This window comes from Furipterus horrens, unplaced genomic scaffold (genome assembly GCF_987537825.1).
Source record: "Furipterus horrens unplaced genomic scaffold, mFurHor1.1.pri manual_scaffold_2, whole genome shotgun sequence".
NCBI lineage: Eukaryota > Metazoa > Chordata > Mammalia > Chiroptera > Furipteridae > Furipterus > Furipterus horrens.
The window spans coordinates 189,392,634-189,536,812 of NW_028327172.1; the positions used below are offsets into that span (position 1 = coordinate 189,392,634).

The 144,179-nt window shown below is 32.6% G+C and overlaps 2 protein-coding genes across 2 annotated transcripts; one reads left to right on the forward strand and one right to left on the reverse strand.

Moving 5' to 3' along the window:
• Positions 1–22,092: 22,092 nt before the first annotated feature.
• GABRG1 (gamma-aminobutyric acid type A receptor subunit gamma1) lies at positions 22,093–71,597 on the forward strand. The gene is made up of 9 exons (XM_090266918.1): positions 22,093–22,270; positions 33,588–33,736; positions 48,849–48,916; positions 53,501–53,721; positions 54,409–54,491; positions 58,053–58,190; positions 58,303–58,455; positions 62,167–62,378; positions 71,328–71,597. The coding sequence occupies exons 1-9, from the start codon at positions 22,167–22,169 to the stop codon at positions 71,595–71,597; spliced, it is 1,398 nt and encodes a 465-aa protein (XP_090123044.1). The 5' UTR covers positions 22,093–22,166.
• LOC150020178 (histone H3.3A-like) lies at positions 59,742–60,482 on the reverse strand. The gene has a single exon (XM_090266919.1). The coding sequence runs from the start codon at positions 60,388–60,390 to the stop codon at positions 59,980–59,982; it is 411 nt and encodes a 136-aa protein (XP_090123045.1). The 5' UTR covers positions 60,391–60,482; the 3' UTR covers positions 59,742–59,979.
• Positions 71,598–144,179: the final 72,582 nt, after the last annotated feature.

The following is a 144,179-nucleotide window of genomic DNA, read 5'->3' on the forward strand; positions in this document are numbered from 1 at the left end:
CAAGTAAATTCATGTGGTTTTACTTGATCTGAGGAGGTCCCCTCCCTACAGCACCTTGGATCACAGCCAACGTGGACACCCCCAGATGTTACACAGCCCCATTGACAAGCAAATTGTCCCTATCACTGTTCAGAAATAAAGGAGACTTTACCTTCAGCATGATCCGTTCTCCGAGGCTGTACAGAATCTGGCGGTTGTTTACTGCTACAACCTCACCTTACATCCCCAGCGATCATACTCACTACACTGCTCATGGTGTTTTCTTCCACTGGCAATACTCTTCCCCCTGGTCTTCTCACACATTTTTCCATTTTGTCATTCAGATCTCACTTTCAAAGTCATCACATTAGAGAAGTCTTTCCTGATTATCCTGTGTAATATTCTGCCTTCCATTCCTCTCCAGCAAATTACTGTTTTGTTTTATTCATGGTACTTAAACTATCTGTGATGACCTTATTTACATACTTGTTTCTGATTTCCGCCTTGTATTCTGAGCTTGACAAGAAAAGTGTCAGTCTGGCTCATTATTAATTTGTTTTCAAACCCAAGAACAACGTTTGGCATCTGCTGAGGACATGGTCAATATTTGTCGAATGAAAAAGACAGTGGATAATAAGTGGGTTAGAGAAGTTGGTATTATCCTTAGAACATAGGGTAGTACTGAGATTGATCAATAAACTGCAAATTTTTCCTGAAATATCTTTGGATGAAAGAATATGAATCTTATCAAAGCTAAATGAATATGTAAAGCAGTTACAGTCATTGTATGGTGGCTTACCAAAGAAATTGCCCTTTCTCTAATATTTTTACTACTCTGATCCTGGTAGAATTATGTTTTTATCTCTGACATTTCTGAATTATTCTGTTAATGTTGGTTCACACTATCACCTAGTCAATGTACAAAATATATAATAATGTAAAAATAATAAATAATTCATGAAAACCATTATGCCACAGAGTAATTAGGTTATGTAATTATCAAAATAACAATAATAATTAATAATCTATAGCTACAATAATGTAATTAACAATATATAAAAATAATTATTGATTCAATGAACTTTGTAAACAATGTTCTATATCCTAATTTATATATGAAAATACTGAATGTTATAAAGGTTGAGTAGTGTCCTTCCTGGCCAGTGTAGCTCAGTTGGTTGGAGCATTTCTGGGAATTGAAAAGTTGTGGGTTCTATTCCCAGTCCGGGCACATAGCTAGGTTGCACATAGCTGGGCGCATGTGGGAGGCAACTGATCAATGTTTCTCTCTCACAGTGATGTTTCTCTTTCTCTTCCTCTCTCTCTAAATAAGAAATGACAAAATGTCCTCAAGCGAAGATAAAGAAAAAAAGTTAAAAGTTTGGGTACTGTGTAGACCATAAATCCAATAATAATGAGGCCAGTTTTTCACCACAAGTTTTACTGATAAAAATTATATTTTGAGAATTGTAAATCTCATACATGCTTATTATAAAAAAATGTAAAAGAACTAAGAGGAAAATGAAGAATCATCTGTAATCTCTTCTTTCCCAAGGTAGCTACTGTCAAGACATTTTTGGGTCAGCAGACAAAACTGTACTTAATGGTAAGAAAGAAAAGTTTAGAGAGTATAAAACTCTTCAAGCTCTAGAAAACAATCAAAAACTGTTTTGATTATCAAAAAACTTATTGTAGCTTTTAGTTTTCACATGGTATTGTAGGTAGATACCACCAAAAGATGTGAAAAAATCTCAGTGTAGTGAGGTCTTTTAACCTTTAGGCAACCTTAGGTATTCCTTTGAAATATAAAAATAATAAGCCCCAGCTTACCTGCCTCAAGGATCTGTTTAAGGATAAAATTGTATTACAAATGTGACATCTCTTTCAAATATCTTTTCTCTTACTGCGCACTTCCCCATAACTGTATTCTGTGCTTTGGTCTCTGACCTATCTTTTCACTTGAGAATCACTGTGTTTAAGTTGGGTCTCTCTTTGCCTCCTTCAAAACAAAACAAAAAATCAAGGGACTACATACTGTCTGGACTACTTTCTGAATCAGTGCTATGATTTCTGGGTGGAAATGACAAAGCTGCTAGGGGAAAAAAAGGCATACAGGAAAATTTTGAAAAAGTTTAAGATGCTGTCTTTCAGTGATTCAATGTGCCAGAGGTCCAATTTATGCAGGTTTCATGAGTAGTAATACTGACTGCTAAATGAAGCATCTTTTCATATCCACTACTTTCTTCATTAGGGCTCTCATACTACCATTTCCTACTTTGTTTTATTTTCAAACTCTTTTTATTCTATATATTTCTATTGATACTTAAATACCTCATTATAAAAAGAGTCAGTATCTCATTTCTATCTAGTGATTACCTTATCGAATATCTTATTTTTAATAACAGTAGCTTCCCTCCCTTATTCATATACTCTACTTACTTTCTTCTCCATGCATGTTTTCTTAAAATCCGTTATGAAAGTAATAAATGTATTGATAATCATTTCAAAAATGTTAAAAGAATTTGAAATTACATCCCAAAGTCTCAATCCTGCTACCCAAATAGAATGTCCAATGTCAATCTCAAATTCAGGTCTTGGAGGCTGCCCACAGTCCCAAGCCAAGTGACCCTTCCATACATCCTCGCTAAAACATGAGAGTTTAATTAAGGCACGTGGAGAAGCTCTGTTACTTTCTGTCTCTTCTTTCAGGTAAGGTCTGGATCTATTTTAAGAGCTCATCTTTTAGATCAGGACAGACTAATCACTCTTTAGAGTCACTGAGATGTAACCCGCAAGGGACCTTAATTACATCTGTAAAATCAGTCACCTTTACCACGTTCTGTTGGCTAGAAGCAAGTCACAGACTCATCTACAGTTAAAGAGAAGGGATGATAAAAACATGTGGATATCAAGGGATAGGAAACTTGGGGGTAATCTTAGAATTCTGCTTACCATAAATTCTTCAGTATAATGTTTGCATTTGTGTCTGCTTATGATAGTTTTTCTATAGATATTTTAAACATGTAGGTAAACTCAATTTTAGCAACATTTTATTTTTATTTTGGGGGGTTTATGCCTTGTGTAGCAAAGCTTTCCCCATTCTAATATATTATTATATGGTAGTGGTTGTTTTTCTTAAGTGATCTTACAGCTGTACATCCTTCTTTCTGTTTTTCTTGTTTGCATTAATTCTTTGACATATTTGTATTTCTGTTGTTACTGATATTACTTAGAGATCAGGCTAGATGTCCCAGTGTTATAATATGAAATAATTCATTCTTTACACACTGATTTTAAATGTCATCTTTATCATATAATAACTACGAGCAGTTCATTCTCTTGGTAAAAATCTCAATTTTCTTTCATGTGTCTGTGTACTATTTTCTGCACTAAAATAAAATTCATTTTATTTCTGTGTCTTTCTACAGGTATCTACTCTCTTTGAGGAATAGTACACTTTTGATTCTTTTATTTTATTTAGAATATTTTTGGATATATCCAAATGTTTACTACTCATACATATTTCAAAAGTTTTCTTAAATGAAAACTATAGTAGAATCAAAATATGACATATTAATTGAAGAATAATTTATACTATACAAATATTGCACAATTTATTAAGAATAACTGATTTCCTTTAGCTAACTCTTTTTTAATATCCTTTATATGTTTGTTTTTAGACATTTTTATATATTTGTTTCAGCAGATGTCTTGAACCTTACTTTCACTGTTTTTAAAATTGGGATATTATATATCTTATTTTACAAATGGTGTACTTTATTTTCTCATTTTAGTTGTTTATTATTCATATTAATTTAAAAAATAAACCTATCTAAAATCATTATATAAATATATCATTTGTTTTAATTAGCTTTTTAATTAATTATTTTGAACTTTTCAAGTACATAATCAAATAAATTGGAGGTAATGATATTTTTATCTCTTTCTTTTAATAATATATTCTTCCTTTATTTCACGTTTGACAAATGATACAAAAAAGAGCAACCAGAAAAATATTAAGTAGTGACAATTACAGTGAGCGTTCTTAATTCGTTATTTTTACCATGGGTATTAGTATTATACTAGGAATGAAATTGAAGTTCATATAAGATGAAATAAATAATCATGTGATCTACTTTAATAAGTGCTTCTTTAAAGCAGAATTTGATACTGTGTTTTATCAATGACATTTAAAAAATTCTATAAAGTTGATTATATATTTTTCAGCATATTATTATAGTGAATATTTTATAGTATTATTAATCTTCACTTGTTCATGGTGTATTATTTTAAAAGTGTTGCTTCATTCTAAGAATAGGATATTGTACTTTTACATCAGGATGTATAGGAGAAATTAGGCTATTTTTTTGTCTGCTTTTTAGATGTTTTCATATAAAAGTTATACTGCCTTTCTTATAACTTTCTTTATAATTCCATAATCTAAGAACTCTTTTTATCTCCTTGTGCTCTAAAATACTTTAATAGCCCTAACATCATTTGTCCCTAGAATATTTAATAAAATTTACCTGCGAAGTTTTTTCAACTTTAGAACAATGTGTATTGAACTTCATGTTAAATATGAGTCACTAGAATTTTGTGCAAACACAGACTGATTCAGTAACTGTAGATTCAGTAAGTGCACTTCCTGTTAACTCCTCGGTGATGCTTGATGCAGCTGGTCCTCAGAACACACTTTGACTGGAGAGATCGTAAGTTTCTCAAGGTTAAATTTTCTGTTACATTCATGACAACTTGTCTGTGCAAATTTTTAAATTTGATTTTTAGGGTGAAAGTTACAAATTGTATTTTTCTAAAAAATGTTTCCTTTCATACCACGTTCTCAAATATATAAAAATAAATTTGAGCAAACCATCTTTGTATAATTCAAATAAAATATTCTTTGCTTCTGTGAAGTTACTCCTTTAGTAATTTTGTGATTTTAAGTTCTTTCTCTTTTATACTACCCTACTTTATTTTTTTAAATAAACATCTCTTAAGATTACTTGTGTCTACTGTCTTTATCTAATAGCTTAATTTATGCCCTAATATATTTTTACTTTAGTTTTTCATTTTGCTATTTTATAATTCTTAGAGTTACATGTTTATTTATATAATATTAATTCTTAATAATTATGTTATATGTCATCATAATATTACTATTTTATAATTTTAATAAGGTATATTTTATATTTAAAGGCCACACATTTCAAGTGTAAAAATTCAACAATTATTACTTTGTGCCATGTTGTGCATTCATCACCTAAATCAGTTTTAGAATAAACATTCCCAATATAATACTACCTTTTGATAAAAAGTAGAAGTGTTTGTGTTCATATATTCCACTGTTCTCTTAGCCTAATCATATAATTTTTGTTTCATAATGTTTTGTTAGTACCTTCTATTTACCCTTCTTTTCTTTTTTACTGACTAAAGTTTTCTTATTAAGAAAGAGGATGCAGTTAACACCTTCCTATGTTTGGGATTTTATTTAATACTAATTAAAAGAACGCATATATTCATTATATCATGTTATGTTTCCCAGGACTCTAGAACATCCCAGCATTATGGTTTATCATCTGCCCCTCCTTGCACTACTGTTAGACTCCTTTAGTATCCCTTGTCCTCTCATCTTCCTTTAGATAATTTGTTTTACTGAGAAGTTTATTTTGTCTTTATTCTCTGATTTTAACTTTTTTCTAAACGCATTTTGTCCAGTCATCATTCCTCTGCAGACTTAATTGCTGTTCCTTTGTTAATTGCTTCATATCTACATATCTACCATATACCTCTTCCCAAGCTACACACTTATCCAAATGCGTAAGTCCACATTCCTTTGAAAAACGCATGGGCACCTAAATCTAAAATGTTCAGAACAGAGTTGTGAGTTCTGAACATTATCTCCTAGTATGCCTTTGCCCTTTCATTTACTTGAGGCCAAATAGATCATACTATACTAATTCTGTCTCTTGCCTTAGAAGGTCTGTTATGCTCTACCTCAGGTATATACGGTTTTGGAACATGCTTTGCCCCACCTTCTCTCTCCTTTCACTTCTCACTTCCCACTCCCCACAGTCAGCTCCATTTATGTAATATACGGACAGATTTTTCTGTGTATGTGTAACCACAAGGACTCTGGCACCCAACTGCCTTCTTTCAAATCTTATTTAATCACTGGATGGTGTGACTTTGAATCTCTCTATAAACTTAATATCTGTTCTTTTTAAAGCAATACACTCATTTCAGGGTGGTGATAATGATTTGATCATAAGCATATAAAGCAACAGTGCCTAGCAAAAAGTAAGTCTCCAATAAATGTTTGCTTTTATTTTAGCTCTAAATCAACCTATTTCTTATTACAAAATCCAAGAAGCTCTAAAAACAAAAGACATTTTGGAATATATTTGGCAAGAAAATCAGACTTAACCTGACCTGTGCTTATTTAGAAACAAGCTCCAACTTGAACTACAATTATACTATTATGTAATTTACTTATTAAAGTTAACATTTACATTTCTCTACCAAAATAAAAATGTTTTAAATGCTGGAGTGTTGCCCCAAATCCCATTAGGGATGTTATACATACAATATACTACATATGTACTATTTTACATTACAACAAGGTGAACAATTCTGAAGTTGAAAACACATTTGGCTCCAGGATTTCAGAAAAGAGATGATGGATGGATTTACACTTTAGACCTTAGCATCAATATCATCTTCTTTTCAAACCCTTCCCTGAATTCCAAAACTGATTTAAGAATACTTTGTTTTCTTTTTTTCACTTTTTTACTTGTTTTTATTCTTATTTATATATACATATCTATTTTTTCAATTACAGTTTACATTCAATATTACTTTGTTTTTGTTTCAGGTACAAAGCATAAGGATTAGACATTTGTATATTTTACAAATGTTCCCCCAATACTTCCACTACCCACCTGGCACCATATCCACTACCCACCTGGCCCCACACATGGTTATTAAAACATTAATGACTATATTTTCTCTGTTGTACTTACATCTCTGTGACTGCTTTGTAACTATCAATTTGTATTTCTTAATCCATTCACTTTTTTTTACTCAGTCCCCCATCATCTTCCCCTCTGGAAAATATAAGTCTGATTTCTGCATCTATCAGTCTGTTTCAATTTTGTTTGCTCCATTTATTTTGTTCTTTAGCTTCCACATTAAGTGAAATCATCTGGTATTTGTCTTTCTCTGACTGACTTATTTTACTGAGTGTAATATCCAAGTGCCCATTAATAAATGAGTGGATGAAAAGTTGTAGTACATATGGACAATGGAATATTACTCAGCCATGAAAAATAATAAAATCTTACCTTTTGAGACAGTATAGATGGCTTAGAGGGTATTATACTCAGGAATATTTTTTATGTGCTATTATTGTGCCTTGAGTTTACCCCATCACAACACTTTTGAACTATTTTATTTGCTTTTAAAGTGTGTGCTCTTTTACCCAACATAGTACCTGACACCTGGTAGGTATTCAGTTATTATCTATGGCAGGCAAGCTGAATAAATCTATTGGGTAGAACATGCCTATACAAAAAAAAAATAGTTCTTAACATTTTTAAATGCCTTACTGGGCATAAAATTTGATACTAGGGTTGCAACAATAAATGAGTTGCAGAATCTTCCCTTGAGTCACTTATAATATATATAGTGGTTGAAATTAGAATATTGATGTGTAATTCACTTTAAAGAGATTTATGCTCTGATAGTGAAATTGATAGGGTGCTTTGGGTGGGTCAGGAAGTGCCTTAGGATTCTGGCAATATTTCCTAGAAAAGATGTTATTTGAGCTGAGGGTTGAAAGAAGGAAAATTTTACCTCTACCAAGAGAAAGATCTCTGAACAAAGAAAGCTAATGAGTGAAACAGGAAAGTCTGAAACTCCTAGACGAGTTTGAATCAGAAACAAGATGATTTCCTGGAGACAAGGAATGATAGAAGAGGAAATTAATAAGAGTCAGAGTCAACTAATAGATCTTCTAGAAATTAATTAATAATTGCTTTTCATTTGTAACTGAGAAATCTGAAGAGCCAGTGAACTGTGCTAGAGAAGAATGAATTCTTAATCCACACTTATTGATAAAGGCCCAATAACCTATGCTTTTCTTCAAATTTAACTTTTAACTATCCACAGTTATTTTATGATGTAGTTTTATAAACCTTGATTTATTTATCTGAAAATTATCCTGCTCAATCTGCCTCTAACAAGGATAACGAGAGAGGAAATAAAAATTAATTTCTGTCTAAATAGGTGACTATAAAAAATCCAGATCAGGTCACAATAAATAACTTCATTAACAAGATGACTGAAGATTAAAACATCATCCATGACCATTAACAATATTTTGAGGTGTTATTTTAAAAGTTCAAGTTATTGGCCTGAAAAGGGGTAAAACTGGGATTTACTAGACAATATTTAATATGGAGAGTTGGACTAGTATACTTTGTTGCAAATAAAAAAGAGGAAAATATGAGTAGATATAGGTCATTGACTGATCATTTACATTGTTGGTTTCTACAGCTCCTGCATATAAGTTTCAACTTTCTCCTATTCAAAGCACAGCTATTTGCACAATATTGACATGAGACATTTGAGTTAGAGACAAAAATAACAAATACAGGGGCTGAACATTGGACCCTATTATAGCTTTTGGCATCAGACTTCTATTTTGGAATTATAGGTCTTTGGTTCATTACTTCAAAATTGTGCATTGAAAATATGGGTATTTTTTGTGGTGTGTTTGGAAACTATTTTTGCAAAGACAACAAAGAATTGTGTTTTGCTATATGACTCCTAGACATAATGTTGGCTTTTACGGTGTAAAAAGAATCACAGTATGTCAAGAGTTCATGTTCATATGACACCACTAACAACCAAAACAAAAAACAAAACAAAACAAAAAAAAAAACTGTTGGTATTGAGCTACAATAGGAGAAAACTCTAGACAAATACAAAAACTTTTTTGCTTATATTTTTCATTGCATGTTTGGCTATTACTCAATATTATTTATATTTATATTTATATTTATAAAGTTCTGAAAGGCAGAAAGTAAATGGTATACTTAATTGAAACAACAGAGGAATTATGATTTATTTGGATGTTATCTTCAAAGAATTAATTATTAGAAGTGTTGGGTAAGGACCATAAAATCAAAGTTTCACTAGCAATTGTTTTTCTTTTTAAGTGTAACTGAGTCAGTAGAATATATGTACCACAAGGGTAGTTACTTTGCATGTTTTATTACACACAGAATCCCCAGTGCCTGTCCAACCTGGAAAATGGCCTGTCCTAAAAAAGAAAATAAAATGTTAAATAAGTGAGTTAAGAGTGACCCTAAAATTAGGCATTTAATAAAGAGGAAGGAAGAGAGTACTTACATGTTTTTAATAATTACCTTATTTAATCTTCATAATAAGTCAATGAGGTGGATATTAGTTTCTTCATTTTATAAATGGGAAAATTAAAACAGAGCTAAAAAGCACCTCACATAAAATATATACATATGTATTTATGTATACATATTATGCATAAATATGTGTGAACATATGCATGTGTCTGTCTGTATATCTATCATGTACTTATCACCTGCTTGTCCATATGCCTACCATCTTGTCCAAATGATAGTAGATGCTCAATAAATGCAAATATCTTTTCTTCTTATGAGGGGTCCTGTATTTAACATGGAGGTTAAATAAAATTTTCAAGTGTGTAATACTGTAAGGTTAAAAGGTAATTTAAACAGCAAAGCTCACTCTCTCTCTCCCCTTCTCCTCTTCCTTCTATCTCTGTCTTTTCCTTTTTTTTTCTTCCTCCTTCCATTCCTCCCCTGCCCTCTCATGTATATAATGACAATTGATTTCTCTAGATATTTTTCCCAATGACTCAGAAAAATATTTCTGTATCTCAAAAATTATAGTCACTATACTTGCTCAGAACTTTTATTCATTTCAATCAAAACCTGGCATTTCTTATATTTCACACAAATTACAGTGTAATATATTTTTCACATTTATTTGAGTTTGTGTTGAGGGATGTCTAAAGGACAGGGATGGAAAAGATAGATGCAGTGAATCAGAGCACTCAGGAAATATAAAACTTAAAGCATTATATTCATTTTGATTGTGATAACCTTTCCCCACAGACACTGAATAAAATTACGTCTGGAATGGAATGAGTGTTCAGAGGCTTTACGTTGTTGAGAAAACGAAGCCAGTATATAAATGGTGGTTAAATGCATCCATAAAAATGATGACAAAAACTCAGGTGTGCCCAGAGGAAGTATTCATCAAGTCATATAGGTTTTGTTCTGAAACATGTGTACATTAACATTTCATTTTGAGATTAATTAATAAGATATATTGAAACATCTCATGTCATCTTCAAAACTTATTTTTTATAAGTAATTCAACTACTCCACTACCATTTGTGTTCATTGGGAAAGAGATTTATGGTCTTTTTTGCTAAATACCAGGCCAGAAAGTGGAATCTAGTTCATATTTATTTTTCAATATTGAAAATATTACAGATTTTCAGAAGAGAGACAAATCCATTAGCTAAAGTATCTTGTTCAGAATCATTACAAATTGTTCACTATAACATCAGTAGACAGAAAATAAAGAAATTTCAGTTTTTTCATAAAATACAATGCTTTGAAATATGCTTATAGAATTAATTTTTCATGGCTAAATATTTTTAGTTACTCTCATACACAAACAATTTCATATCAAGTTGAGAAATTATTTCACATATCTTTGCTCACTTACGTTATTTATATATATTTAGTCCTTCTTCCAAGTATGATGTGGCTATGGGACTTTGGTTAAATGAATGTATTTTTTCCCAATGGAAGCTTCAAAATCAGTGCATGGTTAATTATATTTTACGCCTCCTGCTATAGCAACCTTGAGAACATATCAAGGTGGAGTCTGTCGTTCTGAGACTAAATGACTGTCATGAGCAGAACTCCTTTGCTGACCTTAAGGCTCATGGAACATACATGAGAAGTGTACTCATTGCCCAATTCTGTTGTTTGTCTCTGAAGTGTAATTTAGCTTCTTATGAGTGACACAGTTATTTGGGAAAAAAGTTGTTTTATATATAAATGACATTTATGTCAATTTAAAAACATAGCAACAATTACACATTAAAATGATTATTAGTAGTTTTCTGTAAAAATAAAATAAAACCAGACATTTGCGTTGTGTTGTATTTTACTACATAGGAATAAGTGATTAATCATTGTGAATTATGACTATACTGATTAAAATATAATTTTCTAAGTGGTTGAGACAATTCAACCTGACAATTATTGTACATCTAGTACAGGATAGGACTCTAATGACAAAGTTCTTTTTTTAGCTTTTGTCAGGTAAGATTCTCAAGTAGTTTATTTTAAACAAGAATTTAGAACTGGACAATAAATGTATTAGCCATAGAAAACTTGAACTATTGAGTTTCCATGTTATTGCACTAATAAAACTTAGCCCTTGTTTTCAAAGGGTTATCATTTTTAATCAAAACATAAAGCCATAGTTATCAATAATATAATTCTTCTAGTTAAAATAGCTATACCAGATGAATTTGCATATGTTGATTTCTCAAAACTTGGCATACATCCTAAATCACATGTGTATATATGCAATAAAATGCTTGGCATGTCAGTATTAATATATGACATATGCCATTTCTCTCATATTTACGCATCACATATTCACTGAGTGTTTAATGAAATGGCACATGCTAAGATCAAATATAGTTCTTGCTCTTCAAAAGATGTTCGTTTTTTTCCCTATGACATTTTGATCTCTTGGATTCATGAAAGAGGTTTTATTAACAATTCTATGTATTTTAATTTTTAAAATAATACCTGACATATAAATGACAGAGAACAGCAATTAAACCTGATTGGGTTTAACTTATTTTCATATTATAAATTTTCCCAACATAAAAATGGCCCTTATCTGGAAATACACAAAGTCTGACAAACTTCTGCCACATTTATTTCTGCCACTACTAAAATAACCATGCTAGATGGATTTGTGTGTGATGATTTCTCAAAACTTAATACAAATTCTAAATCATATGTGTGCATGTGCCTCATTGTGTTATTATCTTCCAATTTGAGAGTATTTTTGTATAATTATAGGCTACTTACTTGGTGAATTGTCCCTATACATTGACACATTTTAAAAATTTATTTAACTTTACATATTGCTACTAATGCATTTCACATATATCAAGATTTTCTTACAGTCTTGGTTTTTTATTTTATTTAAAGTTTGTAAATTTTAGAAATATCTACATCTTTATATTACAAAGATTTTCTATTCCATAATATGAAATAGTATAAATTTATTCCAATTGTCTTACATGTCACTAGTGCCAACATTGACTTTATATGGATCCTATCTATACATTTATGAGTTTTATTCCTAGATTTTCCACAAGTTTGTTGCTTTATAAAATTAAATTTCTCTAGGTTAAACAGGAACACTATCAATATATATCATAGTTATTTGTCTGGTTGCTTATTAAGTACCAACTATGCACAATGCAATTTCAAGTCTCTGAAGACAAAATAGTCCTTGCTCATAAGGAGTTTACACATTAGCTAATATGAGGGATTTTGTGACAGTTATAATTCCTCCTTTTCAATAGGTGTAGTATGTGTTTATTATCAAAATATTTTCACGTTTCCTATAATTTTGCTGTGAATTTTTACTGTTCTTAAAAAGCCATTAAAAATACTTCTATTATAGTTTTGAATTATAGCATCATTCTTGTCTAGTCTTTGACCATAAAGGAAAATGTCTGTAACTTTTCACCATTAAGATTGAAATTTTTAAAAGATTTCTGACAGATCTTTTTAGTAACTAAACAACTTATTTTAAAGGTAAATTTGTTACTACAATATTTCTTTGTAGTCTTTCTTGAATGATTTTTTCAAGATCTATCAAGATCATCATGGGATTTTTCTCCTTTATTCAATAAGGATAATTAAATTGAACCATTGTTTTCATTCCTGCAATTAATCATATTATTGTAATATATTATTACTTTAATCAGTCTACATTTTATGTTAAAATCATTAACCATTTTAAAATATAGACTGTGATTGATAGCTTAATGTCTTTCACTATGCACAAAAATAGATTTCAAATATCACTTTAACCATTTTGTTTTGTAACTAATGCTTATTGTATTCTCAATCTATCTGTTTATTTAAATCACATTGTAAGAAGATTCTGCCTTACATTCTTTTGTATGCACTCAAAACTTTATAAATAGCAGACTGACAAATTTACAATATATGGAGTGTAATTTTGAGTGGAAATATCTGTTTATCTTCCAAATTTAAAGTTTTACTGGGCATATAGTTTTTAGTTGAAAATTTTAATTCAGAAATTTAAGTACATTATGTTATTTCTATATCCTGGTTGATAAGAGAAATTTGATGTGAGTTTTATTCTTATTCCTTTAAAGTTACTAATTTCTTTTCCTTTGAAGCTTTTAAATTTTATTTTATTTTGAGATGTCTATATTTTAACAGTTTGTTAATACATCAGAGTTAAAAGAAATAATGAAATAATTGTTTCATTATAAATAATTATATATATTCTAAAAATATTTTTTCAAAATATCTGGACTATTTATGTGCACTTCTGTTTTCCAGGGATATTACATATCTTTCTTTAACAAAAAATAACACCTATGCTGATTCATACTACAGACAAGGGGTAGGTATATAGGTTTTCTCAGTCTCCTGTCTTCATCCAATTGTTTAAATTACCAATCTCAATTTGTAAAATAATGCAGTCTTAGCACACAAAAGTAGTATTTGGGGGTTTTGAATATAATACATTGGCCCGCTTGAAACCCAATTTCAACCTCCTTCTATGTGCTGGAACTATTTTTCCCAGATTTCCTAGGAGCTAAGATCTTGGATCTGATTTCAGTTTTGCCAACCAGATAAATTAGTATGAGATATGCATTTGGAAATGAGCTAGACAGGGTGAGAAGTGTTCAAAGACTGTTTTTTTTTTTTGTTTTTTTTTTTTTTGTTCTTGTTTTTTGGCTTAGTGACATGGATCTGAACCCAACACTCTGGAAAAGACTTCCTAATTCCTGGTTATAACTGCTGGTTAATGTGCTCCTCGAGCTAATACTTGCAGTGGCGGCTTTCTGATCCTTCAGTTTTCTGATTGTGGCAGAGGTTTACGAAGTCAGTCCCAAAGGGCCTGGGAGTGAGTCTGTTCCAAAATTCTCCCCTATTTAACATCTTAAAAAATATTAGAACAGTACCTTATACAAGTTAAGCACTCAAGAATCTTAGGGTATTATTAATTGAAGGGCTACCTGCTGCTTACTATATAAATAGCCTCCATCAAAGCAGAAACTCTATTTGGCTTAATCTTCTACACATGTTCTCTTGACAACTATATAAACACAAAAGAAATATATAAAATGTATAGTGTTTTTAATTCACAGTGTAAACTATGAAACTTATGTTCATTTTAAATTGCACATTTGAAACACAACAGAGACTTTATTCTACTTCCTCAGCAGTGAATAACTTCAGAAGAATGTTTATCTTCTATTTCCATAAAAGTTAAACTATGGAGCTTATCTGGAAAAAGTTTAGCCATTGTTAATATAACAAGAACAGTTTGCATGACATTGATGTAACCTGGCAGCCAAGAAGAGTGGACTGAAATGTGCATGCATGAACAATGATGGTAGATGTCATTGAATGAGCACATGTACTGTGTGGCCATCGCATTCAAAATGAGTGAGCAAGTAGAGCAACAAATCTTCATGTTAAGCTTAAACATTCCTCTATGGAAACTATTCAGATGACTCAGAAGGTTACAGTTATGGGCAACTGGTGATTGGTAGCTTCATCATGACAATGGATTTGGTCATGCATCAAACTTGTGCAGAGATTTTTTCTTTGCCAAACATCGCATCACCCAGGTTATTCAGCCCCCTGACAGCCCAGATTTGGCACCCTGCAACATCTGGGTTTTCCCCAAACTAAAATCACCTTTGAAAGGGAAGAGATTTCAGACTCTCGATGAGATTCAGGAAAATAGAATGGATCAGCTGATAGCAAGTAGGAGAACTGTGTGAGGTTCCAAGGTGCCTACTTTAAAGGGGATTGACTTGTCATTGTCCTATGTACAATGTTTGTTGTATCTTCCTCAACAAGAATCTCTATTTTTTTAATATTACATAGCTGGATACTTTCTGGACAGATCTTGTATATTTTTAGAGAGAAACTAAATACATAGGATCATATAGAAGCCAAGATTAAAAAGGACTTATCAAGTAAAACAGAACCTAGAGTGTTTTAAAATAACAATGAAGTTGTTACAGCAATTTAAAAAATCATTTTCATTAATACTTTAAAGGTTTTTAACAAAAAACGTTTACTATGTAACTTCAAACTTGTTAATTCATGAGTATGACAATAATTTAATTAGGTTAAGAAAATTTTCTTTAAAAATAAACCATACTTAAGAAAGAATTCTAAATACTGAATTAACTTTCTTTTTTCTTGTCTAGTATTGCAACTAGGTTAAACATTAAAAAGAGGTATCACCTCTGCTTTTACCCTGTAACCACACCCACCTTATTTCTGGTGATTAAATGATGCTACTTCGTCTCTGCCATCTTGGGATGTTAGCATGTCCACAGAATACACACAATCCCTGAAATCCCATTATCCCCCTTGAATCTGGGGAATCCATTTTGATGGTAGCATTTCCCACTATTGTCTAGACTTACAGGTCATAGCTACCCTGGAGCTCTTCAAGGCTGCTGGGGCTTCCCTGATGAATATATTTTGGTTAAGAGAGTGAACTTGGGTAAATTCAGAGGCATATATTGGAGTTGGTGAATAGAACAAATCCATGCTAGCATCCATTTCTTCTTAAAATGTTGGATACTTAACTTTCAGTATTACAGATGTTTTAACTTTATTCTTTGTTACCATGGGTAAAAATTTCATCAGCCATTAAAGCAAACACTCTAAGCTCCTTGATTGAACATATTGAATCCAGAATCTTTCCTTAGTACATGTACTCAATTTAACACATATTGATGATAAAGCATTTTAATCTTTACACTCTGATCCAACATAGAATTCATTCCAATAAGAAAAAGCTCCCAAATTTCAATCAATAAAAACAATTCTCACTGCACCTCAGGTCTAAGAGGAGACCTAAGGATTATAAATAATTTCCCAGTATTTACATATAGTTGTTGTATTTTTCGTTGGACCAAAATCTACAGTGAGACAAATAAGGATGGAAAAATGCAAGTAGAAGGAGGCTCTCTCTGTCTGGACTTTAATGGCCATAGGAAACTACATTATCTTTTAGCTGTTAGTCAAATCCACATAAATAGACACATTTGGACTATAAACTGGATGAGTAGGGAGTTAGGTCCTGGATAGGAGCCATTCAAATATGCCCCAGGGGAGCTACTATTTCAAAAACACTCCTGTTAGCAAGATATTTTAAAATAAAATATATTAGGCTATATATGTGGTAAATGAGTAATTGATATAATAAAGCTTCATCAAGACCTTTAGTGTTTTTATTAAAGGTCAGGTTCTGATAAATCTTCAGGTGCTGGATCTCTTTCCTGTAAATGTCTCATATCCTAAACAGGACTATATTCTTTTAAAATATGGCTGCTTAAGGGTCATTCTTCAAAAATTCTTTCCCACCTTTGACATTTTTATGAGATGGTCCTCTAAAATAAAATACGAAAGGTCTTCAGGACAATAATGCTCTACTATGTAGTCACTGATATAACAGTGTTGGTTAACCTGAAAGAGGAAAGTTTTCTTTGGCAGAAATATGAACAATTTCTTTAAAACAGAAATCATGACTCATCTGTCATCCAAAAAACATCACATAGCAATTCATAACATGGGCCCTGAAACCTCATTCCCTAGAATGAAATCTCAGCTCCGCTGTGACCAAAGAACATTACTCAATCTTTGTTCTTTAGTTTCCTCATCTGTAAAGGATTATAGCTGTAACTGCGTCATAGGATTGTTGTAGGCTTTTAATAAGTTAAGATATCTAAATCAATTAAGATACACAGTGTTTAGAAAACTGAGTACTATATAATTGTCAGCTATTGATATTTTCTATTTCTTTGCCATGCCTTCTTTAATTATTGTAATTTTGATCATCAAAAAGTAACAACACTAAAATCAGTAACACTTCTACATCATTTAATAGTTTACAAAGAGTTATGCTAAGGTTATTTCATTTGCTATTCATACCCATTACAGTAGAAATAATTGTCATCTCCATTTTGTAATTGAGAAATTTGAGGTTCAGACAGATGTTGTGGTTTGCCAAAAATCACAAAAATAATTATTGTAGAAAGGATTTAAATTTATGTTTCCTGACTCTACATTCCTTCCTTTTTAAGTATAACTTAATTACATGATTTATTACCTTATAAGCATTTATCTACCTAACTTCAAATTCTTGCCAATTATTGAAGGCTATTATGTGGTAAGCATTTTTGTATTATCTAATATTATTACAGCTCAGCAACATTTATATTAATATTCTATGCTTTTATGGGTAATAAATGTAAGCTTACAAAAATTAAAGCTAATGCTCAGTTTTAGAGACAACAAATGCAAGAATATTTCAGTTCATTCTTTTCTTCATTTATTCACTCAAAAAATGGTTATGATATGATAGTATCCCAGACATTGGGTACAGTATAGAAAAAACAAAGATAAAATCTATTATTAAGGACTCACAGTCTAGATAAAAGACAAAAATTAAACAAATGTTTTTTAAAAATGTGTTCAAGAATGAAAATACATATAATTTATATTATAGAAAGATCAATAGAATGCAAACTATTCTATATTATGGTCTATCTTTAGTGTATAAAAGAGTCCCTAAAACTCCAGTGGTCAGTGACTATCTCATGAATTAAGCAAATTAGTGAATTATAAAATATAGTACTTGTCAGAAAGGAAAAATGCTGAGTGCTATTAAATGACATAATTAAGCACTTAATTGGATCAGGGGAATTGGGACTTCTTTGAAGACATGCCAGTTAAACTGAGACTAAAAGGGGACAAGGAAGTAGCCAGATCAAAGGTGAAGGATGACATGGAGTGATCCAGGTGCAGGGAAATCATCTGCAAAACTCCTATCAATGAGTCATGGTAATGAAAAAACCTGCATGAAGGTTGTACTGGTTGAAACATATCTAGGGAAAGAGCGAACTGCAAGGTGGAGTAGGGTTGAGGGAAGGGTAGGGTCCAGAAGTTAGAGCATCTCAAAACTATGATGATGTTACATTTTTGTCTTAAATAAATAGACAATCATTGAATGGCTTAAGCAGAACACAATCAGTTCTCCACATTTAAAAAGACCATTGTGATATTTATATAAAGAATAAATTAGAGTTAGGCAACATTGTAATTGGAAGGTGTTATAGTAATCCAAGTAAGAAATGATGACTATTTCAATTAAATGGCAGTAGAGATAGAAAGTTGTATAATGGCAATACGAATAGTATTATTTAATAGTATTAACTAATTAAGGTTAACTGAGCACTTACCATGTGCCAGGGCTATACTAAGAGATTTATATAAATTGACTAATTTAATTCACAGCAACCATATGGGAATTACAAAGTAAGCTTCTTATCCTTACACAGTTATTAGTAAAGCATCTTGTCATTGAACCCAAGCTATGTTATTTATGAGTCCATGGTCACTATAATCTATTTACACTCAATAAATTGAAATCATATTTGAAAATATTGAATAGAGTTTATGATAGATAAGATATATATTAAGGAAAACTCTGAGTTTCTGGTTTGACTAGCTGGCTGGTATTAGTTGGTTATATGTGTCTGAAGCCCAAGAAAAATTCCTGAACTCATACATCGTGGTTCACTTATCACAGCCTCACTGTATGGCAGGATTTTAAAAAATATTACATTTAATTACTTATCGTGAATTTTTCACTATATCGCGGGATTTTGCGGTACTGTGTATGTATATTGTTAAAGTTCTGTAGGTTTAAGAGTGTAGAATAAATGTAAGGTTCCTACTTCACGGCAGGCAGTGGGGCGGTGGGGGTGGTCTGAAATGTAATACCCGCGATAAGTGAGGGAATACTGTACTATAATTTGAGGGACTATATTTCAGTTTTTAAAATAATATGTATAGCTTGGGAAATAGATGAGGTTGTACAATGTAAGAGTGTGATTTAAAAAGAACAGAACTAGAACTGGTATTTGAGGAACTGCAAAATGTTGGAGTCAGGTAGAACAAGCCTAAAAAGATTTTGTTAAAGATGCGTGAGAAGAGCCAGGGAAGCATGGTGTCATAACCTCCAGGAGCATTTTGAGAAAGAGGGGATGGTCAACTGGATTAAGTGCAGATGACAGATCATACACAGTGCATATGAGAAATTTCTACTGGATTTAGCAACAGGACACATTGGGGTCATAGTTTGATCAGTGATTGGGTGGTGAACAAGTAGGGAAGGATGGCTATTAACTTATTCATGACAGAGAGTGTAGGCATGAAAGACAGAAGGGGTTTGAGATTAATATAGTATATATATATATATATTTTAATATTATACATTAACACATTTGCATGTTGGTAGGAAAATCAGAGAAAAATAAAAATACGGAAGATACAAGAAAGAGTGGAGATAAAAGTGAAAGAAAGGAATAACATAAATTTGAAAATAGTTCACAAAATGGGCAAAAATTAGATTTTGAAAAATACAGGAAATTTTCCAGTCTGAAAATTACTCCAGTTCTTTATCATTTACAACAGCAATTTTTAACTGGTGTGCTGCAAGGATTTTTAAAATATCCAATACTTGACTATTTTATCTGGGGCACTGACTTCTTCTCTCTTAGATTGTCAAAATTAAAAAAAAAAAATGAAAGTAGCCAACACAACAATAGCTGCCTAGGACAAATGAATAAAAAATTATACTTATTTTTGTCAGATTGGCAAAAAAAATAGTATATATTTTTTTGATGTGCCACAGAATTTTAGTAATTAGTTTATGGTGTCATGAGATGAAAAGGTTCAAGATTGCTGATTTACAAGAATAAACGGGCAACACGTAGCTACACAAAAGGGTACATCTTTCACCTTTCCTTTTCACTAATTTCTCTTAACTGTTCTCCATATCTTTCAGTTAAATATGAAAACAATAAGAGTAAATCTCAGTATTTTTGATGGGAGAACCATTAACTAATACTGTGTAACACTGTACACCGTCATATCCCCAATAATATATGAAAAATCTTACCTAACTTTACCAAAACACAAAGAGTTATTAGATAAGTACAGTATTTATTATTCACTTCATACTTCTAGTGAATTAATTCTTAATTCACTGCCTAATCATATCAGTGAATTAGTGTGTCCAAACAATGAAACAGTTAAATAGCCATCCAAAGCACATTCTTAATTGAAGTAGAAAAAATAGAAAAGAAACTATGCAGATTTATATTGGCAGCAGCTTTTAACTGAATGTATTCACCTCAAAATCAATTATAATGGACCTTTATTGTTATATAAATTATTTGGTATTAGCTACCTTGACTAATGTGTTTTGTAGAAGAGAATAATGCTGCCTAATTGACATTTAGTAGAAGAATAACAAGGAGTTCAATACCTATTTTCAGATGAGACTAAAAAGATGGAGAATCAATCAAAGAGAGGGAAGAAAAGACCAACATTTCACCATCTGTTATTCTGGGCAAGAAAATATCTGTAACCTTGTTACCACCATCCAGTCCCTGTAAGTGATTTCAGAAGGTAGGATAGCAACAGTTACCTTACCGTCTTGCACAAACACTATTACTTCTGTCTTGAACAGTTTGGAGGGAGACAAATGCTCTCAGTTAACTACGTGGTAAATTGCAGTTCACCCTTGAATCTGGCCAGTTACATGTGCTTGCGGGTGATTAATGAGACCACCCAAGACCCCAACCCTAGGCGTCATCGGTGGGGTGGGAAGAAGGGATTTAGGAAAGCATAAAGGCAGAAGATGGCTTGGGAGAGCTAGACCACTTCCACCACCATCACTGTCGTCCTCTGCACAGTTGTTCAAGCTGCCAGAGGCTTTCTAGTTGCCTTGGCAACTGTTGAGCTCTGCTGCAAACTCAAAGCAGAGCCTCTGAAGTTAGGTACCAAATACTGGAGCTGAACAAATCCAGGGGCAACTGGGGAGGGAGAAGAGAACAGAAATTACCCGTATGCTAGGTCAACAACTCCTATGGCTCATAGAACATTTTTAAAATCGGATTTTTATTGTTTTGTAAAATGAGATAGTTCTAGTCTGCCATTATATTTTAGTATCATCTTCCGGTGCCCGGAGAGAGGAGACTGCAAATCGTCTCATTCATAATGACAGGGAAAGGGGAGTTAGGAAACGCGATTACCAGGAATGCACCGAGCACGCCCAATTCATTCATTCGGTTATATACATATTCACCATCTCCTAAGACTCATTTTTCCCGGCATCGTGCCTGGCTCCGGGGCTGCAAAGAGAAATGAGACAGCACCTCACACTCAAAACGAATGATAATTAACAAAAATTAGCAGAACCTTCGCGAGCCTGGGGAAAACTAGGTACTGCAATCTTCCCACGGGTCTCTGAAGACGAATTCAGAATCTAAACGCGGGAGAAGAAGGAGGCAGTGGCTCCGAAATAGAGTGAGGCAGGAGAGAAGGCCAGGAGGAAGAGCGAGACCTTTTTTTCCCTAGGGCGGGAATCTATCAAGGCCATTCAAACGTTTCCCAGAGACTGCGAGGGGGAAGACGTTTGTTTTTCTTTTAGACAGACGGAGCCCTTTTCCCTACTGGGCTCGATTTCTAGTAGGGGGAGACCCGCCTCTTGGGGCCGTTGATTGGCCCATATGTGGTTTTCCGATAATTTATGCCAGCATCCTCTCGGTCCGATTGGCTCCCCGGCTCAATTCCTCTGGGAGTCGCATCCTACCTGGTCGGGAGGTGTATCGCCTTCCCACACTCCTTTCTGGTACTCACACACCCGGCTGCGGCTGCGGCTGAGGTGGGAGAAAAAGTCCTGGCTTGGAGAGTTGAGAGGAAAAAGCGATCCCGATGGGTCCTCGGAAAGCTTTTCTCTTCTCCCCCTTTCTCCTGTTCAGTCAAAGTAGAGGGGTGAGGCTGATGTTCTTGTTACTAACACTGCATTTGGGAAACTGGTAAGTACTTAAGGACTTAAAACGATTCTTTGGTATCTACCCCCTTCTCCTTCATTTCTCTTTCTTTCAAAAATCAATCTAAGTAATTTACATTTCCCCAGGTTCATGTGTGACATTTTACCATCATTTTCTTTTCTGATTAAGTCTATTCATTTTCAGATAGAATGAAATGAACCTATGTGTGAAGCAAGGAGGTTTGTACTGCTGTTTTTGACTTAAAGCACAGTCAAAACTAGTAAAGGCTCAGTTCCTGGGAAGAAGAGTAGAGATGATTTTGCTACTAAATGTAGTGAATAAATGTCATTGATGAACTTTATGATGATCCTTTCTTTTAAAGAAAAAGTTATTTTAGAAACTGACAAGTTTCATAGCATATAGTATGTGTGATGCTTTTCTACATATTAATGTTATTGTTTTCCTTGCCTTTCCCCCTTCCTTTTTTTCTATTCCGGGGAAAAAAAGTTTCTCATCACGTAATACTATAAATGTGGCTAAAATCTACTAGGATCATGTGCTGTGTTTATGTTAGAAATAACTATGTGTATTTTATTAAGCCAAATTTCAATGATTTTTATTTTAACTGGATGTCTACAAGTAAATAAAAATTGTATGGTGATATAAGTGTCCTGGCTCTGTGTGTGTGTGTGTGTGTGTGTGTGTGTGTGAGAGAGAGAGAGAGAGAGAGAGAGAGAGAGAGAAAGAGAGAGAGGGAGAGAGGGGGAGGGAGAGAGAGAGAGGGAGGGAGAGAGAGAGAAGGAGAGAGAGAGAGAGAGAAAGAGAGAGAGAGAGAGAGAGAGAGAGAGAGAGAGAGAGAGAGAGAGCAAGAATTTACCAACCCCCAAGCCTCCAATTCAATAGGAATAAGATTTGGCCTGCTTGGGTTGTAGTACCTTTCAATAAAACTTTTAAATCATGTTGAAAAAATAAATTGCTCAGGTATTGCATCTGGCTATAGGAGTAGATGATGAACAAAGTTAAAATATATTGATTAAGACATAGACACTATAAAGGTCTTGAACATACTACTCATATTGTATAACTGTGTTTTATATATACATTTAAATTATATTATTGTATAATGTGATTCTTCTTAGAATTCAAAAGTAAAATGCAATTTTTATGCAGATGGAAACATACCTTTATAACTACTTACATCATTGCTAAAACGAATTATTATATGATTAATTTTAGTATAGACCAAGAATTAATATTTTTGTCAATACCAGCAAATAAAATAATTGATTAAAGTATGCTAAGTAATATTAGACATGACAGAAAATGTTTGACACATAATGCTTTTTTAAGTATTACAATTTTAGTTTATTAACCTTTTTTAAATAAATTTAAATGTCTGAGCACATATTATTTGATTAATTCCTTATATATAAGTTGTGTCATAATGGCTTATGTCTTTGAATACATTATGAAAAAATTAAAAAGGATTTTGACAAAATATGCATCAGTGCTCTTATGCACCTTCATAATATTAGAAATGAATCACTGTTCTCATAAATAAAAGCAGATTTACCCAGTGGTTTTCTGAAATAGCAACATGTATTCTCCTTTATTATTACAAGTTCAAGTTTCCCTTGCAAGCTAATAGCAAGTTGCTTACTAGAGGTCAGAAAGAGTTGTTTTGTTTTAAACCATATATTTTGTTTTTGATAATGCTTATATCATGATTGTCATAACTGGCTCCAGAAAGCTATTCAAGCTGCTCAGAATTTAAAAAGTTGTGTGTTGCAGTGGACAGAGATGAGTTCTGGCAGTCTGGAGACATGATTCTATGTGTCAAGGGTCCTAATTTCTGAAGTGTTTCTTCAGCAAGGAAATTAGGACAGTAGTATATCATTAATGATTACTTCAACTTTTCAGATGCAATGTGTCCAAGATTTGAACTGAAATGTCAAATAACTCAACAGTTGTTTCAGTGTCTTTTCTTAGTAGTTTTCAAGGGGGAACTTCTAATTGGAAATTCCATGTCCTTTCTGTACCATATGTATGAAGAAGTGAGACAGAGGAGATAAGCAGTTCAAATAGACAAGTAATTCATTTTATCATAGTACTATAGGTAATTTGGATTATTCTAGCCAGTGGATAAAAATAAAGCTGTATGTTGCCATTATAATTAACTCTTAGGTCTTCAATTATGAGAATTTATATCCTCACTTTCTGAAAATAGTTACAGTGTGGTGAACTTCTCATGTTTTAAATATTTATTGGAAATAATTGATATAAACATGTAAATCATTTACATGTATATTTCTTTCTCCTTTTTTTTCTTCTTTTGAGGAACGTTTTCAAAGCTAATCATAGATGGTTTGTTTATAATAATTTGTTGTCTTATGCTGGTTTCTAAAATAAATCATAAGAGTCATCTACTTTGAGATTTTCCAAATTGGAAAATATTATTTCTTATATCTCAGCAGAGATGAGGGCTTGTTTCCTCATTAATTTCCATCAAGAGCACAAAGGAGAGACAGTCTATTGATTTTTATATTGCTGAACTATGAAAACCTACCTCATTGTTGTAACTAAAGCAGTGGTCAGTGGTTTCTCTGTTTAATCCTCCATGAGGCTCTATGGCATCTTGACAAGTTACTTAAAATCTCTTAAGCTTGATTTGACTTATTTGTAATGTTGGAAAAAATATCATATTTTAATCAGATTTACAAGAGTTGAAAAGTGTTTTGATATTTTAGCTGTTCTAAAAAGTAATTTATGGTAAGCTTTGTCTAAGAAAATATATTTTAAAAGAGAGCAAGAAAAAAAAACTTGTTTTAATTTTTAAAACAACTTCATGATTCAGAAATATACAATTTAACATTCAGTTGCCCAAATAAAAATAACCAAATACACTTACTTTATAAAAGACATAATTTCAAGTTATTTAAGTACTATATTTTGTTGAGGGAGTTGTGAATGAAAGATTTTTTTCAGTCATCTAGAGTTTTGCTTGATTTTCTAATATATACTAATGATTATCATGCAAACTTGAAGGCAAAAATACCTAAGTATGATGTTCCATGATAACTAAATATTCAAAAAACTGAGAGGAAATGATTTTGAAGGTAAAATTCAAATGCTATAATTTATAAATCCCTTGTGTATAGTCTTTTAGGTATACCTTTACTAACATTTTATTTTATAATTTACTTGAGACATACTTGACTAAGCGATGAAAGAAAATGTTTGACATTTCTTTCAAACATTAAATAGACTAAATTAATATTGTATATTTATATTAAGGTGGTTGAAATGTATCTAAGAGAATAATAATGAAGGTGAAGTCCCAAAGGAGAAGAGACATAACAGGGTAGAAAACTGAACAAATGACTCAATATTATTGAAATATGATAAATCACTGCCGTGGGGTAATGGGGAGAATATACTGACCTCAGGAGAATAATTCACATATATAAATGGTACCAGTAGTGAATCCTAGATTTTACAATCAGATGTAAATATTTCAATTCCAAAATTTCCCCCAGGGTGATTTCAGGAAAATTTTTGAGGTAGAGAGTCCTCATTTGTTAAAACAAAATGATATTTACCTTTGCAGATATATTTCAAGATCAAGATAAATCATTTATGGAAATACGTAGCACTTAAAATTTTAACTAAAAAGACATAACAACAGGTACTCTGTGGAATTACATTGATTCGAGTATTATTTATCTTATTTACAGTGGTTTTAAGTGCAATAAAGTGAAGTTGTTGGATTCTATGCATTAATATCTTTTAGATTTGAGGTAGATTATTTGTTTACAACAAATATTTATTGAATGCCTTCAACATGCTGAGTTTAGCATGCTGAATAGTCTAGACATGAGTACCATATATATGGAGCTTAACTCACTGCAAAGACCTAAATTTATGGTATTTATCAAAAGAATCTTATAGTCAAAATAAGGAAACATACCTTTAGAACTTCAAAGATAAATAGAAGATTCTAAAATTTTAAGGATAAGGAGCTGACAGGATAAATCATAATCAAGGAAAGAGGAATAGAGAGCCATGAGATTTCTCACCCAATACTGGAAGACTAGGGACGAAATGTCTCCAAAAGTCAGCATGTCTCCAAATGTTCAGCATAGAATGTAATACCTAGCAAAGTTACCAGTCAAATATAAAGGGAGAATAAAGCTGAAATACCGTTATTCTCCCCTATTTACAGATGAGAAAACTGGGGCACAGTGACTTTTAGGAATTTGCTAAAGATAATCTTGCTGAAAAGTGCTGAATCCAACACTCAAATCCATGTGTTCTGGGCCCAGAGTGTGCATTCTAAACCACCACACCTCTCAGAGTACAAATGCTGTATAAGGCAAACCAAATAACATGACCACAGATAAAGGAAACAAAGAGGAAAGCAGTTGTGGAAGAAGGGAAAGGGAGGGGAGGATAGTGCAACTGATAGAACCATAGTAAGTGTAAAAATCTACTGTACTTTTCACACAATCTGAAATATTATATACAGTAAAAGACTAATAGGGTAAAAATGGATAAACTAGCATACTTGATCTATAAATATCATCATAAGATAAAGTATTAAAAGCAAGAGTTTTAGAATTCAAGTATGTTTTGTTGAGGAATCAGATAGCTACTTATTTTTAAGGATGCTATATAAAATCACAGCTGAATTTATTACATCTGTGTGAAAGAGACAAACCAGAACCAATTAGCAAAAGCTATGTGAAGGGATTTTTCTTTTAATACAAACACTAACAAAATGAAGGATGCCTTATCACTAGGCTTATTCAAGCAGAGGCTTGTTACAGTTCTTTTACTCTGTGGGAAGCAAATTACAATGCATGGTATTTATCTACTTTTAAATACCTCAGAACCTAATTCTGTCAGTACTCAAATAGTTTATCCAACTGAAGCCCCATGTTTCAGGAAATAGAGCTATTAATTCATTCAATAAACATTTATTAAGCATGAGCATTTATTTAGTGGCTACTAAATAGAGTTCTGAGACCTGAACTCAGTAATAGTGTTAAACAAGATGTAATCCTTGCCCTAATAGTGCTTGTGTAGTGTATGTAAAACATATATATGACAGTGTATCTTTTAGATGCACAGAACAAAAAGGGCAGGATGCCTGCTCCCAATGAACATAAACTCTAGAAGTTATGTTTATTAATATAAACAAGTAAAGATGATAAAATTATATAATTTCTATCGAAAATTCTAGATGAGCTATAGCAGGGATACTAAAAAGGAAACTCTGGGAAAAGTTTGACTATTATCAGCTTTCATGGGGTAATTTTGGGTCAATGTTAGTAAAGAACAGAGAGATACAGAGATAACATTGTTATTATGTGGCCAAAGGCACAGTCTCAAAATTTGGTAACGCCTTTTGAAAACAGTATACCTATATCTTCCAGGAGATCCTTTACTCTGGTTATCTAATAAGTGACATTAAAATGGTAACATACTAGTAAAGGCTAAAGAATTCCATTTAATTATGAACTTCTGAACTTTAGGAATCCTTTCCTCCTAGGTACAATGTATTTAAAGAGTTGACATTTCTCCTTAGCTTTAGACATATACATTAAGTAACAAATATATGAGTAACATAGTAGTAGAGACTGTGCTAAGTAGTAGATATTTAGAAGTTAACATGGACCAGGCTTTCCAATCTGTAGCTGGATGAGCAGATCAGCAAGTTTCTGATTGGAACATAATGAGGGTTAAAAAACTCAACAGAGTAATTTTGAAGGTCTAATTGGCTTTATTAATTACTTTATCTATTGGGCAGCATCCCATCTAGTAACTGGAAAGTTACTCTGAAGGTTGTACAACTGGATGATTTTTATAGAAAGAAGGGTGGGGCTAGGAAGCTATTAACACAAGAAAAGAGAGTATTATTTTTAGACCAAGACTTATTTTTGTGGAGATGAGGGAGGACACAAAGGGTTTTATCAGGGAGATTGCCTCTATTTTGGAGGGAGGGGAGAGGCGGGGAGGGATGATAAGGGCCCACTTGACAGATTGCCTCATTGGTGTTGACCAGAAAATCCAGACTGGTTGATTAAGATTATATTTCAGGGAAAGATTGAATTAGCAATAGTCCAGGGGTTATATCTAGGTTTGGTAAAATGGGCTTGAGCACAATGATCCCATTCTGTGTCTGTGGTTTTCTCTTTAACATGGCTTTAATATAAATACTTTAATATTGGTGTGATAAGGATGTGATTTGGTTCTCCAAATAGCTTCAAGTCTTCTAGAATCAAGGACTCTGGTCAAAGACTGAAATCTTTGGGCACATTTCTGGAACCATTACGTATGTCTGTACAATTTGTAAATTGCTTACATACAAGGATATCATTCACATTTCAGTCATCCTAAATGTATATAATTATCAGAATAATTTTCCAGCACATGTAGTAGTGTGTTGGGTAAGAGTTACCTGTTCCACAAAATAGCCATATTGATGAGCACAAAGTACCTCTTTTGCTGGATTACATTTGTGTTACTCAGACATGTGTTCTACAAACTAATTTGTTGCTCTGTGCAGGTGGTTTATGAATGTGTATTTGTTTCTGCCATATTCTTAAAAATTCTTTTTTAAATTATTTTTATGCTGTTACAATTATTCTTGTTTTGCTTCTTTTCCCAGCCTCTACCCAGCTCCAACCTTTCCCCTCCCCAAGCCAATTCCCATATTATTGTCTGTTTCCATGGGCTGTGCATAAATGTTCTTTGGTTAATCCCTTCAAAATCTTATCACCTTCAGATTGTCATAACTAGATTAACTAGAGTCTTTTGTTATATTCATTTTCTCTCTGTGTTGAAAGGAATGATCTGAGAGAACCCTTATGTCAATGAAAATATTTTATCTCTCATTTTATGATCCCAAGAATTAGGGAAAAAGGTATACCTTTTTTTGTAATTAGAGGACCTAATTTACATTTCTTTCTATTGTTCAATTTTAAGATCATTTAATATGTTTTATAATATAACAAGTCTCAATGTTATGCTTCCACTTTGTGAAACTTTTAGCAGCCTTGTAGAATTTATCTGATGCAGAAAAGCATTGAAAGCTTAGAGAATGTAAATGTCATGAAGAGTTGTATTGTTTCTAAGTCTAACTTATATCCTGTCAATCTCTATGGATATAAATTGGAACAGTCAGGAATTTGATGTTCATTTTAATATATTTACAAACCAGTGGCCATTTTTTTTAGACTGTAATGAAAATTATGTTTCTTTTTCTTCTTCCAAAAATAGAAGAAAATGGTCCCCACAGAACATTTATGAGCTTTGGATATTCATCATCCCCCTGAAGATTATTCACTGAACTCATGGTTTCTAGTTTCTAAATTTTTTTTAAAGAACAGATTTGTGCCCTGACTGGTGTAGCTCAGTTGGTTGTGTTGTCCTTCAAGGCAAAAGGTCACCAGTTTGATTCCCTTCTTTGGGCATATGCCTCACATCAATGTTTCTCTCCTCTTTCTCTCTCCCTTCTCTCTAAAAATAAATAAATAAAATATTTTTTTAAAAGGGGGGGCGGGGACAGAGTTGGCCTGCTTAACAAAGTAAATAAATAAAGCAAAAACAATACATGTAAAACTGGCAAAACACATTGTTTTATTACTACCATTTGCTGTGATATTTAAGATCAACAATTAACTACAGAAATTTTGTATCTATGACCAAATAGGTTAAGAAAAAAACTCTGCTTTATTTTATAATTTTTGTTTTTATTATTTTTCTACAAATATGCCACTATAATATTTGATCTTTAAAACTGTATTCTGATATTGATCTGTCTCTTTTCTCATTAACTAATAGAATTGTATATTCTTATATCTAATATAACTAGACCAAACTATGTTCTAATGGATTTAGGATTTGCTCAGAACCACCCCTTTTTGAAACTAACCCACCCCTTTCTGAAAGCACTCTATGCCAAAAGCAATGTGCGTTGTCATTTAGTTCCTAATGTTAATATAATTTGAAGGCTACTGTGTATTCTACCTACAAAGGAAACTACATAAAATTCACAATAGATAAAGATTTCTAATTTTATTTTTTTCTCCTAGGTTAATGTCCTATATCACAAATTGTGAAATCATTAATATATAATTTAATTCTGTTTTATGGACATAAATTATTTAATTTTTTTTACCACAAACAGTTTAGAACTTATTTTTGTTTTATTTAACAAATAAATACATTCCAAGTGATAAATATTAATTTTCAAAGATATGTGTGTATATATATGTTTCTGTTAAGACATATGAAAAATAAAACAAAACTATTTCTCTCTAATTTCATAGTGTTTAGTCCTATATATGTAAATAATAAGGTCCTTTATTCCATTTCGCTCCTCATAAGTACTAAGTAACACGGAGCTTATACTTTCTAATGTTTTCCTAAGTTTAGACAGGCATGCGTAAACACATTTCTGTGTATAATTTTTATGTAAATTAAATATAATACTTTTTTGGCCATATAACTAATATTAGAAATACTTTTCTAGATTAGTATACTTAGTTTTACTTCCTTTTTAATGTGGTACTTAATATTGTAGAGGAATCATAATTAATTAATTTTTTCATAATAGATTCTCTTTATTTTATCACACATTGTCTCTAAGTATGTATATACATATGTACATCCCATTCATTTCAAAATTTCATGAACATTGCCAAAGTATTTATCATAAAGCAACTCGGTTTTTTCCTAATGGTTACAAAAATACTACAAGATATTTATTCATATTATCACCAGTACTGTATGTAATGAATCTTTTAATGTTCTGCCAAAGTAATGAAATTTGTTACATTTTTAACTTGTTTTTCTTAATGACAGTGTTAGCATAATTTTATCAACTTATTCAAGAGCTTAATGTATTTACACTAATGATAAAATTATCTGTATTCAAATTATTTAAAAGTTTTCTAGCATGAGTCTAGAAATTCTCAGAGTGTTACTGAAAATCATAATTGTTTTCCCCAAGAGAATACTCACTCACTCAACATATGGAAATGTTACAGAAATCTTTCAGCCAATGAAAGACATTGAGATGTGAGATATGTTATATGAACTATTTTTTCAAATTATGAGTACTTTTTAAAATCCAAAATAATACCAGTATGATATTCAAGGTAATTAATGAATAGTTTGATAATAATATTAAAAGCTTGGAAAGAAGATATGGAAAAATTAACCTTAATACATATTTTCTATTATTGCCAAAAACGAGGAAAGATAGCTTTGCACTATCATTGAGATCAATTTTTATTTTCCTCTGAGCTATGTGGGAAAGGGGAATGAAAATCACTATGAACATGTGCTTTTTGGTAAGCAGGATGTTGCTACTCTAACAAATACAAGTATGTAAAAAGAAATTATTCAGCTGTACCAATAATATATACTTTTTGAAGTTAAATATGGTACAACAATTAATATAAATAAGTTTTTCATTACAATTCTGTTTACTAAATGCACCCTATTATTTTACATAGAAATAAAAGTTGTACCCTGTGGTAATAAACTACCCTTAAATCTCAGTGGCTTACAACACTGTTTATTTCTCACTTAGGCTACATGTCCATTGTGGGTTAACCATGTGTCTATCCATGTTATGTTCACTCTGGGAGTGAAGTAATGGAGTGGGCTTTGTCTGAGTATGGCTTGCCTTCTGACAGAAAGACAAGAGATATGGTGAACCATGCACTGACATTAAAACATTTGCTTGTTAGTGACACATATCACATATTATCCATCAGTCAAAGCAAATTACAGGGCCACACAGAGTTCAATGGGACAAGGATGTATAACCCTCTTTCAGGAAGGAGCATTTCAGGTCATACATTTAAGTTTGAAGTGAGTGGAATAAAATGTATAATTTTCTGACAGGAAGGAGAAGAGAAACACTGGGAATAATAATGCAGTCCATTATCTGTTGATAATAACTATTGATAGAATTGAGGTAGCAAATACTGCAAAGGTTAAGTTTTAATTTATAATGTTAATTTATGCTCATTGAGGATAAAGAGGGTGGATTTTAACAAACTTATTATGGTAATCATTTTTTTCAATATATATATATATCAAATCATTGTTATATACCTTACATTTATGCAGTGCTATATGTCAAATGCTAAATGGGGTGGGGGCTGCATTAACTAATATGTTTCGGTTCAAAGAAAATAGATCTGAATGGATAGTATAGAAAGATTAACTAAAGAAAACATAAACTTGTATATTCAGTACTGGAGAGAAGTCAGTATTTAAAATACTGTATATGTAAACATTAGGTTGGCCAGAAAGTCCATATGTTTTTTTCCATAAAATAAAAGACACATTTTTCATTTTCACCAATAACTTTATTGATTTGGATATTTTGAGTATGGTGGCTATCTCCCGTGTGGTATAATGTTGATTGTTCTCAATTAAGAGTAGCCGGTTACTTTTGATGAATTGTAGATGAATATCTATATTACTGTATTTTTCATCATAATTTAAAAGTAAGCTGAATTCTCATGTCTGTTAAATACACAGGTATAGCAGGAAGCATTAACTGGAGAATTAGACTAGATTCTCACTTTTGCTGATACATGTAAATAGGGTGATGCTTGGTTAGTTCCCTACTGCCTTCAGTTTTCTCTGCACTGTAAAGGTAGTGGGCTTATTTGATCCCTAAATTCTAACTTCTAGTCCTAAAGTTTGAGTCATGCCCTGAAACATATGTGGAGGGTGAGTCACACAGCCTTAATTTGATGATAAAACAATCTTTGGTGACGTTTTTGGAATAAGATGTCTGGGTTCTTTTTAGTTAAAAGGAGAAAAGCATAGATGTGTTCTGTATGTCCAATATGTATTTCCTTTTACTTCACTCATCTTTCCTTACATCTTCTTTTGTTACATGCATTTTTATAATTTTACTATACTAATTATTACAACTTTTTCTGTATTTATTTATATCTCAATTTTAATTTGTGGGTATGGTGGTTTGGAGTGACCACATATGGTTGTCCAGATTATGTACTGCACAAATATAAGACCACCATTCACATTTTCAGTGCATAATCTCTACGGCCTTGAATAACAGTTGTGGAGGTGACCAATACTTATTTTATTATTTTAATACTATAGGTTATAGTTTTGTAACAAATTCTTCATTTTTGAGTGTTTTGCAATTCATATGATGAAGTCATTAGTCTTACTGAATATAAAATATTTCAAAAGGATTTTGCTCTCTCTTACGATTACCTAACAAAATTAGAATAATGTTAAACTATGTTTTTGAAATACATAATTTGGTTGAACTATCACCTTTTTTATTTTTGGAATTCTTTAGTGTTGATAAAGCAGATGATGAAGATGATGAGGATTTAACAGTTAACAAAACTTGGGTCTTGGCACCAAAGATTCATGAAGGAGATGTAACACAAATTCTCAATTCATTGCTTCAAGGCTATGACAATAAACTTCGCCCAGATATAGGAGGTAAGTTTTAGCTATTATTCTGAGGTGTAGGGGACTACATTTTAATTATAGATCATATATTCCTTCAGTGTCTGTTGTATGCAAGACTTCTGGGTTTAACAACCATTAATTGGAATGGCACTAGTTTGAGGGGTTCACAGTCTGATGAGAGAATAAAGACATATAAATATTTCAGATGGAAGTGTTTTACAACTGCTATAACAGGTGCAGCATCAAAGTTTTGATGAAACTATCTGAAAAGCTGAGAGTTCATAAAAATAAATCTTTGAAAAGTAAGTAGGAATTCTAATTTTGTGCCAATAATACACTATTTTAGTTAATGTAGAATTATAAACCTTGATAGTATATTTAGTGTAACTAATCCTACTTTGTTCTTCTTTGTTAAGATTGTTATCCTTGTTCCCTTGCATTTACATGCACAGTTTATAACATAATTAATTTCTAAGACTTCCCCATGAATCTTAAAACAAACAAAAATATAAATTAGCAAAAATTTTATTGAGATTGATTTAAATTTATGACCAGTTATAGGAAAATTGAAATCTTTATCAAATTTTTATGATACCAAATTCATGAGCATCGTATATTGCTCAATGTATATATTTATTTTTTATTAATGTTTCCTTTGAAGGCATGTTAAATGTATTTTACTATATATTTGGAGTTTTGATTCAAGTGTAATTATATATATTAAATTATTTTCTAATTTTGTATTAGCAGTATATAGAAATAAAATAGATACTTTATTTTACATTCTTTCACATGCCCTCATGATATTCTTAGCATATCCTTTCTTTATAGCACTTAAGACATTCCACTCTCATCTTGGTCCAGAAATGGAATTAGCCATTTCTCCAAAGAGGCCTGGTTCCTTTTTTGTACAATGCCATTTAGAAACTGCGATCTGGGCACTAGGTGTATTTATTAATATTGGGTGTCATTGCTCCTTGACTCTCTTAGTGGGCAGAAGTAGAAAATATATGTTGTACATACACATTCACAGACATATATATTTCTTATTGTTCAATACATAGTTTTAGAATTTTAATGGGTCTATGATAACAGATGAACTAGAATAAAATAATTATGCACAATTAATTTTTATTTTAACTTTATAATATGCAATCAAAATATTGATCCTCAAAGTTACTTAGGTTGTTAGTTGTTTTTCCCTGTTTATTTCCATGTGGTTACATTATTTATTTTCAATACAGTTTGGTCCGAGTGTTACTGATTATATTCTATTTGGAGTTGAATTGACCCATGTTTACTTTTAGTACTTGTACTGTTTGATTTTATTTAACTTGATTACATTTAACTTCCTGATCGATATGGAGTTTATTGTGTTGTATGAAGTATACATCTAATGTTTATATTTTCCAAATGGTGTTTTGGTTAAGTCAGTATGCTTTATTTTAAAAAGATTTTTTGCTTCTATTATTTGAGATATCAACTTTATTATATTTTCATGTGTAATTTGGTTATATCTGACCTTTCTGTTTCATTCTCTGATCTGTTTTTCTATTTATTTGCCACTACATTATATTAATAGAGATTCAATATTATATTGAAACTAAAACATTTGGTGTTAATGTTTTGTAAGGCTCAGCCCTTCTCATATTTTCATTGTTTGTTTTTATCCTTTTCAGTTTTTTCTGACTATTCTTGTATTTTTAAAAAATATATGAGATTTTTTATCAACAAATTTTGCTCCAATAAAGAAAAACTTGATATTTTTATTGGTAATTGTGTTAAATTTGTAAATTAACTTTAAGAGAACTAACATTCTTATAACATTGTGTCATCTAATACAGGACCATGGGCTGACTTTCTAATCCTTTATATTTATTTTGTAACTTTCATGAATATTTTAAAAATTTACTCATAAGGTTTTTCAGATTTCTTAAATTAAACTCTACCTATTTATCTTTTTTTCCTATAAATGGTGTTTTTCAACCATAATGTCTTCTGTTTATTGTTTTTTTGTATATCAATGTTATTGATTTATAATGCTCATCTTATATCCTACTACCTTCCTGCTACCCTAGTGATTTTTTAATTGTTAATTTAAACGTTGAATATAGAAGTTTTCAATATATGCTATTATGTCATATGCAAAGAAATAATTTTATTTTTTTCTTTGCCAATTCATGTGCAATTCATTGATGTTTATCATCTGATAACATTCACTAATATATATTAATAATAGTGGTGATGGTGGATAACTTTGCCTTGGTCTAGATCTTAGAAATGACTAGTGTTTCTTCATATGTAAATTGACATTAAGAAATTATCCCTCAATTTTTGACTTTGACTTTATTTTCAAATCAAGAAGTGGTATTGAAATTACCAAAGTCTTTTTTGCATTTTTAAAAATAATTATGAGTTATTTCCTCCTTAGAACTATTAATATGGTGCATAATATGAACTAAAACAATTTGCATACCTGAATAAGCCCTCTTGGTAATTATATATCATATATTTAATGAGTGTGTTGGATTCTGTTTGCTAACATATTATTTAGTATTTTGCATTGGTATTCCTGAATAGCATTCATTTTCCATTCTTGAATACTGTCTTCATCATTTTTATGTATTACTGTTATGTTTGTTTCATAAAAGGGAGTTTTACTTTATTCTCAAAGGTCCAGCAATTTATTCGATATTAGGAATACATGGCTTTTGGAGGTTCTGAAGAATTCCATTGTAAAATCACTCAGGTCTTATCCTTTTTGGGAATAATCACTTTATATTTTATGGAAACTGGTTTGTTAATGTTTTCTATTCTAACAGTGAATTTGGTAACCCATATTCCCCTAAGAAAATAAAACATTTTAATCAAGATTTTAAAGTTTATTTGCAAAGAAGTCTTCAAAGTAACTTCTTAGGGATTTTTTTTTTGAGTTATTGTTTCAGCATTTACTTCCCTTTTATTTTTTTCTATTTTATATATTGTTTTATTATCCCCGTTTTTAATCAAGAAAATTAAAAATAGTGGTTTTTCTATGTTGTTAATTCCCCTCAAAACCTAGGACTTCCCATTATTAGTTTTCCTATTAACTACCTCAAAATGTCTATTTTGTTTTTATTATAACACTCCTTGTATTTTATTCTGTTATAATTTTTTGTTCTTTTTCTAGTTTTGGAGCCTGGAATTTAATGATTTTCTTTTACTTCTTAATTTTTGGCATGTCATTATTTATGTTTCCTTTCTTCTCCTGTAGATTTTGCCTTATAAAGATAGCTGCATTGTTACTTGGTTAATAACTTTTGTGTTATATCTGCATAATGGCTTGTGACATTAGCATTAAAAAGAGACCTTATAGTTGTCACACTTAAAGCTTTTTGACTTACATTATACTTCATCTGATATCAGGATAGTTACCCACATTTTTTTTTGTTGTTTACATTTACCTGAGATTTTTTGTACTTCCCATTAATTTTTGCCTACTTAAATTACTTTGTTTTAAGTGTTTCCCTTGTATACAACATGCTATTAGGTCTTGATTTGTGAGCCAAAATGAAATATCTCTTCTTTTAATAAATAAGTTAACTTTATTTTCTTTATTGAAATGACTGGTAAAAGTGTTTTTTTTTTTCTAAATTCTATCATATTTTAATTATAATTGCTATGTTTCTATATGAGATGTGGGTTCCTTGAACACTAATTGATAATATTTTTATTTTAGTATTTTAGAAGTTTTATGATTTTTGACTAGTTTATCTATGTATTTTTAACTTTCTTAATAATCTTGGTCCTTTCTTTAAAAATATATATTTTGCTCTTTTGATTGTTAGTTTTTAACTCACACATATTGTCCATACTAATAGCGACCTTTTTTATTTTCTTTTTTCCTCTCCTTTACTCCATTTTCAGTTAGCACATTTTTTGCTTTGAAAGAACAAATAACAATATGTACATTAGTTTTATACCCTTATCTCAATCTTTGTTTTAGTTTCTAATATGCCCTGAATATAGGTTAAAAAGCTTAACATTAGTCTTTTTTTCCTGAAATTTTCCTAGTCATCACATACTGGTTGATTTTTAAAAATGTTTTCATCTGCTGAGAGCATTTTTTAATTGACTTGCTGCATAAAGGACAGATTGACTGGTTGTAAAATCCTTGGTTCTGGCTTCTTTCACTGTTTTCTTCTTAGGCTATTTCAAAGTTGATTCACTTTTTGTGTCATTTTTGAGAAATTTGACACCAGTCCAGTTCTTTTGCACTTGTAATTTACCCCTTCCCCAGCCCCCTCCCACCAAAGTCCTTTGGAGTTTTCTTCATGTTTTAATTGAATACTTTAACTAGGATATATCTTAGAGCTGTTTATTTTGGGGAACTTTTCTTCCAGGTAACTACTATGTGCTTTTAAAATAGAATTTCAAGTTTTCTTTCATCCTGGAAATATTTATTTTTATATTTATTTATTTACTTACTTACTTGTAGTATAGTGTTGGATATTGTTTCTCTTCCATTGTTTTGCTTTTCTTTTTCATGGGTTCCATTATAAGAATGCTAATCATAATTTGCCTGACTTGTACTTGCCAAACTTTCTCTGTGAATTCTCTCTTCATCTCATTTATATTCTCTTGATATTTTCCCCTGCTTATTATTCATTTTTTTAGGAATTTATTCTTGGTAATCTTGTAATTGCTTTTTCCTCCATTTCTTTCCTAACTTCATTCATTTACTCCTTTTTGTTTTTCATGTATATCTTTGGGAAGGACTTTTTTTTTTTTTGCTTAGTTTCTAAATTTCTAATGCAAGGGTATTTTTTTTTATAATTCCCAAATGGTTGGTTGAATACATTTAAATATTTGGAGTATTGACATACAGTTTTGTTTTCTGCTTAATGTTTCATTTCTTTTTTTCTCTGAGAGGGTTCTCTGCAGTTGGTTTATGTTGTATCTTGATTTCTTATTTCTCCAACATCTTTGTATAGATTTTGTCTTTTCTTTTTTCTTACATCTTTTGTGGTTTATGGGTATTTTGCAAGATTCCTATTTTATTGTCATCTCTGTGTGTCATTATAGCAAAGGCCAGATAATTTAAATAAATTTGTTGTTGTGGCTGGTTTGCATATGTGTTGTGCTGAGTGAGGAATTTTATGGTTTTTATTTATTGATACTCATTCCTTGCAGGAGCATAAAATTGCCTGCCTTTTTTTTTTTCTTTACTCCTTTACCACCTAACTTCTAAAGCCCCATTTCTCTTTCTCTCTCTCCTCTCTCTCTCTCTCTTTTTTCATTTTTCTCTGCCTCAAACTGCTTATGTTAAAGACTGTTTTTTTCATATCATGTCTGACTTGTAGATTGAAGGTCACATTTTAGAATGTTTCCAAACTTATGGTACACTTACTGTCTTTGTCCTTTTTGATCTACCTTAGGTAGCTAACTCCAATCCTCTCTCTTTTGGGTAGTTTACCTTAGTCAGCTTTGCTCAGCACAAAGTCTTGCAGGACAGAGATGAAGAAGAGCATGAGATTTATTGTTAGGGTTTGCTGTTTTTTTGTGGTTGTTGTTTTTACAGTCATTTTGAAATCTGGGCACTTCTGTATTCAAATTATGCTAAGGTCATAGTTTTTTTGCACTTTTGTTTGTCTCATTTTGTTTTCCTTTAGATTCTTGAGAAGATATTGAGAGAAGAATAAAATAAATGTCCTTTAAGCATTATTTAGTGTTTCACAATTTATTTCTTTATAATATCTTGGACACATGGACTACATAAATCAATAATGCTTATTAATTTTAAAAGATTAGGCTACAGGAACATCTAAAGATGGAGGCATATGCAGACCTGGCTCGATCTTCACACAACCACATCAAAATTATAACAAAAATATAAAACAACCATTACTCAGAACCATCAGAAATCAAGTGGCATGGAAGTCTGACAACTACAGAATTAGGGAAATCACCTCCATCCAGACTGGTAGGAGGGGTGGAGGTAGAGAACGTGCTGGGTCCCACACCCAGGTGTGATGGATAAAAATTTGGGGAGGATATCTTGGGAGCGAGGAGTCCCAGCCCCACACCAGGCCCCCAGACTAGGGTTCCAGTGCCAGGAAGATAAGTCCCCACAACTACTGGCTGCAGAAATCATCAGGGATTGAGTTGATGGAAGAAACTGCTGGAGCTCCAAGCAGTTCCTCTTAAAGAACCCACACACAGACTCACCTACTCAGACTCACTCCATTTGAGCTCCAGCACCAGGGTAGTATCTTGAAAGACACCAGTAACATACTGGGAGAAACTGAAGTGTCTGACATCAAGGTGAGCAAAGGCCATTGTCCCTGGGCTACACCTAACCCTCCACAGAACTGGCAACCTTGTGCCATATCTGAGACTCCATCAACCTGGCTAACACTATTTAACCTGCTTTGGAGATCCCCAGAGACTCTTCCCCACCCAACTTATGTGCCTACTCAAGCTACTTTTCCATATGAAAGGCTGGTTTTGGTTCATGCTTCACAACTTTCTAAATTATCTTAAACAAGCAACAACTGGCTTCAGTGAGCCCTAGGTCTGACACTAGCAGCAGCCAGCTTAGATTCAACAGCTTGGCTTCACCTGGGAATCTCCAAGCCCAGCAAAAGTGGTAGCTTTATAGCTCACACAGGGTGCATCATGAAAAACACAGGAGGGGACTGACCTTGTCCTGCACCACGCAGGAAACCCCAAGGCCAGCACACCCAGTGGACAGCTACAGATGACATCGGATCACCACCACCTTGCCCCTGCACAGTTGATTCTCCACGAAGGGCAGAGGTTGGTGGTCAGTGGTCACAGCCAGTCCTTGCAGCTGACTGGCTTGGGTAAAGCCCTCACATTGACCTGCCAAGAGCAACAAAGACTCAACTACAAAATGAGGGTATACTCAACCCACATGAAGGGTGAACTTTGAGTACCCAGCTTGGGTGATAGGAGAGGCTGTGCCACTGAACCCTACAGGACACCTACTACATTAGGCCACACTACTAAGATATGGAGTCAAAACAGCTCTACCCAATATATAGAAACAAACATGAGGAGGCTGCCAAAATGAAGAAAAAAAGAAACATGACCCAAATGAAAAACAGATCAAAACCTCAGAACAAGAACTAAATGAAATAGTGATAGCTTACCTATTAGATGCAGAGTTCAAAACACTGGTGATCAGTTTGCTCAGAGAACTTGTTGAGTATGGCAAAAGGATAAGGGAAGAAATGAAGGCTACACTAAGTGAAATAAAGAAAAATCCACAGGAACCAACAGTGATGGAAAGAAAGCTGATTCAAATCAACAATTTAGAACATAGGAAGAAATAAACTTTCAATCAGAACAGAATGAACAAACAAGAATTCAAAAAAAAAAAAGAAAAGAAAAGAAAGAAAGAAAGGAGAGAATAAGAAGACACCGGGAAATCCAAATATGCAAAGATCTGAATTATTGCGATGCCAGAAGGAGAAGAGGAAGAGCAAGAAATTGAAAACTTATTTGAAAAATTAATGAAAGAAAACTTCCCTAATTTGGCAAAGGAAATACACATGCAAGACCGGGAAGCACAGAGTGCCAAACAAGATGAACTCAAAGAGGACCAGACCAAGACACATCATGATTAAAATGCCAAATGTTAATGATAAAGAGAGAATCTTAAAAGCAACAAGATAAAAGCAGAGAGTTTACCTACAAAGGAGCTCCATAAGACTATCAGGGGATTTCTTAAACTTTGCAGGCAAGAAGGAACTGGCAAGAAGTATTTAAAGTGATAAAAGGCAAGGTCCTACAACCAATACTCTATCCAGGAAAGCTATAATTTAGAGTTGAAGGGAAAATAAAGTGCTTCCTAGACAAGGTAAAGCTAAAGGAGTATATCATCACCAAGGCATTATTATATTAAAAGTTAAAGGGACTTAAGAAAAAGAAAATCAAAACTATGTACATTAAAATGACAACAAACTCACAACTATCAGCAATAAATCTTAAAAACAAAAACAAACTAAGCAAACAACTAGAAATGGAACAAAATCATAGATACGGAGATCATTTGGAGAATTATCAGTGGGGAAAGGGAAAGGGAAGGGTGAGAGGAGAATGGGGGAAATGGTACAAAGAATAAGAAACATAATTGATAGATACAAAATAGACACGGGAATGTTAAGAATAGTATAGGAAACGGAGAAGTCAAAAAACTTATATGCAAGACCCATGGGCATGAACTAAGGTGGGTGTTACTATAGGGAAGTGAGTACCAGGTTTTTGAGGGCAAATGAAAAAATTGGGACAACTTTAATAACATAATCAATAAAATATACTAAAAAACATATCCAACCAAGGGGAAAAAAAAAGATTAGGCTTTGTTCTAGTTATATTTTTGTTGTTCATACTTAACTTAATTCCATTTTGCTCAAAGAATATTCTCAAGTTTCTTATTCTTAGTGCTCAAAAACTATATATCTACTTAAAGAGATGTATTAACATTTTTTAACTGTAACCACTGATTATCTATTTTTTACAAGTTCAGTCAGTTTTTGCTTTATACATATTGAAACTGTTTTAGGTATGTAGAAATTTAGAATTGTTATAAACTTTCTGTTGGAGAGTAGCTTTGTATTTTTCCCTTTATTATTGTCTACAATATTTTTCTTTTAAATGAAGTGATTGCTTCAAATACACTTAAGATAATGATTTAATATATTATTTTAAATCTACTGGTTTTACTTTTGTTTCTTTTTTTCTAACTTGTGTAATCTATTTTGTACACATTGTTTTTTTAATTTTGGATTTGTAAAATAGTTCTAGTTTTAGCTTTGTATGTTATCATTAAGTATATAACTATTTATTATTTTCAGTGGTTAGAGCATGCATTTTTACTTGGTTAGGTTTAATGATATACCAGTAACTTTATCATAGTTCATAGAACTCACAAGCCATGTGCTACATAAACTCGTCTTTTTTCTTCTTTTTTTTTTTTTTTTGCTATTATATCATGTATTTTCATTCTGTATTTTTAAATGTCAAAAGACAATATTATTATTTTTTAAAGTGTTTAGAAACAATTAGCTTTTACTAAGAAATTACTTCATCTGGTATTCTTCCCTTTAATACTGATTTTCTTTAAAATTAGAAACATATCCCTTATAGTATTTTTTTTTTTTGGTGCAGGTTGCATAGCAACAAATTATTTCAGTTTTTGCATGAAAATACTTTTGAACTGAAGTCATTTTTGAATAATATGGTATATAAAAACCCAGGATAGCTGTTATTTTCTTTCCAAAACTTATAAGCATCACTTTACTTTTCTTCTGGTTTATTTATCTTCGTTGAAAATAGACTTTTCACAAATAATTGTGCTGTTTTAAAAGTAAAATGTATTTTATCTATGTTTTTATATTTTCTTTATCTTTAATTTTCTATGATTTTATATAATCTCCCAAGATTTTTTGTTGTTGTTGTTTTTTGTATGTATTCAGGATGTTCATAAGGTTTTGAATCTATGTATCAGAATCTTTAATTGCTTTTGAAAAATTCTTGGCTAGTACTTATTCAGTCATTTTATTTATATTAATATCTCTGCAACTCCAATTGCAGATACAATTGACATTTCCCTTGTGTTCAGTATGTCTCATCCACTTTTATTTAATTTTCATGATGTCTGTCCTCATGTTTCAATCTGTTCTTTATTATTGACCTATTTTCTAGTTTAATAATTCTCTCTTATAATATTTGCACCAGATATCTAAATTGACTTCAATTATTTTATCATTTACTATCTTTTTTATCTACTTTCTTATATATATTAACCATAGCTGTTTTAGAGTCTTTGCCTGAGAATCATAATATATTGATCTTTGTGTGACTTTTAATAACTTCTTTATTTTGGCTCAGTGGATTGAGCGTCGGCCTGCGAGTTAAGTGTCGCTGGTTCGATCTTCCAGTCAGGGCACATCAGAGAAGGAAAACTCTGACTCCAAAAAACCTCCGCTGCCTTGCGGCATACCTCTTCAGGGGAAAGGCTAAGGGAGTAAACCCCGACAGAAAATCCGGAGCCGGAGTCCCTAAGGTGGTTTGACGTTGTAGTCAACACCGGCAACTCCTGCGGCGCACCTGAAGCCAAGCTGTATTGACTCCGTCTTTCCCTTGGATCCTTCAGCTGCGAAGAGAGGGGGGGTCTGCTGCATGGGCAACAGCAGACCCTCCGTATAACCCTGCCCAGGCTCTGTAGCTTCAGCTTCACTGGAGAGGACACTCCAGCGTCATCACAAGATGTCGATTCAACACGGGAGGAGACAGATACCGTGTCACTCCCAAGTCGGACTGCACAACCATTCTCGGTGGTGCAGATAGACTCTTAAGAAGCTACACCATCGTCTCTCGAGACGGACGGCTGCTGACGATGACGATTTAAGGTGATTTGCCTATGTTTATTTTATGTGTGCTAATGTTTTTATTGAATTTCAGTAAATAATATTAAAAATAATGAAGATTTAGATGATTTACTTGTCATCAGAGATTATTTAATTTTCTTCTGGTAGTCAGGATGAGTAAAGAAAAATCAACATCATTTGGCCTAACCTGGTATAGTATTATTATTTTTGTAAAACTTCCCTTTCTCCTAGGGCATAGCCATTTGAAGTCTCTCATCTCATAGCCTGAGGTTTGTAACTATTTATGTAAACCTTTTCATCTATATATTTCCAAGTGTCTGTTTGTCCATACATAACCTGGCGAGGAAAATGGTGAGTGTTAGTTGACATTTCCTTTTTAGTAAGACCTAAAAACGAGTATACAGCCACACATATGACTTCAGTGGGTTGAGAACCTCTGCAATTGATATTGAACAATAAGAACATCTTAGTCATAGTTCTCTCAAAGTCTGTATTGTAACTGCAATATCTGGATCAGTGGGGTTATTCATTTTTTCTCTTTTTATGTTTCTTCTGGGGTAATAAGAAAAGTCTGTTAACATATTCTCTGGGATTAGAGACTTTAATGGACCTGAAATAATATTAATATTCAAAAGTGGCCACAAAACTGTATATTCTGCTAAAGATATCTTTGAGTTATTGGAATAGGGCACTCAAGAAAGCATGGTTAAAAGCAATTGTGGAGAAAATACTTTGAAAATTTATTTTAGTTTATATTCTTTTTAATAATGGATTGCCCATCTCTAGAGTTCTCTCCTCTTCACTTTGCCTTAGCTGTTTGGAAACCAAACAAGGAAACTTCTTTAATCTCACTGTTCTTCTTTCTAATTTTTCTTCTTCCTATTCTCTGCATTTTCTTTAACTTTCCTGGTATAAATGTGTATTCTTCCTACATATTCACTCTCACTGGGAGTTTATCTTCTTATATTCTGGGGAAAATGTACCTAGAATCACAGTTCAAAAAAATAAAAGACTTGTAAAAATAATCCAGTGTCACTTCTACCTAATTTCCGTCTATTAAAAATGTTGTTTGCTGAGGTAGTACACTGCTTCCTCAATCATTGTCATACTCTCACAAAGAGATTTTTTATTTTTGTCTGTGCCCACATTCTAAAAATCACCTAATGAGCTGGGAGTAATGATTCCATGAATTAAAATATGATGTTTTCTTTCTAAATATTACTAAATCAGTAAGTGAAGAAAATTTGGACTGAGAAAGCCATAGTGCTAAGAAAGAGTACTGACTCAATTACCAAGAAACTTGTATTTTATGTGATTTCACCTACAAGGATTGTATATACCATGAATCAACAAAAGTGGTAATATCATTGTTCAGTAACAATTTCAGTTTTCTCCTTTTTTCCTGTTAATTTTGAAACTTGTAGTTTCAAATAAATCTGAAATATTTTAGCTCACTTTCAGGTTTATTTTTCCTCGTGTTTTGGGGATGGAGTTTAAAAAATCTGATGAAATACCAGCAACCCAAAATTTAAAATGGGGTACAAAATTAATTTAAAGATACTTATAGTTTTCTCACAGATAGAGAGCAGGGTGACAGCTAAGGCCAGAGTGGTGATGGAAGAATTGAGCAAAACAGATAAAGGACTCATGGACGTGGACAACAGTGTGGTGATTGTGGGTTGAGGGGAGATAAGGGGACTAAATGGTAATGGGGAAAAATACAATAAAAAAAACCAATGAGAGTCTGTAAGTTACTATTTGAAAAGAGGATGTTGTCACTTAAAATTCTGTTTGCTGTGATTTCCACTGTTCTTAGGGGCATTAAAGACCCTACTCTGTGGGTACCATAGGAGAAACAATAGTAATATAAAATATTTTCCTCAATGTATTAGTTCCCAGACCTTTGCACATGTGTTAGGAAATAATGGTAATAACATCAATTAATATTTTAAAAATAAAATGATGTTTTATTGAAAATACTTAGTTTGCAAATATATATATATATATATATATATATATATATATATATATATATATAATTATTTTAATAACCCTGGCTGGTTTGGCTCAGTGGATTGAGCGTCGGCCTGCGAGCTAAGTGTCGTTGGTTCGATCTTCCAGTCAGGGTACATCAGAGAAGGAAAACTCTGACTCCAAAAAACCTCCGCTGCCTTGCGGCATACCTCTTCAGGGGAAAGGCTAAGGAGAAGGGAAACTCTGACTCCAAACCTCCGCTGCCTTGCAGCAAACCTCCTCAGGGGAAAGGCTAAGGGAGTAAACCCCGACAGAAAATCCGGAGCCGGAGTCCCTAAGGCGGTTCTACGTTGTAGTCAACACCGGCAACTCCTGCAGCGCACCTGAAGCCAAGCTGTATTGACTCCGTCTTTCCCTTGGACCCTTCAGCTGCGAAGAGAGGGGGGGTCTGCTGCATGGGCAACAGCAGACCCTCCATATCACCCTGCCCAGGCTCTGTAGCTTCAGCTTCACTGGAGAGGACACTCCAGCGTCATCGCAAGATGTCGATTCAACACGGGAGGAGACAGATACCGTGTCACTCCCGAGTTGGACTGCACAGCCATTCTCGGCGGTGCAGATAGACTCTTAAGAAGCTACACCATCGTCTCTTGAGACGGACGGCTGCCGATGAGGAATTATTTTAATATATTTTATCAATAACAATATTCTACATTGGAATGATTAATGTGAATCTTCATTTGTTCCATCCTGGATGATTTAGGTTAATCATGAAATACCTCTGGGTGGCTCATGTTTTAAATATTGATTTAGGAACACCAAGATATGTCACATATCTAAATCTTTGTACACTATAAATGTCAAAAGTGTGTCCTAAATATAAAAATGTCCTCAGGAATCATTAACTTTTTAGTGTAGAAGTGTTCTGTCCTCAGTCTCATGAAATAAAAACTGATAGTGTTTGTTGATTTATTAAATGAACTGAAAATATCTAATTAAGTATGACTGGTATGCTGCACTTAATTGTATGTAAGTGGTAATCAATATACTTAGATGCACTGTTCAGTTATTAATTGGCTTTCCTAAACACCATTCTGTAAATCTAGCTATAATTATCTTAATTATGTTATATTTATTGGCTACAATTCATAGTCAGTCAAAATAAATGACAAATGGTTAAGCAATGCAGAAGTTATCCACCTAAGTTAATTTACAAAACCTTCTATAAATCATATGACCTACTTTTATTTAAGAAATCTAATTGTTGGCTAGAAAATCAAATTACACTTGTACCAAAACTATTTCTAGGAAGCTTTATTTATTTTTCTAGCTAAGAAATATGTATACCATGTAATAAATTCTTTGCTTGGAAAAAATACTATTTTAATGTTATGTATGTATTTCTAAGTGTAGTATTTGTTTTCTTTTTTAGTCACAATGGGTAAGATTAAGTCTTGTTACAAAATTATATAGGTGCTGTTTTTAAATGCTTCAAATTTTCCACTGAAGTTTTCAACTTGGGAGTTCTGCCAGCATGGAAGGGACTAGGACAGGGAGACTTAGGACTGAACAGACTCAGACAGGCACACTCAGCTAGGTGTTAGAAGAGGGAGTGTGTCCTGCCAGGTGGAATATGGCATCTGAATGGTAAGAAGGATAAACAGTAGGCCAGGAAGTAAAATCACATAAAGTTTAAAAAGGAGAACTAAGTAAATATTACTGAAACATGCTACTTTAGAATCTTTTACCTTACAAGTTGTTTTCTGCTTTATTTCACTTAAATTATCTCTTTATAAAACTCTGTGAGATATATATATATATATATATATATATATATATATATATATATATATATATAATAGATTTTTTTTCCTTGGAATGATTTTCTCCTTGTCTACTTTGTGAACCTTTTACACACATTTCTCAACAAGTATTTGCTTAATCAATGAATAAACCATTTATATCTTATTTGGTGGGGAAGAGGAATAAACAAAACTATGTAAAAGTTTTTTTCATACAAACAAAAAATTTTATGAGTATAAATTATCATTATAATTATTATGGCAAATCTCATTATAGGAACTAAAATTATCTGGCAAATGATGAAAGCCTAAATCACAATCAATTATGGCATGGTTGTGGATATTCATTAATCATATCATTTGATAAACATTTAAAATATGGACCTGTGCTACACATTTTGATAGAATATAAAAATAATATATATATATATATCATTTAAATACCTATTGGGAAATATAAATGGTATGTACAAAACATAAAGTTCATAGTGACATTCATAACTTATACTCTGTGAGAATTAGGTAAAAATCCATCTTACACTGGTCCCACTATAAACAACTTTCAGGAATATTGTTAACAAGGGAGAAACAGGGTAAGTAAAGATAATAGCCTCTAAAGTCCATTCAAGTTCTAAAATCTTATGACTATTGTAGAGCAAATTATCTGACAATTTTTGCTTAATAAAATTCTGTAGATTTAATGAATGATTTAGGTACTTTAAAAATATTTTTAAGTTGTGCAATGAAATGTTTTTAGTCAAAAATAATATTTTTAGTTGTATAATCAATTTGAAAATTGAAAAAGTGTTTATTTTTTGTAGCCTTTTATATTTCTTCATTTACTAATGAAGGATGGTTTATTATTTAAACTGTAAATAGTATCACTCATTTAAATTATTTGGAAACTAAGTTCTCTTGCATGCAACATCTGGTCATTACTTTGATCATTATTTGTTTAATATTTTGCAGTGAGACCCACAGTAATTGAAACTGATGTTTATGTAAACAGCATTGGACCAGTTGATCCCATAAATATGGTGAGTAAACAATATTAAAAATCAAAACTCTGGCATAAAATTTTCAAGTATATATCTCATAATGTAATGAATATATAACTAATTTCTGATTGGTAGTTCTGAATGAGTTGAGGGCAAAATGCCCAGTTACTGTGTGTCAGGTATTAGGAACTGGAGCTAAAATATTCCCATATCTAAGAATGTGTGGCCTTTTACTCCAATGTGCTGTATTTGGTAGCAACTATGCTAGGGAATTAAAGCTTATCATCTGACCCGTCAAGAGTGGATCCCTGAAGAAATGTAGAAGATAACAAGAAGGATTGAGGGGAAATTAGTCAGTGAGAGAAGAAAAGGGACCTGCTGACAAAGGAAGGAGCAAGCACAGAGTCATAGAGGTAGAAAGTTGCAATTTGATAACACTGGGACATAAATGAAAGGCCAGGAATTAATGTTCAGATAAAGCTTAAGTGTCTTATTATGTAAGCAATATAGGAAGTTTAGGTATTATGTGAATTATATCCTCTTGAATAAGAGAAATGACTAGAAGCTTTTCATCAGGTCCTTATCATAGAGAGACATATTTTAAATAAATCATTCTTCAAAGATTATAGAAGATGGATGTAAGGGGTCAAGCCAGCATTAGGGAGACCAGTTAAGAAGTTGTTGCATTAGTCTGAACAATAGATGTTGGAGGATTTACCTAGTGCAGTAGCAACTGAGTTTGAGAAGACAATAGTACATTTAAGAAACACTAGATGAGTGAATTTTTCAGAATGTAAAGGTTCATTGGTTTTGCATGGGCTGACATAGAAATGAAAAGACTTTGCAGATGGCAGAGTTATTATTTGAAATAGAAAATATAGCCATGTGCTCCAAAGGCTAATCGCACATTCAAGAAGAGCTGTGCAGCAATAATTTAGAGTTTAAGTCTCTGGTCAAGGAAGAAGTTATGACCAGATACAGATGTAAATGAAGAACAGAAGAAAGTCAAGCAATAGAACATTATGTAAAATAAGCCAGTCAGAGAAAGAGAAATACCATATGATTTGTAACACAGGAGCTCAGCTTCAGGAAGATTTACTCTGGATTTGGTAAGACCAAAAAATGACAGAGGAGTGCTGGAGAGTGAATTCTTACCAAGTTTATTCTTTGGCGGTGGACAAATTGGCAACCAAATCAGGGACTCATATGTATATGAAATTAGATAAAAGTGGCACAGGGCCAACCAGAACCATGCGATAGTGTAACATTTGCACACTAAGGCACTCTCTTAGATAAAGGTAACCTGGGAAAATACATTCCCATGGAGGTAGGGATTTTGGCAATGGTCACCCTGACATGACATGATGTCATTCATATGTGGAATCTCATGAACAAACTGAACTAACAAGGAAAATGGGAAGATTCATAGATGGAGAGCAGGATGACATCTCGGTGGGGGGAGGTTAGTGGGTGGAGGGACTGAGAAATAAAGAAAAGGACTCGTGGACATGGAAAAGAGTGTGGTGATTGTTAGAGGGATGGGGTAAAGGGGACTAAATGGTAATGGAAAAATATAGTAAACACTAAAACATTTATATATAAAAAATCTCAATAATATATGAAATGATCCATGAGAAAATGGAGATGAAGAAGAACACAGATCTAAGGATAAGATGTAAAAGTAAGAGCATGTAGAATACATGTGGAAGAAAGAGAGGTGCAGAAAATGGACATACTCAAAAAAGTCAGACAGGTAAGAGAAGAACCAGGAGAAGATTATACTATATAACCTAAGAAATTAAATAACATGAAGATGGAGGAACTAATAATTGTCAATATACATGAGAATCTAATGAAAAATGAATTAAATTGGGCCCACTGGTGTTGACATTAGATGGTGATGGTTATCTTTGCTAGATGAAACTCAATGGAATGGTGAAGCTAGGAAAGAATTAACAACTGAAATTTATGTCCCTCCTCCACCCTCAAAATTGGCCTCATACCCAACTGACCCAACTCTACCTAACTGAATCCACCCTCAGGTTAGACTTTGTGAAAGTTCGTTCAGATCAAGTTTGTAGTTCAGCAAATGAAAAAAAAAAAAAAAAGACAAGAACTTACTGATAAACAATTTACAATATATTACATTTAGTCAGTTGAGAAACATGTAACAAACTTCACAAAGAAGTAGAGTGAGTAGAAATAGGGCAAAATGGAAAGATTATCTACTTACACAAGAAGCACGAAATGGGTACATATGTTACTTCCTTTAGCAAGTATTCACTCTAACTTGCCTAGCAAAGAAACATATGCATGGGTTTTATTAAGAATTTCTGAATCTATGAATGTTCATTTGTACTTTTTTAGCTCTATAATGGTTTATCTTATACGTCAACTTAGCTAGGCTATGGTACCCAAGTGTTTGTTAAACACAAGTCTAGATGTTGCAGTAAAGACATTTTTTTAGACATGATTAACATTTAAATTAGTAGACTTGGAGTAAATCAGATTATCTTTTATAAGGTAGGTAGACTTAACCCAATTAGATAAAAACTTTAAGAGAAAAGACTGAATCCTTTCAGGAAGAAGAGATTTTTTTCTCCAGACTATCTTCGACTACTGAAATATTAAGTTCTTCCTTGGTTCTTCAGCCTGCCCTGCAAACTACACTTGGACATTTTTCTCAACATGTCTATAGCTCTTAGATTTGATTTGCTGCTAATCATTATTTGCCCCACTATAATATTTGGCCATGTGAATAAATAGTTCTGGGGGAGATTAATGTCCAGGTGAAAAGACAAGATCATGATCAACCAAATTTCATGATGAAATTATGCACCTACAATAATTACTTAGGCAGGTGTGCATTTTATGTGAAGCTTCTTTTATTACTTGAAAAACAGTAATATCGAATTAGCTAGTTAATTGGAAAGCTGGCAGTGTAATAGGAAGGCTAGATTACATAAACTCTCATTTTTATTGTTTGATTTAATAGAGTTAGAAATCAAGCTCTCTCATTTTGTCTTTATTTACTAATGATGTTTTCTCCACTAATTTTCAAGGAGACAAAGTGATTCTCATAATATACATTGGTTCTCAAATGTAAAATACACTATTTCTTATCTCCAAATGTTTATCCTAGAAGTTATTGCACTCATTCTGGGTAAATGAAAGTTTCTTTTATATTTCTCTTGTTTATTAATTATGCAAATTTTTATAACCTCTACATAAGAACATGAAGTATAGGAACAGAGTTTGATCATTTTCTGGAAATTACACTAATTCAAATGAACACACAAAATTTGATTTTTCAATTACATATAAAAAGCACAAACTTCTCACATTCTTATCCCAGTGAGACAGTTATTAAGGGTTAGAAATTTAAAAGAGCTTTGACTTATTAACCTCTGTTAAAGTTTTGGGATGGACAGATTATCATGACATCTTTCTCTTCTTGATCCTAGTTTGAGGTCAAAATTATGGATAGGAAAATTTTTCACATTTCCCAGAGACTTCTTGCTTGGGAGAGTTTGACCCTTTGGAAGTCATAACTCTTTCAACAGTGATTAGCATTTTATAAACAGGTATTTTAAACAAATTTTTGTGTGTTGCTACTAAGCAAGATTTACAGATGCTTGCTAAGTTCTACCCCTAGACAAATTAGCTCTCAAGTGCCACTTTTAATGCCCTGTTGGTTTGGAACACTGCAGCTAAGTATACCTACCAATAGCATGAGGTTCCTTCTACCAACCAATGTTGTATCTTTGCCTAACCATAATCCCAGCACATTTGTATGCCTTTTCTTTTATTTTAAGCAGTTTCTGCTGTTTTATCACATATCACAGTACAATTAAATTCTAGCATATTGATTAAATACTATTCCTGTGATCTACTATATCTACTGATTATCTACTCATTAGAATGAGTGTAAGTCTTCTTTCTATTTACATATACTATTAAAACCAGAAACCATGTCGTTAACACAGGTTACAATGTTAGATTCTGAATGGTTATTCATTTGTGTTAGTTGAAGAGGCTGCTTAGATAAAGCATAATTTATCCAAAGGAAAAGACATTTGGCTTGAGAAACAGGAGGAGGTCAGGATAGGGATGAAAGATGGCTATTGTGAAGCTGCCCAAGAATAGGGTGTGTGCATGGTTGTTTGCTTTAAAATGTTTGAAAACAGTAATCTAAATAATCATAATAAGAAATTTGGTGAATATTTACATCTTTTTTTTTTACTTGATAAATTTTTTTTCTCTGACTTTAAGCACCATGTGAATATCAAAAATTAATATAATCTCTAACATTAAGATATTTTGCTTTTGTACTTAATGACTATATTCTATGTATTATAAAATCTTAAATAAAATTTCCAAAAAAATATAAAGTCACACTAAGCATCAATGGTTATTAGACCTCTCAGATTATTTTTACCTGACTTATATAAACAATTTTTTAAAAATATTTAAATTATCATATATGTTTTTAGTTCCAAAAACTGAGTTTAGGTGCTATCAACTTATGGAATTTTAAAATAAAAAATTCAAGTGCCTAAAGAAAATATCTAAAAGAGTGGCTTTTTACTATTATATGTCATTATTCTTCTTTTTATCTTTCAGGAATACACGATTGATATAATTTTTGCCCAAACCTGGTTTGATAGTCGTTTAAAATTCAATAGCACTATGAAAGTGCTTATGCTTAACAGTAATATGGTTGGAAAAATTTGGATTCCTGATACTTTCTTCAGAAACTCAAGAAAATCTGATGCTCATTGGATAACAACTCCTAATCGTCTGCTTCGAATTTGGAATGATGGACGAGTTCTGTATACTTTAAGGTAATACTATTTAAAAAGCATTGGTGTTCTTATTTATTTTCCATACTAATGTTCGATCAACTCATAAATTTCCCTTTTTTTGAAGTGGCAAAGTAAGAGATATGGAGCTCCTCTCATATACTAAAAACTTGTATGGTACAATATTTTGGGAACACTTCTCAAAGTAACACTGTGATTTTCAGTGATATAGTAAAACATCCTTAAGAAAGGATTGAATGAATGATGATACGTAAGATTCAAATTTATTTATTGTCTTGAACATACTCGCTTATTCTGAATAATCCATAATGGAAAGATGTTCACAATAAAAAAAAAAAGATAAAAAACTACCATACTTAACCGTTTACATTCTGTTAGTTGTGTCTGTGTGTGTATGTGTGTGTGTGTGTACAAGCACACAAGAGCCCACATATATGTGTGTTGATCTCCTAAAGTACATGTTCACCATAAGAAGAGATTATACTAAATGTATACAGAAGTGGTTCAGTTGACTAGAGAGGACAATGATGAGATTGTCTGACTCATTTACGAATGTTATAAAATTATCAGATGAGAGTTTAAGAATTTAGAATTATTTTCCACAAAGTCCATTTTTGTAGGACAAAATCATGTTTGAAAATTAGAGAAAATATTTTCAATACTTGAAATTATTTATCATTTTTAATATTTATTTTTTCATTTAAATAGATTGACAATTAATGCAGAATGTTATCTTCAGCTTCATAACTTCCCTATGGATGAACATTCCTGTCCACTGGAATTTTCAAGCTGTAAGTGATAAAATACATGATAATTTCATATAATTTTAGGCTTAGCACCTGTTTATTTACAAAATGTAAAATGAGACAAATTCAATTCATACAGTTTTCAGAAGTGTGAATTACGTTCAGCTCCCCTAGATTAAATAATTACCATGCTTTTTATTTCTTAAATTTAAAATGGTAACAGATACTTAGTGGATGTATGTATTTTATTATACCATTTTCTGAAAATTTTAGTTTTAACTAAGTGCCCCTTCTATATTTTCATTAAATAAAGAAGTACTTAAGAAGTACTTAAGATAGTACTTAAAATGTTTTTGCATTTCCATTAATAAAAAGTTAATTAAAATTTTATTCATCTTCCTTAGGCAAGACTTAAGTTCATTACATTGGATTTTATAGTACGTTTCAGTTTGGTTTGGTGAAGAGTATTTACTATGTGAATAGCAAATGTTCACAAAATCTTTAAGGAGTTAGAAAAGTTAGGTAGAAATAAGTTTGCTTTTCCAAAGAAATAATGACAAATGCCGTTTTATTTTCTTACTGTAGAATCTATTGACCAAACTCACAGTTTTAGAGGGGAAAAGGAAGGAGGCACTGAATGAAAGAAGGTGAAGGGATTAGCCAAGGAACATATATGCATAAACCATAGACACAGACAACAGTGTGGTGATGGGGAGTAGGGGACTGGGTGGAGGTGGGCAAAGGTGGGGGAGAGGGGAAATGAAGACATCTACAGTATTATCAACAATAAATTTTTTTTTAAAAAAAAGAAAGAATGAAACATAGAGTGGATGAGAGATTGGAGCAAAACATTTTGTATAAAAAATGCTAATACTTTGTTCCAAGGAAATAATTAGTCTTTCTCTATATTATCAATTTTATTTCATATTTACTAACATATTTATCCTCAAATATATTTTTATAAAAATATATTTCTAGATAATATATAATTAAGCAAGTGTTGAAAACATGTAAAATATGTCTTAAAAGTGTTATTGCATATATCTATAAATTATCTAATTCTATTTCCTTTTCTGAATTTTGATTTTTAATGTATTTTCTTCTAGAACCTATTTACAATAGATTATATGTATTTATAAGTATTATCTTGTGCCTCTTCATATATAAAATCCTTAAATAACTCTTGTTGATTTTGTTATGGATTTTATTGACTTTTCTTAATAATTTTTGTCTCATTATCCTATATTGTCTCTATAATGATAATAAAATGAAATAAAAATATGGAAAAGCAAGATAGAACTCTAAAGTACAAACAAGAGAAGATGAAAAAGGAAAAGAGAAAACAGATTATTAAACTGGTCTGCAGTGCATTGCATGGCTGATGAGGGGATCCTGGTACAACCACAAAAGCCTAAAAAGGAATTTGCTTCTGCAGTCAGTATACCAAGGTGAAATAACTCCTTGAGAATATTTAATAACAAGCTCACCCTCACAAGGATTTGCTAACCAGCCAATTTTCCTTTACTTGATTGGTTCAAAAATGTCATTGTGACTTTTCTTGAAATGTGGCAGAAACAAAAACATATTCTTTTGAAAGAATTCATTCTATACAGCTAAAAAGTATGCAAAGACATTGTCAATAATAATAACTAACAAAAGATAGTAACCAGAATATGTAAAGAATTCAGACAGAAAGAAATAAAAAAGAAGAGAAATCTCAATAAGGAAATTGAATAAGCAATTCTCCAAAGAAATTCCATAATCTAAAAAAATATTTAAAATTTTCTAGGTTTCATTTATAATCAGAAAAATGTGGAATAAAATACACTCTACACACCAGTAAAAATAAAGAGCACTCGCCACATCATTTTAATGAGAGTGTAGATGCACATGTACTTTCTCATTCTGGCTGGTGCGAGAATAGATTAATAGATTCTTAATGGAAAACAGATAGGCATTGTCTCATAAAGTGGAAATTATATGTAACCCATGACCCAACTAGTCTATGTGTAGATATGTAAGGTCTGTCCAGAGAAAAATCCAGCCAATGTTAATAAAACAAGAGTGGTTTGCATGGCATCAATGCAACTTGGCAGCCAAGGAGAGTGGACTGGAATGCACATGTGTAAACAACGATAATTTTCACTGAAATAGTGAGTGGGGGTGGTAGATGCCATTGGGTGAGCATGTGCGCTGTGTGGCCATCACATTCAAAATGCTTGAGCTAATAGAGCAACGATTCTACATCAAATATTGCATTAGGCATGAACATTCTTCTGCAGAAACTATTCAGATGATTAGTGTGGCACAAATGCTTCAAAGATAGTCAAGAATCTTTTGAAAGTGATACATTCTGGAAGGCTTGAAACAGGGAACTTGAGAATGTTGAATGTGTACAGGCTACAATTAAAGTTCAGCTGGGAGAACGGTGCAAGGTCCCCAGGTACATACTTTGAAGAGGACTAAGATGTCATTGCTGGATACTGTCTGGACAGACCTTGTATATCTCAGAGAAAACCCTTTATAATTGTGTTTTGTTAGATGTGTACAGTAACATTATTAGCAACAATGTACAAAAATTTGCTGCATAGATATATTACAAGGAAAACATAAAATAATGCACTTAGTAGAGCATTAATCAAATAGAGTCCAAAAAAACTAAATTAAACTATATTTTTCACAAATGCATATCAAAAAATCTATAACAAAAATAAAATCAAGTGAAGAATTATCACGGAAATCAGTTTAGTGGCTTCCTCTAGTTGGGAAAGGCAATACTATATTGGAGTGCACACATGAGATTTCCAGGGTGCTAAAAAAGTTCTATTTCTCTATGATTCGTTGTCGTTGGCAGCCGTCCGTCTCGAGAGACGATGGTGTAGCTTCTTAAGAGTCTATCTGCACCGCCGAGAATGGCTGTGCAGTCCGACTCGGGAGTGACACGGTATCTGTCTCCTCCCGTGTTGAATCGACATCTTGCGATGACGCTGGAGTGTCCTCTCCAGTGAAGCTGAAGCTACAGAGCCTGGGCAGGGTGATATGGAGGGTCTGCTGTTGCCCATGCAGCAGACCCCCCCCTCTCTTCGCAGCTGAAGGATCCAAGGGAAAGACGGAGTCAATACAGCTTGGCTTCAGGTGCGCCGCAGGAGTTGCCGGTGTTGACTACAATGTCAAACCGCCTTAGGGACTCCGGCTCCGGATTTTCTGTCGGGGTTTACTCCCTTAGCCTTTCCCCTGAAGAGGTATGCCGCAAGGCAGCGGAGGTTTTTTGGAGTCAGAGTTTTCCTTCTCTGATGTGCCCTGACTGGAAGATCGAACCAGCGACACTTAGCTCGCAGGCCGACGCTCAATCCACTGAGCCAAACCAGCCAGGAAAGACTTTAATACCCAGTTTGATAAACACAATCATGTTTCCATCCAATTTTCTGATGTGATTATTCTTTAAAATATACACAGAAGTTTTATGCAGTGTTTTCTATTTTGACATATACTATAATACAAATATGAGGAAGAATTTGTAAAAAAAATTCAGATAATCTTGGTATTTTAACAGTGACACATTTTGATCTTGCTAATTTATATGCTTTATTTTAATTTATTATCTAGATGGATACCCTAAAAATGAAATTGAGTATAAGTGGAAAAAACCTTCTGTAGAAGTGGCCGATCCTAAATATTGGAGATTATATCAGTTTGCATTTGTAGGGTTGCGGAACTCAACTGAAATTTGTCACACGATCTCTGGTAAGAGGAAAAGACAAAATAGTGATAGAGCATTTGTATTTAAATCTATGGGTTGGAATCTATGCCTTTATATATTTTCATACCCAAAATAAACCTTTTGTTTTTCTTCCAGGGGATTATGTTATCATGACAATTTTCTTTGACTTGAGCAGACGAATGGGATATTTCACTATTCAGACATACATTCCATGTATTCTGACTGTTGTTCTTTCTTGGGTATCTTTTTGGATCAATAAAGATGCAGTGCCTGCAAGAACCTCACTGGGTAAGACATATAATATTATGCTGCAGTGCGGTGGGACTTTCACAAATATTTTAATATGATAGAAGAATAAAGTTGAATATATCAGAATATTTCTGTACACTACAATTAAGCAAGATTAACAGATACTCTACTGCAATATGGCGTTGAAATACATATATGAAAAACAAGAATAAAAAATTGCAAATAACTTGAAATTTTACAAAACATTTGATTTTTCCACTAAGAAAGGTCAAGGAAAGCATAAACACAATAAAAATTAATGCATGAAAATCACACATAATAGCTGAATTTAATCAACATGTTCAATCACTTTTCATCAAGAATTTATTTTCCTTTTTAGCTGAATCACTAATAGCTGACATTTACTGACTACTGTGTAGTTAGAAGGCTTTCAAGTGCCTTGCTCTTAACAATAGTACTAATGAATAGTCAACTGTTCTAAAGGGACAAGGAGCTTCTAGGCTCCTGTAATCTATAAAATGTGTACTTTGTGAATATTTTGAGAGTTTCTTGCCGAATGCACTGATTTAAAGGTCATTTGTAATTCATACTTGATAAAATAGATTTTTCTTTCTTTAGTAATCTATTTCAATAATCAGCATCATATAAAAATGTTTCTGATTACTATACATTTGTTTAAAATGATAACTTCCATTCATGTATTGATATACAAAGACAATTCATTGATCAATTTGATTCATTCCCAAGAATAGTGCAGAAAGTGAATCATATTACTGAAAATTGAAATGCAAATCATGTAAAAGTGGCAAGATAAAACCTGAGGCACCTAGCTCTGTACTTGAAATGCAGCTCCTCTGGGAATCTGAACAGAAGTGTAGACATAACTAGTGGATAAAATGTACTCATACCTGAATTTTCTTTCATGTTTAAAGAATTATTATTATTTCAAATAACTTTGTGTTGAGGTAAATAAATAGATTATTTATATGTTATGTGTTATTTTGAATATGACTTGAATATTATATATTTCTTTTTTTTTTTTTTTATAGTTTAATGTATTTTAATAGCAAACTTACAGGAACAGCACAGAAGACAGACAACATTAAAAACATGTACTTGCATGTAGGACAACTCAGTTAGAAAAGTATAGCGAATGGATGGAATCTACTGTATGATAAAAATGCTACAAACACCATTTAGTTGCCATCAATAAGAAATTTACTTGTTTTAAAAAAATCCAAATGCTGGCATTGTCCAGAAAAATTTAACAGGTTTATTTATATTGTTATAAAGTTGAACTGCTGAAACTTGTTCACTGAAACATCTTTACTTGCATTAATGCTTTATGTCCCCGCATTTATATTAAAAAAATTCACACACAAATGAAAATGGAAAAACTGCCAATACCTGATTTCTGTCCCCTATTTTCCACTTGCAATCATATACTTAGGTACCTTTTGACCCCATGGAAAAAAAATATCTAACGTTCAGAACTACCAATAACAGGAAGAAGAGAATTTTTTTTTTTTTTAAGAATGAAATGTTTCCCATCATAGTGGACTCTTAAGCACGTTCTCCACGTATGCGGCGTGCTAGCTGGATGTCTTTTGGCATAATTGTTACACGTTTGGCATGGATAGCACACAGGTTGGTGTCTTCAAAAAGGCCAACCAGATAGGCTTCACTTGCCTCCTGCAAAGCACCAATAGCTGCACTCTGGAAGCGCAGATCTGTTTTGAAGTCCTGAGCAATTTCTCGCACCAGACGCTGGAAGGGAAGTTTGCGAATCAGAAGTTCAGTGGACTTCTGATAACGTCTAATTTCACGGAGTGCCACAGTACCAGGCCTGTAACGATGAGGTTTCTTCACCCCTCCAGTAGAGGGCGCACTCTTGCGAGCGGCTTTGGTAGCCAGTTGCTTCCTCGTTGCTTTACCACCGGTGGATTTGCGGGCAGTCTGCTTTGTACGAGCCATGGCAGAGAGATCTCTTTAGTTACCCCCCTTTTCCTTCGGCTGGAGCTCTGTGAGCTGAAGGAGGCGCTGGCGTTAGAGAGCGACGGCGGCTGCGAACACCGAATATTATATATTTCTTCTTAAACATTCTAGTATTTTTTTTCAAAGAGAATTTGAATAAACTATTTCTTCTATTAGGTTTGTATGAAGACAAAAATCATATGCCATAGGGTTATGAAAAAGAATAGCCAATTGTGGATTTTTTTTGCATGAATTCATATTTTAACATTAGGATATCCATTGTAAAGATAAGTGATAGATCCTACTTGAAGAATATCTCTTATAATTGTGGGTCCTATGTAGTTGGATATAGAGTTTTTAAAATATATATATATATATATATATATATATATTTAAAATTCCCTGAGCTCATTTATTCAACATTGCATTTTAATAAACTTTTAACAAATGTTTTTTATAAGAGGAACAGTGTTCTAGGTGCTTTAGTATTAGCGGTGAACAATATATATAAAATCTTCATGTTTGTGGCAATGTTTTAATAGTGCCATATAAGCGAGGTACAAATATGAAAAGCACAGAATAAAATGTCAATGAATGATAAAGGTATAAAGAGAAAGCAAAACAATGGCCAGAGACTGGCAGGGGTGTTGGTAGACATAATATTGGCTATTTTATCTCGTGGAGTCAGGCTAGACCTCTCTGTGGAAGTAGCAGAGATGGGAGTGTGGGAGCTAGCCTGGTGGATATCTGGTAGAAAGATTGCTTAGGCAGGAGGACCACAAAGTTCCGAAGTGGGATCTACCTTACTCTGCCAAGCTTGAAGTTCAGGAAGAGAACTGTGGCTAGAGCTGACTGACAAGTGGTAGACAAAGGTTGGAGAGGTGGGCAGTAGTTCGATTATGTAAGTTTTAGCAGATCTTATTAAGGACTTTAGGCTTTATTCCAAATGTGCTAGGAGATTATTGTAAGAGTCTGAGCAGGGAAAGCCATGGATGAAATATTAGTGAATCTGCTTAATATCTTAATAAAATCCAAAAGACTAAAATTTTCCAGAGTACATTTTCCATCAAAAACATAAGTAAATTAAAAATTACTAAAATAATAAATATTATAATGTCTTCATGTATTCAGAAATCAAAATGCGACCCTTTAGATAAGATAACCCTTGGGTCAAAAGAGAAATTAGAAAATATTTCAAACTAAATTTCCATTGGTATTTATTATATAATTTTAAATTTTTATTTATTTATTGTTTTTCTATTACAGTTGTCCCATTTTTACCGCCATACTTGCCCCCCCCACTGTATAATTTTTTGCAAGATATAAATAAAGCATTGCTTAAAGGGGAAACTATAGCTTCATGATGCTAATATTAGAAAGGAAGAAAAATTTAAAGTCAGTATTCTAAGTATCCTTTTTAAGAACAAATAAATAAAATGAATAACTTTGTGCAAGGTGGAGCAAAAGTAGGTTTACATGCAGCCTCTTGACAGCTAAACAGTGGATAGTCTGTCATTGCGGAGGCAGGGAAGGTTGGGAACAGGCATGCAGCTCCTGGCGGGCCTCAGAATTGAGATGATTAAAACACACAGACACAAAGCGCACATTGAACATAATGTAGCTATGGTTACCAGCACTTTTTTCTGTAAATCACAGCAATCATACCCTTTTGTGCCCATTGTTTATTCCTGCTTACAATATTGCAAAATGAGATGAAAGAATAAAAATGGTCTGTTTGGTTCTTTTTCATCTCCTGTTGTTTCCCTCCCTCCGCAGGTATTACTACAGTTCTGACTATGACTACTCTGAGTACAATAGCCAGGAAGTCACTACCTAAGGTTTCTTATGTGACTGCGATGGATCTCTTTGTTTCTGTGTGTTTCATTTTCGTTTTTGCAGCCTTGATGGAATATGGCACCTTGCATTATTTTACGAGCAACAAAAAAGTAAAGACGGCTAAAGACAGGAAGATAAAAAGCAAGGCCTCGGTATGTTAACAATCTCCGTTTTATAAATAGCAACTTACTGTGAGGGATACTGTTTTGAATACTAGTGTTATAGTTACTTAAACTAACATGAATGCTTGAGGTACCCTGACAAAAATTAAATTAAATTAAAATGAAACTGGAGTATGTAACATTGCTTGCCAAGGAAAGTGTATATAGTTCACCTTAGAAAGGACTCTTGGATCACCTTTGTAAAGACTGGTTTCATATGCTGTGAATTTTCCACAAGTGGTGGATTCTTGTAACTAAAAAATTATTTACGATCATTCTTTAAAGATATTCTATGTTTGTGTGAGGAATTAGAATTTGAACAATTGGTGGCCCAAACATTAACTTACCTTTTAGAGACAAAGATTCCTCTTTGACATTAGTATTCAACTGTGTTTGAAAGCCATAGATAGCTATACAATTCTTTTCTGATATCTGTATATTTATACTCTCTTACTCCCTCTTCCCAATCACGTATCAATCTTACATCACATCAAATTGATATATTAGAATTAATTCTAAGATATCAAGTGTTAGATGATTGACTTTAATTTATTAGTATAACAGTAATTATAAAACCTTAAAGTAATATCTAACAGTGATAATACCAGGAGCTCCTCTAAGTATATTACATGCATGATTTCATCTGTGCTCATGAGTACAAGTTCAGTAATTTGTGCAAGGACAGCCTTAGGAAGTGAAGGACCTAAGACTCAAACACAGTTTTTACTTTAGTGCCAGAGATCATTTTTGTAATCTTTCCTTTATATTTCCTTTTCTCAGAGAACTGAGAAAGTAGCCATCCATTTCTCCAATGTTAATTTAAAAAGGTACTTCATTCTGACTCTAGGAAATGTTTTCTAAGTGGATTTGCTCCAAAATACCCAAGTAAATTAAAACTGTACAAACTACGTATGCAAAGGTGGCAAGCTTATAAGCCTGCCATAGGGTTTATATAATGAGGTGTAGAGTTTTCCACGTTATCTCACAACCTTGTAAATTCTAGGGTTCAATACTTTTTTCCCTGCCCCATTTTTTATTAGTTTGGTTATAAAACTTTGCCAAACTTAGAAACTATATTTTACCTATCATGTTATATTCTAAAAAACCCAAATCTTTGTAAATTTGCTTTCAAATTCCTACAATAGCCCAAGAAAGCAGAGCATGCTACTGATAGTGCATGTTGGAGAACCTAACATTGTAGAGTTAGCCTGTGAGTTTCTCACATTATTTTAATTATGCATAAGGCATATTTTGACCCCTGAAAGGAGAAACCATCAAAGGGCAATAGTGTCAACTTTAATATTGATTTCATAAGTTTTAGGTAAATAAAAATACAGGTTTTCTACCATTTTTCTTTAATCTAAGCCAATCACATCTCTAAATTTTCCATTTCATTATTTATTCATCCACAGCTATGTTGAGTTACTACATTGAAAATTTTACTTATGGAAATTATAAACAAGAGCCACATAGTGTACAATCTTACATGGATTCTCTAATTTCACTCTAAGAATATAAAACATAGGTACTATTATTATAACATCTAAGGATACTCTACCAAAAGTAGCTGCAGCTAATCACTTTGGCTCCAGATCACATTTTCTCAATCATACCAAATGTCACATTTTATCAAAAAGCTAAAACTCAGAGTGCAAACTTTAAAATCATGATGTTGATTTAATCATTTATTTACCAAATATTTATACAGGACTCACATGTTCTAGGCATTGTATCAGAATAGTTATTTAAGAAAAAAATCTACATGTTGAGTATTTAAAATTTAGTATAAGCCCAGGAACCAAAACACTAAAGATGAAAAAAGAAGGAATTAAAATAAAATAACAGTTTTGAAGCACTAAATTTCAAATGTCAAAAGTAAAATTTGATGTATTATAATTGACTACCAGGATACAAAAATATTTTCTTTAAAACCATCCCAATAAATTAAAGTTCTGTAGAGTTTTCTTTCTGTTCAGTTATGTAATTCATTATCTCCTTTAACACGAAATGATACTTTGAGTGAAAAACTGGGATCAGTAATCCAATCTGACTCCTTGCCTGGTTCAATCATATATTCTTGCTAATCCAGTAAATCAATTTGATTGCATGTTTATAAAGAATAAAGACTTTCGCTTGCTATTTTTTTAAATGTCTTATTTAAGAGCTTTGTAGAATCTGCTTTCTTCTGTTTCAGCCAAGGAAATCAAATGCACAACCTAGACAGAGAAATCTTCTCTGTCTGTCTGTCCATCTCTCCTTTCTCTCCCCACCTTCTTCCTTCTCTCCCTCCTTTTTTCCCTCCCTCCCTCCTCCTTACCCTTCCTCCTTTCCTCCTTCTTTTCCTTCCTTTCTCCCTCCCTCCCTCCCTTCCTTCTTTCCCTCCCTTCTTCTTTCCCTCCCTCCTCCTTACCCTTCCTTCCTTCCTTCCTTCATTCCTTCCTTCCTTCCTTCCTTCGTTCAGTTCTTCTTTCCTTCCTTCCTTCTTTCAGTTCTTCGTTCCTTCTTTCAATATTTTTTTATTTCTTTTTTTATTGGGAATGTCAAAGGTATTTGATTTTGCCCATATTCCCATCCAATATGTGTTATTGTGTGTTTATTTCTACTCATTAAGAATATTATTTAGGTATGTTTGTGTCAATATCTATTAAAAAAAAACTAAAAAGTTACCTACGTTGACCCTTGTAATTGAAAACATTTTGAAACAGGTAAAGGTCACAGAAATGCAATAATAGTAAACTAGTCATTATCAACCAGAGTAGTTTATGTAAAAATAGAATATTAACACAAGTCTCCTGATACATCCATTTAAGGGTAAAACATTAGTAATCTCTCAATTTGATTAAAATGCAAAATGATGGAGATTTATTTCACCAATCAGGAACAAGAAATTTGGAGAGAAAAACAATAGAATGTGTTCTCTGTTTTAGGGATCTTTATATCCAGTTGTAGCAAAATACATTAGGCAGGTAAATAAAGTGCAATAAAAATAACAGTCTAATGTAAAAATACAAAGTAAACAAAGATAATAGAAGGAAATTAGCAATTAGATGACTAGTTTCAACTAGTTTTTCAGAAGCAGAATATTTTCTATGATGTCTATAAGTAAAAGATACTTTTAAAGATATTCTTATTGGACTATCTTGATTTCATGCTCCAACATAGTGAAACACTGGCTGAACAACTGCCCAGTGCTGAGAAGAGCCACAGTGGAGTGGAGTGGAGTGATTTCCTTCCATTTCAAGTATAAATAACTCATTCACAAAGCTGTAAACTAATTCTTCCAATGGAAATTTCACAGAGAAAATTCTGAAGAACGTGTGATATTATTGAAGTAGTTCTTTGAAGAATAAGTTGTGGTTTACAAGAAAGCAAATTAGAAAGAATGGGTTTTTTTTTTTTTTGTTTGTTTGTTTTTTACAATATAACAGAATTTATTGTAGGGCAATTTACTCACAGAAAGATTGCGCCGGAGCAGACAGATGACCCAGCAGTTTTTTGCAAATTATTCTCTGCTACCAGACCCCTGTTATAGTACCTTTTTATAGTACAACTCAGGTACTAATGATAGGCAAGACAAAGAAAGAAAGAATGCAGTAGCACCAGGGGCCATACCTTCTGGTGTTCTTGTGATAGATGATTACTTATAATCAATACTATTATCAGTTTATTTACCTCAGTTGTCACACCACTCCAGCTGTTGCTAACCAAAATATTTATGGCTACATTTTAAGGAACAGAGATAATCATCAACTATAAAGCTTTGATATGGTTGCTAAGGACAGTAAAGTTGGTGTAATATCACAGCATTGAAACTTATATAAAATGAAATCCGGGACATAAAAATGGAGTTGGCTTTCTTCACATCTGCATCAATACAGACTAGTGACACAGAAAGGAGAAAGATCACTTTAGTTTCAGGTGAGATTGACTCTGACAAATGGACTGATGGGCCACGAGCTCTGTTTAAAAGCACAAGGTCTGTGACATGCAAATGGCATTTCATAAGCACCCTAGACAGAGCCCTACTGAGGTTCCCCTCTGCATCCCCAGCCCCACCTCCTTGGGTACCCTAGTTTGCCTGAGGTGCCCTCCCACATCTTCAGGCCTCAACCTCACAACCATGTCAGTTTCCCACTGTGTCTAACACTCGGAACTCTGAGCGTCTCTGTTGTGCAGACTCTGTGCTGGCCCTGAGCACATGGACATAAAACCGGACACAGTCCACCCCTTGAATGGCTATGGTCTACTGAGACAAACAGATGCATAATTAAATAAGGTACTCAAAAAAGGTCAGGCAGGCATGCCCCCCAGATTACTTCTTTCCCTCTGGGTATGTCTGACATAGACGTGTTCCAGCCCAGGCAGGGAAGCCCAGCATTGAGGACCCATTCTCCAAGGGGGCTGAGGGTGCTTGCCTCTGATTCTGCTGTTGCCAGAAGAGCTCTTTTGTCCACTGGCACAAGGAGACTGACAAGGCTGATTGTCCTTGTGCCTAGAGCCTGAGAAAGGACATTTAACACTGACAGAACCATCTGAACCAAGTTGAACCTCACATATGTTGCCCAATAGAGTAAGTCACTAGCCATATAAGGCTAGGTTGATTTAAAGTAATTAAAATTAACTAAAGTTAAAATTCAATAGCTCAATAGTATTTGTCACATTTTAAATGACTAGTGGCTATCATTCTGAATAGTGCAGATATAAAACATTTTTATTTTCACCCACAGTTTTACTTGTCAATGCTGGTCTAGAAAATGGGCATCTTAGGAAAGAAAATGAGTTAAGCTGAAGATAGAAACGTGGTTTTTGCAAAGTTGTGGAAAGTCTCTAGGACCATAATAAGAAATTAGAGTTTGTCCTGTCAGCCCTGGTAAACCATGAATGTTTTTAAGTAAGATGGCATATTTGTATGTATGTTTCTGTAAAATAATTAGAAGCAGTATAGAACATACACCTGAATGGGAAAGGAGGCAAGGAGATAAAATTGGAGACTGTTACAATAGTTCAAGGTGTAATATATTATGGAGAGCTGGACCTAGGTTATTAGGGCGGAGATAAAATGTGGGACAGTTGTTTTTGTGTGTGTGTTTTTGCCCACAGTTCCTACCCCACAGGAACTTCTCTGAAAAAAACAAACAAGCAAACAAAAACTTAGCTTTGGTCAGTGCCTATCTATATTAATAAACATTTTTCTTTCTTCCAGAGTATTAAAATAATGAGAAACTATATTAGTACACAGTTTCATAAATTATAAACCTTTCTTAGATGGTATTTGGCAAAGCTCACAGGAAAGGTGATGTCATATTGCTGATATGTGAACTACAGTAAGAACGTTATTTCAATAATTGTAAAGAGTCAATGGAAGTAGGATGTTTCCAATATATGAGGTAACATTTAATATCAGTTTTGACAATGGTCATATAATGCTCTGAAGGTGTATGAATATCACTACCAATATCTCTTTGAAATAACAAAAAAGGTATGTTATCAATACTTTATCATTTTAAGTAAAAGAAAATCCTATTCAATTTTTTGTGTATCGTTGAAACTAATTTTTTTTTCAATGCTTGCTATGGGTGGGGTGGACTGGTGGGCAAAGGATTCTTACTTGAAAAGTTAGATGGTTACATAGTGGGTAATATAGTTGCACTTCAGATAAATAAAGTTTGGTATATTTATATTCTTGGATTAATGTTTTGGTGGTTTCTGGGTGATACATCTTGTTAATCAATATATTTTATTTTATTGATATTATGTCATTTCTTTGACTTTTTCTCAACATTTATAAAGTATATATATATATATTTCACATTCATCATTCATTAAAGTGTAGTTTCTGAATTTCTGATGTTTTGGGAGGAGGCAGCAAGAAACTGGAAAATGGTCAATATAAGTTGTCACTGTGATCGGAGTTCTATGTGACTTTGACCACTAGAGATGAGTCCATTTTTTAAAATGACCACTTGCAATCTTTCTCCATTTTTGTGCACTTCAGTTTTTAATCATCCCACTCACGCACAATTGATATCTACTGACAAACACACTATATTTTCATTTATGGCTGTTCTGAGTGATATAGGGAATGTGTTTCATGCCATATAAGTTTGAAATTGCCAAATACAAAACTCGTATGTTAATCACTTTTACCCTGATTAGCATTTAAACTATGACATTGGAGTATTAAATGACAAGGGAATGAACACCAGTTTGTCTTATTTTTGTTCATAATTTTAGTGCTCTAGTAAAATTTAGGAGTCTAGTAAAGTATCCCCAAGTGTCAGCCTCAAAAGATGTGTTATTAACACTTAATAATCCACTGCCTTTGCTTTCATGACACATCTAAGCAAGTACAGGCATGAATTTACTTAGGTTCAGGGCATTTCTCCTTATCTTTGGGTGGCACATTTCATTTCTAATAAGGATATTATGACTTGTGTGATGTATTTATCTTTTAAAAATGTGACAAAATGTGATTATTTGCTTCTTTTTGCATATATGGATTTTTAATATTTAGTGGTTTGGTTTCTATGTTCCTCTTTAGAAATAAAATAGATTTAAACATAAATCTAAATTTAAAGAAGTTCTAATTTTTTGTTTTCAAATATAATTTTCAATACCATAATTCTCATGGTTCTGTGATATATTTATTTTAAATTTGATATAAAAAATGATAAACATTTTATTAGAATTTAGATCAGATTAAAACAATTTTTATAATATCAGTATTGTGTTTGCTGTTTAGGTAATAAAACCAATGATTATAATAAAATGTAAAGTCACATCTTAAGATAACCTTGAATATGCAGAATTTCTGAAGGATAAGAGTTAATAGAACTGCGATATTCCCTCATATTTTACTAGCCATTTTGTTCAAGGGCTCATTAATTATTTTTCTGGTAACATTTTTGGTGATGCCTGGGATTTTGTTGTTATTTTGTTGTTGCTTGTTTTAACATGTAGTTTATAGCCGATTGTGATACTCTTCCTCAGGAATCAAAACAAACAATGACAGCAACAATAAGTATTAGTTATTAACAGCTGAATATTTACTATGTTTCAAATATTTTGGTGCTTTATGTGCATCATCCATTTAATCACCAAATAGATCCATGTACAGTTATTGTGACTTCTGCAGAACAGAGGCAGAGGAGTCACATTTCCTGTACAAGGTCATACAACTCTACTGGGCAGAACTAGAATTTCTGCCCAAGCATTCTGACTCCAAAGTGATCACTTTAATGCTCCAAAGTATCCTGGACCTGCTTAATTTATATATATATATATATATATATATATATATATATATATATATATATATATATATTCTGTCTGTCTGGGAAAAGTCCAGCCATTATTAATATAACAAGAATGATTTGCACAGTATCAATGTAATCTGGTAGCCAAGGAGAGTGGACTGGAATGCACATGCATGAACAATGACAACTTCACTGTACTAGTCAGTGCGGGCAGTAGGCTCCATTGAGTGAGCATGTGTACTGTGCAGACATTACATTTAAAATGACTGAATGGGTAGAGCAATGAATCTGCATCAAATTTTGTGTTAAGTTTAAATGTTCCTCTGTGGAAACTATTCAGATGATTCAGAAGGCCACAGCTATGGGAAACTGGTGATTGGCAGCTTTATCACAACAATGCACCTGCTCATGCATCATATCTCATGCAAAGTTTTTTGGTGAAACATCCAATCACTCAGGTAACTCAGCCCCCTACAGCCCAGATTTTGCACCCTGCAACTCTGGCTTTTCCCAAAACTAAAATCACCTTTGAAAGGGAAGAGGTTTCAGATCGTTGGTGAGATTTAGGAGAATATGGCATGGTAGCTGATGGTGATTGGGAGAACTGTGTGAGGTCTCAAGGTGCCTACTTTGAAGAAGACTATGGACAATGTTTCTTGTACTTTGTATCTTCTTCAATAAATGTCTCTATTTTTCATATTACATGGCTGGATACCTTCTGAAAAGACTAAATTTATTGAGGTAACATCAGTTGATAAGATTATATTGGTTTCAAGTGTAGATTTCTATGATACGTGTTCTGTATATTGCATTCTGTACCCACCACTCAAAGTCTAATTATCTTGTCACCATGTATTTCATTCCTTTTACCCTTTACTCTCACCCACCCCATTCAGATATTTTTTAAAAAAATTATATTATTTAACTATTATTCAGAACCTGTTATCATAAGAAGTTAAATTGATACACTTCCTACGTAATCCTAAAAATAATAGTAGCTGTTTTATTGGGCGAGATGAAGCACACTGATCATTGTATGAAAGTTATGAAATGTACTCATGACAACTATCTGAAAAACTATGTGCTGATATGACTTTAACGTTGAAGGTAGCTACATTGGTAGAATGAGACAAATGTTGAATTCCAGTTGTTCTGCAGCCTGAGTTTGTAACTCGTGCACATTCTTTCTCCGATGTATGGTGCTTGATCTTATCCACTACTACAACTCCTGTCACATCATTTTTTAATTCATTCATAGCTTCTCAGAGCTGGTTTGCACTGTCAAATGTCATCTTTGCTATTTTTCTCACTATTTATAGTAAAATAAAAACATACACAATATGACACAATAACAAAGCTTTATAGCAAATATAGAAATACACATTTCATTTCATTTTAAAATTAGAATCATGGTTAATATTTTGGTGAATCATTTTTCTAATGTGATAGCATATATTTCATTTTTGAGGGGTGATTTTTCTGAGTGATCTTTGAAATGTAAAATGATATTGTTATGCTTTACAAAGTAAATTATACAGTAAAATCACATTAGGTTTGAATACTCCTTTGATTTTTGGGAACCAAGATTATTTTTACTAAGTTTTTTTAGAGCTCACCTTGAGGGAATAAAGGGATCTTTTTTTTTAATGCTGTTTTATCTTTTCTCATTTATTATTTTACTCAGGTATCCCCTGGGCTCCATGCTGGATCCACTCTAATTCCCATGAATAGCATTTCTCTGCCACAAGGAGAAGATGATTACGGCTATCAGTGTTTAGAGGGCAAAGACTGCGCCAGCTTCTTCTGTTGCTTTGAAGACTGCAAAACAGGATCATGGCGCGAAGGAAGGATCCACATACGCATTGCCAAAATTGACTCGTATTCTCGAATATTTTTCCCAACAGCTTTTGCCTTGTTCAATCTGGTTTATTGGGTTGGTTATCTTTACTTATAAGTTCTATATACTAGGAAAAATAATAAAAAGTTTGAGTAGATCCAATATAATCTACTATACTTCAGTAACACGAAGTTTAAATTGAAAATTTGGAGAAACCAATGACTAAAATATGAATAGTATTGTAACCATTTTAAGACTTTCATAGGAAAGTAAGGAAGAAGTTTGCATATCAATTTACTTAAATTTGTGAGATTACTTGTAAAATTCAGCCAATTAACTATCATTATATATTTTTACTTGAATTCTATTTATTTTACATACATCACATTAAGATTTTGAACTAAATTTCTTGATTTGTATTTTAAAATTATGTAATTTTAATACATATTCTATTTAAATATTATATAGATAAAAGCCTAATCTGATGCCTAATATTTATGTAGTAATTTTTGCCTAGAAAATATTGTGAATTGGATTTTTTCTTGCTTTTTATTTATATGCCTTGTTTGGAATAGAGTTAGTTAAATAACTGAAGTTGTGATATCCTGGGATTCATTTTCAAGGTGTTTAATTCCCAGGAAGAAATAAATAATTTAAAATTCTTTATAAATTAAGCAAGAAAACACTTATTTTAACATTGTTAAGAGGCCAATATTATCTGTTTTAATCAAGTCTGTTTCCTGACACAATGTTAAATAGAACTCATTATATTTAGTCTGTAAAAAACTAAATTTATTGGGGTGACATTGGTTAATAAGATTGTATAGTTTTTGATGATTTACAAACTAGGATGGAAACCACTGAAGTCAGCTTTTTAAAATACAAGGTTAAAAATATAAGAAGAATGTTACATTAACCATTTTATTCCCTGTTTCATAGCATTTGTTTAGTCTGAAGAAATTAACCCTGAAATATTTAGTTCTACCAGCACTGAACTTAAATGAAGAGAGAATTTATTTTTCCTATATGTTCTACAAAAGTGTTTTATTCTTTACATTAACAAAAACATTGAGGAACAGTAGTGCTTTGTGGTTAAAGAATTATTTCCTAGCAAATTAAGTGACAGTTCATAATGAGGGTATGATCTTTAAATATGAACTGTTAAAATTTTTCAGACTAGAAATGTTCTAGAAACAGCTTTAGGCATTTGTCACATATTGCCTTTTCTATCTCCTAAGTTTGGACCCTACCAGTTTTATGACTTTGTTACAAATGTTTATGATGTTCTCTTTTCTAGGAAATGCTAGCAGGCCCAAAAGTCAGGTTAAAAGTGAAGTACTGTTAGAGGCACCTCTAAGGAACATGAGTGTGGGAGTTCTCTAAATTGCTAAAGACAGGAGCAGAGAAAGTTTCACTATAATTTAAATCCTGTTGGTTAATAGTTTCCAATATGTATCTTTTGTTAAGAGGGAGTTAAATTTAGGCTTAAATCATTATATTCTTATAACTGCTTCAGCATATCAATTGTTTATAAGAAACCCACATTCTTTCATTATCACCTAATTTTCTAGAAAATCTCTAGTTTTATTGGAGATAAAATTAAAAATTGTTTCCATTGCCAAGAGCAACTATCAAGATGAAGTTTTTGATAAAGGCCATTTTATGTTAAGTAGATGAACCTATGTCCTGTGCATTTAACACTCTAGTTTTAATACAATAATTTGCTCACGTGGTTAGTGAATAATACATCAGTGAGAGTCTGGCATGCTTATACATATGTTTTTGGAACATATCTAAATGTATTTCATTGTGTGCTCCCCAGCTATGTTTGGATTTTTTACTATGCTTATGAACTTCTGAAAAAATTAAGCATAAATTGAATAATAATGCCCAAATATCCACCGACACTGCGTTATTTGAATGGAGAGCCAAAATAAACTTTGGCCATGTAATATATTCATTTGAAATCATTCATGCATTCATTTTATAATATTGAGTATTAATAGATGTTCTTAATGGGAACTTCAATGTAGGGATAAACAAAAAAATGAAGTACTCATGAAGAATAAAACACTTCACTAAAATGAATTATGTCTATTTCCATATACATTTTCAAGGGGAATCCAGTTTTAAGGTACAGCCAGCTGATTATCATGAGGACAAACTAATTCTGGGATTCTGTCAAGTATCTGAGCATGACTATATTTTTTAAATTCTTAAAAGGGCTTAGGATAAATATTGTTGATTTTCTCATTGGTGTTCCATTGACCTGGCTTTAAATGTTGGCAATATTTACAAGTGGAAATAAAATTGATAAAAGTATAAAAGATGTTTTTCTATATATATTCATTGTATATATCATCAGAACAACAACTTATTTCAAAGTCAGTAGTTTTTGAGCAGTCTTATTTAAATATATGGATCATAAATAAAGTATGTACATATTATTTATAAAAGTGAAAAAAAAGTGAAAGTTTAGTTTGACTCTATAAGGAATAAAGTAGAGCTTATTTTCAAAGGGAATGCAGCCAAATTACTGGTCTTTAAAAAACACTGTCATCTTGAGAAATAATTTTTAAAAATCCATCTCTTTCTCCCATGAGTTATGTCTTACTTTCTTGGATTTGCTTTAAATGCTTTTAACATTAATCTAAAAAAGTGGATACAGAGAATTGGAAGGGTAATTGTAGCCAAAGGATACAGAATCATTTAGAAAAATGTTAATTCATATAGACCATTCTCTAATAAGTGACCAGGATATAGAAGTTCTGAGAAAGGATGTTATGATTTATATAACTTTAGTCTCTTGAATTTATAATTGCATGATAATATTTTATTTATTATTCAATCGCATAGATAAACTAATTTGAAATTAATTCCTAAAATGCCAATTATTTTCTAAAACATTATCTGAGAATTTATTAGAGAAAGAGAACAATTCCTCAATAAATGTATCTAAAGTTTTAATTTAAGTAAGAATTAGACAATTCATTGGATTCATTTTAAGTTAAAGACAGATATTATCGAAGTGTTTAAAAACTGATTGGTATTAGACTAAGGCCCAGTAAATTTTGGTAAATAAATAAACAATCACCAGGATTTTTTTTTCTATAATGCTTTCCCATATTCTGACATCAATATATAGTCATAAAATATGCTGTTTTCACTTAAGAGCAAGGCCAAAACTCAGGGAAGCAGCATGCTTGCCAATGATTTCTCATCACATAAAACGAATGATAGTATGTTCACTTCTAGGCACTCATAATTGTAAAATTGTACTCTCGGTAATATGTTGTAATGAGATGCATCTTATACTTTGATTATACAGGAGGGGATTTAATAATCACATAATAAATACATATATAAAATTATCAAAGTTCTATACCAATTACTATTTTCACTTTTTCAAAATTTCTATAGCAAGATACCAAATCTGCAATTATTTCATCAATAATATTGCTGGATTTGAAGTGATCCAATAGTTGTTTAATGAGTTAGTACTTGTCCCACCCAAAACATTTTGACAACAATTTCCTACCAAGCTATTTTTCTTTACATCTTCAAAGTTATGTCATGCCTCAATGTCATACCATATGAAGTCCAGACATATTTGCTATTATGTTTCTGTTGGATTTTATTGGTTTTCACTGCTAGGCAACCCTTGACAACCCACTATAAAATCACAGAAATCCTTACCAAGTCTCTATAGAAACAAACTAAAGCAAAACAAAACAAACAATAAAACCTTTACAAATAGAATTTTCAAATGGTATTGATCACATTGCTCTAGTAAACATAAGCTCAGTTCTGCCCTTTGGTGTTTGCATTTTAAAAGTGATATAACTTTATTCAAATATTATGCATTTTTATGTATAAGATACATGAATACTACAGGGAATACACAAAGATGAACTCTCAAAGAAAATATAAACAGATGATTAGTTATATGACTTAAGAGAGAGAAGATAATGCTAGGAAAGTTTCTTGGAGGATGTGTGTTCAGAGATGGGAGCTTGAGATTCAACATGTCAGGAGGTGAGGTTAACAGAGATCACACTTTGCAGTTGAGTAAATACCTTGAATAAAGAAACAGAAGCATGAGCTCAAATAGAATTTTAATTTTAATTTAAGTTTAAGATTCATATAGAGATGATCAAAAGTGTTGCTAAAAAGATAGTTTAAGTCCTATGTTAAACAGGCAAGATTATGAACTAAAGGAGGCTGGGTAATACTATAAATTTGAAGCGTTAATGAAGATGCTTGAGTAAAAAAGAGTGAGTATTAATGCTGCAGAAATTTCTTATTAGTGTGTGATGTTTGGTGCAAGACGAGCTAGTTAGGAGCTACTATAATACATGAGGTAAGAGAGGATGAAGGTCAGCATGCTGGTGGTAGAAATCCAATGGAGAAGGAGGAAAGGGGACTCCTGAACAAGAAAGTATAAGTGACATACATGAAACTGTGATTAATAGAAAACACTGAGTGACATGAAGTATGTGAGGGGAGAGACAATCCTGTATTGATAATACATACTTATGTGTAAGTAGACACTAGAACACAACAAAGAAATTCTGAAACTATAACAAACTTTTCTGTATTACTTTGAACATTTTAAATCAAATGCTTATTTTTTTCTATTGATCTTTGCTTTTTCTCGTAACAGATGAAGAAAAAGAATAATATCCTGAAGTACAAATCATAAGGAAGTTTTGTCTATATTATTATTTTCTAAATAATATGTTACTAAAAGGACTTTCTTATCAAATAACTTTTTATTCTTTTTTTTTCTCACTGATGGAGGAAATGTATTTGGAAAAAGAGAGGAAAGGAAGTGAACTGTGAATAGGCACAGGATGCTATAGATCCAGACAAATTCTGGAAGTTGAGTTCTGATTCTGAAACAATTTATAAAATATTTTCCTCAAAATGATGTTATTTTTTAAATGACTGAACAATGAAATGGACCTTGAACCTGAGTCTGTAAATAAGTAAGAAGAGCCTGTGTTAACTGCAATGCAGTTAAGCAGAAAGGGCTAATTAATAGACTTAAGACATGGCTCACTTAAATGTATGGGTCTTCATAAATCACTGTAATAACAGTTGTTTGTATCCATTAAGTGTATGTAGTTGGTTTGTACAATAAAGTTTTATGGCTTGTGGTTGTAATGGCTTCTGTTGTCTGCTTCTGCCTCATCATTCTGAGAGAAATTTGTGAGTATCTCAAATTTTCAATGCATTCTGTACTTTCATGATTTTAAGTGCAAAATAAACTCAGTAAGTTATGAAATAAAGGGTTATACTCTCTTAAAATGTATTTTTTATTGTTTCATACAGATATGTTCCTTTATTCTTTGAGTATGTAATAATAACTTTAGCATTAAATTTATAATTATTATTTCACATTTTTAAATATGAAAATAAAGATACAGTTTATCTTTGTTAAAGAGTTCTGAAAAGAAATTGAATTCTAAAAGGTTAGGTAAAGATAGTTAATGTTTATGCATGATTTACACTGAAAAGACTATGAATTTAGATTATTCTAGCAACCTTTGATTGTATTCTAATCTGGACTGCCAGATAACCTTTTCTAGGTATGTCAATGAAGGCAATATTATTGGCTAGTGTTAACATTCAGGCCATTTCAAATATCCTACATTATAAAAATACCTTATTTCATCTGAATAAAGTTAGTGTAAGAAAATTAAAATCCAAAAAATCAGGAAAGAAAGTATCTTCTGCTTCACTCTTTTAGTTATCTCTTCTCTGTCACCAAAGCAAATTGTGATTCTTTCTTCAAGTCCAATGTTTTCATAGAAATCTTCTATAGAAGATGGAGGAGAATGTAATGTTTCTCTGCCATGTATCTGGAACATTAAAGGCATCATATATTAATAACTTACTCTTCAAAGCAAAGGAGATTTAAAAAAGCAAGGCTCAGTATTAGACACATTCTCCAAGCTAATATACCTGTAACTTGAAATTAAATTTAGGTACTTCAAGTTGTAGAGATAATTATCTTTCAATTACATAAATATCCTACGATGACAAAGTAATTCTTCATGTTCCAACAGAATAGGTTTCTTTCACAAAAAGATTAGCTTTGACCTAATTAAACAACCAGTCAATTCTGTTTAAAGCACAAAAACACTACATTATTCAGTAAGAGCATAATCTTTGCTATCTCCTTCTTTCCAGTGTAAACTTAATTTCAGCTGAAATATTTTAAATATGTACTTAAAGTGTTCTAAAAAATTATTCCTACTCTCCAATCAAATATAATACAGTATTGACTTTTTAAAATTAGATTTATTAAGAAGACATTTGTTAATGAGATTACGTATATTTCAAGTATACAATTCTATGATACATTATCTGTATGCAGTACTGTGTGCCCACCACCTAAAGTCAAACCTTCCATCACCATGCATTTGACTTTCTTTACTTTTTACTAACACCTTACATGCCCTTCCCTCTGGTAACCACCATACTGTTGTCTATATCTATGATTTTTTGTTTGTTTTTCTCGTTTGTTCATTTGTGCTTTCAAGTTTACATTCTACATGTGAATCAAATCATATCACCTCACAACTGGTAGAATGGCTATTATCAACAAGACAGGTAGTAACAAGTGCTGGAGATGTGGTGGAAAAGGAACCTTCATTCAGTGTTGGTGGAAATGTAAACTGGTACAGCCACTATGGAAACAGTATGAAAGCTCTTCAAAAACTTAAGATTAGAGTTACCAATGACCCAGAAATCCCCCTTCTGGGTATCTATCTGAAAATTTTGAAAACATTCACAAAGATATATGCACCCCTGTGCTCATTGTAGCATTATTCATTATGTGCAAGACATGGAAGAAATCAAAGTTGTTTCAATATATGTTTGGATAAAAAACATATGGTACATATATACAGTGGAATACTATTCAGCTATATATAGTAGGAATTTCAGAAATAACAGAGAAAATAGAGGGGAGAAAAACTGTCAAATAAATTATCAAAAAATATTTTTAAGAACTGAACGATGAGGTTTTTTTTTAGCTGAAAGCCCTCTTGAGAGCTCAGTGCAGTGGATGAAAATTTTCTCACACTAAGGTACATCATTATTAAAAGTCAACAGTGAAGACCATGAAAGAGCCTACAAACTTCATGAGAAGAAAATAAGAGGTTTCATGTAAAGGAAAAAACTGTAGGATAGCATCAAATCTTTCAACAGCAACACTTGGAAGCTGTAATATAATTGGGCAGTGCCTGGAACACTCCAAGGAGAAAATAATGAATTTATGTGTTGGACTGTAGAATTAAGACACCTTCATCCATGTAAAAAAAGCAAAGATGAAAGACTGCCATTTGCAATAACATGGATGGGTCTTGAGAATATCATGCTAAGCAAAATAAGGCAGACAGAAAAAGTTAATTAAGTATTTACTTCTTAGAAAGACAGCTGACAAACTATGACCACAGCAATGGTTACCAGGACATACTCACACCCATTCACTTACATATATTTATGGCTTCTTTTGCACTATATAACAGTAGAACAAGTAGGTGGAACAAAAATCATACCTAAATATTTATTTTCTGGCACCTTGCAGAAAAAGTTTACCAACACTTGTATTGTGATAACTTTACAGTAGCATTTAAAAATACACCACTTTAAAAAAAATACATTTTCTTAATTTTTAAAAATGTAATTTTAAAAGAAAAAGCTCTTGGTTAACAAAAATTTTATGTGAAATAATGTGAGTAATTGTTCTCCATGGTATTTTATAGTCTCAGCTCCTCTCAAGGAGAAATTGATGAAACACTATGTTCAGTTTTGAGTATTTATAAAAAAGTTATTGAAAATCTGTTTTATGAATGAACATACCTTCTCCTTAATAATTATTGTTATTTAAAATAAAATAAACTAGAGAGAAAACTGCTGTTACCACTAAAATTTATACATGCTTTAAGTAAAAAAAAATTAATAAATGCAAATATTAAGATATTTCCATATCGTTCTCCTTGAGAGAGCCTAAAGTATGTTTCCTCATTAAACTTGTTTGTTTCACTATAAAATCTTGCTTTTAACATTTTTCACAGTATTAAAATCCAGAGTTTTCTGAATAATTTCATTGAAATTAATAATTAATTCACCTCACATATTAGTCATGTACTTTCCCTCTGCATCTCAGGATGTGCACTTTAATTATTAAAATTTACATTTTAAATAATCACAAAAATAAATTTGTCAAAAATTTCAAAGTCTAAAATAGGAAAGCTTCCCTAAGATAGTACTATGCAATATGTAACTTTTGTTATATTACACTCAATATTTACCATAAATCTAATCTCTGAATACTGATTCAAGTACACTACTACAATTATATTATATTCATGCTAAGTTTTAGTTTTTAGTTTTTGATTTTTTAAAGCTTTTAACCTTAAAATTGTTGTGCTAAAATTTTAATTCTGACTTCTTTTTAGATTACTTGAATGATGAATATTTTTGAAACAATAAAAACCTCGCTTTGCATTACTTTTAATAATTAATATTAACATATTATTTAACTATAAAGAATGTTTGCATTAATAATCTGAACTGACAAGTAGCAAAGCTTAAGGCATAGGAGACACCAATAGTAAGCAATGCCTCTTAACAAGGAGAACCGTGAGCCAGAGAGCATAGATGATTTATTGAAGTTCAAGTCTTTTGCTTATAAATTATTTGTTTATGATATAAATCCTGGGTTTTAAGGCACATTATTAAAATGTTTGAATCATTTTTACAGCAAAACTAAACCCTCCCATGTCTCCCAACTTTGCCTCTTTAAGGATGAGCAATGCCAGTATGAAAATATATTCTTACCATAAAGTGTTTTTGATTATTTTTCAGTCATGATCCCAATAGGAGAATAATGAAATATTCGAATTGTGTTACTTGAGAAGGGTTTAATTAAATGACAGTTTATAAAATGTGGGGATAGTTATGAAAGTCCCCAGGTATATTTTAGAATCCTGAGACCAACTCCAAAAGTAGGAGCTAATGGTAGAGTGCCAAATCAGAGAGTGGTAGTAGGTAGTTATAAAAAATCAACCGGAGGCAAGGATACATGGAACATACTGACAGATCTCAGAGGGGAGAGGGGTGGGGGGAAAACTGGAAGAGATTAACCAAAGGACATATATGTATATTTGTATATGCATAGTCCATGGACGCAGACAACAATGTTATAAAGGCCTGAAGGCTGGGAGGGGATTGGCAGGGGCTGGGAGGAGCAAAGGGGCGGGGGATAAGGGAAAACTGTAATAATGTCAACATCAACAAAATTTAAAAACAGCTGTATGTCAAAGGAAATTTGACAGGTACTATGACCTTCAGTTGAAGGACACATATAGCTTGTTGCAAAACTGCAGGAGGCAAACTATGGAATAAATACCCCATTATATTGTTTCCCCTCTATCCTCTGATCTTCTTTTGCTGCTGCTGTCCACTGGCAAACACCATCTGGAAGCCAGAGGGCAAGGGGGCCTTTGATGTAATACATCCAGATCAGTTTTCTGGGACAGAGAGCAGAAAGAAGGGTGGCAAGATCTGGAGGGGAACAAGATGCACAGAAAAATATTTGGGGATACTACCAGGAAATTCATAATTGGTTAATTTCAATGCACTTTATGGTCCCATATTTATTTTCTCCTTACCTGGAAAACAAGAGTTAGATGCAGCCCCCAGCACCTCTGAGCTCTGTGCCTCTCATTGCAGGGTTACTAGCTATGGTTAGGCCAGGAAGCCTTGGCAAGTTTAATCTATGCACCAGAGTCAATAGAGTCCAAGAAAAAAAACAAAAAACAAACAAACAAACAAACAAAAACAATTATACTATTAGTTACTATGGCAACAATGGTCAATTTTTAAAAATCTAGTAAACTAGCCTTTGGCTTTCAGAATAAGCATATACCTAGAAATTCACTGCACCAATGTGTCATTTTTATATACGGGACTTGAGCATTTGCAGATTTGGGTATCTGTGAGGGTCCTGGAATCAATCTCCCATGGATACCAAGGAAGGTTGAGTTTGGGGAAAATCAAAGTTATATTTGTATTTTTGACTATGTGGTGGTCAGCACCTCTAGCCCTCATATTGATCAAGGATCAATTGTAATTACTTCTGCCACCTTCTTTTCAGAGTGGGTATAGAAAGGTGGCATGAGGAATGACCATCATATGTAGGAAAATTACAAGTTTTATATAGTTAAGAACAAGGAACAGTTTTGAAATTATGCAGGATGAGAATAAAATCTTAGCTCTCCCTTATTTTATGTGGCCATAAATAAATTACTTAAATTTATAAAGCTTGGTGTTCTTTATAATCTAAAACTTGGGGCTAATATACACTTCAAAGTATTTAACAAAGAAAACTTTTATGAAAACATTTAGTATCTTGTAGATGCTCTAAAATTGTTTACATATGCCTCTGATATTTTTGTGAAGGAAAATGTTTCACAGGAGAGATTTCTTGAAATAATGACTTTGTAATCCAGGGCTGTAATAGGAAGCAGCATTGTATAGCAGCTGAAAATGTAACTCTGAATTCAGATGCCCAGTTTTTTTGCTCAGCTCCATTTGGCATTGGAAATTCGATTCTGTCCCCTTCCAAAGCTGTATTTATCTCAACTGTAAAATACGGGTAACTCTTAAGACTTACAGCAGACATTGAAGTGGGTACTTCCTTCCTCCTGGGCTCTCTCTTCTACAGAAGCAAAAGGAGAAAATAAATATTTGTCTTCCCGACATTTCTTATAAGGTAAGGGTAACCATGTGATGCAATTCTCATTAATTAGAAGGAGGAAAGTTTCAGGGTGTTCTTTCTAGCAAGCTTTTCTTTTTCTTCTTAAGAAATATACTAGGCTGGTACACAATAGGTCTTTAGGACTGTCAGCTTTTGGCCTCCCCCATCTTTCTGGAATTCAGATACAAGACCTGGAAGTGCAAGAGTCAATGTACAGAGCTTTGGCTGGTGTGGCTCAGTTGGCTGGAGCATTGTCCCACAACCGAAGAGCTTACGTATGATTCCCATTCAGGGCAAATACCTGTGTTGCGGGTTTGGTTCTTGTCTAGGCATGAGCAGGAAGCAACCAACTGGTGCTTCTCTTTCTCATTAAAGTTTCTGTCTCTCCTGTCCTCTCTAAAAAAATGAAAAAATGTCCTTGGATAGGAGTAAAACAAAATTTTTAAAAGTCAATGTACAGAAAAAAATAGGAATGATCATAACATTGCTAAGTTCCATATAAGCTTTACACCCCAAAATTTCTTGTATTTATGAATTTAAAAAGCACTTTATTCTTTAAGACTGTATAGGCTTATGTCAAGCATTAAAGGAAACAGAGAGGAAAGCACTCATCACAGTGACATCACTGCAGCAAATTATTACTGAAAGATACACATGCCTAGTTGTGTATGAACCTTGTAACCCTTCTATTTCATATTCTATGGTACCGAGCATATGGTAGAAGAATAATACATTTGTATCAATCTACATGGAAGTTATAATTTAATGTTTTTAGCACTTTCTTAACCTTTGCCAATAATACATCATTTTGAAGAGGCAATTGTATTACAGGTTTCCTTAATTTTTACAGAGCTAGTGTTCAATATAACCTGATGGTTGAATTGAACGATGAGGAAAGTACACATTCAAGAATGCATGTGAATATATTGTAAGAATTCCAAGAAGTTTGCAAAAAATATTTCTGTTATGAATCTTAGTGTTGCATTAAAAATACTGGATGTGCATCTGCTTTGAGCTATTTTGGTAAGCTTAAATATCTTGGGGGGAGTAGAATGTGTATGGCATATGCTCAAGCCTTAGTTCATTGATTAGCTTATTGAGCCATGCTGACTGCTTAGTATAAAACTAATTCATTTTGTGATTAATCATAGGGAAAGCTAATAACTTGAAATGTTTTCTCTCCTATTCTGGAAAAAATTTATGTTTCTTAATGGCCTTTAAATGGTGTAGTTTTCAACCATGGCCTGCTTTCCTTAAACTATCAAGATGAAAATTAAAATAACATTTAAAGTGATACATTGAATGAAGTGAAGATATGACTGGCTCTTTGAAAGAAAATATAAGGATCAAATTATAATTTTAGAGTCCCATTATTTACTGAACCAGTTGCATAGTAGATTGCGTTTTCCAGAAATGGATGCAACATTTCCCAACATGCATTTTCTTTATACAATGTGATTTTGACCTTCTAATTCCTTTTATATTTAATTTATTGGGGTGACATTGGTTAATAAAATTATGTTTCAAGTGTACAATTCTATGATAAATCACTTGTATATTGCATTGTGTGTCAACCACACAAAGTAAAATCTTCTGTCATCATCCACTCAGTCCCTTCGACCCTTTGAGGTTCTTAATCTACAAATGCTGTGTGGGCATTAACATGATTATTTTGTGCAGTAACTTTTGGGGTACTTTAAGCAGCAATAGTAACTGCTGAAACTTTCTTCTTTAGAAGTTAAGGAGCTCTGTGTGATGGAACCAAGAATTCTCTAGTGATAATAATGTTATAGCCTAACTATTTATATTATATCACACCAATTATTCTGAATACATGTGAGCTGCAAAAATGCAGGGATATATATTTACCCCTTAATTTAAATGCGTTCCAGGCCCAATAAGTTACCTAAAATACAATTTCTGAAGCAACATAGTCAAGACCGTTGGGTTGATAGACAAGGTAGCAAACTGAAAAATATATAGTCTAAGAAGGCATTGAAATTAATATTTGTCTTAATATTCCAGAAAAACACATACCTACTACATAGCTGTTGTTTCTACCTTCTGGGTTTATTTCTAACCCCACTGTGAGCTAGAGAATACCATCTTCATTATTTCTCTTGAACTCCTAAATTAATTCAATACTCTTCCTACATCCCCCCTGTTCACTGCAATCCATTCTCCACACAGCAATTTGAGGTTTGTTTGTTAATACAAATTAGTTCAGTTACTCATTTCCTAGAAAACCCTGCAGTATTAGGCCTTAAAACATTCACACACTTGTCTGGTGCCATTTCAATGATACTGAAGGGCTCACAACTAAGAACTTTGGCATAATTTATTATTACTGCTTAGACTACTCTCTCCCCTAAAGATTGCTCCGTTGGTCCTTTATTATATTTTAGATCCAAGCATACTTGTAATCTAAAGGAGGTATCCTGTGACTATTCTGTAAATGTGGGACCTCTACAATTATTCACTGTTCTCTATATCTGACTGATCTAAGCCCTGTTTACTCACTTTGTAGCATTTATTATAAGCAATAACTTCTATAGATACATGTACACACATTTCTTGCTTGCTTGCTTGATTTTCTGGTTGTTTGCTGTAAACTTCAGAAAGTCAGAGGCCAAGGTAGCTACCACATAAGAGAAAATCAATAACTATTATTTAAGAGAATCATTGAAATAATGGTTCAAAAGAGAAAAAGGCCATAATTATACCATAATTACAGTACAACAATGGTACAAAATTCATTTTTAAAAAGTATGGGAAACAATATATATTTAATCAGGATAATGGGTAGTATTCAATGCTATAATTATTAACTAGAAAGAAGAAAATGGATTAAATTCAAATTCAAATAACACAACAAATGCAAGAAAACCTAGAAAAGGAAAATAACACAAATATATAAATTGCTAGACATCACATAAGTTGAATTAGTAAACATCGGCAAGCAATTAAAAAGTAAAAGATAAAAATCACTAGTGAAATAAGTGAGAATAAAAAAGATAACTCATGTAACCAAAGTTGGTAATGTAATAAAGATAAAACATGAAATAGAGGAAGACTTGAGCCATCTGAGAATATTTTGCACATTTACACAAGAGTAACATGACCCGGTGGATTATACAAGATTGACATGAAAATTTTAACTATTATAACAGCAACAATATACATCGGGGAGAAGAGCAGTGCAACCAGAGAAATTTAAAAAGGAATTATATTACATTTCAGTGAACAAACTAAAAAAAGCAGAACAAATAAATCTATAGACCTGTTGTACAGGTATAGGCAATACATTTTAATGACGCAGGCAATACATGTTACATAAAATTCTAGCAAATTTCAGCAACCACAGTCTTCTGGCTGACAAAGAATATGCCTGGGTACTTATTGCCAAGATCTTTTGAAATGCTAATGCAATAGGGTTGTGATCAGCAATATTTACAGAGTTCGTAAAGATGTAGGTTCACAGAGGTTTTTCCCAAAGCTAGATTTCCACTTCCACAGGCTGAATGTATGATAATTCATATATATGAGAATATAAAACGATGTTGTTAGATAAGGACCTTTTAGAAGTAAATGAGCTCATATATAAATATACTTTTAATATTTCAAGGAAAATAACAGTGAGAGAAAATAATTTATAAATTATTTCTTTCAGTGAGTTTTAACATTATTAAAGAAATTTCAAACCAAGTAATGAAGAAACATGTTCAAAGGGTTTTCATAAGTAGTGTTTTTACAATTTGGAAAAGTTAATTTCAAGTTGAATATTCTAATTTTACATAATTATCCTTTATAATCTTACTTTCCACATAAAATTTTATGGAACACATTTTAATCACTATCAGGTTAAAAAGCATATTAAAGGATTTTTAGGAGGCTTCAGTTCTACCTTTTGAAAGATTCCTGGCTAGGGATGGGGACAAAGTTAGGAAGTGGAGCCATGTGGCTGTTGGCCTGGTGGGCAGTAAGGAAGCAAAAGGGCAAAGACACTGAAGGTATTGAGAAGGCTCCCCTACCCGTCTTCTCCAACTTAATAAAAAATAACTTCATCCTTCAAGGTAGTTGCTCAGACCAAGCACCTCGGGAATGGTTATCCCTGACTTCTAATTGAAGCACAAATCTCATTGGCTGCTTAAAAATACCAGGTTTGTGGCTACTTCTTAGTACTTCCAAAAATCTCAACATGAGAACAAGCCCTCTTTCATTTCTTGCTTGAATTGAAAAAATCTTCATTTACTTCCTCTGTTCTCCTCATCACAGATTCTTTTTAAATGTATGGAAATCAGATAATTCAAATCTTTTGCTTGAAATGTTTTAATGGCTTACCATCTCTTTCAAGTAAAAATCCACAATCCCTAAAATGGCCTACATGGTCCCATGAACTGACCTGGCACTTCCCTGCAGACCCACACCTCCCACCTCTGCCAGACTAGTTACCTTGCAGTAGCGCACACTCACCATCTACACCCAGGCCACGCTGGGTACTTGCTGTTGCTTCTGCTCTTCCCTTTCTTCAGGTCTCTGTTCAAATACCACCCTATCAAGGTGACCTTTCTTAAGCTACATAAAGCAGCAAGCTCTTCTTTTTCTACTGCGACGGCTGAGCCCTTTCTCAGCTTGTCTTTTCTCCATGGCTTTTGATGACAATTTTGAAATAAATCAAATGATTCTTTGAATAAGTTTTCCATTAAAGGGTTACTATAGTTAAGTATCTTTTATATATAATATTTAAAAGATAAAACTGTTGTGTTAAAAAACAGAGCCAGTGCTAAAGAAATTCTTTTGAATGAATCTTCTTCTGGTATTCACTTTTACTAAGATATAGTGCCAGTCAATTTTCTCAGCAAGTCAATATATGGGACAACAATTTACCTTTATGTAAAAATAATATTATGGGGAAAACTAATGTGTGAGATATTTTGTTCAATCTAAATAAATTCCTCACTCTCATTGATTCAGCCATTCATTCAGCCACTTATATATGCATAAAACTTTCATTATGGCCCTTTTTATATCGCAGGTACTGGGTTAGCCAACTGATATGAAAACATAAATAAAGCACAGAGCCTGGCCCTTACTTTTCCAGAAATTGATTGTCTAATCTAATAATTGAGAACCAGATAAACTCTCTTCACATAGCTGCACAATTTAAAATGATGTCATATTTTATGTTCTTTGTAGAAGTTGTCTTTAAGTGGTTTTTCACTTAAGTCTGATTTTTCAGCAATTCAGATATAATTTCCTCATTCCACATCAGTGAAGTTTGATATTATCATTTATATATTTTTCTTGTTAGAAGCTGCTTTGGGTCATTTAGAAGAAGACTAATTTGTTTTTGAAATACCATGCCAAGCTAACTGGCACAATTGTTTTCTACTTACATTATATTCATATTTTAAGGTCTTAAACTTACACAATATTTTCTGTATTTATTAAATCATGAGGAACAGACAACATGCACTATTTAAAAAAATTAGGACTAAATCATATCCAGTTAGCTTTGAATAAATATAAACTAATAAATGTTTGCTAATCAGATTTTCCATTTTTCCCCATAGAGGACTTATTTAAAGCAGTGATAAGTCCTAACAACTACATCACATAATATTAGTTATGATCTATGAGAACAGAAAGTTCTTTACTTATGTTACATGTTCTAGCATTAGATAATCTATTTTCTAATGCTTTGATAGTTGACTTCCTTGTTTCATAGAAAACAAAGGAATTTGTTAAATCTAGGAGTGATCTAGCAATTTTAATAAACTACCCATATTGAAATAGATCAATTTCTGTATATTTTTTAACTTGTCAGTTAAATTAGATTTGTATGTATCAATGTAACAGATGTTCATTATGACAGGATACCTGACTACTGAGATTTGAACCACACTATTCTATATATATGGGATATATTGGTATATCCCATTCCAGAAAAATTACCAAATAAATTTTAATTTCTATTACTAACTTTTGGTTTTTAATCTCAAGTCAAATTTATTTCTTGGGGTCATAATGAATACTTTTACCTTTCCAGAAACTAAGGAAAGAAGATATACAAAGGAAAGAATGAAAGTCTCTAAATTTGGAAACATAATGTTGTTAGTTATTATAACAAAGTCAGATAATTATTCTTTAATTTGAAAATATTTTAACTGCTTATGAATTATTGTTTTTTCCTAAAATTGTTTGGTTTTTATTTTATAAATAATATATTCTCAATATGTAAAACATGAAACATTTAGAAAGATATAAATAATGTACATATTTTTTATTTCTTTATAGTAACGTTTGTATTTTGATTCATTTATTTCAATCATTTATCTATGTGTACTTTGCTTGTTTTACATAATTGTTATTATATCACATAATCTACATTGAATTTTTTTAAATTAAACATTTATCATAAAAATAGTTTGTTACATTTTACAAAATATATTTTGGTAACTTAAGTTAACATACTTAACAGTTACTTTCTTACTTTTGTATTGTTTCAAAAATTTACAATAACAGGTCATGGAGTACTAAAATTTTGCCTAAAAACTTTGTAACCTAAAAGCAAAATTGCAAAATATAATTTTTAGGTCAAATAATAAGTTATTTTAACAGTCATTACAAATATTGCCAAATTTATTTTCAAAATGGTTACACTAATTTACACTTCCACTAACATTACACAAAACATCTTTTATGTATAGATTTCTGACACAATATTCTTATATTTCACCATATTTATATTATTTAAAATATTAAAATTATTTTTTGTTCCTTTCGATGTATATATTTTTTGTTTTCCAATGAAGTTTTCTTTCTTTTATATAAATAATATGTCCTCCTTTTTAAGTTATCTATTTAGGTCTTTTATCTATACATCTATTTAAATTTAATGTTTCTTATAAATTTATAGAAAGTATAAGCAAATATTATCATACTCATTGCAAAATGTATTCTGTTTTGTTTTTCGTATTGAATTTTGATATTAAGAATGATTTTGTGTTTATTACACATCATCACTCTTCCATGTACTTTACTTATAATAACACACTTAGTCCTCACAACAGCTCATTCAATTGGGTATTGTTACTATTCTTACTTTAGATCCATGGAATCTAATGTCTGGGGAAGTTATATAATTTTCAGTGGCAAGTTAGAATTTGAACTCAGATCATGTGACATCAGAGCCTATACTCAGGCAGTATGTCATGCTGTGCCAAGATCTAAATTAAACATAAAATGTAATTATTTTTAAGGAGATATACTTTATTTAATAACTAATTATCATTCTTGATATTACTAAAAATGATTAACTGTTTTTGAATAGTGAACTATGTGGTTCCATCAATTTAGATTATTATATATTAGTAAATAAGGTAAAATGTATTTAAGTTGCCAATTCAGAGCTCTTTCTATTTGTCTCAATAGAAAATTTCTAATTTGTAAGTCTGCATGATTTAAATAACTGTAGAAGAGCAAGAATCTTTCATCGAATACTGGGAATATGAACAAAAGAATCTCTTCTAAATTCACCATGCACTCCAACTTGATATACAGATGTAGCTTCAACAAAGTGAAACTAAAACCATTCAAAATAACCACTTAAATTCTCATTTAACTTTTCTCTCAAGAATTAAATTAAAATATATCAACTACGTATTTTTGAAACATAATGATTCATAATTATTTAATGTATTATTTCATAGAGATTCCCCAACTTCCCCGGGGTTGCCTGAGAAATAATTTTCAATCTTGAGATAGCAAGTACTATTTATGCAGCAAATAGTTTGATTTATTAAATAATATGGTGGTGGCATAATTTACAATACACATTAAATAAACAAAAGAGTGCATAAAATAAACCTTCCAGTTTTAATTTTTGTACACAAAACAAAAGCTATGCAACCAACATCAGCATAAAAGATACTACTTATAGCTAAGTCAAAGAAAAACAAACACTAAAGCAAAATCTATCCTGATTACTGAAAATGCTGACCTTGATTTTGAAAAAAAGGATAAACTGCATTAACCCATCCAACATGGGAAACGATGTATCATGTTATTTTTCTCTATAGTACGATGTGATGGGCATTGTGTTCATGGCCAGTGGTCATGTCTACAACAGAACATGCCAGAAGGAGGTCTTGTTCTGAAATATCAACTGTAAAACCTGATTAGTGTCTTTACAGATGAAAAAAACTGTTAAGATCAGCCAACCTCAAGGAAAACTCACAGAAAGCTGAAAATATTCTCACCTACTATGATCAATAATGTAATCCCTGAATGAATATAGTTACCATTACATTAAAGTTTTTTTGCTGTCAAATTCAATATTGAACTATGCTGAATATTTTCTCATACATTTTATAGCAGCATGGTATATATTGATAATTATATACAACATGTGTTGAACACTCAGTATGTGCCAAATTTAATTCTCATAGCAACCCATTGTGTTTGGTGATGCTGCTCTCTATGTGAGAGAACTTAAGCCCATAACACTTTCTGTTGATCTAAAATACAATATTTAAATATTAAAGCCTATTATTACTACTACATGTCCAACATTGTTATCATTCCATAATTAGTAACTAACAGGTATTAAAAGACCATGTGGTAAATTTAATTCCAGGTCAGATTTATGCAGTGAGGAAATCTCAAAACAATTTTTTAAATGTTTAATAAATATGTAGGAAGAATAAGAAAAGATAAATATATTGTTAATATTGACATATTTTACACAGTGAAAACAGCATTTTATACTGTATATTATTGAAGTGACTTTTAATGAGAAGAATCTCTGAAGTTTGATCTCCTTCAGCTACTAGGGATAGTAATACTTGCCATTAGAGAAAAAAGAAACAGTGCATATAAAAATTATATAATTGTCCATGTCCTTGGGTCATTTATACTAGTTCCTTGACTAGACCCTTCCCCTTCTTTCCCCTCTTTTCTCCCTCCTCCCAACCCCCTGGTCACTCTCAGTCTATTTCTTATGTACATGCCTCTGGTTCTATTTTGTTCATTTGTTTGTTTTGTTCATTAGTTTCCTGAATTAGGTGAGATCATATGGTTTTTTGTTTTTGTTTTCTGCCTGGCTTATTTCACTAAGCATAATAGTCCCCAGTTCCATCCGTGTTGTTGCAAAAGGTAGGAGTTCCTTCTTTCTTTCTGCTGCATAGTATTCCATTGTGTAAATGTATCACAGTTTTTTGAGCCCATATTAGAAAATGTGCTTAAAACAGAAAACAAAATGCTGATTCTATCCATTGCACCTAAAGGCTTCTAGAATGCTACCAACGTCATTTTCACTGGCCTAGGGACAGGAAGGAAAAGCATCTGTGTCTGTCAGCCTCCATTAACTGGCATCTCGCCAAGGGCATGGAAAGAAAGAGATCATCAAGCATTATGATTATGTTTATTAGTTGTGAAGTACTGACTATGAGAGAATAAGAACTTAAATATGCAAGGAAAACTTACCAGGGAGAGAGGAGTGAATATATCTGATTATGACTGCTGATTAACTCAAAAAATAATTGAGAATCTGCCAAATGTCAGGCATGTTTATAGATGTTAGGGTTAAAGCTATTAAAAAATACATTCTATCAGGGCAAACTCATTTTCCCTTTCTCTTTCTGAAAACCGAAAAATAATTTGTTTTCCAATAAGAAGTATGTGTGTATATATTGTTGTGGTGAAATTGAGGAACATTTTTGATGGATTATCTTTATATAATTTCTTATAAGGTCTGAAGATATCATTCGTTATATATATAATGAATGTGAATTTTATTGTTAAGGATTTGAGCAAAAATAGTATTCCAACTAACTGGTTCAGGTTGTCCTGAAAAAGCCAGAATATTGTTGAAGTCAAAATAGCATATAAAACTAAATAGATTAGTTTTGGTTAGATATCAGTTAAGGATAGTTTAGTTTATCATGCATGCTTTTCCATTCGTGAGACTCTGTCATCAATTTTACAAGTCTTTTCTCATATTTTATATATTACTTATTCCTTACATTTTGTTTTCTATTACACATAAAATCAGAGACATACATGGATCTTTTAAAAATACACAAATAATCTCCAAAATACTTGTACTAGTTTTCATTTTCACAAATTCATGCAGGTTATTTATTTTGTTCCCTGATAATCATTGATATGTATTTATGTTTGCCACTCTGATTGAGGGTATATCACTGTGGGCCTAATGTGTTAGTTCTATCTATTAAAGGATTTAATTGCTTTTTCATATAGTTTTAACCAAGAGTTTTAGTATTTTTTTTGTAATTTGATAGCTTAAAACTTTTAAATATGTTTTGATCTTTTTCAACTTATTATAAACAGTTTTAGTGTTTGTATATTGCTTGAAATGACCAAATACAGAGCAACATACACACAATAATTTAAGAGATGGAGAAAAAAATAATTGAAGCATGCCTTTGAAAGGGGAACAGAAAAATTAAAGTTATGTATATCTAGTTGGTAATAGATAAAATCTCCATCACTCAAGCTGAGGAACTTCCTTCAGATAAGTGCAAGTATGACAATAATTCAGTGGGGAAATATATCCCCCTTTCATGGGAAATGCTACAGAGTCACATTGCAAGAGAGTGGAATGTAATTCTATAACAATAAAAAAGTGAGAGAAAAATAATACTGTCATCTACTATGTCACGTTAACTCCTTTTTTCAACCTGTTCATTCTCCAGTTATCAAAGAGAAAACTACTCCATGGAATTTAGAACAAACAAAACTTAAATGGTATTTAATATTTTTGTATTCATGTTTGGTTCTTATAATGAATTGCATACATAGCTGACTTTCCTTTTTGCCATGTAATAGGTTATTTAAAAAATTTACACAAGATATGATTGAAAGTTTACTCATTCATTTGTATTTACTGAACATTGTGTAGTTAGTACTGCACATGTTAGGGAAAGAGTGGAATATAGGAGTTGAACTCCTGATCTCAAGAGCTTGCATTCTAGTTATATAAAAATCTAAAACATAAAATATTTAGATAACAATAGAAGGTTATATAGAAGCAAGTGCTAAAATAGATGGTGCACATAAAATAGGTGACCCAGAGTAGAGAGAAAGGTATGGGCTGAAATTACCAAAGAAGCTGTTATGAATGAGTAGGAAAAGCTATTATGCTTCAAACAAACAAGTCTCTTTGGGTCAGTACCTTTTAATGTCATTAAAAAGCTTTTACTCTGGTTGGGATGAGTTCAAAACAGAAGTATAAGAGAATATTTTAAGCATATGAAAAATATTAGAGAGATGTACAAACATAAGTTGGAGTAATGAAGTGGTGTCAGAGTCAGAAGGTAGACCATGAAGGCTTTTGGAATATATGGCAGTGCCTATGAGATATTTAAGTCTTTCTTTCTGAGTCTCTTAGAATAAATAGGGGTTAACTAGGTAAAGAAATCTTAGTAAGATAACACTTAGGGAAACAGAATATATCTGTATAGCCATATAGCTATCTCTCTATCCATCCATCTATCCATTCACCCATTCATCCATCTACCTGTGTGTCAACCATTTATTATCTATCTGTTTATCTAATATATCTATCACCTATCTATACATACATATTTTTGGACAACTACAGGTATTTTTCTTCAGAGTATAGGAAAGCATTTGCAAGGGTTGTATGGGAGATACAACTGTAGAACAAGATTTAGATATTCATTCACAGGAATATAAAATTAGTCCTCCTACTTCTTCTTCCATAAACCCATGCTAGATGTGTCCTGTCAAGACTTGGAAAACAATAAAACAAGAAATAATAAGTGTTGGAGGGGATGTGGAGAAAAGAGAATCCTCATACAATCTGTATAGAAAACAATATGGAGTTTTCTCAAAAAATTAAGAATAAAGCTACTTTATGACCCAGTAATTCATCTTATGCCTACCTACCTTCAATATTTGAAACCATTTATTTGCAAAGACATATGTACCCTAAATTAATTGAATCATTATTCACAATATCAAAGACATGGAAACAACTTAAGTGTCTTTTGATGGATGGTTACATAAAGCAAATGTGGTGCATATATACAACGGAATACTATTCAACCATAAGAATGATAAAATACTGACATTTGTGACAACATGATTGTATCCTTAGAGTATCATGCTAAGTAAAATAATTCTGACTTGAAAGGACAAGAATCATATAATTCTACCATGTGGGATACAAGGCAGAAAGCAACAAATGAATAAACAAAACAAGAAAACTTACAGACACAGACAACAGTATGGTGGTTACCAGAGGAGAAGGAGGGTGAAGAAAAATGAAGTTAAAGGACATCAAATATATGGTGCTGGAAGGAGACAAGTCTGGGTGATAAGAACACAATACAATATACAGATGACATGTTATAGAATTGTACACCTGAAACTTATATAATGCCATTGATCAATATTACTCCAATAAATATAATTAGGTAAAAATTAATTTGAAACATTTTTAAATAAAAAAAACAACTTTATTCAAACATGATTCTCAGGTTAGGCTAGGAATGTTAAATATTTATATTATAATACACAAACTATAATTAGAATAATCAATAAGCTAACATAATCTGTATTAATGGAAAGTTATGTAAGTCATGAATTAAAGTTACTAGAAGATGTACCCTCTCATCACTCCTATCTAACATTATATTAGAAGTCCTAGGTAGTACAATATGACAAGAAAAAGAAATTAAAAGTATAGCATTTAGGAAGGAAAAAAATTAAACTGGCTTGGTTCATAGGTGACATATTTATGTAAAAAAATTCCAAAGGATCAATAAAAATTTCCTGTAATTAATAAGCAGTTATATCAAGTTAATAGATGCAATGTCAATACACTGAAGTTAATTGGGTTTTTATCTTCTGACAATCAAATTGAAGACATAGAACAATTAAATTAAAAACAAAATACCATTTACAATAGCACCAAACTATGGAGTAATTTGGGTTAAAACAAATAATATATGTGCAATATCTATATGTAGAAAAATATAATGAAAGAGATAAAATATTCAAATAAATAGAGGTATATGCCCATACTCTGTGCTCATTGCTTGGAAGACTTAATATTATGAAGACATCAATTTTACCCTAAATGATCTACAGATTGAAAATAATTCCAGTTGAAATCTCAGTAAGATATTTTGTATCTATAAAGAAACAGATTCTAAAATTTTATGGAAAGACAAAAATAAAACATCAGCAAAATAACAAACAATACTTAAGAAGAATAAAGTTGGAGGCATAACACTACTCACACTAACTAACTTCAAAACTTACTATAAAGCCACAGTAATCAAGACAACATTTTGTCAATGAAATAATAGAGAACAGACATATTTGACAATGGAACAAAATAAAGAGTCCAGAAATCGACCTACACAGATAAAATCAGCTGATTTTTGACCTGAAGGAGCAAAGCCAATCATTAGACAAAAGATATTCTTTTCAATGGTGGTGACAAAATTAAAGATCCATATGTCAAAAAGAAAAAAAAATCTTGATACAGACATTACAACTTTCACAAAAATTAATAATGGATCATAAACCTAAATGTAAAATAAAAACAATAACACTTTTTTAAAAAAGGGAAAATCTAGGTGAACTAAGATGATTTTTTCATAAAACACCAAAAACAGCATTAATGAAAGAAATAAAGTGAACTTTATTAAAATGAAAAACAGCAGGAACTCTCACTCATTCCTGGAGGAAGTACAACATGATACATCCACTTTGGAATTCAGTTTGGCAGCTTTAGCTAAATATTATTAGCTTATGATTCAAAAAGTGCTCTCAGGTATTTAGTCAGAGGTTGAAAATGTTTATTCACAGAAAAGACTACTTGGGAAACCTATAGAAGTTTTATCCATAATTTCCCCAAATAAGGAACTGAGACATCTCTCAATAAATGTGGTATATCAATTAAATGAGTATTATTCAGTGACAAAAGAAATGAGCTATAAAGCCACAAAAAGACAGAGGACTTAATACATGTAACTTAGTGAAGAAAGAGAATCTGAAAATGCTACAATGCCCTAAGAAATTTAATCTAAGATTACAGCAAACACATGAGGCTAATTTGATAACTGAACCCAGATTTTTGTGTATTCTGTCATTGTAATTTTTACTCTACCATATTGCTGTAAAAGAGTATTTTTGTATTTATCAGGAGCTTATGGGCATTTTTTCTGAATTGTGGAACCAATATATAGTAGAAATAGAACCTGAAAATCAATTACTATGGGATACTTGTCTCACATACCTGTAAGGAGAGCTCTTGAGACTCTGAATACTGGTATGGCCTTCAGTACTTGGCTGGTTTCCACTCCATATCCTTGAGGACCTAGTGAGATGCCAGGGAACTATTTCTATTCACTTTTATTCTTATCCCTGTATATTCTTTGCATCAACTGTTCTTGCTCAATAACAAGTTGAAGAAAAACAAACCTAAGCAGGGTCTGGCAAATTGCCATAGAAAACTGTAAAAAAAAAAAAAAAAAAAAATTAACAAAAACATATTACATTGGTCTGGAGTAAATTGGATTATCTTAAATGAAAAACTGGAGCTGGGCCCTGGGGAACTATAGACCAGTATGTATCATGTCCCTAAATGACAAGCTGTAGAATATATAATAAGATTTAGATCCCTGTCCACTTCACTAAGTTTGATACTTGAATAATTGCAGAACTATTTCCATAAAGAAAATCATGCTTGTTTAAGCTACCATTATCACTTGAGGATATAAATAAATGCAGAAATACTTAGACTTTAATGTTTATTTGCCAATTTTCTATGCAAAGAGAATTTTTGCGTACTTAGTCATAGATTTGACAATCATGTTTTACTACAGGAATCTCCCTGAGACAAATACAACAGAAAAGGTAATACAAACTTTTCTTAGAGCAGTGCTGTACAAAAGAAGTTTAATGCAAGCCACACTTTGAATTTTCTGGTAACCATGTTAAGAACAAGTAAAAAGAAACAGGTGAAATTATTGTAATTTCATATTTTACATAATTTAATACTTATATCCCAAAATTTATATTATACTATCAAAAAACATGAATGAGTTACTTTATGGTATATATTTTTACTGTCTTTGAAAACTAGTGTGGTTCTACAGCGCATCTTAATTTAGACTAGTCATATTTTGTGTATGTATTAGCTACATACAGTTTTGAAAAGTGAAGGTTTATAACAATATGTCAAAAAAGAAAAAAACTACTTTTTAGTATTATCCACTGGTTTTGCAGGAAGTAACACAATGGATACCAAGCATTCAAGAATGTGTGTAAAGATGTAGTTACCAGTAAGCTAATAACAGCACATCTAATGCCGTACATGAGCACATACACAAAAATCATTAGCTACTTGCTTAAGTTATAATATAATGTTGTCATCATACAGGTATATGTGTTGTATTCATCCCATAGCTCTTAAAATGTTGACTGAATAAATGAAAGGCACAGAAAGGACTAACTTTGTTCTTGTTTAAGAATTGTAGCCCATACTCCAAGATCTCGTTTTGTTTGAGACAAATATGCCTGTACTTAAGCCATCCAAGCATCGAGCCCTTTGCTGATATTCTAATCTTAACAATCAAGAGTTAAGAAGACCTCTGCTGGTGAAGGTGACTCTGATCCTTCGGATTCTGGACCTAGATATTTCTTCCTTTTCCCTGTCTCCTGCCCAATACCATAAGGAAAACAAGAGGATGGAGAAAGCAAAGAAAACAAAGCAAAACAAAAAGGATCCAAAAAAAAGCAAGTGAGGGGGAAAGGAGAGATAATAACAAACAAAAATAAGAGAATATACAAAAGTAATAAAGCAAAAGCTAAAAAAGGAAAAATGAAGGACAAAAAGAGTGGAGGGCAATATCACAGTAAAAACTTCTTTAAATTTTTTAATAGCAAGGTCAAGTAATTTCCTTTCTTTCTTTTGGAAAAGAACACCTAAGTCTTCCCCTCTTCAAACCTTTATTACTTATCTCCCTAACCAAGTAGTCAATTTTTGACAAATTAAGCTGTATGGTCATGTTAAACATCATTAACTTTGTTTAATTTGGTTAATTTCATAATACATGATGATGTGATCTGAACATTGTAAATAATGTAAGATAGGCAGTTATCCTTGTAGGTTATTTTCTATGGTTATCTGCATAACATATCATTGTTACTCCATTGTATGAGGGACACAGAAAATTACAGTTTTCCCAAACTGTGCATAGAGCACCTTTATCTTTCACATTATCATTGAAAAATACATAATAAGGTAAGAAAATCAGTTTCATAAAGAAAATTCAAAGCAGTTTTCAATTTATAGTGATTTTACATAATGACAATATCCACAAACATAGTTCAAAAAATTGCCTGCTCCCACCAGGATGCATCAGCCCAAAAGACCCTCATACAATGTTTTAATAATAAAAATTAAAATCTACTTTGCATAATCAGGAAGTTCAATGGAATGACAATTTTTGGCAATAAATAATTACTATGTATCACTGGATCTTCATTTTTTCATTCTTAAAATTGAGGATAATAAATTACTCAGTATTTTTCTGAGGCCAGATGAAATAATAGTTGTAAAGAACTTAAACACAGTGCCAAATACTGAGCCAGGACTCAATGTTATTCACATTACTAATAATAATTCAGAAAAGTACAAATTGTTGTATGAAAGAAATGGTTATATCTATAGATCATTATCAAAAACATAAATATGGAGATACTCCTATTAAAGTACTTCTGTAAGTTTTGGTATTAGGAGAGGGGCATAGCCTTACCTTCTTAATTTATATTTATTTCTGCTTCTTCAAGAATGTCCCTCAGCCCTGTTTTTGGAAAACCCTAGAGATCTAAGAAGAAAAATTTGAAAAGATCTGAATCATATTATTTTTGAAGGTTATTTTGCTGCTGTTCTTGAAATTCTAAGATTTTTTTTTATAATGTTTTTTTATTGATTATATTGTTACAACAGTTCCAATCTTATCCCCCTTGTTCCCCTCCACCCAGCATCCCCCTCCCCCAGCAATCCCCCCCAAGTCCATACCCCTGGTTCATAAAAATTAACTATCCCCCCCCTCTCAAATATTAGGACCCTTTGTAATCTTGTAAAGGACAATGGGCGAAGGTCTCAAGCTCCTCTAGCTGCTTCAAGCTGGACATGGTCGTCGTCCTACCTACCCTTGGGTCCAGAAAACCCTAATAAGAGTGGGGGTGTGGAGAGACTTGAAATTCTAAGATTTAACTGCTCTTGAAAAAATCTAGTCAGCCTTCGCGCTAGAAATAATGAGTCATTTAAAAGTCATACAGTGAAGCTATCAGGTTTCATGACAGGCTACTAAACTTAAACAATAAAGGGAAAGACCTGAGGGAATAAAAAGAAGAGTAGGCCACATAGCTTTAGTATGATATTCTAAACAATGATAAGGGATGTGATTGAAGTATCAATGCTTACAATTATTAAGGAAAAGGATATTGTAAGTTCAAGACATTTATCAAATTCTGGAAAATATTAAGGTGCTTCCAGCTACTTCAATCACTGTCACTTATAAGAAAGATGATTGTTGATATACTTGTGTCCACTATTTATAATTTCTAAGAACCTATAATATGGATGTTGGATGCTTTATTGTTCCTTGAACAATGAGCCTTATTGTGCTGATGTCTTGTGGTTGCTCTTCATTACCTGAAATGCTGCTCTAGGGTTTTATAGCTAATAACAGAGTCCCTGACCACGTAATTATCTCTGTTGGCAGATTATGAAGTTTTCTTATCTGTTGTGCATACAATCTATTTTAGATTCTTAAGTTATTCTTAATTTTGAAGCAATTTTCTCTATGAAGTGTAATTTTTTTAATTTCAAGAAAACACACAGCAATGAATGTGTCATAGAGCAGGTCTGGATTACTCAACTGTAGAACAAACCCTGTGAGAACTTAATCCATAATACATGGTGGTTCTTTATTTGCAAACCTTCGAGTTAATGTAAGTAAAAAAAGTGAGAGAAATCAACCAAATTTTGGGGTAGTACCTGGAAGAAGAAGACAAATTAAGAATCTGAATGAATATGGTATTTGTCTTTCACTGACTGGCATATCTCGCTTAGCATTATAATCTCCAGGTCCACCCATGCTGTCGCAAGGTAAGAGCTCCTCTTAAACAGCCACATAGTATTCCATTGTGTAAAGTACCACAGTTTTTTTTAATCCACTAATTGGCACTTGGGCTGTTTCCAGATCTTGGCAATTATAAATAATGCTGCACTGAACATAGGGGTTATGAGTTGTGTGGTTAGAAACATGTTTATTCTGAGATAGTCATCTTTGAAGTGAATGCCTCTTTGAAGTAGATGTCTAGGCAATCGAGTCAGGTACTTGCATTAAAAAAAAAAATCTCAGGCTTTATACTACAAAAATGCACTACTTCTTAAGACATAATGTAAAAATTAAATCAAACTAATGTAACATGTTTTCTTTAACTAAATAATCCTAAGTGTTCAAGATTACAATAATACTCTTGATTATCAAACAAAAATTGAAGGGGCAAGGATTGACCAAAGAGGAAAAGAGGCTCATGGACATGGTCAACAGTGTGGTAATTGCAGGAAGGGGATATAAGGTGGTTAATGGTAATGGAAAAAATACAATAAAAAATTTTTAAAAGATCTTTAAGAATGACATGTATCTAAACTAATATAATAAAACTCTACAGAGAACTAAATGCGATAAAACTGCATTGCCTACTCTACATTTGAGCAAAATTTCAGAATTAGTATGTGCTCTCCTTTTCAGCACAATTTGTATGTAAATATTTACCCAACTATGTCTTAATTTGTTCAACAGATATTCACTTTATAACTAATGTTTGAGGCATAAATATACCAGAAAGTAGGATGGAATATTAGTATAGTCACTTGTAAATGTATCATTGAATTTACTTAATAAATACTAATTTAAGATCTATCATATAAGTGTATACGTATATGTAGTGTATACATCTTTTGCTGGGTCCCTACTCAAGCAGATACAATCACCTAGAAATTGCCTAATAATTAAAATATTGTATCAGTGAGTTTAGTTTGTTCTGCAATAGCAAACTTGTCCCCATCAGTGACTTCAAAACACATAGTTTTTTTTTTTTTTTTTGTAGTCATTCTACAAGCTCTTAGTTAGCTGTGAATACTGTTCCTCTCACCATTGGACTATACCCTAAGCTTTAGGCTCACATAGTGGCCACGCTCTCAATTGTCTTTGATCACTTTGGCAGAGGAGAAAAAAATATTTCCAATAGATAGTTCATCTATGATAGAGTCACCAAGTTATGTGTGGGTGATACAAAGATGAGAAAGCTGAAGGAAGAATAGTCATTATCAGTCCTTCTGCAAATTGAGAAGTCAAACTCCTTCCGCATTTGTTAAGGTATGGAATTTGGGGAGAACTTAGTCAAATGATATCTTCTTGGTTATCAATCTTATGTATAAAAGCACTTTCAAAGTAACTCATTTAGAGACAATGAAAATAACTGAAACAATTACTGAACAATGTGAAAGGATACTTGATGACTTGAAGCCCAAAACTAATGTAACTTTAAAGTAATCACACTAATCTCTTCAAATCGCCAAATTCCACACTGTTATGCTTTATGGAGCATTGCTAGCTAAATATTAAAGATGTTTGTTCCTCAGTTTAACCTGCATAATGGAATAAGTCAAATGGGATATATAGTAATTAATTGGATAATTGGATATTTTAGTATTCATCTATGTTATTCCTACAAACAATGTTGCTGTATTTTCACAGCAGTGGTGATTTCATTAAAAACTCTATTAATATTCACTCTTTGGTAAAAACAGATTTGTTGAGACATAAGACTGGAAGTGGTTCAATCTAGAGAGTTCCTAAAGATTTCCTGGAGAAGACTGAATGGACCCAGAACTAACTTGCAGTTTGATTAATCAGCCAAAATAATGTACTTTTATTCCTCTTCATACTCCAAGTGCTTTTGATAAGCCTGGCTGGAGGGGAAAATGAGAATGAACAGCGGGTTTTATGAAAATTTGATGTATTCATGTACTTAAACACTCACCCAGGCAAAAATCCAACTATCATAGCACATGACTAGGTTCTACCATAATATAACTTAAGAAATATTTAATAACAAATATATAATTTTGTATGCACTCTAGCTAGAAACTAGTTTTCATAAAAATGGATGACAAGAATGTATGAATTACAAACTCATACCCTCACTTTGAAAAAAATGATGAGACATTCTGAAAAAATTTCCCCTTGTTGCCATACCAAAATTAAAGGTGCCCAAAAGCTCAGGGACCAATAAATAAATAGAAATATAATTTAAATAATGGTCAGTTTTATCCTCCACAAAATCTAAATTTCTTGGTAAACCTAATCTCTCAAACTTTTGTGCTATCTTCCATTCAGATTAACATGGTATTTTACATAAATATTTGATAAAACCTGTCTGTTAAGTTGCATACTTACTCAATAATGAAGACAACTTGACCATTTAGAAATAGTCTTTATTTATGTCTCAAATGAACACTTTCTTTCACTTTTTCTCACACTATGCAATGAACAGTGTATCAAAATTTTTAAACAAACACATAGCAGTGGACACCTATAAACAGTTTCCAAAGAAATATATGTAAGATTTGTTTTAGAAGCTAGGCTACCATGGAAACTGTTTTGTTTATTCATTAACCAAGAGCATATAGTTAGGGTCTTTTATAGTTCTGGAAAATGCATTTGCAGGACAGTGGGACCACACTCTACAAATTGACATGGAATAATATAGAGTCAAATGGACTGGTGGGATGCTACATGGTGCAACAGGGCAACATAATTATACCTCTAACAGGTTCATCAATTATGACATGCAGATACTTGGAATCTATTTTTTAATTTAATTGAGTGAAGTTCTTATCCTCTTGTTCCATGTCTGCTGAAAATCCTGCAATTCATCTCACTATTATGATGTTAAAAAGCACAAGAGTATGAGAAAGAGAAAGATTAGTTCATATGTATAAAATATTTTAAATGTAAAGCGGGTCAGGAATATGAAAATCAAAACTCCAAAAGGCAAATTGTATAATCACATTATTTTTGCTACTATTTTGCATATCTTTTGAGAGATGAAGCTGTCAGTAGAAATGGAAAAGATAACATAAGGTCAGTGAATAACAGCTGTCTAATAAATAGTCTGGTTACACTGAAAAAAATATTGTCTATATACATAACCTCTCTGTAAGGTAAGAATGTTACTGTAAGCATAAATAATAGTAGAATGATGTGTAGTTGAATTTCAGAAACGAGCAGACATCTGAAATAAAGGTAGATGATTTAGAAATTAATCTTTACCATGTTATTACACTTAAAAAAATATAACTAGAATTAATTTTAATTTAATTTAGATTTAAAAAGTGTAACTTTTCAAGTTAGAAATTTTTGATGTTCTTATATTTTAAAAAGTGTAAACACATTTTACAAATAAAGAGAAACACTTATTTTTAACAGGAATTTTTGATACTCTTACATAAAAATTATAGAAGTGGTTTACATATAAAAATATTTATTTTTAACACTATATTCTTTAATATTTTTCCATTTATTTTATTTATTTATCAAATAATCTAACATTTTTATATTTCTATTTATTTTATTAATAATTTATACATGTTATGAATTATAACACTATATAGCTCCAACTACACTAGAATATGCATTTTTAGCTAGGTCAACTATCAAATAATTTGACTTCAGAAAATACAGCTTATATCTCAATTTCTCAACGCTTTTATATCTTTATATATAATTTCCAGATTGGTATATATTTATATAAATGGCTTTCTATTAAAGAAAAGATAAAATGTGATGGGTCCAAAAAACTGCAGCAGAACAAAGCATAAAGAAAAACATAAAGGCTGTGGAGTTAGATCTTAAATTAAAATCCGGATCTTTCAGATGTATTTATATGAACTCTTGAGAAATAAAGATCTCTTCACCTATTAAAATAATGTGATATTAATAAGAGCTTACACATAGGTTTTTGTCTACTAATGACTGACATTATTGTAACAAATAATTTATACTAACTCATTTAACTCATGCAACCCTTGGGAATAGGTATTATTCTCACATTACAGAGAGAGACCTAGGCACAAAGTCTCTGATCAGCCTTCGGTCCCTCAGGAAGCATTGTGACACAAAGGGCTGAAAACAGGAGTCTGCCTTCACTTGTTTCATACTAGGCTTCTGAAGAATACACACACACACATACATCCACGCACGTGCAAACACAAATAATGCTTAGTATATACTAGGTATTCAGAATTGGTAAATCTCATAGACGAATACAGGCCAATTTATTTGAATTAAATCAACAGTTATAGAAGCTTATACTGAACTAACAAGCAAACCAGAGATGACCCACAGAGGGCAGGAAGACAGCTAGTGGGAGTGGAGATGTTAGAGGGTGGAGCAGTTGAGCAAAAAGGGAAAAGGACTCATGGACATGGACAAACGTGTGGTGATTGCAGGCGGGAGGGGGATGAGTATAAGGGGGTTAAATGTCAATGGGAAAAAATATGATGAAATATTTTAAGAAAGAAAGGAAGAGAGGGAGAGAGTGAGGAAGGGAGAGAGACATTTAGAAAGAAATAAGAGTTAAAAAGAGCTTCATGTAACAAATTGTATGTAATCTAAACCTCATGATATAATGTGATTGATGGGCAATTTTATGTAAGATTATTTTCATTTAGCCATTTCCTGTATAGAAGATTGTGTGTTATTTTTCACAACTCACTACTTTTTTGCTGTAAGATAATTGTATGTCCTTGCCCTTTGAATGTGACTTGCAATGCCTCATTTCCTTGCCCTATTGATGGGGCCTGGTCATGGCATCTTCTTTGGCTAATGGAGTGTATGTGACCCTGACAAATGCCATTCCTAAACAGAGCTTTAAGTTCATTTGAGTTAGTTGGCTAGATTTCCTAAGATTACCTCCAGAGATAGGTTTCTCCTTTACCCTGGTCCTTGAGAGAGAGGAAACGTGGTGCCCAAACCAGAGCTTGGAGTAGCTGAGCCACAATTCATAAGTATTTAGAGAGTCATTTATTTTTTTATGAAATGCAACCTAGCAAAATGTCCTAATGCATTCTGAAATATCCAATCATTTATATCTTGCATAAAATATAGGTCTTTTCTCCTGACAGGTCTCTCTATATTTTCTCTAGCCACTTCTTCAGACTTTTTCCTCACAAATAACATTTAGAGAATATTTTTATAAATTAAATATTACAGAAACCTTATTTTATATTTCAGTTAGGTTAGTGTTGGGTCCAGTGTCTGAAATCTTAATAAAAATCTCAAATTTCTGTTATTGTTGTTTTGAAAACTTAAGTTTGATTTCAAAAAAGGTTGCTATTTTATTTATTCTCATTGTAACATTTATTTCTGTGAAATTTATAAACTTTGTAAATAAAGAATAAAGTGAATCCTGAAAACAGTACATTTTCTTGAAATCAGCAATAATTGTTATATTCATAGGTTTAATAACATTCATAGATATTTTAAAACTTGCTGATTTTTTCATTGTTTTTTTTTCTGATGATAAATCTGCATATATTGTACAAAAAAAAGAAATACTTCTCTGAAATATATAATATAAAAAGCTAAAATCTTCAACCCTACCTAATTTTTTTAATCTAATTTCCTCTGGAAGCCACTAGTAATATTTGAATGACTCCTTTTCCCTCATACTTTCAATGCATAATCAAAATCAGTATCTCCCTCATTTCAAATATTGCTCTACACTACTACACTAACTCTAACTTTATCATTCATCTATCATCTATCTATCTATTATCTATCATCATCTGTCTTTATCATCTATCAATCATTATCTTTCCATCATCATCATCATCATCATCATCTATCATCTATCTACCTACTTTCTCTTCTGACTGTTTTTGCTTAAATGGAAAGATACCCTGAGAACTGTTCTACAACTTATTGTGCTCATTTAAGGATGTATTGTGGACCACTCTCCATATTAGTACATGTAGAAAATACTTCATTAAAAAATGTCAACATAGAATTACCTTCTGCGGATATTTTATGGTTAATTCAGCCAGACATCTACTGATAGACACTTGATTTCTATGTTTTTCTCTTAGAAATACCACAGTGAAAATACAGACAAACACCCATGAAGTACACTTTCTTTGAGGAAGTGATGTTTATTGAACACCACTTTCTGTATCATTAATTGATCACTTCTATACATCAACTGAATTTAACATCTTAAAAGTCATACCTTCAAAATCCCCTTGGCAAATAATAGTTTAGAATGAGAGCACTTACTATCTGAAAAAGAAATTTAAACACTGACTAAATTGATATGTTTGAAATGTCCCTCATTATAGTTAAATGATGAGCTTTGCTTTTGATGTGAAGACAGCAGCAGATACATGACAATCATTAAGCAAATACAGCCTTTTTTCCTTACAATCTCAGTATATTCACTTCTGTGCACATTTTACATTCTCAATGAAATTACCTTTCATTAAAATGAGACTTAATAGTTCCCCTTGTAACCTACTGTATCAATAAAATCTCTTATTATTCTTTTTATGTATTCATTTAAGTTCTGACTGTATTTTTGATGAAGGTTCACTACATTTTCCATGAAGCAATGAGTAGTTTAAGATTTTGGGGGGAATTTCTTCAGCAAATATATCACAACACATAGACTTCTACTCTACTGACTTTTAGGCTATCACCTCAATCTTAATATTTTACCAGTTTTATTTTTTCTTGATTACTCATTAACATCATTATTTTAGAATTTTCTCCTTGTTTTCCTTATATTCATATAACAATAAATACAACATAAACATACTTTTATATTTTCTTAGTATAAAATATTAAAATTTATTATAATAACCTGAGTTTTAAGTATATTTTACCTAAATATATATTAGTATAGTATATACTATAAAGTATATTAGTATAAATCATGTGCTTACAAGCAATAAATCAACAGTCGATAAATAGAATGGATAAAATTGATTAGATATTCTGTTTTCTTGAAAGAAAATGACTGACATTTAAATAAATTTCAGTGTACTATATACATTTAGGAGAATTTGTCTGTTTTTCTTCTCCTGTTTTTCTGTCTTAGTTATTACACAATAGATTAAAAGTTTCATTTCCTTATCACATGTGAATGAGTTCTAGGGAATTAGCTCTGATTTTTTTCTCCAACCTTTTAAAAAACATTTTACTAATGGGTTGGAATTTGATCTTTACTTTTTTCTTTGATCTGCATTTGCTTAAAAAGAATAAACAAATATTTGCTTACTTCTTACTTTCCTTGTATTTTAAATAAATGCCTGTGAACTGCCTCTCTCTTTAAGATGATCAACTATGTTTCACTTTGGGGTTCTTGTTCTCTCTCTCTTCCCACTTTTTGCTCTGTGACTGCACATATAGCAGAAAACTAGCACCTGCACACTAGGATCATTGGACTCTGGCAGGAGGTATATGGTGGGACACACCTACATTTTTTTTCTTTTGATCACTTTGAGGAGATTGGTCATTAATAATGTGGTCACTTACTTAAGTTCTTTTTGGAGGAGTGTGTCTTGACACCATCAATTCCACATATTTTTATTTCTGTAGAGAGGGAGGTCTTCATGATCTTCACCAGTAAGTGTCATTGTTTTATACAAAGTCAAAAAATAGCTGTCCTTATTACCTTGCACACCTGAACACTGTGTCATGAATGTCTATGTTGCACATAGTAAATACTAAATAAATAATTACTGAATTCAAATTATAAGAAGAAAAATGGTGTGCTGTATTGTTATATTTATATAAAGAAAAGTAAATATTTAGTAAGAAAACAAATTTAATATCTCCAAAATTGAAAGTATGAGTCAACATAACCCATGAACAACTCATTTTACTGCTCACAAATCTTTTGCGTTTTATACCTTCCAAACTACTGTATTTTAATTTTATTAATTAATCATTAATTGGGATTGACATGCAGTGAATATTCTCTTTGTGTGTATGTGCATGTATAATCGCCCTCTTCACTTAAACTCAAAAGTATAAATGACATGTGAAAAAAGATACATATTTTCTGACTTTGGTTTAAAGAATGCCAATGTAGGGTCTAATGACTATCTTAAGTTGTTTGTTTCCACTAATAGGATTAGCAATTCAAACCATAATTGATATTACCAAAGATTAATATAACTCCCCTGAATAACCTTTCACGAAATCAACTCTAAAAAAAAGTGAAGTGGTTCAGGTACTTGCTGGTTTACTTGTATGTCAGTTTGAGAAGAACACCTGAAGGTCTATATATATGCAATTGATTTGTCCGGAAAAAGTCCAGCCATTGCTAATATAGTGAGAAAGAGAACAGTTTGAGTGACATAGATGTAACTTGGCAACCAAGGACAGTGGACTGGAATGCACACGTGTGAACAATGATGTCTTCATTGTACTAGTCAGTGGGGGCGGTAGACTCCACTGAGAAAGCATGTGAACCGTATGGTTTTGTGGCTGTTGAATTCAAAATGACTGATTAGAACAACGAATCTACATTAAATTTTACATTAAGCTTGAACATTCCCCAGGGAAACTATTCAGATGATGCAGAAGACTGCAGCTATGGGCAACAGGTGATTGGCAGATCCATCACCACAACAACCCTGCTCATGCATCACATCTCATGCAGAGATTTTTGGTGAAATATGAAATTACCCAGGTGTCTCAAACCCTTACAGTGCAAGTTTGGCACCCTGCAACTTCTAGCTTATCCCCAAACTAAAATCACCTTCAAAAAAAAAAAAAAGAGAGATTTCAGACCATAGATGAGATTCAAGAAACTATGACGGGGCAGCTGGTAGTCATTGGGAGAACTGTGTGAGGTCCCAAGGTACCTAATTTGAAGGGGAGTGAATCATCATTGTCCTATGTACAACATTTCTTGTATCTTGCATCCTCTTCGATAAATATCTCTATTTTTCATATTACATGTCTGGATACCTTCTGCACAGACCTTGCATAATAAAAATTTGATGTCAGAAATCATTTATGTTATAAAGATATGGGCGTAGAGTTAGAACTGATTTTAAAATTCAGGTTCAGTGATGTACTCATATCTGACAGAATTAATATAAAAATAATGGTGCATCATTTCTAAAATTTTGATAAAATTTTAATAACAATTTTGATTGCAAAGTTAGGATTTTAAAAATAAAAAAAAATGCATAAACTCAAGCAAATTAAGATAAGACTGTTCACATAGTCATAGATTTTGATGAAGGCCAAAACTTTTTTTCCAAAAGGCTTAATCTTTCCTGTTAATATAAGATTACATTCAATAAAAAATTAACCTAATAATTTCTACTCCTTTGTATACAACATGGACACATTGTTACTTGCCAGTGTAGATAAACATAGGAGTAACAGTTTGAATTTTGGCTCCACTTGGACTGATGTGTCATTTGTGGGCAAGTTACTCAGAACCTCTGAATTTCATTCTTCTTTTCTGTAAAATGACTGTCATAATAGCACCAATTTATGTGATTGTTGTTATAAGCATGTAAATAACTGAAAGGAACTTAGTGCAGAGTCAGAAAAATTCCTTGGTGTAAATAAAATTTAGCTATTAAAAAACTTATCTTTTGTGTCTAAAGGTGTTCTTAAATGTCCTTTGGTTTTCAATATTTTCAACATGTTTTTCATGTCATATTATATGGATACATGTTTATTGAATAGAAACAAGCAAAATATTTTTAAACCAATAGCTTTATGTAGATCATTTAGTCATTTGTGTTCATGTGTGTTTATTTTAGGGGGCATGAGCAAACCTAATTAAAAAGAAGTTTATTACTTGTCCTGAGATCTGAGTGTTCAGTTTTAGTATCTGAAAACTGAGTCAAATAAAATAAACAAAGAAAACCAAAAGCTCTGCTAATTTCCATAAATAAACTTTGTTAGCTCTAATATAACTAATCTATCCTCAATAGTATTTGGGATTATCTTTTTTAAAACGAATCTTGAAAAAGATAAATTAAATGCCAAAACATGCATAGCTAAATTAATTCTTTAACTTTTTAAACATTTTAATGATAGTATTAGAGCTTTCCTATTTCCTAAATTACATTTAAAAATATTTTAATCTTTAAATTCTTCAGGTATTGCAAAATAAATTAGGGTCACAATTCATCATTTGTATTAAAACTCATCATTAATGGTATGATTTCTCTGTACAAAATGGAAAAAATAAGTGAATAATGCAATGACCTTCATTGAGACTAGTGACATGGCATATTCATATCTTCTCTTCTCTATTTTACTTTGTTCTGTATGCTTGTCTTATTACATTTTCGCTTTTTCTTCTTTTGACAATTACTCTCTCTTACTTCTCATTCTAACCATTTCTATACAATATTTCTACCACCCAAATGAAGAAGTCTGGTTTAGTGATGTACTGTGGTTTTAGGGCAGTGATACTCATTTTCTTAAATACTATATAATGCAAAGAGTTGGTTGTTTTCCTATACGTGGTAAGGGAACACTTAAGGAGAGAAAAGAATGATCACTTACTACTTATATGTATCTAGGCAATGCATCTAGAAAATATTATATTTGAGGAACAAGAAAAGTGATAAGCTATTTTGGAGGCAGAGTAAAGATTCACTAAAAGGGAGAAGGACCTCCTACTTCTTAATTGGGTCATAGCAGATTCTAGTATACAAATCTTACTTAATCATTGATTGTGGAAGTTAGGAAAATATATCTGTGGCAAGAAACCAGGGCTGCCTTTCTCCTAATATTTTAACTATAATAAGTACATGGATGGTCTTCAGGGTTTCTATGAGCCATATGAGCAATACATTTATGTCAATTTTCCTCTTTAATTTGAAAATTTTTCATGTGAAAAAGTAATTTTGTCAGTAGCCTAAAGGTATTAATGTATTTCTTCTAAACAAAAATATGTGGCATGAGATGTTATTTTAATTCTTATTACTTTTATCTATAAACTATTATTATGTAAGCAGAACCAAATATTCATGTAACTAAATTAATTTATCAGCTGAATTCAAACTTATTTTTGTGTTCTTGAATAATATTGTTTTACATAGTTGTTACTTTCAGGCAGGGGAAAATTTTTACAAGGAAAAATAAACAAGTATGAAATCCACAATTTTCTGTCTGTGTGTTTAGAAAAAAGCAGCTTCCAAAATAATAAAGTAAATTATTCATAGAAATATTCTTGACTGTAATTTTTCTCTGGACATTTACTAAATAGTTTTTTTAATATTTACATTAATGGCCAAAAGGTTAATTCTAGCTATAAGTGAGCTGAGCTCCTGTCTGCCTTTTTTGAGAACCAGAACTTTGAATGCAATTTTTCCAGAGTTCCTCAGTCTAGCAAACCTGTTTACAAATACCTACAGGCATATACACATATATAGATATATAGATAAGTAAGAATAAATTATTTAATGACTTCAGGCCCATTAACACATAGGTAAAACCAGGATTAGTATTACTTCAATCTGATCATGTGTTTATAATAACTTTATTGATATATAATTTACATACCATACGACTCACCCATTTAAACTGTGTAATTCAATGGTTCTTTGCATATTCACAGATATGTGCCATCATTACTATAGTCAACTTTAGAACATTTTCATAACCTTTAAAAACACCCAGACTTTTCAGCTATGCTTTTCTTATCCATGAACTTCAAGCCCTAGGAAGCCACCATGCTAATTTGTCTCCATACAATTGCTTATTTTGGACATTTCATATTAATGAAATGGTATATTATATGGTCTTTTGTCTTCATGGCTTACTAACCCAGTAATATATATTAATATTTTATTCTTAATATTTCATTCTATGGACATACCACATTTTGTTTAGTCATTTATCAGCTGAAGGACTTTTGTGTTGTTTCCAACTCTGGGGTATTATAAGAAACACTGCTACAGACGTTCTTGCACAAGTTTTGTGTGGATGTACATTTTCATTTATTCTGAGTATATATGTAAGAGTAGAATGCTTCAAAGACCACAATTAAGAAAGCAAAATGGCAGTCTACAGAGTGGATGAAAACATTTCCAAACCATGTATCTGATAAGGGACTTGCATCTAGAATACAGAAATAATTCTTATAACTCAATAATAGAAGGACAAATAACCAAATTAAAAAATGGGCAAAGATATGCATAAACATTTCTTCAGAAAAAGATAAACCAATGTCCACTAAGCATGCGTTAAAATGATTGACATCATTAGGCATTAGGAAAATGCAAATTAAAACCACAATAAGATACCACATCATGTCCATTAGAATGGCAATAATCGTATAATTAGATGATAATAAGTACTGGCAAAAATGTGTTTGCATCAGTCAAAAGCCTCACATACTGCTTGTAACAATGTAAAATAGGTGCAACCATTTTGGAAAACAGTATGGAAGTTCTTCAAACAGTTAAATATGGTGTTATTCTATAATTATGTGTTTTCAAATTATTTTCAATTCCTTGTTCACTAAACTCATGAGATATTTCCTAGGCGGCTGGATCTTTGTGAGGCTATATCTATATGATAATTGTTGAAAAAACAGTTATGGCAAGTTATAACAAATACTTTACATTTTTTATAATGTAGCTTTCTAGCAGCTAAATAAAGTGGACCCTGAAGAATTTACTAGCCAGATTAATTTCTCATTCTTGCATAATTTCTAATGGAAAAGCCAATTAGACATGGATGTTTCAGGGTCTTGGTCAAAATATATCTGTACGTAATTCAGAACTGAGGTTGACTGAAACTGATTATAACAAAAGAGACACCTAATTACGAACCAGTCACATTTAAATTTTCCATTGATTTATAACCTTTTTCTGCCTAGTCTTATGTAGCCCATGGTAACCTACATTGATTTCTTTACAAACATGTTCAGATCTTTATAATCCAGTATCAGCCTTCACTATTCATTAAAGCACCTTTGCAATAGAACCCTTTTGATTTTTATGCCCCTGTCTTCTCTTATCTCTCCTGTATAGTTCAATGTGAATGTTTCTCAAATGTCAGTTTGCCTGCTATGTGTCCATAGAGTCAAATTAAATCCTCTAATAAGGACTTTAGACTATCTCTCTCTGTTCTTTAACTGTGCAAAGATCATACGGACGTCATACATCACTCTTTATTTAAAAAGAATACATATGCCATGTCTGCCTTCTTTCATTCAAATTTTTATCTGAATCCTTACAAGCAAGACTCAACTGATTTTTTAAATGTAATTGATCTGACAGCTTAATAGCAGTGTGCCAAAGATGACTACTCTTTAGTCAGTGCACAAAAGTGCATGACCATTATATCTTCATTTTCTCGTGTAACATTTATTAATATGAAGCGATCCTTCTTTCATATACCATTTTTTGCCTTAAGTCCTATTTCTGTGGATGTTAAAATTAAATCCTGCTTTCCTTCTGCCATGCTTACTCAACAGCTATTTTTCTTAGTTGCCAGTGGTGTCATTTTTATTTTCATTTTTCTCAGTACTTACAAACATGTTAATTGGAATTTTAAAGAAAATAAAACAGCTCCTGATTACACGCCAAAGTTTCAACTCAGAAAACACCCTTCTATGTTACATACTTAAGTATGAAGTTTTAAACTCTTGTTTTTTCGAACGCTCTACAAGTTTGTAGCTTTTATATAGCAATGTCAACACTTTCTTTACAGAGCATATAGCTCTATCATAACTCACCAAGGGATAAAAGTCCATACGATACTTGTCAGAGAATATAAATTCAAGTTGTCTGCACCCCAGGGTCTATCCAAAGCTTAGCCAAGAGAGGTAATATTTAGAGAAGGTTGTGTAGAGGTAGTGAAGAGTCCTTCCATTCTCTCTTATTGTAAGGCATATTCTTCAATGAAGGTGCCTCAGTGAACACTCACTAGTAAAGAGTCTCACAGAATCACTTTATTGGAATTATATCTAATGGTGAGATCTTGATCTTCTATGATTATTATAAGGAATAGAAGAAAACTGTTTTTGAACTTGATATATTATTTCAAAAAATTTCCTACAAGCAACATAACAAAATGTTCTCAATGACAATAAGAAATTGATTTACAACCAAATCCTATTAAAATTTTATTTCTGCAGAGATTTTATTTCTCTAATGAGAAATGTCTAACATACAGTTTCCCTTTTGTTGTGGCTATCAGCTAAATTTTATGTTTGGCAATTGTTCTGGGGAAGTACGTGTTAGTGGATGTTGAAAGTTCTATAAACCAAGCTAAAGGAGAATCTTTGGGTATTTGCTATTTGCTTCCATCACCTATGAGCAAATAAAATTAAAGTGTGTCAGTTAAAAAGACAGAATTGAAATACATCACAGCATGACAGACTAAAGCCATTATCTATTCTCATTAAAATATTTTTAAAAAGAGAAAGGAAAGAAATGTATGATATGATCTTGAGTCTTTATCTTGAGCTGTGCAAGGAAAATATTTTCATGCTTGCTACTTTGTAATATCTCTGTTGGGGAATAGAAAAAGCTCTTTTCTTATAAATCCAATTGAAAAGAGAAAATTGTGGTTGTGTGCCATCAGTGTCAATCAGTTTGCCGCACAAAAGGGAGAGAGGCCACCTTAAGAGAAAGGGGTGCGGGCACAAGGGGTCCACAGAGTTCTTCTGTGTGCACATTTTAAGGAGCCATGTGTTCAATTATCTCAGACTTGAACTCTTTAAAGGCCAGAGGTCTTGTGATTATAGAAAGCTAAGAAGCATATCTGGTAAAATACTATTACCTAAATTTATTCTATCATAAAATCTAAGAGATTTAAAATTCTATCACTGCTTGATAGGGAAATGCTCTTAAATAATGTGTTAATGTTGATTAACTTTGAGCTTTCACATTTGTGAATATAAAACTCATTGAAAAATATAGTTTAATAGTTTTATCTTTTTTTTTTTTACTATTATGCTCCTTTGTTGACTTAACTTTTCAAACATGAGATACTTTTAAAAAGCTACTCAGAAATTCCAAGAAAATATTCATTTCATTTTTCTTCCTTGGACTGGAAGAGTCATTATGAAATACAGGATGAGGAAAAAATAGGCTTACAGTAGTTTTTACTAAAAGTAATACAATAATTAATAAATAAAAACACAAGACTAAACTGTTTCAGGTACTTCCAACTGTAAACCCACTTTTGCCCCATGTTGTATATTATACATTACTTGTATCTCCTAATGGCAAACTGTAGGACAAGCTTCTGGAACCAGAAAGTGGTCAAATAGAAATATTACAGCATTAAAAATTATGTATACATACTTATGTTAAATAAAAAGGACACTCTGTCTAGGCAGTAATGCTTATTTATTTAAGAGTCTTTGGCAGTGTCTTTGTGATTCATGTCCACAGCTCTAAAATATGGTCATAAAAAACTATGAATCATCCCTCTATTTCTGAACCAATTTAATCTGATTTTTAAAAGTTTGCTCTTAAACAAAAATTAACCAAAAAATACGTCATGTGTCAGCCTTTAGAAAGGCTGGGCTTAGAATAATAGAGAAAATTCTGATATCAAATAAAAAAGTGCTATTTTTGGAAGAAGATTTAAAGTTAAAAACATAGATTGAGGAAATTCAGGAAACTCTAAACCTAGAAATTTATTTTATAGGATCCAGGCAAGACCAAGATGTCTATTATTAAAAGGAACAAACGATTAGACTATCTGAGGTCAAGATTTATTTTTTTAACTCATTTCCAAGTCTTTCAAGAATTAAGTAATTTACACCTTACCTACAGATCATTTCAGACTATCTGTAAGATTAAATATCAGAAAAATAAAGAACAGGCTTTAAGGGTAATACGACTACAGGGCACTTAGAAGATGAACCATTTTTTAAACCAGAACATAATTTAAAAATAAAGTCCAGAAAATCTTGTGCTAGATGTTTGAGGGATAATAGAGAATACTGGAACTGGTGATACTAGGATCTAGTGATGAAAATCTTGACTATGATTATTAATCAGGTTTGAAATCACAGACATATTATATATTATGGAGGTTATAATAATATAGGAGTTCATAAGAATAATTTTGGTAACAGAAAACATTAAGCAAACATAAATAAATAAATATTTCATTAAAAATAGTTACAAGGAGGATCTCCTTCCATCTATCATCCAGATCTACTAATGAGAAATATTCCAATTCACTCTAGGATAAAATTCTCCCTGAAAATAAAATATAGTGACTTCTTTTTTTTTTTTTTTTTTTTTTAAGAATAGCATTCTTTATATTTGTAGACTTTAATGTTTTATTATTTATGCTATTACATTTATCCAATATTTTCCCCTCTGCCTTCCCTTCACCCAGCCTGCCCCCAACTTCCAAAGTCAATCATCATACTGTTGTTCATGTCCATTGGTTCTTCTCTGTTCTTTGACTAATCCCTTTACCTTCTTTAAATCAGTCCCTACCTCCCCTTACCCTTCTGACAGCTGTCAGTCTATTCCATGATTCTAAGATACTGACTTATTACCTGCTTCCAAGGATGATATTGTTTTTTTTTTTTTCCCAAAGAGCTTATAGTAGAGGCTTAAGGTATTAATGTTTTGTTCAGTCTCTGACACTTGCTCAGTCGAGAAAGAGACAAACTAGTGGGTAACTGCTTATTGATTTTAAAATAAAACAGAGCTTCAAAGCTACAGTAAGGCTGTGGGTTAATTAATACAGATGCAATAATTTTACTTCCATTTCTGGAACAAGAAAATTTGTCATTAAACAATCTACCCTAAAAAATGGCTAAAGGAAGTCTTGAGATGGAAAATAAATCTAAAAGAAGAAACTTATAACATCATAAAGATGAAATCATGATGTAGAAAGTAAATATCCTGGTAGATATAATAGACTAATTAGTTTAATAAATTTTGTTTGACAGTGGAAGTAGAAATTATAACAATCCTATTTCATTCTCAAGTGTGTAGAGGAAATAATTAAAAATGAAAAAATGTAAAAGAACGTAGAAGGACATAATTTTTCTACACTTCACTAAAAATGATGAACATTTCTAGATTGTGATAAATGACATATATAATGAAATATCTAATTCAACTACTAAAACATCTTTATAAGAGATGCACTCAGAAACAATATAGGTAAACTAAAATTAAATTGTAAAAAGAAAAAAAGTGTGTTCAGGTAATCCACAGGTAAACAGAAAAAGAAAAGAAAAGAAAGGAAAGAAAGAAAAACTGAAGGAAACAAACAAATCTGAAAAATAAAATACCAAACTCATGTTCTAACATATCTATGATTGCATTACATAACTGGTCCCAATACACCAAACTAAAAGACTGATACTGGCAGAGTGGATTAATAAAACAAAGAAATCATGATCCAACTATGTGCTATGTATAGAAACTCACTTCAAATGATGATGCAAGTGATAATGATGTAGCATCTAAATTTGTTAAAATAAACAACTATTAGGTGCATGGCAAAATTTTTTCATATTTCTGAGTGACAGTTAATACTAGTTTATTATATTTCTGTCATCTATTGATTGCTCTTTAGAATGTAGTATACATACTAAAACCAAGTACCAGCTTCCAAGAGTCTTCTCAGGATATGATTAATTCCTCTAGTAACTCATTATAAAATACATATAAAATGTTATCTACCAGAGAGAAATAATTAGAGACTCGGTGCCCAGAGTTTTAATTGAGGAGTACATCCTTTGCCTAGCATGTACCATATTCTAAAACTCCCAGTTGGAAAGCAGGTGTTCAGTATAAAACCATGCTTTTTTACGAACAGGTAAGGCAGAGTGAGCCACTCTTATTAATTATGAAAATTTTAGATATGCTCCAATGATTCAAGTTTCTGGACACTTTTTCTGAAAGGCCAGCACTGCAAGCAGATCTTTGTCAAGATAGCAATCTCAACTCTTCTACATTACTATTTTGTTCACTGTGCATATGTTTTCAATGTTCTTCTTACAATGACTTCACTAAGAAAAAGACTAATATGAATTTTATGTACATCCAGAAGCACATCTACAAATCCACTGTATATATACAAGGTCTGTCCAGAAAAAGTCCAGCCATTATTAATATAACAAGAATGGTTTGTGTGAAGTCAACGTAACCTGGCAGCCAAGAAGAGTGCACTGGAATGCGCATGCATGAACAATGATGACTTCACTGTACTAGTCTGTGGAGACAGTAGATACCATTGAGTGAGCATGCGTACTGTGTGGCTATTACATTAAAAAATGAGCGAACAAGTAGAGCAATGAATCTGCATCAAATTTTGTGTTCAGCTTCAACATTCCTCCAGGGAAATTATTTGGATAATTCAGAAGGCTTTTGGGGAAAATACAATGAGTGCAGAGCAAATAAAAGTGTGGCACAAAAGCTTCTAAGATGGTCAAGAATCTGTTGAAAATGATCTGCATTCTGGAAGGCCTGCAACAAGCAGAACCCCTGAGGATGTTGAATGTGTGTGGGCTGCAATCAACAAAGACTGGTGGGTGACTGACAGTGAGAGAACTAAAAGTTGATCTGGGAATTCCAAAAATTACTGTGCCTGATATTTTTGATGCAAGATCTTGGCATGAAATATGTTGTGGAAAAATTCATTCCATGGTTTCTGCTAGAGAGCAGAAGGAACATCATGCTATAGTTGCTAATTATGTGATTCAAACCACTACCAATAAACCAGAATTCCTCAAGAAGGTCAAAACTGGAGATGAATCATGGGTCTATGGCTATGATCTGAAAACAAAGACCCAGTTATCCCAATGGAAGTCACATGGTTCTCCACACCAGAAGTGGTGGCAAAGTTGCAGCAAGGTCAAAATAATGTTAACTGTGTTTTTCATTGGGAAGGGGTTGTCCATCACAGGTATGCCCCTCCAGGCCAAACAATTAATAAGAAGTACTACCTCAATTTTCTCCATTGGTCAAGAGATGCAATACAATGAAAATGGATGCAGCTATGAGCAACTAGTGATTAACAGCTTCATCATGACAGTATGGCTGTCTCGTGCAGAGTTTTTTTGTAAAACATCAAATCACCCAGATGACTCAGCCCCCCTACAGCCATATTTGGTGCCCTGTGACTTCTGGCTTTTCTCAAAACTAAAATCATCTTTGGAAGGGAAGAGATTTCAAACCATCAATAAGATTCAGGAAAATATGACAACAGCTGATGGCAATTTCAACAAAGGAATTTGCAGAAGATTTTGAACAGTGGATGAGACTCTGGGAAAGCTGTAGGAGGTCCCAAGGTGCCTTCTTTGAAGGGGACTGAGGCATCATTGTCTTATGTACAATGTTTCCTGTATCTTGTATCTTCTTCAGTAAATGTTTCTATTTGTCATAGTATGTGGCTGGATACTTTCTAGGCAGACCCTGTGTACCTGTCTGTGTATTTTCTATTTCTTCCTATTGCTCTATATAGACAATCCATGGTTCTCTCTAAGGTTAATTTCTCTGTCTGTGGAAATATTCCTCTAGTCTCATTACTCTTAGAACATAAATATCATGTAGTATTGCTATCTGAAATACAAACTAATATTGAATATGTATAATAATAGGAATCTTGTTACCAAATCATTAAAATAAACCCACATGATTAAACTTTCTCTTGCTAAAGGAGATTTTCTTATGTTTAAAGATTTACATTCAATTTCTCATAAAATAGCATTTGTATTACGTAAATTAACTAATAAGATTTAAAAATTGATTGACATTGTTATTGAGCTATCTGTAAAATTTGAAACATATATACATGCATATATATATATATACATATATAGTGTATATATGCACTCTACTTAAAATTTTTAAAAAGAAACAGAATAGAGTTCAAATCATAGTTATGCCATCAAACCATTTCTAAACTTAGAAAATAGATTTTCTTTCTGTAAACTTCAAATCTTATAAAATAAAAATAATTTTTATAAAAATTATTTTAAGAATAACTGTTTGTGAGTATGTTTGTCAGTGAGCATGCATTCTCTATTATTCTCATAAAGCTTTGGGGCATCAGGTTTTACTTCAGATCCTATGCAAATTTTCCCATAAATAAAATAAATTTCATAAATAAAAATAACTGAAATCACCACATAATTATTAAAATATCTATGTGGTTTTTTTTATTAATGCCTCTGCCCTTTGCTATAGCATTATGTTTATCCAACTTCTGGCAATTTAATTTGAAGGGTATGCTTAAACTATTTAATTAAATCTTGGTTTTACCACTGCAGACCCTATCTATGAGAGCATTTTTATTTTTATGGACATCTAGGCAAACTATACCCCTACTGTATTTTATTCTTGTATATTGTGTTTGTAGTAAAGCACATTTTTAAAAGACCTACCCTGTAAAGACTGTAAATTAGATTACTTATTTTCTGTTTATTCTTTTTTAGAAGGTTAGTCTCTGTTAGTATTACAATATGGGTTTTTAAAGGTATCTTGATTAAAATAAATTATTTTAAAATCCAGATTGAAAATCCAAGGTGCAATACAAAATCTATTTCAATATAGATTATTTATTTTTGAAAAAAAGTCTATTTGAAATTTAAATGGAACTGCATTAAATGTATAGATTGATTTGAAGGAAATGAACATCTTTATTATGCTGAATATTCTGATTTTACATATAATGTATTTCTCTAATTATGTTGGTCTTTTCTGTCTTAGCAATCTTCAGAAGTTTTCAGTGTGGAGTTATTGCAAATATTTTCAAAAAATTTTCTTTAAGAGTTTTATGTTGTTAAATTCTTTTGTAGAATGCATTTATTTTTTATTTCAATTTTATATATCTACTGTTAGCAACAGACATACAATTAAACTTTACATATTGATTTTGTATCCTATTAACTTATTAAAAGCACGTGTTAACTCTCATACCCCAGTTCAGCTTCATTTTTCCCATTTAACTTATAATTTGAAAGACAACAAGTTGAACTCTTAGTAGTAAATGCACACCAAAAAATAGAAATATATTTAAAAGTATTTTGTTGATTTTGGAATATATGTGATTTCTAAGCAAAGCAGAAAAAATAGAGCTGTGTAAAAAAGATAAATATTTATATATATTCAAATGGCTAAAAAACTAATCCATAAATTCAAATAATATGAAGGGGACTCCCTGAAAGGAATTATGTTCTGGAGGGCAGTCTCTTATAGTACAGACATTCCCCCACTAGGTGAGTGTTCTAGAAACCCATTTGTATCAGTGTCCCAGCTAGTATTGTAAGAAACTGCATTCAGCTTCAGTGAATTTTTTTTTCAGACTCTTTCAACATATTTGCCCATTTCATGATGGGTGATTTATGAGCACACTGCCCACATTATGCTGAGCATTCAGCAGTTTTTGACCAAAAATAACATGACCTCCATGCCCCACCCTCTCTTTTCACCTGATCTCTCTGCAATGACATTTTTCGTTTCCCTGAATTTAAAAAGTTTTCAAAGGAAAACATTTTGCTGATGTGGACTGGGTGAAACAAAGAAACAAACAAAAAATGGCGGACTTCCGGCCAAGATGGAGGTGTAGACAGACACGCTGCGTCTCCCTCCACAACTAAGAAGGAATACAACTACTTCAAAACCATAAACAACCAGAAGTTCCAGAAAATCAAAGTGTATGGAAGTCCAGCAAACAAAGATATAAAGAAGAAATATTCATCCAGATAGGTAGGAGGGGTGAAGCCCGAGTGGAGAGGATATGGTGTGGTGGTGGCAGCAGCAGCAGCAGCAGCAACAGCAGCAGGCCAGCGGAAAGTGCAGTTACACATTTTAAAAAGTCAGGAGGGATACCTGGGAGCGTTCCCGGCTCCTCAGCAGACCACGCAGCTCACTGTCCCAGCACCGGGGAAAATCAAGCCCCATTGCTTTTGACTGTGCAGACCAGTGGGGGTTGATACAGAGGCAGAAACTGCCAGTCTCTCAGCAGAGTCCACTTGTTTAGAGGGCTCCCACGGTCCTAGAACATCTGCAGACCCACTGACTCTGGGAACAACAGCCAGGGCAGCAGCTAGAGGGGCGCCAGTCCAGTGCAGAAGTGGGAGAAGTGCCTGGAAGAGGGGCAAGTGCTGGGCAAGTGGCATTGTTCCCTCTCAGACCCCTCCCCCGCATACACCGCCACAACGTGCTGAAACAGGTTGCCCGTTACTGATGAATCCCTAAGGCTCCGCCCCTTACAACGTAACAGGAGCGACAGCTCTCCCTGGGACACGGAAGCAAACAAACACAGGAGACTTCCAGCCAAGATGGAGGCCTAGACTGACACGCTCCATCTCCCTCCACAACTAAGAAGGAATACAACTACTGCAAAAACAGAAATAACCAGAAGTTCCAGAAAAATAAATGGAAGTCCAACATATGAAGTTATAAAGAAGGGGTATGCATCAGGTAGAAGGGGCACCCATCCAGATAGGTAGGAGGGGCAAAGCTGAAGAGGAGAGGTCAAGCTGAGCTGTCCATGGCAGCAGCATCGATGGCAGCAGGATAGCAGTAAGCACAGACACCCATATTTAAGGGGAGGCAAGAAGCACCTGGGGAGAACCCCTGGCTGCAGACCAGACCCATCAGCCTGTGATTCCAAAGCTGGGGAGGCAGACCTCCATTGCCTTGGACTGTGAGGCCCAGTGGGGGTGGGGATGGAGGAGGAGGCTCCTGGTCTCTCAGAGAAGAGTGAACGGCAAGTATCCATCTTGGGCCCCCACCCTGCAGAAAACACCACAGCGTGGTGAGACGGGTCACCCAGTTGTGACAAGTGCATGGGGCTCCGCCCTCTATAGCATAGCAGGTGTGACAGCCCTGCCCAAGAAGCAAAGGTAAACACAAAACTGTTCAAGATGGCACAGATCATGATAGAGATTCCAGTGACACAGCTGACCAGACAGCAAATTTCTAATCTAACAAAGCAGCAGATAGGAAATCTTTCTGAGGCACAGTTCAGAGCTTTCATTATAAATGTGCTTACAGACCTAACAGCAGATCTTAAACAAGATAGGGAAGGAATGAAGGCTAGTCCTGCTGAAATGAAATAAAATACATATGAAACTAGTGGTGAGGGCAAGAAAACCAGGGATCAAATCAACAAATCAGAACATAAGGAAGGAACAGTCAACCAGTACAGAAACAGGGAACAAGAAGTGAGGAAAACGAGGAGAGGCTCAGAAACTTATCGGACAGCTATAAGCGGGTGAACGTCTGAGTCATAGGGCTGCCAGAAGGTGAAGAAGAAGAATTAGAAATGGAAAAATTATGTGAAAAAATAATGAAGCAGAACTTCCCTAACTTGCAGAAGGAAACAGACTTACAGGTCCAGGAAGCACAGAGAGTTCCAAAAAAAGTGAACCCAGGGAGAACCACACCAAGACATATTATAATCAAAATGTCAAAAAATTAAGGATAAAGAGACAATCTTAAAAGCAGCAAGAGAGAAGAAGAAAACTATGTACAAAGGAGTTTCAATAAGACTTTCAGCTGATTTCTCAAAAGAAACTGCAGGCAAGAAGGGACTAGCAAGAAATATTCAAAGCAATGAAAAGCAAAATCTTACAACCACAATTACTCTATCCAGCGAAGCTGTCATTCAGAATAGAAGGGCAGACAAAGTGTTTCTAGGACAAAGTAAAACTCAAGGAGTTCATCAGATCCAAACCACTGTTATATGAATTGTTAAAGAGACTTTTTTAGGAGAAAATGGATCAAAACTATGAACATTAAAATGAAAATCGTATCACAACAACCAACAACAGAAGCTAGGGAATCGAAACAAAAGCAAACTAAGTAGGCAACGAGAGTGGAAAAAGAATTATAGGTATGGGAACATATTGAGGGGAGGTCAGCGGGGAAGGGGAAGGAGGGAAAGGGAGGGAGATGGTACAGGAATTAAGAAGCATAGTAGGAGAGAGTGGAGTAGACAGGAAGATGTTGAGAAGAACTATATGCACAACCAATGGGCATGGACTAAGGGTGGGGGACAACTGGAGGGATGGATGTCACTTGGTGGAGGGGAACAAAGTGAAAAGAAATTGGGACAACTGTAACAGCATAATCAATAAAGCTTATTAAAAAATGATGAAAGTATTAAAAGGCATCACAATTGACTAGTTCAAAAACTGTTTTGAACAGTGGAAAAAATGTCTCGATAGGTGTATTGCATCAAATAGAGTATTTTGAAGGTGACTGAAGTTTAAATATGTAAGAATAAATACTCAATTTTTTATAAATAAATTCTTTTGGGGGGGAGGTCCCCACTTGTATATATGGGTAAGATGGAAATTTTTTCAAATTTTAATCCAGATGGCCCATAAACGAACACAATGGTTCTCAGCTCAACCTACGCGTACTCAAGATTTTGAGAATAACTAAAAATATATATGATGCTATTCTCTTTAATTGCATGAGAAAGAAATGAACATTTTGTATACTGATGAAAAAGAGTGTCAATTTTTATATTACCCTTTGGAAGGAATATGGCAACATATATTAAGCTCAAACATTTAATACTCTTTAACTACACATTTGTGAATTTATTGTATAAGTGTAAATCATCATTATTAGAAAAGATTAATACATTGTTTATATGAATATCTGTAGTTTTCCCAGCAAAGATGATTCATAAAATTTGTAATTAAAAAACAAAAACCAGTTTCTCAAATAGTAGATTTATGGGAGATGGCATTTCACACAAGGGTAAATAAGTTATCATTTTGGTTTCAGTAACTGGAAAAAGAGGAAGAGAATTAATTATTTCACATGTACATAACAGAAGCTTAGTCTTTTAAAATAAACAAGGCCCTACTGTCATTTCATACATGTTTATCTGTGAGAAAATTATTTCAAATTCCAGAGATATATGAAATCTTGCAGGCCCTTCTAATTAATATGAATGCAGTTAATTTTTTTATGAAAAATGTTTTGAGATAATTTTGAGTGTACATAATTATCATTTATTTATTCATACTTTTTCTACCTTACTTTGGTAAAGAAGAAATAATTCCTATATAAACAATGGAAAAATGGCCATGAATTGGCTGCAAGCAACTATTCTTTATGCCACACAGGGCATCTTTGTTATTTATGAATAGTTAACAGCCAATTATTTGAGCTCTCTAGAATCCTACAAGATGATTATCACAATTCTATTAAAAAAAATTTATTCTGTGCATTGGTAGGAGCAAAAAGGGAATTCACAATACTTCTAGCTAGTACATGCAGACTTTACACCTGAAACATTGACGCTTCAGTTTAATTTCTTATGTTCCACACTTTTTATGAGTATTGGTTCCTTTATTGTGTTTTTATCAGAATCAGTAATGGCACATGTGAATCTATCTTTCACGTGATCATTGTATTAGTCACTTAAACCGTAATGAGGTATGACTCTATTTCACTGATTACAAGCTTTGTAGATTTAGATGAAATGAATCATATACATTAAGTTCTCAATGATTTAGTTTAAAGTCACAGAACTGCTTTATAATTACACTGAATTTTCTTTGTAAATGATATAGAATAACCACATGCCTTAATTATCTTATGGATACTCTAAATTTTAAATTTCTAAAATATTGTATGCACTTTTAGAGTTGAAGATTCCCCACCTACAGAACTTTAAAAAGTACAGAGTATGGTCTACGAATGCAATTCGAAAGCAAGCTTTATGCAGAAGAAAAATAACAGGCATGAGGACATAAACTGTTAAATAACTACTCTGAAGTAAATAAGACACTCACGCTGTGTATGTTTACTTATCAACAAATATCTGTGGAACATATTCCCTATCAGATAGTTCTCAGGAGAGTTCTAAGAGTGAGAATTATGCAAGTGAATAAAACAGCCCCAAATCGCCACCCTAAAGAAGCCTTCACACAAGTGGGAGAGAAAAGTAAGAAAAATAAACATACTACAAATGTGTATATTATATATGTATAAATGTCATTGTTAAGTGTTGAAAAAATGAAACAAAAATGAAAATGTAGGGTTTAGATGAATATTTTTGCAATTTTAGATTGGATTAAACTAAAATAGTTGGCATGTGAGTAAAGATACAAAAAAAGAAAAAGAAAAAGGAAGAGAATGTGTGACTAGGTGGGGAAAGAGGATTCTAACAAAAAGGAAGAGCAAAAGATCTGAGTAGGTTGTATGTTTGCTCTATTTAATAAATAGTAAGACAGCTAATTTTTTTAATGGTATGAGCAATGGAAATAAGATACAGTTTATTTATTATTGGCTTAGCAAAGTAAAACAAAATTCATACCAATGTAGACTTTCTTTGACCAGACTTTGTCTGGTTTCTCTGAGCCCTCTTCTCAACCAGAACTCAATGTTGGGATTTCTTGTCTGTCCCTGTCCTTGCAGAGTCCAGTTTGAGCAAGAATCCTGCTAAGCCAGTTTAGAGAGAACACCCCATCTTGATTTCTGATCACCATAACATCTAATCAAATATCTCATCTCCTACTAGGTCCCAGGAGATTATTTGATCACCTGGCCTGTCTTTAGCAAGAATTCTGCTAGTTTAGAAAGAATTCTCCCTACCTTTCATATCTCCTTTAGTTATTTTCCATCCAATGATGACCCAGTCTGTTTTTTAACTGTATTTAACTGTTCTTATGTTTTTGAAGTTGGGATCATTTTTTCCCCCTGTTGTGATAGTCTCGACACCTAAGTAAGTCTCGAATAAAGTGTCCCTCATTGTTTTAATAAGTATCAGAATATTTTAACAGGATCATTATCAATGTTAATGTGCAGACTGACTTCAAGAAGCTGCAGATGGCCTATGATAATCCAATAAAACCAATGTAAATTTATGAGAAAATAAAAATGTAACTAAAAACAATGAAATTACTGATATTGGATTATTTAGAGCTCAGTGGCTATATCTGAAGATATTTATTATCTATGATATTAGAAATAATTCAAATTTTAAAAGTTAAAGTGGTAATATATAGGTGACTATGTAAAAATATTATTTCAAAATATTTACCACTGGTGGGCTGGGTGAGGGGGAGCAATGGGGGAAAAATGGGACAACTGTAATTGAAAAACCAAAAAATAAAATTTAAAAAAAAAAGAAAGAAATGCACACAATAAAGGGAAAAAAATTTACCACTGAATAAAATAAGTGGTTAACCCATTTATAAATAAAGATATAAGAGTAGTTGTTGCTGAATTGGGAAGCTGTATCAATTGCTACTAGAGGGAAATTAGCTATTACAAAGAAAATATAAAGATCGTCCACAATGGGAATCTGATTTTCAAAATGGACTCAAATAATGAAATAGATGTTTTTCAAAGACTGAGTAAAATAAATAAGTAAATAAATAATCAACCCACTGCTGAGCAAAGAGAAATCTTACTGACAAAGTATAAGAGGAAAAAAGTGCTGAACCTCAATATTTGTTACAAGGCTAAGCAAACAGAAATGTGTGTGTGTGTGTGTGTGTGTGTGTATGCATGGGTTCATGAATAAGCAAGAAACAAACATTTATGTCCTGACCCTTGTGGGTCAGTTGGTTGGGTGTTGTCCCACAAAGCAAAGCATTGCTGGTTTGATTCTTGGTCAGGGCACATGCCTGGGTTGCAGGTTGGGTCCCCAGTTGGGGCACATATGAGAAGCAACCGATTGATGTTTCTCTCCCTCTCTTTCTACCAGACTTACATCTCTCTAAAAATAAATAAGTAAATTTTTTTAAAGAAATATTTGCAAAAATATTAATGAGGAGCAAAGCCTTTCACACAAATCAATTGTTAGACACTGTAGACAAAGACTGAAAATTTGTAGTATATGAATTATAGACAGTAAGAGTGCTAAAGCACACACACACCTACAATTTCAACCCAGAACAAAATGAAATAAGACTGGTGTAGAATCCACGGAGGAGCCCAGATTTTACTACAAAGAGATTACCTAGTTGCTTGGCTCCCTGGGTAATGAAGACATTAGAATTATACAGCAGAATTCCATTATATACAACTTTGTAACTGATGCAGACAGTATCCCCACACACTACAGAACAGTATACATTACTAAAAAGTCATTTGTGTATACAAGTGTTTAACTTTAGAGTTTAGATTGTCTTAAAAATTCTACTTGACTTTAAAATCCTGACTTAAACAGTCTCTGTTTTCTTATTTGCAGTGGCCTGTTTAAAGTGATCTCTACCTGGCAATACAGTAAAAATTATGGTTTCTAGAATGATAAAAGTAAACTAGGCTTTATTTCCAAACATCACTGACTATGCTTTTTCTCCCACCTTGAAAACAATAGTTTTCAAAGGTGTCAATCATTTTCCATTGAATGCAGATAGCCTGTACACGTTCATCTCAATGTGCTTATTATCCATGTAGCATGTGGAATAGTTAATTCAATTAAGCAGTTTTATTTTATTGTTGTTCAGTTATAGTTGTCCCAATTTTTCTCCTGTTGCTTTCCCCTGCCCCTCCCCAGTCAAGGAACAAGTATTAAGGACCCATGGACATGGACAACAGGGTGAGGATTGACTATGGGAGCAGTTTTATTAATGAGTAGTTTTTCACGACGTTTGTTTAAAACTTCTGATACCAAAAGATGGCCTGTCTGGACCGTAGGAGAAGGCTGAGGGTGGGGAATAGGAGGGGCCGCCACAGGAGATGGAGGTAGACCATGGGAACGGGACCTGGGAGCCGATTAGGCACAGAGCCATGCTCCTTGGGGCACTGGGGTGTGAAGTGCAACCGGACATGACTTTCGCAAACGGCCCAGGACCATGGCGAGTACCTTGACTTTTGCAGCACTTCCGGGGACTGTCAGGCCACTTTGAACTGAGCTCGTACCTTGTGACTTCTCCACCAAGGTGCAGAGTCCCTCATGCTGAGGACACCCTGGCCGCTGCCTGAGAGCCCATGCAGGGCTTCCAGTGTCCCGTTACTTAGGTTTTGTTTCTGTCTCTCAGTGGACCCCAAGTGTGGGCAACTGATTCATACGGAGGCTAGGGCATGGGAGGCACGGCGCTGACTGAACACCATGGGAGTCTTTTCTCCCCCCAGGGGTATAAAATGGCGGCAGGAGGAAGTTCTTACACTGCGCACAAGAAAGGGTAGTGAGATAATCGGAGAAGAGGTGAAAAGCCCTCTTCCAGCACCAGATCCGGCGTGGGACTAGGGGAAGGCAGGCACATGCACAATAGAAGTAGAAATGGCAGTAGCGGTAGGCGCTAACAAAAGAAGCATGTCAGTCTAGTCTTGGGGTGGGGGAGCTGGCGGGAAGGGATTGGTTGCGAGATGGACTCACCCAAAGCCTGTACAAATTTAGGAAGTTAATTAGTCATTCTGAAAAAGCACCTGGTTTCTCTCATAATTGAAAGTAATACAAACCCAGGGAAACAAAGAAACCCCGTCTTACTTGTGGCTTGCTGCTCAGGACCTGCACTCGGAGGGTGCAATGGAGTGTTTTCTCCCTGGGTCATGTGACCTTTGCTGTTACGTGGCCCATGGCTTCCAGGAGGGTGTTTCTCTTTCTCTTCTCTCTCTCTCTCTCTCTCTCTCTCTCTCTCTGTGTGTCTCTCTCTGTCTCTGTCTGTCTCTCTCTGTCTCTGTCTCTCTTGCAGGCCTGGTGTGTGAGTTATGCAGCCCAGCAGCATGTTTTTATATTTCTTTGTTTAATAATTTCTACATTGTAACTGGAAATAAATGAAAACTCATGTATTTTATCATGTAAATATAATAATGGCAAATCTGCAGTGTTTATAACTTTTTTTTTTTTTTTTGCATTTCAGCACATACCAGTAATGAATATATATATCTGATACATGAGTCCTACACTGTAATTTTTTTGACTGCTGCTCCATAGGGTTAAAAACAAGATGAAAACATACATTTGCACATAGCTGGTTTAGGTCTTTTGCTTTTCTGACTTGTGATAGGAATTTGTCTGAGGACCTCTGACACTCTGCTCCTCCTTCTGCATTAGCCCACCTGCCTTCCAAAGAGAGATTGGGGAAACAATATCACTTGGAAATACATTTGTTTTCATTTATTTCAATAAAATTCTATGAGAAATAGCTAGCAGTTTCTGCTGTTACTGCTAGCTCTATGTGTTTGCAAATTTTAGGCCCAAAGCAAATTTTATTTCCCTAAAGGGAATAGATTTATAATCATGCATAGGGCTCTTCACAAACAATTTATCCTCTCTCATAACCACTGACCTTGGGTAAAGGTGGGTGTAGTGGATAATCGAAGTTTTGGAAGAGATTTTCTAGGTTAGTTGGCTTTAACACCCCTGAGGCATATCTGGCATCTTACAATTCCAAAGTTTTTTGTCTTTTATGCTAAGAATAGAGTGTTTCAAAATATCCCCTCACAGCTCTGAAGACTCCAGGTGCTGCCGCGGATGACGCCCCTTTTAGTCTCAATATAAAACAGCTAGTCCTGCCCAAGACTAACCTTGATGCTATCCTTAACTGGGGGCAGTTCATGGCCTCATTGCTGTCTATAGGTCTTTTGTTCAGCTCTAGGACTTGATCATTATGTATATAAAATCAACTCACTTGAAGATCTTGTGATTTCCCTAAGACTGGGTCAAAGTGCAAATTAGAAGGACTATTTAATATCAAGTTATAAAGCATCTCTTCTTAATGGTGATTACAAAATTAATTCAAATGACTTCATAGTCTTATGTTTAATCAAAATTAATGAATTCATCACCAGTGCACTGATTTATTTGTGTGATTAGAACTAAAAAGGTCATTCTCATCATTTTCTACCCCTTTTAATCTGGAGTTTTCTATTAAGGAAAGTAGATTTAATACCTCTTGAAAAGAGATGTTTCTTTTCCTTGTGTGAATCAATTTAAATCTCTATGAATAGACTTCACTTGGCTTTTTAATGAACTTAAAAAGGATGTACTAAAAAGAGAGCCAGTCTGTATCTATTTTTTTCTAAAAGGATGTCCTAGAGAGGAATTATATGTCCCCACAGAGCCTTAGAAACATTTGTGTTATTTTATCTGACAGTTTAAAAATTATCTTTTTAAGTGTCTGTTTTTTTCCCGTTTCTTCTCATCATTGAGTTGAAATTTGTGAACAAAATGGACTTCTTATATATTTTATATTCTCTGTGATTAGTGAGTGATAGTACTTAACCGTTTCTTAGTTATATTTATTGACTAAATGGATAAATGATTAGTTTATCCAATTAGATTATAAACTAATTTATACTTTCTATAACCTATAATTGTTTATTTTACATTAGGAAATGTCTGCCTTTCTCAAATCTGGGTGTTATCACATATAAATGAAAGGGTGAAAGACAGGAAATATATATTTCCTGTTAAAGAGGAGAGAAAAGTAAAGCTTACAAAACATATATAGGGTATCTTCTTTTATTAGTTTTCTATCACTGCTACAACAAATTATCACAGTATTGGAAGCTTTAAATGACACGAATTTATATTACTATAGTTTTTGGGTCAAAAATCTAAAACATGTCTCACTGGAACAAAATCAAGCTCTTGACAGAGCTATGTTTTTTTTCTGGCATCACTAGGAGAGAAGACAATCTTGTGTCTTCTCCAGCTTTTCAAAGTCACCCACTTTTCTTTGCTACTGGCCCTCCTCTTACATTTTCAAAGCCAAAAATTTTGGATTGAATTCTTCTCATTTTGCAATATGTCTGGGCTTTCAGTTTTCTGCTGCTCTTTTTATAAAGGGCCCTTTTGGTTAGATTAAATTTATGTGTATAACTAGGATATTCTTCCCACATCAAAGCCCTTAATTTAATCACATCTCTTTTGCCACGTAAGGGAACATACTGACAGGTTCCAGAGATAAGAGTATGGGCATCTTCAGGGATCCATCATTCTGTCTAACTCATATCTGATTCCAGATTGTAACATAGTGGTTCTCTACCAGGGAAATAACTTGGGGACACATATTTCTTTATAACATAAGAGAAGAAGGAAATGTCATTTAGTGAGCAGCAGCAATGTAGTAAAAACTACTCTGCTACTTTCCCATATATTACCACAAAAGGTCATCACACAGTAAATATATCTATTAAGAATTTTCCATGTAGCTTGCCTTTTCTCTTGTAAGACACTGAGCAAAAGTAGTTAGCTAGACAGACAAGCTCTCTCCCCTCATGCATTTAATATTCTAGTGTGTTTGATGTCAATATGACAACAAGTGAGCAAGCAAACAAATAAGTTAATTGTTATTGAGAAATGTTTTACAATGAGAATAGACATTGTAATTTATTATGAAATCATAGATAAAGACTTACTTTAAATACAATGGAAATATGTGAACAGATTTTTGTATTAAGACTGAAAAATAGCTGTCAGTCATGGAAGACCTGATATGTTAATTATTACTCTCACTTTAAAGTCAAATGAAGAACTTAATTATATAATCTGTCTTAGGTGATACAGCTACTATTATGAAAAAGCTTGGAATCAAGCATAGATCTTTTAACTAAAAATAAAATATACTTTTCATAAAATCAAATTGGCAGTAGGTTGTGGTTACTTTGATGTACTTCAGTGGTTCCCAAGTTGGTGTGGAGATATTGCTTTTATATTCTCTTTACACTGGGGATGTTTGGCAATAATTATGACAATATTACTGGTTGTCACAACTTGGGTGAAGATGCTATGAACATCCAGTGGGTCAGGCTAGGGGTGCTGCTAAACATTCTACAATACGCAGGATAGTTACCACCTCAACAGCAATTATCCACCTCAAAGTGTCAGTGGTGTGATCCATATAGATGTAATGGACAGGGACATTTTAGGAAAAATGGCTTATCATCATCCTGAAATTATAGAAATGAAATTCTGTAATCCCTGAAAAGCATTTGTTAAGTGAGGTATTCAATAAATGATAATAGTGATAAAAAGGGCAATATCAATAATGATGATGATGAATATTAATTTACATACATAAGACTAAAATGTGAGAGTGAAGGGGAGTCAAGGATCTGACAAAAAGCCTTGTCTATAATCACATATTCTGTGTAAGTCTAACTTCAGTTGACAGATATGATTTTGCTGTCCAATATTATTGCTCCTAGAAAGCCATATATCCAATATCAGTATAATTCAAATATCGATTTCATTCTTCAACCAGAGCCCCAAATCCTTCTTTTTCTTAGATGAATGGAAAATAGGCCATCATGACTACACCTGCTTTCATTGACAATATTTAATGGTGTTGGGTGGAAATTTGGTGAGGTTTACTGTTAAAAACTCATCTTTCCATGTGCAATTGGTGAGGAAGATGGCAATATTTTACACTTACATTATGCATTAAAATTTGTAAACACTTGTTATATATATGATCTCTTTTGACCTTATCCAACCCTGTAAGTTATTTATACCAATTCTTTTCCATAGTCTTTCTTTTTAATACATGATAAATCTAAATCTGGATATTATGTGTCTTTTTACTATTTCTCAAAATATTGTATGATAGTTGCAATAAATAAGGACAACAGGGTGGGGATTCACTGTGGGAAAAGGGCGGGTTGGGTAGGGAGAACAATGGGGTGGGGAGTGGGTCAACTGTAATAGAAAAAAATAAATAAATTTTTAAAAAATCTGAAGTGTTAGATCCTTGACTGGGTAACTATTTAAAATTTGTAACTATTCTAAATTTCTACTCAATAATACAATGATAAGAGTCTACATTTTATTTTGAAAACATTTAATATCTTTAAAAATATCTCTAATTTCTATCTGCTTATATTTTATTTTTTAACTTAAAAAAATTTATTGAGATGTAACACACACACACAGAAAAGGGTACAAGAAATAAACAAACGAAAAGACTTTCACAAAATAACATATAGTGTAACATTTACCAGTAAGAAAAAGGTTATTATCTGTCCCCTAACATCTACATTTTCTCATATTAGTCACTGTCCCCAAGGCTTATAATTTTAAGGGATGGGTACAATTTCTACATAATAAAGTGTATTGTCTTAATTGTTCTATTCCACAAGATTCAACTATTTAATATACCAGTATAATGTTGTAACCATTACCCAAACAGATACAAAACATTTCTGTCACATTCAAAAGTTCCCTTACTCTCCCCTCCAGTAAATACTGCTTCTTCATTCAGACATTCATTTTTAAATTTATATAATCAATTTTCCTTGCTTTTTAACTTTATATAAATAAAAATAGGTTTGTTAATTAAGATTATGAAGCTACAGATATTAAGACAGTGACATAAAAGTGCAAGGAGATACAGAAGGTCCATAAACACATGAAGAAATGCTCAACGTCACTAGTCATCAGAGAGATGCAAATAAAAACCACAATGAGATACCACTTTACACCTGTCAGAATGGCCATCACCAACAAATCAACAAACAACAAGTGCTGGCGAGGATGTGGAGAAATGGGAACCCTACTGCATTGTTGGTGGGAATGCAGACTGGTGCAGCCACTATGGAAAACAGTATGGAATTACCTCAAAAAGCTAAAAATGGAACTGCCTTTTGAACCAACAATTCCACTGCTAGGATTTTACCCGAAGAATCTTAAAACACCAATTCAAAAGAACTTATGCACTCCTATGTTCATAGCAGCACTGTTTACAATAGCTAAGTGCTGGAAACAGCCTAAATGCCCATCTGTAGATGAGTGGATCAAAAAACTGTGGTACATTTACACAATGGAATACTATGCAGCAGAAAGAAAGAAGGAACTCCTGCCATTTGTGTCAATATGGATGGAACTAGAGAGAATTATGCTTAGTGAAGTAAGCCAGGCAAAGAAAGAAAAATACCATATAATATCACCTAATACAGGAAACTAAAGAACAACATAAACAAATGAACTAAATAGAACAAGGAGCAGAATAACAGTTAATAGGGGGGAGGGGGGAGGGAGAGAAGGGGGATAAGTAAGGGAAGGGTTTAGTCAAGGAACATGTATAAATGACTCATGGACATGGACAATGGGGAGGGATATGATTGTGGAAAAAGGAGTGGGCTGGGTGGGGAGGAGCAATGAGGAAAAAAAAGAGACAACTGTAATTGAAAAACCAAAAAATAAAATTTAAGAAAAAAAAAGTGCAAGGAGATAAAAATCAATAAAACCAAAGAGTGCACCTTGAAACAGTCATGTTTTTGGTCATTTGATGTTCCAAAAAGCTGTTAAGGAAATTCAAGTGAGAAATGATACTATTTTTCAACAAATGGTGATGAAAGAATTGAACATTTATAATAATAATAATAAACCTTACTCTCAATTTTATACCACACTTAAAAACTACCTCTAAATTGATCATAATCCGAAATACTTCTAGAAAAAGATAGAGAAAATATTTGCAAAAGTAAGATAAGGAAATAATTCTTAACATAAAATATGTTATTAATAAGTAATAAAATTGACTCTTCAAACATTAAGTTTTATCATCTCCAAAAATACCAGCAAAAGAATATAAAAACAAGCTACAAGTGAGAAAGCATTCAGAATGAAAATTTCAGACAAAGGACATGTGCCTAGGATATGTATTGGACTTCTATGGATCACCAGTAAAAATAAAAACAACTCAGTAAACATCAGGCAGATAACTTCTACAAACACATTTCCCAAGAAAATAAATCCACAGCCAATATGAGGAAAAATGTGTACAAAGTATACAAAGTTTCAGTTATGCAAGATGAATAAATTCTAGAAATCAGCAATAAAGAGACCAAGAGAGACAGAGAGACAAAGAGAGAGAAAGATAGACAGAGAAAGACAAAGAGAAAATACAAGGGAGACAAATGATGAATAAATTACGAGCAGAAGTCCCAGGTGGGAGAAGTGGGAACTGTGTCTGTGAGCATAATGGGCATTTCACTGTCAGCTTAGCATGTGAGGACAAAACATTTAGACATCATGAAGAAATCATCACCGAGAATAGCTGCCAAAATTTTCCACTAATTAAAGCTTTTGGCAGCCTGCAAATGTAGGAGAGGACAGCATGCAACAATTTTTCTACCTAGCTTCATCTACTATAGAATTTGATAAAGATGTCCCTTGAATCATAAGGTTACAAGGTTTTAGGTATACTATGATACACACATGTTTTGGCTGTGTTTTATTTTTTTTTAATTAAAAGTATCTTTGAAAATTTAAATAGAATAATGCACATATATTTAAGCATAAAACTAGAGAAATGCAGATTGAGTTTATTCATTGATTGAGGGTGTTCCTGTATCTTCTCTCAGCCAGTCAGGCATTGCACAAGTTATGCTATGTGAATATGACACAGTTTGTGAGGAGTTATTAGTGTAGGCATGATGATAGACACATAAATGATGGTTTAGCAAGTAATGCTTTGTACTATTAATCATTGAACTTTTTTCTCACTTTTTATCTATTTGGCTTTTCTCCAGTTATTCATAGTTATCCATTTTTTCATGAGAAAAATCAACATTTATATAGGCTACCCTAAAGAAAACAAGACAATGTTCAGTTTTAATTTGTTTGTATTTTACATCAAGTATTGTCCCTTCCATATATTAAAGGGATATTTAAGTAAATTAGGACTATTACAAAGAATACATAGAAAAAAGGAATTATAATGTTGCTCCAGATTTCCTGAAAATAGACATGTATCATCTGGGTTGAAAGAAAGTGGAGAAAATGGGATATATCTTAAGAGGAAATAAACTGGAGGAAGTGGGAGATGAGAAGTCCTAAGAGAGGGGAAATGACCAAGCACAGTTTTGGACCAAAATCAAGGAGTCTTATAGAAGTTGAGTTAACATCTGTGCAACATTCAAATGACCATCTGGCTTGTGGATGAGTTAAGTTCATTTATTCTATAGAATGAGACAAAGACAATTTTAAAAGCAATGCCAGTGTAGTCAAACCCATCTGTTTGGTCAATCTTCCCAAACAAACTTTCAAAAAACTAGTACAACTAATAAAACTACTGTACAATTCTCTGACACAAAGCCAGTGGAAGATATGAACAAGTGTAAAATTTAACATGTGTATTTTAGCAAGACTGGACAGCTATTAAAACATATCTATTTATAATTCTAATTTTGAAAAGTATTTATCTCAAAATGTGGTTATGAACCAAAAACATTGAGTGCAGAAATAAGAAAAGGCAATTAAAATGCCTAGAATAATAGATTGTCTTTGTTAGAGAAGTTGAAAGAAAATGGGATTCTAAAAAATGAATAATTGTCTTTTTGGGGGAAGAGAATCAGCAAGGGAGGTATGAAGTATCAGACCATTCCAAAAGAACAAAACAGCAAAGTGAATTTTATAATCAGAGGAGAGTCAGCTTCAAGGTTGGATATGTCTGTATATTCTGGAACCACTATAGTGCCTCTGTCTTGCTACCCCAAATGATTTCATAGTAAAGAATGCTACATTAAAGCAGGATAGCTCAATAAATTGCACATGGGTAAAGAAAGAGAAAAGTACTGGGAAATCTTAGACAAAAAGCTTTTTTTTTTTTAGTGTTTCTTACCACACTGAGAAGGAGGGAAAAGAAACATTGTGGAATGAGACATTAAGCTGGCATCATTTTCCTGAAGGCAGTACTTCATTTGGAACCAGTTAAAGAAAAATAAAAGTAGAGATAGTTTTGACTAAACAGCCAGACACTAATTTCAAGTATCAATATTTAAAGATAGGAATTCATGAGATTGAAATGAGGTTGAGAAGGTAAGTGTGTCATAAGCTTCAATTCAGTAGCACATGCAGGAATCATATAATGAGTCTAATCCTTCATAGTAAAGCACCAAAGCAAGTGGCTAGAACAGGAAATTTTTAGAATTATTAGCATGAAGATTTAGAATCAAATATAAAAATCACAACAATGGAGAAAGATTACTATTTAAACAGTGACAGACTAATAATGGATATAGCTCACATTATGTGCCAGCTTCTATTCTAACTACTTTCACATTCAAATTCATTTCTCATCTAAACTAACCCATGAGGCAAGAGTCATATCATCTTCATTTCACAGATGAGAAAATAGAGTTAGAAAAAAAAAAAGTAACCTGCTCAACAAAAGAAACAACAAAAACAAAATGTGCGCAAAAAAACTTATTTGATTCCACATATCCACAAGCTCTTGCCTTAATAATTATTGTTAGATAGACCTGTGTTAGATTTTGTGTTCTTATCCAAAATACTTTATTGTATCTCTGAATTGAATTACTAGTTTAAATTATTTTAAAGGGTGTTATAAATGCCTTAGCATTTATTTATATGTTCTCTAAAATCATATTACATAGTAAAAATAAAATATGTGTGATAGTTATTGAATTTCTTTTAAAATAGTTTATTTTGTTTTAAATTAATTGACCAGATTTCAAATTATTGGTATTCAGTGCTATATACCTATAGGGAATGCATTTTAAAAGAACTAAATAGCCCTGCCTTTGTAGCTCAGTGGATTGAGTTTCCGGCCACTGATTTGATTCCTAGTCAGGGCACATGCCTGGGTTGTGGGCCAGGTTCCAGTTGGTGGTGTGCAAGAGGCAACTGATCAATGTATCTTGCATGTTGATGCTTCTCTCCCTCTCTTTTTCCCTTCCTTCCCTTCTCTAAAAATAAAATGAATAAAATCTTTAAACAAACTGTTATATTTTAAACAACTAAATAACTTAAACTAATATCTTACAACATTGACCTTAAACTGTACTCTTTAGAATGAATTCCCAAATAACAGATATACTTTACTTCTTCTAACCTAATATATGGCCCAGATAAAAAAGTTATTTCTTTCTGCTTTATTTCCAAAATGTAAAAATTCAGGATAAACACTCAAAACATTTTAAACTTCTTCAATGTACTTCATTCAGTTTTTATAACTATCAAACCTGATAAAATATGATTAAGAAAAATTTGGATCAGCAAGTGTCACTGAATTTGACCTGTAACCTGGATTATCACTTCATGAGATTGAAATTCTGTGGGTTTAACTTTTATTTTGTATAATAATTAAAATAGTGTTTGTTAATATTTTTGAAAATAATCTGAAGGTAAAAATATTAACCAAATAACATATATGTATAACCTATAGACACAGACAACAATGTGGTGATGGCCAGAGATAAGGGGGAGCAGAGGCTAGGAGGAGGGGAGCAAAGAAAGGAAGAAGGGAGACATCTACAATAATGTCAGCAATAAAAGTAATCTGAATTTTAATAGTTATTTTTACTGTAAAACTAAAAGTAGCAAAATTTGAAAAAAGTAAACATATACACAAAAAATATATGAGAAAAAGTAACCCACAAACTTATATTCAGAGTGCTATCTTTGATGTTTTGGTATTTCTGAATTATATTTCTGCATAAATCTATATCTATAAAGATCTATATAAACTTGGATATATATTTATATACACATATCTTTATATATTTTTATATACACACACATATAAATATATATTATTGAATTCATATTACAAGAACTGTTTTTTTCAGATTTAATAGACAATGCATGCATCTTCTTAACCATATAATCTAATCGTATAAAGTATACAGAATAAAAATTGTATGTCTTACCATCCACATCATTACCTTAGCTTAGGTATTTAGTGAGCTTCTGTTATAACTTACATAATATTAAATGTTGAAAAGAGATGCTTCCTGTCCTCAAGGATGTAATGTCCCTTTTGAGAAACAATAGTGAAAAGGGGATTATTTTTAAATGGTATCAATAGAAAAGAACAAGGTATGAGAAAAAAAGAAAATGGTTATTTGATGAAAGTGTTGAAAAATATATAAAACTTAATAAGTGAAATTTAATTGATGGGATAAACTTGTACAATTTAATTGATGGGATGTACATATAATATACAAGATATTGCATCTCAGTTTATGTTAATCTACTAGGGCTGCTATAACAAACGACTGTAGACTGGGTGAATCAAACAATAAATATTTATTCCTAGCAGTTCTGGAGACTGAGATCAAGATCTGAAAGTCCAAGATCAAGGTGCCAGCAGATTGTTGTCTGATGAAGGCCTTCTTTCTGATTTGCAGACAGCTATCTTCTCAATGTGTCCTCAGTGACAGAAATAGAGAAAGTAGCATTCCTCTCTTCCTTATCTCCTAAAGTTACTAATCCCATCCCACCCTCATGACCTCATCTGCCCTTAGTTACCTTCCACAGGCCCCATCTCTAAATACAGTCACATTGTGGATTAGGGTTTCCACACATGACTGGGAGTCAAGGGACACGATTCAGTCCATAGCACAGATCTCAACAAAAATGTTGGGAATGAGCTTTGTATATGTATTTCTTCAGATAATTTTTTTAGATGGGGAAGATACCCCATTCTGCAACAAGTTTCTAACTCATAATGTTCCTGTGAGGTTTAAATCAAATCACATAAAATGTGTAAAGCTCTTAACACAAGCATTGTTGTCAAAAATGGTTTGATCTTTACATTATTATCTTCCAAGCAGTGAGCCAAGCATTTTTAATACCTTATCTAGGTTTTTTTCAAAAGAACTGCAAAGTGAGAGTAATCCTTCACTCACAGTGAAGAGACTGAGACTGAGAGAAGTAAACACTTTTCCAAAATCATGCAACCCTTCAGGAAGAGAGTTAGGATGAGCACCATGGTCTCAAAGCCCAGGCTTAAACTAAGATACCATTTTTTCCTGCAGTTATTGCCAACTTACACTTACAGTGATACGTTTAATGTTTTTTAATATAATGAAATATAGCAGAAAATGTGTCACTTCGAAGAAGTGATGATTCATGATGTGCATCAATTTGTTGGTGGGTTTTAAGATTGCCATGTGGCTAAAGCAGGATGTGAGAATGGAAATATGGCATTCAGTAATTTTTAAGGTAATGGATACCTTAAAGGGTATACAATAGTATTTGGTATCGGTAAAACCAATTGTCAAATTCAATTAAAAAAAAAAAAAAGAATCACTTTCACAGAGAACATTATAGGCCTAGCAAAAATGTACCAGGGTGTTGAAGCTGACCATTAAGCATTTCAGAAAAGTGGGAACATGCTTATGGGACTGAGGCAGCTGAGAGACAAGGAAACAAGCTGTAAGAAATACTTAGACCTAGATAAGTTTTTATTATGATTTGTATCCTAAAAATAGATTATAAGAAAAATGTATTTCTAGGTTGGGTTAGGTCTTATAACATGGATAATTTCCTAAGAATCTAAGAATAAGAAAAGTTTTATTTCCACCATCCACAAGAGGTAATAGAGCAGTTAAGAAAGCAAACTTTGGAGTCAAACATCTTTCTGGTTGCATAATATTATTAAAATTTCTCAATCACTCTGTGCCTTAGTTTTATTTTGTTTTAAGTTAATCAAATGGGAATACTAATAGCATTTCTATTTGTTTTATTGCTTAAATGAAATAAAAAATATAATATTAAAGGTGCTGAGAGTTGTACATATTCACCACATGACAAAATATAGCCTTTATTATTTCTGCTTCTTTATAGGCTTCATTATGCAAGGACTTCCTTGTGTCTTTCAGCAAACATCTTGGAAAATATATTACATTTGTGGTTGAAAGAGACTTATTAAAAAGCATTCTTATTCTTAGTCACAAAGCTGAAACTCCTAGATGGGTTGAGACTCACCAAGATAATTTAACATTTTTGAGACACAGTCCCCTTTGAGAATCTAATGAAAGCTACACATGTTGAGCTTGCCAGGTATGGAGGTGGCAATTAGGACAATGAGCTAAACTGGAAATTAACAATTGAAATTTTATTCATCTGTGGTGGAAATGTAAACAATGGCTGAAAAGATAGGCACTGGTTCCTTGTATTCCATTTCCCCTCACAGAATGGTAACAGAAAAGGGTGAGATGGCATGAAGCACAGGTAGGTAGAGCCATCTCACCTGAACACAGGTGCCACAGAAGTTCGAACTCATTACAGAATCATATCAAAGTCTAGAATCTCTTCAGGTTCAGATGCAGATGCAGATCCTCAGGTTTTGTTCTCTTAAGTTCAGCTCACAAATGTATTTCTTTCAATCAGGAAACTGATGAACTAAAGAAACAACTTGAATACCTCTCCCCAAAAAATACAATAGTGAAAGAGTTTATAACCATAGCGCATATGTATATATATATATATATATATATATATATATATATATATATATATATAAAATCTTTTATTTTTTGGTTTTTCAATTACAGTTGTCCCATTTTTCCCCCATTGCTCCCCCCCCCCCCAGCCCACCCCTTCTTCCACAACCATATCCCTCCCCATTGTCCATGTCCATGAGTCATTTATACACATTCCTTGGCTAAACCCTTCTCTTACTTATCCCCCTTCTCTCCCTCCCCCCTCCCCCCTACTGACTGATATTCTACTTCCTTGTCCTATTTAGTTTGTTTATGTTGTTCTTTAGTCTCCTGTATTAGGTGATATCATATGATATTTTTCTTTCTTTGCCTGGCTTATTTCACTAAACATAATTCTCTCTAGTTCCATCCATATTATTGCAAATGGCAGGAGTTCATTCTTTTTCTCTGCTGCATAGTATTCTATTGCGTAAATGTACCACAGTTTTTTGATTCATATATTTTTAATCTCTGACTTTCTTCTATCTAAATTTGAAAAAAAAATGCATTTATTGAGGGTGACATTGATTAACAAAATTATTTAGGTTTCAGGTGTGCAATTCTATAATACATCATCTGTATATTATATTGCGTGTTCACTACCCAAACTGAAATCTCCTTCCATCACCATTTATACTCCCTTTTACACTCTTCTACCCACTCCTATTCCCCTTCTCCCCCTTTTCCTTTTGGTAATCACCATATTGTTGCCTGTTTCTATGAGCATTTTTGTTGTTGGTTGTTTTGCTTAATCACTTCAACTTTTATCCAGCCACCCACTGGCCCACCCCTGACTGCTGTCAGCCTGTTCTCTGAGTTTGTTTCTATTTAGTTTGTTAGTTAATTTTGTTCAATAGACTTCATGTATAAGTGAAATTGCATGGTACTTGTCTTTCTCTGTCTGGCTTATTTCATTTAGCATAATATTTGCCAGGTACATCCATGTAGTTGTAAAAAGTAAGATTTTATTTTATTTTTTATGACTGAGTAGTATTCCAAAATATACCACAGTCTTTTTATCCACTCATCTACTGAAGGGCACTTGGGCTGCTCCCAAATCTTGGCTATTGTAAATAACACTGCAATGAACATAGGGGTGCACATAATCTTTCAAATTAGTGTTTTGGTTTTCTTCAGATATATTCCCAGAAGTGGAATCTCTAAATCATAAGGCAGCTCCATTTTTAATTTTAAAGAAACGCCACACTTTTTTCCACAGTGGCTGCACCAGTCTGTATTCCCACTAACATTTCGCAAGGGTTCCCTTTTCTCCACATCCTCTCCAACACCTGTATTTGTTGATTTATTGATGATAAGCATTCTGACAGGTGTGAGGTCATATCTCATTGTGGTTTAAATTTACTTTTCTTTAATGATTAGTGATGAACATTATTTCATATGCCTATTGGCCATCTGTATGTCCTCTTTGGAGAAGTGTCTATTCAGATCCTTTGCCTGTTTTTTAAATGGATCGTTTGTGGGTTTTTTTGGTGCTGAGTTGTGTAAATTCTTTATAAAATTTGAATATTAACCACTTATCAGATTTATTATTGGTAAATATGTTCTTCCATTCAATAGGTTGTCCTTAATTTTGTTGATGATTTCCTTTGGTGTGCAAAAATTTTTAGTTCAGTGTAATCTCATTTGTTTATTTTTTCCTTTTATTTCTCTTGCTTGATGAGATATAGAAGATAAAATATTG

Bases quoted from the DNA above. Each gene is read 5' to 3' on its own strand.
- GABRG1 (XM_090266918.1), top strand. From the start codon at position 22,167: ATGGGTCCTCGGAAAGCTTTTCTCTTCTCCCCCTTTCTCCTGTTCAGT. The intron at 48,917-53,500 runs GTGAGTAAACAA...TTTATCTTTCAG, and splicing joins CAGTTGATCCCATAAATATG to GAATACACGATTGATATAAT. The intron at 62,379-71,327 runs GTATGTTAACAA...TATTTTACTCAG, and splicing joins AGATAAAAAGCAAGGCCTCG to GTATCCCCTGGGCTCCATGC.
- LOC150020178 (XM_090266919.1), bottom strand. From the start codon at position 60,390: ATGGCTCGTACAAAGCAGACTGCCCGCAAATCCACCGGTGGTAAAGCA.